Source organism: Microcebus murinus, chromosome 14, assembly GCF_040939455.1.
Source record: "Microcebus murinus isolate Inina chromosome 14, M.murinus_Inina_mat1.0, whole genome shotgun sequence".
Classification (NCBI taxonomy): Eukaryota; Metazoa; Chordata; class Mammalia; order Primates; family Cheirogaleidae; genus Microcebus; species Microcebus murinus.
The window spans coordinates 80,775,900-80,899,380 of NC_134117.1; the positions used below are offsets into that span (position 1 = coordinate 80,775,900).

General features: G+C 62.7%; 32 pseudogenes; all 32 read left to right on the top strand.

Annotated features, from left to right (window-relative positions):
* The first annotated feature begins 22 nt into the window (after nucleotides 1–22).
* Nucleotides 23–141, top strand: LOC142875976 (uncharacterized; annotated as a pseudogene).
* Nucleotides 142–3,893: 3,752 nt separating this feature from the next.
* LOC142875977 (uncharacterized) lies at nucleotides 3,894–4,012 on the top strand (annotated as a pseudogene).
* Nucleotides 4,013–7,765: 3,753 nt separating this feature from the next.
* LOC142875978 (uncharacterized) lies at nucleotides 7,766–7,884 on the top strand (annotated as a pseudogene).
* A 3,758-nt stretch (nucleotides 7,885–11,642) lies between these two features.
* On the top strand, nucleotides 11,643–11,761 carry LOC142875979 (uncharacterized; annotated as a pseudogene).
* Nucleotides 11,762–15,511: 3,750 nt separating this feature from the next.
* LOC142875980 (uncharacterized) lies at nucleotides 15,512–15,630 on the top strand (annotated as a pseudogene).
* Nucleotides 15,631–19,392: 3,762 nt separating this feature from the next.
* On the top strand, nucleotides 19,393–19,511 carry LOC142875981 (uncharacterized; annotated as a pseudogene).
* A 3,760-nt stretch (nucleotides 19,512–23,271) lies between these two features.
* Nucleotides 23,272–23,390, top strand: LOC142875983 (uncharacterized; annotated as a pseudogene).
* A 3,760-nt stretch (nucleotides 23,391–27,150) lies between these two features.
* On the top strand, nucleotides 27,151–27,269 carry LOC142875984 (uncharacterized; annotated as a pseudogene).
* A 3,762-nt stretch (nucleotides 27,270–31,031) lies between these two features.
* Nucleotides 31,032–31,150, top strand: LOC142875985 (uncharacterized; annotated as a pseudogene).
* Nucleotides 31,151–34,910: 3,760 nt separating this feature from the next.
* Nucleotides 34,911–35,029, top strand: LOC142875986 (uncharacterized; annotated as a pseudogene).
* Nucleotides 35,030–38,788: 3,759 nt separating this feature from the next.
* LOC142875987 (uncharacterized) lies at nucleotides 38,789–38,907 on the top strand (annotated as a pseudogene).
* Nucleotides 38,908–42,659: 3,752 nt separating this feature from the next.
* On the top strand, nucleotides 42,660–42,778 carry LOC142875988 (uncharacterized; annotated as a pseudogene).
* A 3,761-nt stretch (nucleotides 42,779–46,539) lies between these two features.
* On the top strand, nucleotides 46,540–46,658 carry LOC142875989 (uncharacterized; annotated as a pseudogene).
* A 3,752-nt stretch (nucleotides 46,659–50,410) lies between these two features.
* LOC142875990 (uncharacterized) lies at nucleotides 50,411–50,529 on the top strand (annotated as a pseudogene).
* A 3,772-nt stretch (nucleotides 50,530–54,301) lies between these two features.
* Nucleotides 54,302–54,420, top strand: LOC142875991 (uncharacterized; annotated as a pseudogene).
* Nucleotides 54,421–58,177: 3,757 nt separating this feature from the next.
* On the top strand, nucleotides 58,178–58,296 carry LOC142875992 (uncharacterized; annotated as a pseudogene).
* A 3,757-nt stretch (nucleotides 58,297–62,053) lies between these two features.
* On the top strand, nucleotides 62,054–62,172 carry LOC142875994 (uncharacterized; annotated as a pseudogene).
* Nucleotides 62,173–65,947: 3,775 nt separating this feature from the next.
* Nucleotides 65,948–66,066, top strand: LOC142875995 (uncharacterized; annotated as a pseudogene).
* A 3,761-nt stretch (nucleotides 66,067–69,827) lies between these two features.
* On the top strand, nucleotides 69,828–69,946 carry LOC142875996 (uncharacterized; annotated as a pseudogene).
* Nucleotides 69,947–73,703: 3,757 nt separating this feature from the next.
* On the top strand, nucleotides 73,704–73,822 carry LOC142875997 (uncharacterized; annotated as a pseudogene).
* A 3,756-nt stretch (nucleotides 73,823–77,578) lies between these two features.
* LOC142876215 (uncharacterized) lies at nucleotides 77,579–77,697 on the top strand (annotated as a pseudogene).
* A 3,763-nt stretch (nucleotides 77,698–81,460) lies between these two features.
* On the top strand, nucleotides 81,461–81,579 carry LOC142875998 (uncharacterized; annotated as a pseudogene).
* Nucleotides 81,580–85,335: 3,756 nt separating this feature from the next.
* LOC142875999 (uncharacterized) lies at nucleotides 85,336–85,454 on the top strand (annotated as a pseudogene).
* A 3,752-nt stretch (nucleotides 85,455–89,206) lies between these two features.
* On the top strand, nucleotides 89,207–89,325 carry LOC142876000 (uncharacterized; annotated as a pseudogene).
* A 3,750-nt stretch (nucleotides 89,326–93,075) lies between these two features.
* LOC142876001 (uncharacterized) lies at nucleotides 93,076–93,194 on the top strand (annotated as a pseudogene).
* A 3,756-nt stretch (nucleotides 93,195–96,950) lies between these two features.
* Nucleotides 96,951–97,069, top strand: LOC142876216 (uncharacterized; annotated as a pseudogene).
* A 3,755-nt stretch (nucleotides 97,070–100,824) lies between these two features.
* Nucleotides 100,825–100,943, top strand: LOC142876002 (uncharacterized; annotated as a pseudogene).
* Nucleotides 100,944–104,693: 3,750 nt separating this feature from the next.
* LOC142876213 (uncharacterized) lies at nucleotides 104,694–104,812 on the top strand (annotated as a pseudogene).
* A 3,755-nt stretch (nucleotides 104,813–108,567) lies between these two features.
* On the top strand, nucleotides 108,568–108,686 carry LOC142876003 (uncharacterized; annotated as a pseudogene).
* A 3,769-nt stretch (nucleotides 108,687–112,455) lies between these two features.
* LOC142876006 (uncharacterized) lies at nucleotides 112,456–112,574 on the top strand (annotated as a pseudogene).
* A 3,757-nt stretch (nucleotides 112,575–116,331) lies between these two features.
* LOC142876217 (uncharacterized) lies at nucleotides 116,332–116,450 on the top strand (annotated as a pseudogene).
* A 3,750-nt stretch (nucleotides 116,451–120,200) lies between these two features.
* On the top strand, nucleotides 120,201–120,319 carry LOC142876214 (uncharacterized; annotated as a pseudogene).
* The last annotated feature ends 3,162 nt before the right edge of the window (nucleotides 120,320–123,481 follow it).

Sequence of the window (123,481 nt, forward strand, 5' to 3'; positions counted from 1 at the left end):
CGGGGCAGGGGCGCCCTCCGCCGTCCACGGCCACACCACCCTGAACGCGCCCGATCTCGTCTGGTCTCGGAAGCTAAGCAGGGTCGGGCCTCGTTAGTACTTGGATGGGAGACCGCCTGGGAATACCGGGTGCCACAGGCTGCTTCTTTTTTGTTTTTGTTTTTTTTTGGCCTCTTGTTCTGTCCCCTTTCTGGGAGCGCGGCGGCGGCCCGGGGTGGGGGTGACCCCCACCCTCAGCGCCCGCCGCGGTGCCTGGCGCCCCAGCCCGCACCGTGGGGCCTCCTCTTGTCCCGAGCCGCGACACCGCCGCCACGCGGCAGCACGCGTGGCATCTGGACTGTCAGGTCTCAGACCAAAGGTCTGCTCTGTGGGAACCGACACGCTGGAGGAAACCTTGAGAGTCTGAGAGGGGAGGGAGTTCCAGAAGAAGGCCAGGATGTCATTTTGAGGGAGTGTGTGACCAGAACTCGTCCCGTTGCTTTTGGGGTTCTATGGGCTACACGTAGGAATCTTTGGTGGTGGCACCTGATGTTGGGGGATCCGGAGTCACACCCAGACCTGCTCCACAGGCTTCCTTTTACTTTTCTCTTCGGATTCATTATTTTTAAAAAGTGTCCCTTACCTCTATTATTGCATTTTCTTTTCTCTCTCTTTTCAAGCAGATGATGGGAGTCCAAGTATTCAGGTGACATGTGTTGCCCGTGCCCCCCTCCCCGCTGTGTTCTTATTCATATACCTCTCATGTTGCTCCAGCGTATCGTGGGGGTACCAATGTTAAGGTCGGGTACGTTGCCCTCTCCAAGCCTCCCCCCTCGGGTCAGAGCTTCACGTGCGCCCATCCCCCAGTCGGTGCGCACCCACCCCATTCCCAATGGATGTGTATGCCCATCCCCTCCCCCCACCCGCCCGACACCCACCCGATGAAGGTGATTCCTCTCCGTCCACTTAGGTGTCCATCCGTTCGTACCAATTTGCCGGTGAGCGCGCTCACGTGGTGCTCGTGTGTCCATTCTTGGGATACCTGGCCTACTGGAACGGGTTCCAGCTCTGGCCAGGAGAACACGAGAGGCGCCCTCTCACCGCTGCTCCTCACAGCCGAATGGCACTCCGTGGTGTCCACGCGCCACATTTTATTAATGCACTCCTGGATGGATGGGCACTCGGGTCGCTTCCACATCTTTGCGATTGTGAATTGTGCCCTAACTGTAACCCTAACCCTTACCCAGCCCGTCTCCTCTGCCCCTGCCTGACGCACTCCTCCCCGGCCAGGCCCGTCACTGTCCTGGGCCCCCGCCTGACCGGCTCCTTCCCGCCCGGCCTGTCACCGTCCTCTGCCCCTGCCTGACATGCTCCTTCCCGCCGGGCCTCTCACCGTCCTCGGCCCCTGCCTGACCGGCTCCTCCGTCGCCTGGGCCTTCCAAGGGCTTGGTGTGGACGCTGCTTCCAGGAAGCCCTCCAGAAACCCGGCAGCAGGGTGGCCGCAGCAGTCTCCAGCAGCGGTCCCTAAGTCGCGTGCGGGGGACGTGCCCCGGCTGTGCCGCGGGGGGGGCCCCAGCCTGGTGTCTTCCCTGAGGCCCTGCGGCTGCCGGCTGCCGCCCCCCGCAAGGGGAGAGCCGCGGAGGTGGGGACCGCCTCCTGATGGGATCCCGGGGCTCTCTGTCCTGCCCGAAGGCCCAGCTGGCCTGCGGGTCCTTAGAGTGGCAAAAACCTCCGAAAACTGAGACTGAGGGTCCGGTGGGTGTCTGCACTTTTGTGCTGGGCACCCCAGGGAGGCCCGGGGGCTGGCTGGACAACGTGGTCTGCTGGGCGGGGGGTTTGGAGGAGCAACTGATGCCCTTTGCACTTTGGGTAGCAAGAGTCTGAGGTGTCTCCGAGCCCTGTGCCATGTCGGGGGGGGGGGTGCGGGTGGGAGGAGGAGGAGGAGGAGGTGGGAAGGGCCGGGGCCTGCAGTCGTGTTCCCGGGGTGGCACGGCAAGTGGCTTCTTCCACAGGCTGCTTGGCCTGGGCTCCCTGCACCTGGGCCTTTGGAGGACCGGCCCTGTGTTTGCCAACACTTCCTGCAGGGACCCAGAGCTGGGAGGTTGCATCTCTCAGCCCTGGGTCGGGCAGAGCCCCAGCGGGCCATGCCCACAACCTCTCTCAGCACCGGTCCCCCAGAAGGCTCCCTTGGGACCAGGATTCTCTTGCGGTGACTCTTTAAGGTCTGGCCCCTGGATGGAGGGGCACCAGGAGTAGAGGAGCAGGAAGGGGAAGGGGGTGGCCATGCGAGGGGACACTTTGAGGCCAAGTCCCAGCTTCAGCCTGATCCTCCTGGGAACCCCGCTCTGAGACAAGGAGCCGGGCTTCGCATTCCCACAGCAGCCAGTCGTGGGCTGAGGACACCTGGGGCGTTGGGAACTCCCTGGCTTCTCCTTGGTTTAACATCTGGAGCTGCTTGGGAATCGTGCCGCCACACACACCCGAGCGCAGGTGTCTTCCGCACAGACTGCGGGCCTCGCTCTTCTGAATGCCGCTAGCTCGCCACCCACCCACGGGTGAGCCTGGTCAGGGTACTTTCTCTCAGGGGCAGACTCTCATCCGGGCGGGCTACCGGTGTCTCTGTTTGCTCCTTTCTTTCTTCCATTTCGGGAAAGGCTTCCTTACTGGGTGTGGAAATCTCCTATGCCTTTCCTCGCCTATTCTGTCAGCTTTCAAATTCTCTTTCAGGCCGGGCGCGGTGGCTCAAGCCTGTAATCCTAGCTCTCTGGGAGGCCGAGGCGGGCGGATTGCTCGAGGTCAGGAGTTCGAAACCAGCCTGAGCAAGAGCCAGACCCGGTCTCTACTGTAAATAGAAAGAAATTAATTGGCCAACTAATATATATAGGAAAATGAGCCAGGCATGGTGGCGCATGCCTGTAGTCCCAGCTACTTGGGAGGCTGAGGCAGAAGGATTGCTTGAGCCCAGGAGTTTGAGGTTGCTGTGAGCTAGGCTAACGCCACTGCACTCACTCTAGCCTAGGCAACAAAGCGAGACTGTGTCTCATAAAAAAAAAAAAAAAAATTCTCTTTCAGTTGCCACCCTCACAGATGGATTAGGAAACCCTTCCCGGTGCACTCATTAGTGAAATGACCTCAAGGAAGCTGGAATCCAATATCTAATCGCCGACTTTTAGCGAGTCCACACGCCAGGGTGGTCGGGGTCCAATGCAGCCCCGGCCAGGCCCAGGCCCCTTGGACCGGGCCACAGGAGGACACAGAGGAGGGTCCCGGCCCCCACGAAGCGGTGCCGGCAGTTCTCCACGGGCTTGGGCGTTTTCCAGAGGTAGGAGATGGAGGGGACTGATTTCTTCAGCGCCCCACAAACCACGCCACCCCACCCCACCCATGGGACACCTCCCCAGAGAGAGACGCCCCATACACTGGCTCCCCTCCCCCTTGCGCTGTGCCCCAGCCCTGGCCCGGGGGAATAGGCGGCCGCCCAACAACAGGGCGAGGGGGGGCGCAGCTGAAAGGGGTTGTGGGGGAGGGCGGCCCCTGGCTGGGGTCAAAGGGCGAGCGCCCCGCGCGCGCGTGCGCAGTCAGCGGTGGCGACGCGCTGGGGGTGGGCAGCGGGTAGGTGAAGGAGGCCGAGGCCGGGGGAGGAGACGAGGGGGGCTGGAAGGGCTCCACCTTGACGAGTCCAGCCGTGGAGGCGCATCTTGTGTGAGTGTGAGTGAGTGTGAGTGTGTGTGTGTGTGTAGAGAGACAGCCCCCCGCCCCGCCCCGCCCATCACCCCCGTCCCTCGGAGCCCGCTGGACCCGGCGGCGAACTCAACAGGCCCGGCCCGGCGCGGGGCGTGCGTGGGGCGGGAGGAGGCGGCGGGGTTAGCGCAGAGAGGCTCGGCTTCTTGAGCGGGGCAGGGGCGCCCTCCGCCGTCCACGGCCACACCACCCTGAACGCGCCCGATCTCGTCTGGTCTCGGAAGCTAAGCAGGGTCGGGCCTCGTTAGTACTTGGATGGGAGACCGCCTGGGAATACCGGGTGCCACAGGCTGCTTCTTTTTTGTTTTTGTTTTTTTTTGGCCTCTTGTTCTGTCCCCTTTCTGGGAGCGCGGCGGCGGCCCGGGGTGGGGGTGACCCCCACCCTCAGCGCCCGCCGCGGTGCCTGGCGCCCCAGCCCGCACCGTGGGGCCTCCTCTTGTCCCAAGCCGCGACACCGCCGCCACGCGGCAGCACGCGTGGCATCTGGACTGTCAGGTCTCAGACCAAAGGTCTGCTCTGTGGGAACCGACACGCTGGAGGAAACCTTGAGAGTCTGAGAGGGGAGGGAGTTCCAGAAGAAGGCCAGGATGTCATTTTGAGGGAGTGTGTGACCAGAACTCGTCCCGTTGCTTTTGGGGTTCTATGGGCTACACGTAGGAATCTTTGGTGGTGGCACCTGATGTTGGGGGATCCGGAGTCACACCCAGACCTGCTCCACAGGCTTCCTTTTACTTTTCTCTTCGGATTCATTATTTTTAAAAAGTGTCCCTTACCTCTATTATTGCATTTTCTTTTCTCTCTCTTTTCAAGCAGATGATGGGAGTCCAAGTATTCAGGTGACATGTGTTGCCCGTGCCCCCCTCCCCGCTGTGTTCTTATTCATATACCTCTCATGTTGCTCCAGCGTATCGTGGGGGTACCAATGTTAAGGTCGGGTACGTTGCCCTCTCCAAGCCTCCCCCCTCGGGTCAGAGCTTCACGTGCGCCCATCCCCCAGTCGGTGCGCACCCACCCCATTCCCAATGGATGTGTATGCCCATCCCCTCCCCCCACCCGCCCGACACCCACCCGATGAAGGTGATTCCTCTCCGTCCACTTAGGTGTCCATCCGTTCGTACCAATTTGCCGGTGAGCGCGCTCACGTGGTGCTCGTGTGTCCATTCTTGGGATACCTGGCCTACTGGAACGGGTTCCAGCTCTGGCCAGGAGAACACGAGAGGCGCCCTCTCACCGCTGCTCCTCACAGCCGAATGGCACTCCGTGGTGTCCACGCGCCACATTTTATTAATGCACTCCTGGATGGATGGGCACTCGGGTCGCTTCCACATCTTTGCGATTGTGAATTGTGCCCTAACTGTAACCCTAACCCTTACCCAGCCCGTCTCCTCTGCCCCTGCCTGACGCACTCCTCCCCGGCCAGGCCCGTCACTGTCCTGGGCCCCCGCCTGACCGGCTCCTTCCCGCCCGGCCTGTCACCGTCCTCTGCCCCTGCCTGACATGCTCCTTCCCGCCGGGCCTCTCACCGTCCTCGGCCCCTGCCTGACCGGCTCCTCCGTCGCCTGGGCCTTCCAAGGGCTTGGTGTGGACGCTGCTTCCAGGAAGCCCTCCAGAAACCCGGCAGCAGGGTGGCCGCAGCAGTCTCCAGCAGCGGTCCCTAAGTCGCGTGCGGGGGACGTGCCCCGGCTGTGCCGCGGGGGGGGCCCCAGCCTGGTGTCTTCCCTGAGGCCCTGCGGCTGCCGGCTGCCGCCCCCCGCAAGGGGAGAGCCGCGGAGGTGGGGACCGCCTCCTGATGGGATCCCGGGGCTCTCTGTCCTGCCCGAAGGCCCAGCTGGCCTGCGGGTCCTTAGAGTGGCAAAAACCTCCGAAAACTGAGACTGAGGGTCCGGTGGGTGTCTGCACTTTTGTGCTGGGCACCCCAGGGAGGCCCGGGGGCTGGCTGGACAACGTGGTCTGCTGGGCGGGGGGTTTGGAGGAGCAACTGATGCCCTTTGCACTTTGGGTAGCAAGAGTCTGAGGTGTCTCCGAGCCCTGTGCCATGTCGGGGGGGGGGGGTGCGGGTGGGAGGAGGAGGAGGAGGAGGTGGGAAGGGCCGGGGCCTGCAGTCGTGTTCCCGGGGTGGCACGGCAAGTGGCTTCTTCCACAGGCTGCTTGGCCTGGGCTCCCTGCACCTGGGCCTTTGGAGGACCGGCCCTGTGTTTGCCAACACTTCCTGCAGGGACCCAGAGCTGGGAGGTTGCATCTCTCAGCCCTGGGTCGGGCAGAGCCCCAGCGGGCCATGCCCACAACCTCTCTCAGCACCGGTCCCCCAGAAGGCTCCCTTGGGACCAGGATTCTCTTGCGGTGACTCTTTAAGGTCTGGCCCCTGGATGGAGGGGCACCAGGAGTAGAGGAGCAGGAAGGGGAAGGGGGTGGCCATGCGAGGGGACACTTTGAGGCCAAGTCCCAGCTTCAGCCTGATCCTCCTGGGAACCCCGCTCTGAGACAAGGAGCCGGGCTTCGCATTCCCACAGCAGCCAGTCGTGGGCTGAGGACACCTGGGGCGTTGGGAACTCCCTGGCTTCTCCTTGGTTTAACATCTGGAGCTGCTTGGGAATCGTGCCGCCACACACACCCGAGCGCAGGTGTCTTCCGCACAGACTGCGGGCCTCGCTCTTCTGAATGCCGCTAGCTCGCCACCCACCCACGGGTGAGCCTGGTCAGGGTACTTTCTCTCAGGGGCAGACTCTCATCCGGGCGGGCTACCGGTGTCTCTGTTTGCTCCTTTCTTTCTTCCATTTCGGGAAAGGCTTCCTTACTGGGTGTGGAAATCTCCTATGCCTTTCCTCGCCTATTCTGTCAGCTTTCAAATTCTCTTTCAGGCCGGGCGCGGTGGCTCAAGCCTGTAATCCTAGCTCTCTGGGAGGCCGAGGCGGGCGGATTGCTCGAGGTCAGGAGTTCGAAACCAGCCTGAGCAAGAGCCAGACCCGGTCTCTACTGTAAATAGAAAGAAATTAATTGGCCAACTAATATATATAGGAAAATGAGCCAGGCATGGTGGCGCATGCCTGTAGTCCCAGCTACTTGGGAGGCTGAGGCAGAAGGATTGCTTGAGCCCAGGAGTTTGAGGTTGCTGTGAGCTAGGCTAACGCCACTGCACTCACTCTAGCCTAGGCAACAAAGCGAGACTGTGTCTCATAAAAAAAAAAAAAAAAATTCTCTTTCAGTTGCCACCCTCACAGATGGATTAGGAAACCCTTCCCGGTGCACTCATTAGTGAAATGACCTCAAGGAAGCTGGAATCCAATATCTAATCGCCGACTTTTAGCGAGTCCACACGCCAGGGTGGTCGGGGTCCAATGCAGCCCCGGCCAGGCCCAGGCCCCTTGGACCGGGCCACAGGAGGACACAGAGGAGGGTCCCGGCCCCCACGAAGCGGTGCCGGCAGTTCTCCACGGGCTTGGGCGTTTTCCAGAGGTAGGAGATGGAGGGGACTGATTTCTTCAGCGCCCCACAAACCACGCCACCCCACCCCACCCATGGGACACCTCCCCAGAGAGAGACGCCCCATACACTGGCTCCCCTCCCCCTTGCGCTGTGCCCCAGCCCTGGCCCGGGGGAATAGGCGGCCGCCCAACAACAGGGCGAGGGGGGGCGCAGCTGAAAGGGGTTGTGGGGGAGGGCGGCCCCTGGCTGGGGTCAAAGGGCGAGCGCCCCGCGCGCGCGTGCGCAGTCAGCGGTGGCGACGCGCTGGGGGTGGGCAGCGGGTAGGTGAAGGAGGCCGAGGCCGGGGGAGGAGACGAGGGGGGCTGGAAGGGCTCCACCTTGACGAGTCCAGCCGTGGAGGCGCATCTTGTGTGAGTGTGAGTGAGTGTGAGTGTGTGTGTGTGTGTAGAGAGACAGCCCCCCGCCCCGCCCCGCCCATCACCCCCGTCCCTCGGAGCCCGCTGGACCCGGCGGCGAACTCAACAGGCCCGGCCCGGCGCGGGGCGTGCGTGGGGCGGGAGGAGGCGGCGGGGTTAGCGCAGAGAGGCTCGGCTTCTTGAGCGGGGCAGGGGCGCCCTCCGCCGTCCACGGCCACACCACCCTGAACGCGCCCGATCTCGTCTGGTCTCGGAAGCTAAGCAGGGTCGGGCCTCGTTAGTACTTGGATGGGAGACCGCCTGGGAATACCGGGTGCCACAGGCTGCTTCTTTTTTGTTTTTGTTTTTTTTTGGCCTCTTGTTCTGTCCCCTTTCTGGGAGCGCGGCGGCGGCCCGGGGTGGGGGTGACCCCCACCCTCAGCGCCCGCCGCGGTGCCTGGCGCCCCAGCCCGCACCGTGGGGCCTCCTCTTGTCCCGAGCCGCGACACCGCCGCCACGCGGCAGCACGCGTGGCATCTGGACTGTCAGGTCTCAGACCAAAGGTCTGCTCTGTGGGAACCGACACGCTGGAGGAAACCTTGAGAGTCTGAGAGGGGAGGGAGTTCCAGAAGAAGGCCAGGATGTCATTTTGAGGGAGTGTGTGACCAGAACTCGTCCCGTTGCTTTTGGGGTTCTATGGGCTACACGTAGGAATCTTTGGTGGTGGCACCTGATGTTGGGGGATCCGGAGTCACACCCAGACCTGCTCCACAGGCTTCCTTTTACTTTTCTCTTCGGATTCATTATTTTTAAAAAGTGTCCCTTACCTCTATTATTGCATTTTCTTTTCTCTCTCTTTTCAAGCAGATGATGGGAGTCCAAGTATTCAGGTGACATGTGTTGCCCGTGCCCCCCTCCCCGCTGTGTTCTTATTCATATACCTCTCATGTTGCTCCAGCGTATCGTGGGGGTACCAATGTTAAGGTCGGGTACGTTGCCCTCTCCAAGCCTCCCCCCTCGGGTCAGAGCTTCACGTGCGCCCATCCCCCAGTCGGTGCGCACCCACCCCATTCCCAATGGATGTGTATGCCCATCCCCTCCCCCCACCCGCCCGACACCCACCCGATGAAGGTGATTCCTCTCCGTCCACTTAGGTGTCCATCCGTTCGTACCAATTTGCCGGTGAGCGCGCTCACGTGGTGCTCGTGTGTCCATTCTTGGGATACCTGGCCTACTGGAACGGGTTCCAGCTCTGGCCAGGAGAACACGAGAGGCGCCCTCTCACCGCTGCTCCTCACAGCCGAATGGCACTCCGTGGTGTCCACGCGCCACATTTTATTAATGCACTCCTGGATGGATGGGCACTCGGGTCGCTTCCACATCTTTGCGATTGTGAATTGTGCCCTAACTGTAACCCTAACCCTTACCCAGCCCGTCTCCTCTGCCCCTGCCTGACGCACTCCTCCCCGGCCAGGCCCGTCACTGTCCTGGGCCCCCGCCTGACCGGCTCCTTCCCGCCCGGCCTGTCACCGTCCTCTGCCCCTGCCTGACATGCTCCTTCCCGCCGGGCCTCTCACCGTCCTCGGCCCCTGCCTGACCGGCTCCTCCGTCGCCTGGGCCTTCCAAGGGCTTGGTGTGGACGCTGCTTCCAGGAAGCCCTCCAGAAACCCGGCAGCAGGGTGGCCGCAGCAGTCTCCAGCAGCGGTCCCTAAGTCGCGTGCGGGGGACGTGCCCCGGCTGTGCCGCGGGGGGGGCCCAGCCTGGTGTCTTCCCTGAGGCCCTGCGGCTGCCGGCTGCCGCCCCCCGCAAGGGGAGAGCCGCGGAGGTGGGGACCGCCTCCTGATGGGATCCCGGGGCTCTCTGTCCTGCCCGAAGGCCCAGCTGGCCTGCGGGTCCTTAGAGTGGCAAAAACCTCCGAAAACTGAGACTGAGGGTCCGGTGGGTGTCTGCACTTTTGTGCTGGGCACCCCAGGGAGGCCCGGGGGCTGGCTGGACAACGTGGTCTGCTGGGCGGGGGGTTTGGAGGAGCAACTGATGCCCTTTGCACTTTGGGTAGCAAGAGTCTGAGGTGTCTCCGAGCCCTGTGCCATGTCGGGGGGGGGGGGGTGCGGGTGGGAGGAGGAGGAGGAGGAGGTGGGAAGGGCCGGGGCCTGCAGTCGTGTTCCCGGGGTGGCACGGCAAGTGGCTTCTTCCACAGGCTGCTTGGCCTGGGCTCCCTGCACCTGGGCCTTTGGAGGACCGGCCCTGTGTTTGCCAACACTTCCTGCAGGGACCCAGAGCTGGGAGGTTGCATCTCTCAGCCCTGGGTCGGGCAGAGCCCCAGCGGGCCATGCCCACAACCTCTCTCAGCACCGGTCCCCCAGAAGGCTCCCTTGGGACCAGGATTCTCTTGCGGTGACTCTTTAAGGTCTGGCCCCTGGATGGAGGGGCACCAGGAGTAGAGGAGCAGGAAGGGGAAGGGGGTGGCCATGCGAGGGGACACTTTGAGGCCAAGTCCCAGCTTCAGCCTGATCCTCCTGGGAACCCCGCTCTGAGACAAGGAGCCGGGCTTCGCATTCCCACAGCAGCCAGTCGTGGGCTGAGGACACCTGGGGCGTTGGGAACTCCCTGGCTTCTCCTTGGTTTAACATCTGGAGCTGCTTGGGAATCGTGCCGCCACACACACCCGAGTGCAGGTGTCTTCCGCACAGACTGCGGGCCTCGCTCTTCTGAATGCCGCTAGCTCGCCACCCACCCACGGGTGAGCCTGGTCAGGGTACTTTCTCTCAGGGGCAGACTCTCATCCGGGCGGGCTACCGGTGTCTCTGTTTGCTCCTTTCTTTCTTCCATTTCGGGAAAGGCTTCCTTACTGGGTGTGGAAATCTCCTATGCCTTTCCTCGCCTATTCTGTCAGCTTTCAAATTCTCTTTCAGGCCGGGCGCGGTGGCTCAAGCCTGTAATCCTAGCTCTCTGGGAGGCCGAGGCGGGCGGATTGCTCGAGGTCAGGAGTTCGAAACCAGCCTGAGCAAGAGCCAGACCCGGTCTCTACTGTAAATAGAAAGAAATTAATTGGCCAACTAATATATATAGGAAAATGAGCCAGGCATGGTGGCGCATGCCTGTAGTCCCAGCTACTTGGGAGGCTGAGGCAGAAGGATTGCTTGAGCCCAGGAGTTTGAGGTTGCTGTGAGCTAGGCTAACGCCACTGCACTCACTCTAGCCTAGGCAACAAAGCGAGACTGTGTCTCATAAAAAAAAAAAAAAAAATTCTCTTTCAGTTGCCACCCTCACAGATGGATTAGGAAACCCTTCCCGGTGCACTCATTAGTGAAATGACCTCAAGGAAGCTGGAATCCAATATCTAATCGCCGACTTTTAGCGAGTCCACACGCCAGGGTGGTCGGGGTCCAATGCAGCCCCGGCCAGGCCCAGGCCCCTTGGACCGGGCCACAGGAGGACACAGAGGAGGGTCCCGGCCCCCACGAAGCGGTGCCGGCAGTTCTCCACGGGCTTGGGCGTTTTCCAGAGGTAGGAGATGGAGGGGACTGATTTCTTCAGCGCCCCACAAACCACGCCACCCCACCCCACCCCACCCATGGGACACCTCCCCAGAGAGAGACGCCCCATACACTGGCTCCCCTCCCCCTTGCGCTGTGCCCCAGCCCTGGCCCGGGGGAATAGGCGGCCGCCCAGCAACAGGGCGAGGGGGGGCGCAGCTGAAAGGGGTTGTGGGGGAGGGCGGCCCCTGGCTGGGGTCAAAGGGCGAGCGCCCCGCGCGCGCGTGCGCAGTCAGCGGTGGCGACGCGCTGGGGGTGGGCAGCGGGTAGGTGAAGGAGGCCGAGGCCGGGGGAGGAGACGAGGGGGGCTGGAAGGGCTCCACCTTGACGAGTCCAGCCGTGGAGGCGCATCTTGTGTGAGTGTGAGTGAGTGTGAGTGTGTGTGTGTGTGTAGAGAGACAGCCCCCCGCCCCGCCCCGCCCATCACCCCCGTCCCTCGGAGCCCGCTGGACCCGGCGGCGAACTCAACAGGCCCGGCCCGGCGCGGGGCGTGCGTGGGGCGGGAGGAGGCGGCGGGGTTAGCGCAGAGAGGCTCGGCTTCTTGAGCGGGGCAGGGGCGCCCTCCGCCGTCCACGGCCACACCACCCTGAACGCGCCCGATCTCGTCTGGTCTCGGAAGCTAAGCAGGGTCGGGCCTCGTTAGTACTTGGATGGGAGACCGCCTGGGAATACCGGGTGCCACAGGCTGCTTCTTTTTTGTTTTTGTTTTTTTTTGGCCTCTTGTTCTGTCCCCTTTCTGGGAGCGCGGCGGCGGCCCGGGGTGGGGGTGACCCCCACCCTCAGCGCCCGCCGCGGTGCCTGGCGCCCCAGCCCGCACCGTGGGGCCTCCTCTTGTCCCGAGCCGCGACACCGCCGCCACGCGGCAGCACGCGTGGCATCTGGACTGTCAGGTCTCAGACCAAAGGTCTGCTCTGTGGGAACCGACACGCTGGAGGAAACCTTGAGAGTCTGAGAGGGGAGGGAGTTCCAGAAGAAGGCCAGGATGTCATTTTGAGGGAGTGTGTGACCAGAACTCGTCCCGTTGCTTTTGGGGTTCTATGGGCTACACGTAGGAATCTTTGGTGGTGGCACCTGATGTTGGGGGATCCGGAGTCACACCCAGACCTGCTCCACAGGCTTCCTTTTACTTTTCTCTTCGGATTCATTATTTTTAAAAAGTGTCCCTTACCTCTATTATTGCATTTTCTTTTCTCTCTCTTTTCAAGCAGATGATGGGAGTCCAAGTATTCAGGTGACATGTGTTGCCCGTGCCCCCCTCCCCGCTGTGTTCTTATTCATATACCTCTCATGTTGCTCCAGCGTATCGTGGGGGTACCAATGTTAAGGTCGGGTACGTTGCCCTCTCCAAGCCTCCCCCCTCGGGTCAGAGCTTCACGTGCGCCCATCCCCCAGTCGGTGCGCACCCACCCCATTCCCAATGGATGTGTATGCCCATCCCCTCCCCCCACCCGCCCGACACCCACCCGATGAAGGTGATTCCTCTCCGTCCACTTAGGTGTCCATCCGTTCGTACCAATTTGCCGGTGAGCGCGCTCACGTGGTGCTCGTGTGTCCATTCTTGGGATACCTGGCCTACTGGAACGGGTTCCAGCTCTGGCCAGGAGAACACGAGAGGCGCCCTCTCACCGCTGCTCCTCACAGCCGAATGGCACTCCGTGGTGTCCACGCGCCACATTTTATTAATGCACTCCTGGATGGATGGGCACTCGGGTCGCTTCCACATCTTTGCGATTGTGAATTGTGCCCTAACTGTAACCCTAACCCTTACCCAGCCCGTCTCCTCTGCCCCTGCCTGACGCACTCCTCCCCGGCCAGGCCCGTCACTGTCCTGGGCCCCCGCCTGACCGGCTCCTTCCCGCCCGGCCTGTCACCGTCCTCTGCCCCTGCCTGACATGCTCCTTCCCGCCGGGCCTCTCACCGTCCTCGGCCCCTGCCTGACCGGCTCCTCCGTCGCCTGGGCCTTCCAAGGGCTTGGTGTGGACGCTGCTTCCAGGAAGCCCTCCAGAAACCCGGCAGCAGGGTGGCCGCAGCAGTCTCCAGCAGCGGTCCCTAAGTCGCGTGCGGGGGACGTGCCCCGGCTGTGCCGCGGGGGGGGCCCCAGCCTGGTGTCTTCCCTGAGGCCCTGCGGCTGCCGGCTGCCGCCCCCCGCAAGGGGAGAGCCGCGGAGGTGGGGACCGCCTCCTGATGGGATCCCGGGGCTCTCTGTCCTGCCCGAAGGCCCAGCTGGCCTGCGGGTCCTTAGAGTGGCAAAAACCTCCGAAAACTGAGACTGAGGGTCCGGTGGGTGTCTGCACTTTTGTGCTGGGCACCCCAGGGAGGCCCGGGGGCTGGCTGGACAACGTGGTCTGCTGGGCGGGGGGTTTGGAGGAGCAACTGATGCCCTTTGCACTTTGGGTAGCAAGAGTCTGAGGTGTCTCCGAGCCCTGTGCCATGTCGGGGGGGGGTGCGGGTGGGAGGAGGAGGAGGAGGAGGTGGGAAGGGCCGGGGCCTGCAGTCGTGTTCCCGGGGTGGCACGGCAAGTGGCTTCTTCCACAGGCTGCTTGGCCTGGGCTCCCTGCACCTGGGCCTTTGGAGGACCGGCCCTGTGTTTGCCAACACTTCCTGCAGGGACCCAGAGCTGGGAGGTTGCATCTCTCAGCCCTGGGTCGGGCAGAGCCCCAGCGGGCCATGCCCACAACCTCTCTCAGCACCGGTCCCCCAGAAGGCTCCCTTGGGACCAGGATTCTCTTGCGGTGACTCTTTAAGGTCTGGCCCCTGGATGGAGGGGCACCAGGAGTAGAGGAGCAGGAAGGGGAAGGGGGTGGCCATGCGAGGGGACACTTTGAGGCCAAGTCCCAGCTTCAGCCTGATCCTCCTGGGAACCCCGCTCTGAGACAAGGAGCCGGGCTTCGCATTCCCACAGCAGCCAGTCGTGGGCTGAGGACACCTGGGGCGTTGGGAACTCCCTGGCTTCTCCTTGGTTTAACATCTGGAGCTGCTTGGGAATCGTGCCGCCACACACACCCGAGCGCAGGTGTCTTCCGCACAGACTGCGGGCCTCGCTCTTCTGAATGCCGCTAGCTCGCCACCCACCCACGGGTGAGCCTGGTCAGGGTACTTTCTCTCAGGGGCAGACTCTCATCCGGGCGGGCTACCGGTGTCTCTGTTTGCTCCTTTCTTTCTTCCATTTCGGGAAAGGCTTCCTTACTGGGTGTGGAAATCTCCTATGCCTTTCCTCGCCTATTCTGTCAGCTTTCAAATTCTCTTTCAGGCCGGGCGCGGTGGCTCAAGCCTGTAATCCTAGCTCTCTGGGAGGCCGAGGCGGGCGGATTGCTCGAGGTCAGGAGTTCGAAACCAGCCTGAGCAAGAGCCAGACCCGGTCTCTACTGTAAATAGAAAGAAATTAATTGGCCAACTAATATATATAGGAAAATGAGCCAGGCATGGTGGCGCATGCCTGTAGTCCCAGCTACTTGGGAGGCTGAGGCAGAAGGATTGCTTGAGCCCAGGAGTTTGAGGTTGCTGTGAGCTAGGCTAACGCCACTGCACTCACTCTAGCCTAGGCAACAAAGCGAGACTGTGTCTCATAAAAAAAAAAAAAAAAATTCTCTTTCAGTTGCCACCCTCACAGATGGATTAGGAAACCCTTCCCGGTGCACTCATTAGTGAAATGACCTCAAGGAAGCTGGAATCCAATATCTAATCGCCGACTTTTAGCGAGTCCACACGCCAGGGTGGTCGGGGTCCAATGCAGCCCCGGCCAGGCCCAGGCCCCTTGGACCGGGCCACAGGAGGACACAGAGGAGGGTCCCGGCCCCCACGAAGCGGTGCCGGCAGTTCTCCACGGGCTTGGGCGTTTTCCAGAGGTAGGAGATGGAGGGGACTGATTTCTTCAGCGCCCCACAAACCACGCCACCCCACCCCACCCATGGGACACCTCCCCAGAGAGAGACGCCCCATACACTGGCTCCCCTCCCCCTTGCGCTGTGCCCCAGCCCTGGCCCGGGGGAATAGGCGGCCGCCCAACAACAGGGCGAGGGGGGGCGCAGCTGAAAGGGGTTGTGGGGGAGGGCGGCCCCTGGCTGGGGTCAAAGGGCGAGCGCCCCGCGCGCGCGTGCGCAGTCAGCGGTGGCGACGCGCTGGGGGTGGGCAGCGGGTAGGTGAAGGAGGCCGAGGCCGGGGGAGGAGACGAGGGGGGCTGGAAGGGCTCCACCTTGACGAGTCCAGCCGTGGAGGCGCATCTTGTGTGAGTGTGAGTGAGTGTGAGTGTGTGTGTGTGTGTAGAGAGACAGCCCCCCGCCCCGCCCCGCCCATCACCCCCGTCCCTCGGAGCCCGCTGGACCCGGCGGCGAACTCAACAGGCCCGGCCCGGCGCGGGGCGTGCGTGGGGCGGGAGGAGGCGGCGGGGTTAGCGCAGAGAGGCTCGGCTTCTTGAGCGGGGCAGGGGCGCCCTCCGCCGTCCACGGCCACACCACCCTGAACGCGCCCGATCTCGTCTGGTCTCGGAAGCTAAGCAGGGTCGGGCCTCGTTAGTACTTGGATGGGAGACCGCCTGGGAATACCGGGTGCCACAGGCTGCTTCTTTTTTGTTTTTGTTTTTTTTTGGCCTCTTGTTCTGTCCCCTTTCTGGGAGCGCGGCGGCGGCCCGGGGTGGGGGTGACCCCCACCCTCAGCGCCCGCCGCGGTGCCTGGCGCCCCAGCCCGCACCGTGGGGCCTCCTCTTGTCCCGAGCCGCGACACCGCCGCCACGCGGCAGCACGCGTGGCATCTGGACTGTCAGGTCTCAGACCAAAGGTCTGCTCTGTGGGAACCGACACGCTGGAGGAAACCTTGAGAGTCTGAGAGGGGAGGGAGTTCCAGAAGAAGGCCAGGATGTCATTTTGAGGGAGTGTGTGACCAGAACTCGTCCCGTTGCTTTTGGGGTTCTATGGGCTACACGTAGGAATCTTTGGTGGTGGCACCTGATGTTGGGGGATCCGGAGTCACACCCAGACCTGCTCCACAGGCTTCCTTTTACTTTTCTCTTCGGATTCATTATTTTTAAAAAGTGTCCCTTACCTCTATTATTGCATTTTCTTTTCTCTCTCTTTTCAAGCAGATGATGGGAGTCCAAGTATTCAGGTGACATGTGTTGCCCGTGCCCCCCTCCCCGCTGTGTTCTTATTCATATACCTCTCATGTTGCTCCAGCGTATCGTGGGGGTACCAATGTTAAGGTCGGGTACGTTGCCCTCTCCAAGCCTCCCCCCTCGGGTCAGAGCTTCACGTGCGCCCATCCCCCAGTCGGTGCGCACCCACCCCATTCCCAATGGATGTGTATGCCCATCCCCTCCCCCCACCCGCCCGACACCCACCCGATGAAGGTGATTCCTCTCCGTCCACTTAGGTGTCCATCCGTTCGTACCAATTTGCCGGTGAGCGCGCTCACGTGGTGCTCGTGTGTCCGTTCTTGGGATACCTGGCCTACTGGAACGGGTTCCAGCTCTGGCCAGGAGAACACGAGAGGCGCCCTCTCACCGCTGCTCCTCACAGCCGAATGGCACTCCGTGGTGTCCACGCGCCACATTTTATTAATGCACTCCTGGATGGATGGGCACTCGGGTCGCTTCCACATCTTTGCGATTGTGAATTGTGCCCTAACTGTAACCCTAACCCTTACCCAGCCCGTCTCCTCTGCCCCTGCCTGACGCACTCCTCCCCGGCCAGGCCCGTCACTGTCCTGGGCCCCCGCCTGACCGGCTCCTTCCCGCCCGGCCTGTCACCGTCCTCTGCCCCTGCCTGACATGCTCCTTCCCGCCGGGCCTCTCACCGTCCTCGGCCCCTGCCTGACCGGCTCCTCCGTCGCCTGGGCCTTCCAAGGGCTTGGTGTGGACGCTGCTTCCAGGAAGCCCTCCAGAAACCCGGCAGCAGGGTGGCCGCAGCAGTCTCCAGCAGCGGTCCCTAAGTCGCGTGCGGGGGACGTGCCCCGGCTGTGCCGCGGGGGGGGCCCAGCCTGGTGTCTTCCCTGAGGCCCTGCGGCTGCCGGCTGCCGCCCCCCGCAAGGGGAGAGCCGCGGAGGTGGGGACCGCCTCCTGATGGGATCCCGGGGCTCTCTGTCCTGCCCGAAGGCCCAGCTGGCCTGCGGGTCCTTAGAGTGGCAAAAACCTCCGAAAACTGAGACTGAGGGTCCGGTGGGTGTCTGCACTTTTGTGCTGGGCACCCCAGGGAGGCCCGGGGGCTGGCTGGACAACGTGGTCTGCTGGGCGGGGGGTTTGGAGGAGCAACTGATGCCCTTTGCACTTTGGGTAGCAAGAGTCTGAGGTGTCTCCGAGCCCTGTGCCATGTCGGGGGGGGGGGGGGTGCGGGTGGGAGGAGGAGGAGGAGGAGGTGGGAAGGGCCGGGGCCTGCAGTCGTGTTCCCGGGGTGGCACGGCAAGTGGCTTCTTCCACAGGCTGCTTGGCCTGGGCTCCCTGCACCTGGGCCTTTGGAGGACCGGCCCTGTGTTTGCCAACACTTCCTGCAGGGACCCAGAGCTGGGAGGTTGCATCTCTCAGCCCTGGGTCGGGCAGAGCCCCAGCGGGCCATGCCCACAACCTCTCTCAGCACCGGTCCCCCAGAAGGCTCCCTTGGGACCAGGATTCTCTTGCGGTGACTCTTTAAGGTCTGGCCCCTGGATGGAGGGGCACCAGGAGTAGAGGAGCAGGAAGGGGAAGGGGGTGGCCATGCGAGGGGACACTTTGAGGCCAAGTCCCAGCTTCAGCCTGATCCTCCTGGGAACCCCGCTCTGAGACAAGGAGCCGGGCTTCGCATTCCCACAGCAGCCAGTCGTGGGCTGAGGACACCTGGGGCGTTGGGAACTCCCTGGCTTCTCCTTGGTTTAACATCTGGAGCTGCTTGGGAATCGTGCCGCCACACACACCCGAGCGCAGGTGTCTTCCGCACAGACTGCGGGCCTCGCTCTTCTGAATGCCGCTAGCTCGCCACCCACCCACGGGTGAGCCTGGTCAGGGTACTTTCTCTCAGGGGCAGACTCTCATCCGGGCGGGCTACCGGTGTCTCTGTTTGCTCCTTTCTTTCTTCCATTTCGGGAAAGGCTTCCTTACTGGGTGTGGAAATCTCCTATGCCTTTCCTCGCCTATTCTGTCAGCTTTCAAATTCTCTTTCAGGCCGGGCGCGGTGGCTCAAGCCTGTAATCCTAGCTCTCTGGGAGGCCGAGGCGGGCGGATTGCTCGAGGTCAGGAGTTCGAAACCAGCCTGAGCAAGAGCCAGACCCGGTCTCTACTGTAAATAGAAAGAAATTAATTGGCCAACTAATATATATAGGAAAATGAGCCAGGCATGGTGGCGCATGCCTGTAGTCCCAGCTACTTGGGAGGCTGAGGCAGAAGGATTGCTTGAGCCCAGGAGTTTGAGGTTGCTGTGAGCTAGGCTAACGCCACTGCACTCACTCTAGCCTAGGCAACAAAGCGAGACTGTGTCTCATAAAAAAAAAAAAAAAAATTCTCTTTCAGTTGCCACCCTCACAGATGGATTAGGAAACCCTTCCCGGTGCACTCATTAGTGAAATGACCTCAAGGAAGCTGGAATCCAATATCTAATCGCCGACTTTTAGCGAGTCCACACGCCAGGGTGGTCGGGGTCCAATGCAGCCCCGGCCAGGCCCAGGCCCCTTGGACCGGGCCACAGGAGGACACAGAGGAGGGTCCCGGCCCCCACGAAGCGGTGCCGGCAGTTCTCCACGGGCTTGGGCGTTTTCCAGAGGTAGGAGATGGAGGGGACTGATTTCTTCAGCGCCCCACAAACCACGCCACCCCACCCCACCCATGGGACACATCCCCAGAGAGAGACGCCCCATACACTGGCTCCCCTCCCCCTTGCGCTGTGCCCCAGCCCTGGCCCGGGGGAATAGGCGGCCGCCCAACAACAGGGCGAGGGGGGGCGCAGCTGAAAGGGGTTGTGGGGGAGGGCGGCCCCTGGCTGGGGTCAAAGGGCGAGCGCCCCGCGCGCGCGTGCGCAGTCAGCGGTGGCGACGCGCTGGGGGTGGGCAGCGGGTAGGTGAAGGAGGCCGAGGCCGGGGGAGGAGACGAGGGGGGCTGGAAGGGCTCCACCTTGACGAGTCCAGCCGTGGAGGCGCATCTTGTGTGAGTGTGAGTGAGTGTGAGTGTGTGTGTGTGTGTGTGTGTGTAGAGAGACAGCCCCCCGCCCCGCCCCGCCCATCACCCCCGTCCCTCGGAGCCCGCTGGACCCGGCGGCGAACTCAACAGGCCCGGCCCGGCGCGGGGCGTGCGTGGGGCGGGAGGAGGCGGCGGGGTTAGCGCAGAGAGGCTCGGCTTCTTGAGCGGGGCAGGGGCGCCCTCCGCCGTCCACGGCCACACCACCCTGAACGCGCCCGATCTCGTCTGGTCTCGGAAGCTAAGCAGGGTCGGGCCTCGTTAGTACTTGGATGGGAGACCGCCTGGGAATACCGGGTGCCACAGGCTGCTTCTTTTTTGTTTTTGTTTTTTTTTGGCCTCTTGTTCTGTCCCCTTTCTGGGAGCGCGGCGGCGGCCCGGGGTGGGGGTGACCCCCACCCTCAGCGCCCGCCGCGGTGCCTGGCGCCCCAGCCCGCACCGTGGGGCCTCCTCTTGTCCCGAGCCGCGACACCGCCGCCACGCGGCAGCACGCGTGGCATCTGGACTGTCAGGTCTCAGACCAAAGGTCTGCTCTGTGGGAACCGACACGCTGGAGGAAACCTTGAGAGTCTGAGAGGGGAGGGAGTTCCAGAAGAAGGCCAGGATGTCATTTTGAGGGAGTGTGTGACCAGAACTCGTCCCGTTGCTTTTGGGGTTCTATGGGCTACACGTAGGAATCTTTGGTGGTGGCACCTGATGTTGGGGGATCCGGAGTCACACCCAGACCTGCTCCACAGGCTTCCTTTTACTTTTCTCTTCGGATTCATTATTTTTAAAAAGTGTCCCTTACCTCTATTATTGCATTTTCTTTTCTCTCTCTTTTCAAGCAGATGATGGGAGTCCAAGTATTCAGGTGACATGTGTTGCCCGTGCCCCCCTCCCCGCTGTGTTCTTATTCATATACCTCTCATGTTGCTCCAGCGTATCGTGGGGGTACCAATGTTAAGGTCGGGTACGTTGCCCTCTCCAAGCCTCCCCCCTCGGGTCAGAGCTTCACGTGCGCCCATCCCCCAGTCGGTGCGCACCCACCCCATTCCCAATGGATGTGTATGCCCATCCCCTCCCCCCACCCGCCCGACACCCACCCGATGAAGGTGATTCCTCTCCGTCCACTTAGGTGTCCATCCGTTCGTACCAATTTGCCGGTGAGCGCGCTCACGTGGTGCTCGTGTGTCCATTCTTGGGATACCTGGCCTACTGGAACGGGTTCCAGCTCTGGCCAGGAGAACACGAGAGGCGCCCTCTCACCGCTGCTCCTCACAGCCGAATGGCACTCCGTGGTGTCCACGCGCCACATTTTATTAATGCACTCCTGGATGGATGGGCACTCGGGTCGCTTCCACATCTTTGCGATTGTGAATTGTGCCCTAACTGTAACCCTAACCCTTACCCAGCCCGTCTCCTCTGCCCCTGCCTGACGCACTCCTCCCCGGCCAGGCCCGTCACTGTCCTGGGCCCCCGCCTGACCGGCTCCTTCCCGCCCGGCCTGTCACCGTCCTCTGCCCCTGCCTGACATGCTCCTTCCCGCCGGGCCTCTCACCGTCCTCGGCCCCTGCCTGACCGGCTCCTCCGTCGCCTGGGCCTTCCAAGGGCTTGGTGTGGACGCTGCTTCCAGGAAGCCCTCCAGAAACCCGGCAGCAGGGTGGCCGCAGCAGTCTCCAGCAGCGGTCCCTAAGTCGCGTGCGGGGGACGTGCCCCGGCTGTGCCGCGGGGGGGGCCCCAGCCTGGTGTCTTCCCTGAGGCCCTGCGGCTGCCGGCTGCCGCCCCCCGCAAGGGGAGAGCCGCGGAGGTGGGGACCGCCTCCTGATGGGATCCCGGGGCTCTCTGTCCTGCCCGAAGGCCCAGCTGGCCTGCGGGTCCTTAGAGTGGCAAAAACCTCCGAAAACTGAGACTGAGGGTCCGGTGGGTGTCTGCACTTTTGTGCTGGGCACCCCAGGGAGGCCCGGGGGCTGGCTGGACAACGTGGTCTGCTGGGCGGGGGGTTTGGAGGAGCAACTGATGCCCTTTGCACTTTGGGTAGCAAGAGTCTGAGGTGTCTCCGAGCCCTGTGCCATGTCGGGGGGGGGGGTGCGGGTGGGAGGAGGAGGAGGAGGAGGTGGGAAGGGCCGGGGCCTGCAGTCGTGTTCCCGGGGTGGCACGGCAAGTGGCTTCTTCCACAGGCTGCTTGGCCTGGGCTCCCTGCACCTGGGCCTTTGGAGGACCGGCCCTGTGTTTGCCAACACTTCCTGCAGGGACCCAGAGCTGGGAGGTTGCATCTCTCAGCCCTGGGTCGGGCAGAGCCCCAGCGGGCCATGCCCACAACCTCTCTCAGCACCGGTCCCCCAGAAGGCTCCCTTGGGACCAGGATTCTCTTGCGGTGACTCTTTAAGGTCTGGCCCCTGGATGGAGGGGCACCAGGAGTAGAGGAGCAGGAAGGGGAAGGGGGTGGCCATGCGAGGGGACACTTTGAGGCCAAGTCCCAGCTTCAGCCTGATCCTCCTGGGAACCCCGCTCTGAGACAAGGAGCCGGGCTTCGCATTCCCACAGCAGCCAGTCGTGGGCTGAGGACACCTGGGGCGTTGGGAACTCCCTGGCTTCTCCTTGGTTTAACATCTGGAGCTGCTTGGGAATCGTGCCGCCACACACACCCGAGCGCAGGTGTCTTCCGCACAGACTGCGGGCCTCGCTCTTCTGAATGCCGCTAGCTCGCCACCCACCCACGGGTGAGCCTGGTCAGGGTACTTTCTCTCAGGGGCAGACTCTCATCCGGGCGGGCTACCGGTGTCTCTGTTTGCTCCTTTCTTTCTTCCATTTCGGGAAAGGCTTCCTTACTGGGTGTGGAAATCTCCTATGCCTTTCCTCGCCTATTCTGTCAGCTTTCAAATTCTCTTTCAGGCCGGGCGCGGTGGCTCAAGCCTGTAATCCTAGCTCTCTGGGAGGCCGAGGCGGGCGGATTGCTCGAGGTCAGGAGTTCGAAACCAGCCTGAGCAAGAGCCAGACCCGGTCTCTACTGTAAATAGAAAGAAATTAATTGGCCAACTAATATATATAGGAAAATGAGCCAGGCATGGTGGCGCATGCCTGTAGTCCCAGCTACTTGGGAGGCTGAGGCAGAAGGATTGCTTGAGCCCAGGAGTTTGAGGTTGCTGTGAGCTAGGCTAACGCCACTGCACTCACTCTAGCCTAGGCAACAAAGCGAGACTGTGTCTCATAAAAAAAAAAAAAAAAATTCTCTTTCAGTTGCCACCCTCACAGATGGATTAGGAAACCCTTCCCGGTGCACTCATTAGTGAAATGACCTCAAGGAAGCTGGAATCCAATATCTAATCGCCGACTTTTAGCGAGTCCACACGCCAGGGTGGTCGGGGTCCAATGCAGCCCCGGCCAGGCCCAGGCCCCTTGGACCGGGCCACAGGAGGACACAGAGGAGGGTCCCGGCCCCCACGAAGCGGTGCCGGCAGTTCTCCACGGGCTTGGGCGTTTTCCAGAGGTAGGAGATGGAGGGGACTGATTTCTTCAGCGCCCCACAAACCACGCCACCCCACCCCACCCATGGGACACCTCCCCAGAGAGAGACGCCCCATACACTGGCTCCCCTCCCCCTTGCGCTGTGCCCCAGCCCTGGCCCGGGGGAATAGGCGGCCGCCCAACAACAGGGCGAGGGGGGGCGCAGCTGAAAGGGGTTGTGGGGGAGGGCGGCCCCTGGCTGGGGTCAAAGGGCGAGCGCCCCGCGCGCGCGTGCGCAGTCAGCGGTGGCGACGCGCTGGGGGTGGGCAGCGGGTAGGTGAAGGAGGCCGAGGCCGGGGGAGGAGACGAGGGGGGCTGGAAGGGCTCCACCTTGACGAGTCCAGCCGTGGAGGCGCATCTTGTGTGAGTGTGAGTGAGTGTGAGTGTGTGTGTGTGTGTGTGTGTGTAGAGAGACAGCCCCCCGCCCCGCCCCGCCCATCACCCCCGTCCCTCGGAGCCCGCTGGACCCGGCGGCGAACTCAACAGGCCCGGCCCGGCGCGGGGCGTGCGTGGGGCGGGAGGAGGCGGCGGGGTTAGCGCAGAGAGGCTCGGCTTCTTGAGCGGGGCAGGGGCGCCCTCCGCCGTCCACGGCCACACCACCCTGAACGCGCCCGATCTCGTCTGGTCTCGGAAGCTAAGCAGGGTCGGGCCTCGTTAGTACTTGGATGGGAGACCGCCTGGGAATACCGGGTGCCACAGGCTGCTTCTTTTTTGTTTTTGTTTTTTTTTGGCCTCTTGTTCTGTCCCCTTTCTGGGAGCGCGGCGGCGGCCCGGGGTGGGGGTGACCCCCACCCTCAGCGCCCGCCGCGGTGCCTGGCGCCCCAGCCCGCACCGTGGGGCCTCCTCTTGTCCCGAGCCGCGACACCGCCGCCACGCGGCAGCACGCGTGGCATCTGGACTGTCAGGTCTCAGACCAAAGGTCTGCTCTGTGGGAACCGACACGCTGGAGGAAACCTTGAGAGTCTGAGAGGGGAGGGAGTTCCAGAAGAAGGCCAGGATGTCATTTTGAGGGAGTGTGTGACCAGAACTCGTCCCGTTGCTTTTGGGGTTCTATGGGCTACACGTAGGAATCTTTGGTGGTGGCACCTGATGTTGGGGGATCCGGAGTCACACCCAGACCTGCTCCACAGGCTTCCTTTTACTTTTCTCTTCGGATTCATTATTTTTAAAAAGTGTCCCTTACCTCTATTATTGCATTTTCTTTTCTCTCTCTTTTCAAGCAGATGATGGGAGTCCAAGTATTCAGGTGACATGTGTTGCCCGTGCCCCCCTCCCCGCTGTGTTCTTATTCATATACCTCTCATGTTGCTCCAGCGTATCGTGGGGGTACCAATGTTAAGGTCGGGTACGTTGCCCTCTCCAAGCCTCCCCCCTCGGGTCAGAGCTTCACGTGCGCCCATCCCCCAGTCGGTGCGCACCCACCCCATTCCCAATGGATGTGTATGCCCATCCCCTCCCCCCACCCGCCCGACACCCACCCGATGAAGGTGATTCCTCTCCGTCCACTTAGGTGTCCATCCGTTCGTACCAATTTGCCGGTGAGCGCGCTCACGTGGTGCTCGTGTGTCCATTCTTGGGATACCTGGCCTACTGGAACGGGTTCCAGCTCTGGCCAGGAGAACACGAGAGGCGCCCTCTCACCGCTGCTCCTCACAGCCGAATGGCACTCCGTGGTGTCCACGCGCCACATTTTATTAATGCACTCCTGGATGGATGGGCACTCGGGTCGCTTCCACATCTTTGCGATTGTGAATTGTGCCCTAACTGTAACCCTAACCCTTACCCAGCCCGTCTCCTCTGCCCCTGCCTGACGCACTCCTCCCCGGCCAGGCCCGTCACTGTCCTGGGCCCCCGCCTGACCGGCTCCTTCCCGCCCGGCCTGTCACCGTCCTCTGCCCCTGCCTGACATGCTCCTTCCCGCCGGGCCTCTCACCGTCCTCGGCCCCTGCCTGACCGGCTCCTCCGTCGCCTGGGCCTTCCAAGGGCTTGGTGTGGACGCTGCTTCCAGGAAGCCCTCCAGAAACCCGGCAGCAGGGTGGCCGCAGCAGTCTCCAGCAGCGGTCCCTAAGTCGCGTGCGGGGGACGTGCCCCGGCTGTGCCGCGGGGGGGGCCCCAGCCTGGTGTCTTCCCTGAGGCCCTGCGGCTGCCGGCTGCCGCCCCCCGCAAGGGGAGAGCCGCGGAGGTGGGGACCGCCTCCTGATGGGATCCCGGGGCTCTCTGTCCTGCCCGAAGGCCCAGCTGGCCTGCGGGTCCTTAGAGTGGCAAAAACCTCCGAAAACTGAGACTGAGGGTCCGGTGGGTGTCTGCACTTTTGTGCTGGGCACCCCAGGGAGGCCCGGGGGCTGGCTGGACAACGTGGTCTGCTGGGCGGGGGGTTTGGAGGAGCAACTGATGCCCTTTGCACTTTGGGTAGCAAGAGTCTGAGGTGTCTCCGAGCCCTGTGCCATGTCGGGGGGGGGGGTGCGGGTGGGAGGAGGAGGAGGAGGAGGTGGGAAGGGCCGGGGCCTGCAGTCGTGTTCCCGGGGTGGCACGGCAAGTGGCTTCTTCCACAGGCTGCTTGGCCTGGGCTCCCTGCACCTGGGCCTTTGGAGGACCGGCCCTGTGTTTGCCAACACTTCCTGCAGGGACCCAGAGCTGGGAGGTTGCATCTCTCAGCCCTGGGTCGGGCAGAGCCCCAGCGGGCCATGCCCACAACCTCTCTCAGCACCGGTCCCCCAGAAGGCTCCCTTGGGACCAGGATTCTCTTGCGGTGACTCTTTAAGGTCTGGCCCCTGGATGGAGGGGCACCAGGAGTAGAGGAGCAGGAAGGGGAAGGGGGTGGCCATGCGAGGGGACACTTTGAGGCCAAGTCCCAGCTTCAGCCTGATCCTCCTGGGAACCCCGCTCTGAGACAAGGAGCCGGGCTTCGCATTCCCACAGCAGCCAGTCGTGGGCTGAGGACACCTGGGGCGTTGGGAACTCCCTGGCTTCTCCTTGGTTTAACATCTGGAGCTGCTTGGGAATCGTGCCGCCACACACACCCGAGCGCAGGTGTCTTCCGCACAGACTGCGGGCCTCGCTCTTCTGAATGCCGCTAGCTCGCCACCCACCCACGGGTGAGCCTGGTCAGGGTACTTTCTCTCAGGGGCAGACTCTCATCCGGGCGGGCTACCGGTGTCTCTGTTTGCTCCTTTCTTTCTTCCATTTCGGGAAAGGCTTCCTTACTGGGTGTGGAAATCTCCTATGCCTTTCCTCGCCTATTCTGTCAGCTTTCAAATTCTCTTTCAGGCCGGGCGCGGTGGCTCAAGCCTGTAATCCTAGCTCTCTGGGAGGCCGAGGCGGGCGGATTGCTCGAGGTCAGGAGTTCGAAACCAGCCTGAGCAAGAGCCAGACCCGGTCTCTACTGTAAATAGAAAGAAATTAATTGGCCAACTAATATATATAGGAAAATGAGCCAGGCATGGTGGCGCATGCCTGTAGTCCCAGCTACTTGGGAGGCTGAGGCAGAAGGATTGCTTGAGCCCAGGAGTTTGAGGTTGCTGTGAGCTAGGCTAACGCCACTGCACTCACTCTAGCCTAGGCAACAAAGCGAGACTGTGTCTCATAAAAAAAAAAAAAAAAATTCTCTTTCAGTTGCCACCCTCACAGATGGATTAGGAAACCCTTCCCGGTGCACTCATTAGTGAAATGACCTCAAGGAAGCTGGAATCCAATATCTAATCGCCGACTTTTAGCGAGTCCACACGCCAGGGTGGTCGGGGTCCAATGCAGCCCCGGCCAGGCCCAGGCCCCTTGGACCGGGCCACAGGAGGACACAGAGGAGGGTCCCGGCCCCCACGAAGCGGTGCCGGCAGTTCTCCACGGGCTTGGGCGTTTTCCAGAGGTAGGAGATGGAGGGGACTGATTTCTTCAGCGCCCCACAAACCACGCCACCCCACCCCACCCATGGGACACCTCCCCAGAGAGAGACGCCCCATACACTGGCTCCCCTCCCCCTTGCGCTGTGCCCCAGCCCTGGCCCGGGGGAATAGGCGGCCGCCCAACAACAGGGCGAGGGGGGGCGCAGCTGAAAGGGGTTGTGGGGGAGGGCGGCCCCTGGCTGGGGTCAAAGGGCGAGCGCCCCGCGCGCGCGTGCGCAGTCAGCGGTGGCGACGCGCTGGGGGTGGGCAGCGGGTAGGTGAAGGAGGCCGAGGCCGGGGGAGGAGACGAGGGGGGCTGGAAGGGCTCCACCTTGACGAGTCCAGCCGTGGAGGCGCATCTTGTGTGAGTGTGAGTGAGTGTGAGTGTGTGTGTGTGTGTGTGTGTGTAGAGAGACAGCCCCCCGCCCCGCCCCGCCCATCACCCCCGTCCCTCGGAGCCCGCTGGACCCGGCGGCGAACTCAACAGGCCCGGCCCGGCGCGGGGCGTGCGTGGGGCGGGAGGAGGCGGCGGGGTTAGCGCAGAGAGGCTCGGCTTCTTGAGCGGGGCAGGGGCGCCCTCCGCCGTCCACGGCCACACCACCCTGAACGCGCCCGATCTCGTCTGGTCTCGGAAGCTAAGCAGGGTCGGGCCTCGTTAGTACTTGGATGGGAGACCGCCTGGGAATACCGGGTGCCACAGGCTGCTTCTTTTTTGTTTTTGTTTTTTTTTGGCCTCTTGTTCTGTCCCCTTTCTGGGAGCGCGGCGGCGGCCCGGGGTGGGGGTGACCCCCACCCTCAGCGCCCGCCGCGGTGCCTGGCGCCCCAGCCCGCACCGTGGGGCCTCCTCTTGTCCCGAGCCGCGACACCGCCGCCACGCGGCAGCACGCGTGGCATCTGGACTGTCAGGTCTCAGACCAAAGGTCTGCTCTGTGGGAACCGACACGCTGGAGGAAACCTTGAGAGTCTGAGAGGGGAGGGAGTTCCAGAAGAAGGCCAGGATGTCATTTTGAGGGAGTGTGTGACCAGAACTCGTCCCGTTGCTTTTGGGGTTCTATGGGCTACACGTAGGAATCTTTGGTGGTGGCACCTGATGTTGGGGGATCCGGAGTCACACCCAGACCTGCTCCACAGGCTTCCTTTTACTTTTCTCTTCGGATTCATTATTTTTAAAAAGTGTCCCTTACCTCTATTATTGCATTTTCTTTTCTCTCTCTTTTCAAGCAGATGATGGGAGTCCAAGTATTCAGGTGACATGTGTTGCCCGTGCCCCCCTCCCCGCTGTGTTCTTATTCATATACCTCTCATGTTGCTCCAGCGTATCGTGGGGGTACCAATGTTAAGGTCGGGTACGTTGCCCTCTCCAAGCCTCCCCCCTCGGGTCAGAGCTTCACGTGCGCCCATCCCCCAGTCGGTGCGCACCCACCCCATTCCCAATGGATGTGTATGCCCATCCCCTCCCCCCACCCGCCCGACACCCACCCGATGAAGGTGATTCCTCTCCGTCCACTTAGGTGTCCATCCGTTCGTACCAATTTGCCGGTGAGCGCGCTCACGTGGTGCTCGTGTGTCCATTCTTGGGATACCTGGCCTACTGGAACGGGTTCCAGCTCTGGCCAGGAGAACACGAGAGGCGCCCTCTCACCGCTGCTCCTCACAGCCGAATGGCACTCCGTGGTGTCCACGCGCCACATTTTATTAATGCACTCCTGGATGGATGGGCACTCGGGTCGCTTCCACATCTTTGCGATTGTGAATTGTGCCCTAACTGTAACCCTAACCCTTACCCAGCCCGTCTCCTCTGCCCCTGCCTGACGCACTCCTCCCCGGCCAGGCCCGTCACTGTCCTGGGCCCCCGCCTGACCGGCTCCTTCCCGCCCGGCCTGTCACCGTCCTCTGCCCCTGCCTGACATGCTCCTTCCCGCCGGGCCTCTCACCGTCCTCGGCCCCTGCCTGACCGGCTCCTCCGTCGCCTGGGCCTTCCAAGGGCTTGGTGTGGACGCTGCTTCCAGGAAGCCCTCCAGAAACCCGGCAGCAGGGTGGCCGCAGCAGTCTCCAGCAGCGGTCCCTAAGTCGCGTGCGGGGGACGTGCCCCGGCTGTGCCGCGGGGGGGGCCCAGCCTGGTGTCTTCCCTGAGGCCCTGCGGCTGCCGGCTGCCGCCCCCCGCAAGGGGAGAGCCGCGGAGGTGGGGACCGCCTCCTGATGGGATCCCGGGGCTCTCTGTCCTGCCCGAAGGCCCAGCTGGCCTGCGGGTCCTTAGAGTGGCAAAAACCTCCGAAAACTGAGACTGAGGGTCCGGTGGGTGTCTGCACTTTTGTGCTGGGCACCCCAGGGAGGCCCGGGGGCTGGCTGGACAACGTGGTCTGCTGGGCGGGGGGTTTGGAGGAGCAACTGATGCCCTTTGCACTTTGGGTAGCAAGAGTCTGAGGTGTCTCCGAGCCCTGTGCCATGTCGGGGGGGGGGGGGGTGCGGGTGGGAGGAGGAGGAGGAGGAGGTGGGAAGGGCCGGGGCCTGCAGTCGTGTTCCCGGGGTGGCACGGCAAGTGGCTTCTTCCACAGGCTGCTTGGCCTGGGCTCCCTGCACCTGGGCCTTTGGAGGACCGGCCCTGTGTTTGCCAACACTTCCTGCAGGGACCCAGAGCTGGGAGGTTGCATCTCTCAGCCCTGGGTCGGGCAGAGCCCCAGCGGGCCATGCCCACAACCTCTCTCAGCACCGGTCCCCCAGAAGGCTCCCTTGGGACCAGGATTCTCTTGCGGTGACTCTTTAAGGTCTGGCCCCTGGATGGAGGGGCACCAGGAGTAGAGGAGCAGGAAGGGGAAGGGGGTGGCCATGCGAGGGGACACTTTGAGGCCAAGTCCCAGCTTCAGCCTGATCCTCCTGGGAACCCCGCTCTGAGACAAGGAGCCGGGCTTCGCATTCCCACAGCAGCCAGTCGTGGGCTGAGGACACCTGGGGCGTTGGGAACTCCCTGGCTTCTCCTTGGTTTAACATCTGGAGCTGCTTGGGAATCGTGCCGCCACACACACCCGAGTGCAGGTGTCTTCCGCACAGACTGCGGGCCTCGCTCTTCTGAATGCCGCTAGCTCGCCACCCACCCACGGGTGAGCCTGGTCAGGGTACTTTCTCTCAGGGACAGACTCTCATCCGGGCGGGCTACCGGTGTCTCTGTTTGCTCCTTTCTTTCTTCCATTTCGGGAAAGGCTTCCTTACTGGGTGTGGAAATCTCCTATGCCTTTCCTCGCCTATTCTGTCAGCTTTCAAATTCTCTTTCAGGCCGGGCGCGGTGGCTCAAGCCTGTAATCCTAGCTCTCTGGGAGGCCGAGGCGGGCGGATTGCTCGAGGTCAGGAGTTCGAAACCAGCCTGAGCAAGAGCCAGACCCGGTCTCTACTGTAAATAGAAAGAAATTAATTGGCCAACTAATATATATAGGAAAATGAGCCAGGCATGGTGGCGCATGCCTGTAGTCCCAGCTACTTGGGAGGCTGAGGCAGAAGGATTGCTTGAGCCCAGGAGTTTGAGGTTGCTGTGAGCTAGGCTAACGCCACTGCACTCACTCTAGCCTAGGCAACAAAGCGAGACTGTGTCTCATAAAAAAAAAAAAAAAAATTCTCTTTCAGTTGCCACCCTCACAGATGGATTAGGAAACCCTTCCCGGTGCACTCATTAGTGAAATGACCTCAAGGAAGCTGGAATCCAATATCTAATCGCCGACTTTTAGCGAGTCCACACGCCAGGGTGGTCGGGGTCCAATGCAGCCCCGGCCAGGCCCAGGCCCCTTGGACCGGGCCACAGGAGGACACAGAGGAGGGTCCCGGCCCCCACGAAGCGGTGCCGGCAGTTCTCCACGGGCTTGGGCGTTTTCCAGAGGTAGGAGATGGAGGGGACTGATTTCTTCAGCGCCCCACAAACCACGCCACCCCACCCCACCCATGGGACACATCCCCAGAGAGAGACGCCCCATACACTGGCTCCCCTCCCCCTTGCGCTGTGCCCCAGCCCTGGCCCGGGGGAATAGGCGGCCGCCCAACAACAGGGCGAGGGGGGGCGCAGCTGAAAGGGGTTGTGGGGGAGGGCGGCCCCTGGCTGGGGTCAAAGGGCGAGCGCCCCGCGCGCGCGTGCGCAGTCAGCGGTGGCGACGCGCTGGGGGTGGGCAGCGGGTAGGTGAAGGAGGCCGAGGCCGGGGGAGGAGACGAGGGGGGCTGGAAGGGCTCCACCTTGACGAGTCCAGCCGTGGAGGCGCATCTTGTGTGAGTGTGAGTGAGTGTGAGTGTGTGTGTGTGTGTGTGTGTGTAGAGAGACAGCCCCCCGCCCCGCCCCGCCCATCACCCCCGTCCCTCGGAGCCCGCTGGACCCGGCGGCGAACTCAACAGGCCCGGCCCGGCGCGGGGCGTGCGTGGGGCGGGAGGAGGCGGCGGGGTTAGCGCAGAGAGGCTCGGCTTCTTGAGCGGGGCAGGGGCGCCCTCCGCCGTCCACGGCCACACCACCCTGAACGCGCCCGATCTCGTCTGGTCTCGGAAGCTAAGCAGGGTCGGGCCTCGTTAGTACTTGGATGGGAGACCGCCTGGGAATACCGGGTGCCACAGGCTGCTTCTTTTTTGTTTTTGTTTTTTTTTGGCCTCTTGTTCTGTCCCCTTTCTGGGAGCGCGGCGGCGGCCCGGGGTGGGGGTGACCCCCACCCTCAGCGCCCGCCGCGGTGCCTGGCGCCCCAGCCCGCACCGTGGGGCCTCCTCTTGTCCCGAGCCGCGACACCGCCGCCACGCGGCAGCACGCGTGGCATCTGGACTGTCAGGTCTCAGACCAAAGGTCTGCTCTGTGGGAACCGACACGCTGGAGGAAACCTTGAGAGTCTGAGAGGGGAGGGAGTTCCAGAAGAAGGCCAGGATGTCATTTTGAGGGAGTGTGTGACCAGAACTCGTCCCGTTGCTTTTGGGGTTCTATGGGCTACACGTAGGAATCTTTGGTGGTGGCACCTGATGTTGGGGGATCCGGAGTCACACCCAGACCTGCTCCACAGGCTTCCTTTTACTTTTCTCTTCGGATTCATTATTTTTAAAAAGTGTCCCTTACCTCTATTATTGCATTTTCTTTTCTCTCTCTTTTCAAGCAGATGATGGGAGTCCAAGTATTCAGGTGACATGTGTTGCCCGTGCCCCCCTCCCCGCTGTGTTCTTATTCATATACCTCTCATGTTGCTCCAGCGTATCGTGGGGGTACCAATGTTAAGGTCGGGTACGTTGCCCTCTCCAAGCCTCCCCCCTCGGGTCAGAGCTTCACGTGCGCCCATCCCCCAGTCGGTGCGCACCCACCCCATTCCCAATGGATGTGTATGCCCATCCCCTCCCCCCACCCGCCCGACACCCACCCGATGAAGGTGATTCCTCTCCGTCCACTTAGGTGTCCATCCGTTCGTACCAATTTGCCGGTGAGCGCGCTCACGTGGTGCTCGTGTGTCCATTCTTGGGATACCTGGCCTACTGGAACGGGTTCCAGCTCTGGCCAGGAGAACACGAGAGGCGCCCTCTCACCGCTGCTCCTCACAGCCGAATGGCACTCCGTGGTGTCCACGCGCCACATTTTATTAATGCACTCCTGGATGGATGGGCACTCGGGTCGCTTCCACATCTTTGCGATTGTGAATTGTGCCCTAACTGTAACCCTAACCCTTACCCAGCCCGTCTCCTCTGCCCCTGCCTGACGCACTCCTCCCCGGCCAGGCCCGTCACTGTCCTGGGCCCCCGCCTGACCGGCTCCTTCCCGCCCGGCCTGTCACCGTCCTCTGCCCCTGCCTGACATGCTCCTTCCCGCCGGGCCTCTCACCGTCCTCGGCCCCTGCCTGACCGGCTCCTCCGTCGCCTGGGCCTTCCAAGGGCTTGGTGTGGACGCTGCTTCCAGGAAGCCCTCCAGAAACCCGGCAGCAGGGTGGCCGCAGCAGTCTCCAGCAGCGGTCCCTAAGTCGCGTGCGGGGGACGTGCCCCGGCTGTGCCGCGGGGGGGGCCCAGCCTGGTGTCTTCCCTGAGGCCCTGCGGCTGCCGGCTGCCGCCCCCCGCAAGGGGAGAGCCGCGGAGGTGGGGACCGCCTCCTGATGGGATCCCGGGGCTCTCTGTCCTGCCCGAAGGCCCAGCTGGCCTGCGGGTCCTTAGAGTGGCAAAAACCTCCGAAAACTGAGACTGAGGGTCCGGTGGGTGTCTGCACTTTTGTGCTGGGCACCCCAGGGAGGCCCGGGGGCTGGCTGGACAACGTGGTCTGCTGGGCGGGGGGTTTGGAGGAGCAACTGATGCCCTTTGCACTTTGGGTAGCAAGAGTCTGAGGTGTCTCCGAGCCCTGTGCCATGTCGGGGGGGGGGGGTGCGGGTGGGAGGAGGAGGAGGAGGAGGTGGGAAGGGCCGGGGCCTGCAGTCGTGTTCCCGGGGTGGCACGGCAAGTGGCTTCTTCCACAGGCTGCTTGGCCTGGGCTCCCTGCACCTGGGCCTTTGGAGGACCGGCCCTGTGTTTGCCAACACTTCCTGCAGGGACCCAGAGCTGGGAGGTTGCATCTCTCAGCCCTGGGTCGGGCAGAGCCCCAGCGGGCCATGCCCACAACCTCTCTCAGCACCGGTCCCCCAGAAGGCTCCCTTGGGACCAGGATTCTCTTGCGGTGACTCTTTAAGGTCTGGCCCCTGGATGGAGGGGCACCAGGAGTAGAGGAGCAGGAAGGGGAAGGGGGTGGCCATGCGAGGGGACACTTTGAGGCCAAGTCCCAGCTTCAGCCTGATCCTCCTGGGAACCCCGCTCTGAGACAAGGAGCCGGGCTTCGCATTCCCACAGCAGCCAGTCGTGGGCTGAGGACACCTGGGGCGTTGGGAACTCCCTGGCTTCTCCTTGGTTTAACATCTGGAGCTGCTTGGGAATCGTGCCGCCACACACACCCGAGCGCAGGTGTCTTCCGCACAGACTGCGGGCCTCGCTCTTCTGAATGCCGCTAGCTCGCCACCCACCCACGGGTGAGCCTGGTCAGGGTACTTTCTCTCAGGGGCAGACTCTCATCCGGGCGGGCTACCGGTGTCTCTGTTTGCTCCTTTCTTTCTTCCATTTCGGGAAAGGCTTCCTTACTGGGTGTGGAAATCTCCTATGCCTTTCCTCGCCTATTCTGTCAGCTTTCAAATTCTCTTTCAGGCCGGGCGCGGTGGCTCAAGCCTGTAATCCTAGCTCTCTGGGAGGCCGAGGCGGGCGGATTGCTCGAGGTCAGGAGTTCGAAACCAGCCTGAGCAAGAGCCAGACCCGGTCTCTACTGTAAATAGAAAGAAATTAATTGGCCAACTAATATATATAGGAAAATGAGCCAGGCATGGTGGCGCATGCCTGTAGTCCCAGCTACTTGGGAGGCTGAGGCAGAAGGATTGCTTGAGCCCAGGAGTTTGAGGTTGCTGTGAGCTAGGCTAACGCCACTGCACTCACTCTAGCCTAGGCAACAAAGCGAGACTGTGTCTCATAAAAAAAAAAAAAAAAATTCTCTTTCAGTTGCCACCCTCACAGATGGATTAGGAAACCCTTCCCGGTGCACTCATTAGTGAAATGACCTCAAGGAAGCTGGAATCCAATATCTAATCGCCGACTTTTAGCGAGTCCACACGCCAGGGTGGTCGGGGTCCAATGCAGCCCCGGCCAGGCCCAGGCCCCTTGGACCGGGCCACAGGAGGACACAGAGGAGGGTCCCGGCCCCCACGAAGCGGTGCCGGCAGTTCTCCACGGGCTTGGGCGTTTTCCAGAGGTAGGAGATGGAGGGGACTGATTTCTTCAGCGCCCCACAAACCACGCCACCCCACCCCACCCATGGGACACCTCCCCAGAGAGAGACGCCCCATACACTGGCTCCCCTCCCCCTTGCGCTGTGCCCCAGCCCTGGCCCGGGGGAATAGGCGGCCGCCCAGCAACAGGGCGAGGGGGGGCGCAGCTGAAAGGGGTTGTGGGGGAGGGCGGCCCCTGGCTGGGGTCAAAGGGCGAGCGCCCCGCGCGCGCGTGCGCAGTCAGCGGTGGCGACGCGCTGGGGGTGGGCAGCGGGTAGGTGAAGGAGGCCGAGGCCGGGGGAGGAGACGAGGGGGGCTGGAAGGGCTCCACCTTGACGAGTCCAGCCGTGGAGGCGCATCTTGTGTGAGTGTGAGTGAGTGTGAGTGTGTGTGTGTGTGTGTGTGTGTAGAGAGACAGCCCCCCGCCCCGCCCCGCCCATCACCCCCGTCCCTCGGAGCCCGCTGGACCCGGCGGCGAACTCAACAGGCCCGGCCCGGCGCGGGGCGTGCGTGGGGCGGGAGGAGGCGGCGGGGTTAGCGCAGAGAGGCTCGGCTTCTTGAGCGGGGCAGGGGCGCCCTCCGCCGTCCACGGCCACACCACCCTGAACGCGCCCGATCTCGTCTGGTCTCGGAAGCTAAGCAGGGTCGGGCCTCGTTAGTACTTGGATGGGAGACCGCCTGGGAATACCGGGTGCCACAGGCTGCTTCTTTTTTGTTTTTGTTTTTTTTTGGCCTCTTGTTCTGTCCCCTTTCTGGGAGCGCGGCGGCGGCCCGGGGTGGGGGTGACCCCCACCCTCAGCGCCCGCCGCGGTGCCTGGCGCCCCAGCCCGCACCGTGGGGCCTCCTCTTGTCCCGAGCCGCGACACCGCCGCCACGCGGCAGCACGCGTGGCATCTGGACTGTCAGGTCTCAGACCAAAGGTCTGCTCTGTGGGAACCGACACGCTGGAGGAAACCTTGAGAGTCTGAGAGGGGAGGGAGTTCCAGAAGAAGGCCAGGATGTCATTTTGAGGGAGTGTGTGACCAGAACTCGTCCCGTTGCTTTTGGGGTTCTATGGGCTACACGTAGGAATCTTTGGTGGTGGCACCTGATGTTGGGGGATCCGGAGTCACACCCAGACCTGCTCCACAGGCTTCCTTTTACTTTTCTCTTCGGATTCATTATTTTTAAAAAGTGTCCCTTACCTCTATTATTGCATTTTCTTTTCTCTCTCTTTTCAAGCAGATGATGGGAGTCCAAGTATTCAGGTGACATGTGTTGCCCGTGCCCCCCTCCCCGCTGTGTTCTTATTCATATACCTCTCATGTTGCTCCAGCGTATCGTGGGGGTACCAATGTTAAGGTCGGGTACGTTGCCCTCTCCAAGCCTCCCCCCTCGGGTCAGAGCTTCACGTGCGCCCATCCCCCAGTCGGTGCGCACCCACCCCATTCCCAATGGATGTGTATGCCCATCCCCTCCCCCCACCCGCCCGACACCCACCCGATGAAGGTGATTCCTCTCCGTCCACTTAGGTGTCCATCCGTTCGTACCAATTTGCCGGTGAGCGCGCTCACGTGGTGCTCGTGTGTCCATTCTTGGGATACCTGGCCTACTGGAACGGGTTCCAGCTCTGGCCAGGAGAACACGAGAGGCGCCCTCTCACCGCTGCTCCTCACAGCCGAATGGCACTCCGTGGTGTCCACGCGCCACATTTTATTAATGCACTCCTGGATGGATGGGCACTCGGGTCGCTTCCACATCTTTGCGATTGTGAATTGTGCCCTAACTGTAACCCTAACCCTTACCCAGCCCGTCTCCTCTGCCCCTGCCTGACGCACTCCTCCCCGGCCAGGCCCGTCACTGTCCTGGGCCCCCGCCTGACCGGCTCCTTCCCGCCCGGCCTGTCACCGTCCTCTGCCCCTGCCTGACATGCTCCTTCCCGCCGGGCCTCTCACCGTCCTCGGCCCCTGCCTGACCGGCTCCTCCGTCGCCTGGGCCTTCCAAGGGCTTGGTGTGGACGCTGCTTCCAGGAAGCCCTCCAGAAACCCGGCAGCAGGGTGGCCGCAGCAGTCTCCAGCAGCGGTCCCTAAGTCGCGTGCGGGGGACGTGCCCCGGCTGTGCCGCGGGGGGGGCCCCAGCCTGGTGTCTTCCCTGAGGCCCTGCGGCTGCCGGCTGCCGCCCCCCGCAAGGGGAGAGCCGCGGAGGTGGGGACCGCCTCCTGATGGGATCCCGGGGCTCTCTGTCCTGCCCGAAGGCCCAGCTGGCCTGCGGGTCCTTAGAGTGGCAAAAACCTCCGAAAACTGAGACTGAGGGTCCGGTGGGTGTCTGCACTTTTGTGCTGGGCACCCCAGGGAGGCCCGGGGGCTGGCTGGACAACGTGGTCTGCTGGGCGGGGGGTTTGGAGGAGCAACTGATGCCCTTTGCACTTTGGGTAGCAAGAGTCTGAGGTGTCTCCGAGCCCTGTGCCATGTCGGGGGGGGGGTGCGGGTGGGAGGAGGAGGAGGAGGAGGTGGGAAGGGCCGGGGCCTGCAGTCGTGTTCCCGGGGTGGCACGGCAAGTGGCTTCTTCCACAGGCTGCTTGGCCTGGGCTCCCTGCACCTGGGCCTTTGGAGGACCGGCCCTGTGTTTGCCAACACTTCCTGCAGGGACCCAGAGCTGGGAGGTTGCATCTCTCAGCCCTGGGTCGGGCAGAGCCCCAGCGGGCCATGCCCACAACCTCTCTCAGCACCGGTCCCCCAGAAGGCTCCCTTGGGACCAGGATTCTCTTGCGGTGACTCTTTAAGGTCTGGCCCCTGGATGGAGGGGCACCAGGAGTAGAGGAGCAGGAAGGGGAAGGGGGTGGCCATGCGAGGGGACACTTTGAGGCCAAGTCCCAGCTTCAGCCTGATCCTCCTGGGAACCCCGCTCTGAGACAAGGAGCCGGGCTTCGCATTCCCACAGCAGCCAGTCGTGGGCTGAGGACACCTGGGGCGTTGGGAACTCCCTGGCTTCTCCTTGGTTTAACATCTGGAGCTGCTTGGGAATCGTGCCGCCACACACACCCGAGCGCAGGTGTCTTCCGCACAGACTGCGGGCCTCGCTCTTCTGAATGCCGCTAGCTCGCCACCCACCCACGGGTGAGCCTGGTCAGGGTACTTTCTCTCAGGGGCAGACTCTCATCCGGGCGGGCTACCGGTGTCTCTGTTTGCTCCTTTCTTTCTTCCATTTCGGGAAAGGCTTCCTTACTGGGTGTGGAAATCTCCTATGCCTTTCCTCGCCTATTCTGTCAGCTTTCAAATTCTCTTTCAGGCCGGGCGCGGTGGCTCAAGCCTGTAATCCTAGCTCTCTGGGAGGCCGAGGCGGGCGGATTGCTCGAGGTCAGGAGTTCGAAACCAGCCTGAGCAAGAGCCAGACCCGGTCTCTACTGTAAATAGAAAGAAATTAATTGGCCAACTAATATATATAGGAAAATGAGCCAGGCATGGTGGCGCATGCCTGTAGTCCCAGCTACTTGGGAGGCTGAGGCAGAAGGATTGCTTGAGCCCAGGAGTTTGAGGTTGCTGTGAGCTAGGCTAACGCCACTGCACTCACTCTAGCCTAGGCAACAAAGCGAGACTGTGTCTCATAAAAAAAAAAAAAAAAATTCTCTTTCAGTTGCCACCCTCACAGATGGATTAGGAAACCCTTCCCGGTGCACTCATTAGTGAAATGACCTCAAGGAAGCTGGAATCCAATATCTAATCGCCGACTTTTAGCGAGTCCACACGCCAGGGTGGTCGGGGTCCAATGCAGCCCCGGCCAGGCCCAGGCCCCTTGGACCGGGCCACAGGAGGACACAGAGGAGGGTCCCGGCCCCCACGAAGCGGTGCCGGCAGTTCTCCACGGGCTTGGGCGTTTTCCAGAGGTAGGAGATGGAGGGGACTGATTTCTTCAGCGCCCCACAAACCACGCCACCCCACCCCACCCATGGGACACCTCCCCAGAGAGAGACGCCCCATACACTGGCTCCCCTCCCCCTTGCGCTGTGCCCCAGCCCTGGCCCGGGGGAATAGGCGGCCGCCCAACAACAGGGCGAGGGGGGGCGCAGCTGAAAGGGGTTGTGGGGGAGGGCGGCCCCTGGCTGGGGTCAAAGGGCGAGCGCCCCGCGCGCGCGTGCGCAGTCAGCGGTGGCGACGCGCTGGGGGTGGGCAGCGGGTAGGTGAAGGAGGCCGAGGCCGGGGGAGGAGACGAGGGGGGCTGGAAGGGCTCCACCTTGACGAGTCCAGCCGTGGAGGCGCATCTTGTGTGAGTGTGAGTGAGTGTGAGTGTGTGTGTGTGTGTGTGTGTGTAGAGAGACAGCCCCCCGCCCCGCCCCGCCCATCACCCCCGTCCCTCGGAGCCCGCTGGACCCGGCGGCGAACTCAACAGGCCCGGCCCGGCGCGGGGCGTGCGTGGGGCGGGAGGAGGCGGCGGGGTTAGCGCAGAGAGGCTCGGCTTCTTGAGCGGGGCAGGGGCGCCCTCCGCCGTCCACGGCCACACCACCCTGAACGCGCCCGATCTCGTCTGGTCTCGGAAGCTAAGCAGGGTCGGGCCTCGTTAGTACTTGGATGGGAGACCGCCTGGGAATACCGGGTGCCACAGGCTGCTTCTTTTTTGTTTTTGTTTTTTTTTGGCCTCTTGTTCTGTCCCCTTTCTGGGAGCGCGGCGGCGGCCCGGGGTGGGGGTGACCCCCACCCTCAGCGCCCGCCGCGGTGCCTGGCGCCCCAGCCCGCACCGTGGGGCCTCCTCTTGTCCCGAGCCGCGACACCGCCGCCACGCGGCAGCACGCGTGGCATCTGGACTGTCAGGTCTCAGACCAAAGGTCTGCTCTGTGGGAACCGACACGCTGGAGGAAACCTTGAGAGTCTGAGAGGGGAGGGAGTTCCAGAAGAAGGCCAGGATGTCATTTTGAGGGAGTGTGTGACCAGAACTCGTCCCGTTGCTTTTGGGGTTCTATGGGCTACACGTAGGAATCTTTGGTGGTGGCACCTGATGTTGGGGGATCCGGAGTCACACCCAGACCTGCTCCACAGGCTTCCTTTTACTTTTCTCTTCGGATTCATTATTTTTAAAAAGTGTCCCTTACCTCTATTATTGCATTTTCTTTTCTCTCTCTTTTCAAGCAGATGATGGGAGTCCAAGTATTCAGGTGACATGTGTTGCCCGTGCCCCCCTCCCCGCTGTGTTCTTATTCATATACCTCTCATGTTGCTCCAGCGTATCGTGGGGGTACCAATGTTAAGGTCGGGTACGTTGCCCTCTCCAAGCCTCCCCCCTCGGGTCAGAGCTTCACGTGCGCCCATCCCCCAGTCGGTGCGCACCCACCCCATTCCCAATGGATGTGTATGCCCATCCCCTCCCCCCACCCGCCCGACACCCACCCGATGAAGGTGATTCCTCTCCGTCCACTTAGGTGTCCATCCGTTCGTACCAATTTGCCGGTGAGCGCGCTCACGTGGTGCTCGTGTGTCCATTCTTGGGATACCTGGCCTACTGGAACGGGTTCCAGCTCTGGCCAGGAGAACACGAGAGGCGCCCTCTCACCGCTGCTCCTCACAGCCGAATGGCACTCCGTGGTGTCCACGCGCCACATTTTATTAATGCACTCCTGGATGGATGGGCACTCGGGTCGCTTCCACATCTTTGCGATTGTGAATTGTGCCCTAACTGTAACGCTAACCCTTACCCAGCCCGTCTCCTCTGCCCCTGCCTGACGCACTCCTCCCCGGCCAGGCCCGTCACTGTCCTGGGCCCCCGCCTGACCGGCTCCTTCCCGCCCGGCCTGTCACCGTCCTCTGCCCCTGCCTGACATGCTCCTTCCCGCCGGGCCTCTCACCGTCCTCGGCCCCTGCCTGACCGGCTCCTCCGTCGCCTGGGCCTTCCAAGGGCTTGGTGTGGACGCTGCTTCCAGGAAGCCCTCCAGAAACCCGGCAGCAGGGTGGCCGCAGCAGTCTCCAGCAGCGGTCCCTAAGTCGCGTGCGGGGGACGTGCCCCGGCTGTGCCGCGGGGGGGGCCCCAGCCTGGTGTCTTCCCTGAGGCCCTGCGGCTGCCGGCTGCCGCCCCCCGCAAGGGGAGAGCCGCGGAGGTGGGGACCGCCTCCTGATGGGATCCCGGGGCTCTCTGTCCTGCCCGAAGGCCCAGCTGGCCTGCGGGTCCTTAGAGTGGCAAAAACCTCCGAAAACTGAGACTGAGGGTCCGGTGGGTGTCTGCACTTTTGTGCTGGGCACCCCAGGGAGGCCCGGGGGCTGGCTGGACAACGTGGTCTGCTGGGCGGGGGGTTTGGAGGAGCAACTGATGCCCTTTGCACTTTGGGTAGCAAGAGTCTGAGGTGTCTCCGAGCCCTGTGCCATGTCGGGGGGGGGGGTGCGGGTGGGAGGAGGAGGAGGAGGAGGTGGGAAGGGCCGGGGCCTGCAGTCGTGTTCCCGGGGTGGCACGGCAAGTGGCTTCTTCCACAGGCTGCTTGGCCTGGGCTCCCTGCACCTGGGCCTTTGGAGGACCGGCCCTGTGTTTGCCAACACTTCCTGCAGGGACCCAGAGCTGGGAGGTTGCATCTCTCAGCCCTGGGTCGGGCAGAGCCCCAGCGGGCCATGCCCACAACCTCTCTCAGCACCGGTCCCCCAGAAGGCTCCCTTGGGACCAGGATTCTCTTGCGGTGACTCTTTAAGGTCTGGCCCCTGGATGGAGGGGCACCAGGAGTAGAGGAGCAGGAAGGGGAAGGGGGTGGCCATGCGAGGGGACACTTTGAGGCCAAGTCCCAGCTTCAGCCTGATCCTCCTGGGAACCCCGCTCTGAGACAAGGAGCCGGGCTTCGCATTCCCACAGCAGCCAGTCGTGGGCTGAGGACACCTGGGGCGTTGGGAACTCCCTGGCTTCTCCTTGGTTTAACATCTGGAGCTGCTTGGGAATCGTGCCGCCACACACACCCGAGCGCAGGTGTCTTCCGCACAGACTGCGGGCCTCGCTCTTCTGAATGCCGCTAGCTCGCCACCCACCCACGGGTGAGCCTGGTCAGGGTACTTTCTCTCAGGGGCAGACTCTCATCCGGGCGGGCTACCGGTGTCTCTGTTTGCTCCTTTCTTTCTTCCATTTCGGGAAAGGCTTCCTTACTGGGTGTGGAAATCTCCTATGCCTTTCCTCGCCTATTCTGTCAGCTTTCAAATTCTCTTTCAGGCCGGGCGCGGTGGCTCAAGCCTGTAATCCTAGCTCTCTGGGAGGCCGAGGCGGGCGGATTGCTCGAGGTCAGGAGTTCGAAACCAGCCTGAGCAAGAGCCAGACCCGGTCTCTACTGTAAATAGAAAGAAATTAATTGGCCAACTAATATATATAGGAAAATGAGCCAGGCATGGTGGCGCATGCCTGTAGTCCCAGCTACTTGGGAGGCTGAGGCAGAAGGATTGCTTGAGCCCAGGAGTTTGAGGTTGCTGTGAGCTAGGCTAACGCCACTGCACTCACTCTAGCCTAGGCAACAAAGCGAGACTGTGTCTCATAAAAAAAAAAAAAAAAATTCTCTTTCAGTTGCCACCCTCACAGATGGATTAGGAAACCCTTCCCGGTGCACTCATTAGTGAAATGACCTCAAGGAAGCTGGAATCCAATATCTAATCGCCGACTTTTAGCGAGTCCACACGCCAGGGTGGTCGGGGTCCAATGCAGCCCCGGCCAGGCCCAGGCCCCTTGGACCGGGCCACAGGAGGACACAGAGGAGGGTCCCGGCCCCCACGAAGCGGTGCCGGCAGTTCTCCACGGGCTTGGGCGTTTTCCAGAGGTAGGAGATGGAGGGGACTGATTTCTTCAGCGCCCCACAAACCACGCCACCCCACCCCACCCATGGGACACATCCCCAGAGAGAGACGCCCCATACACTGGCTCCCCTCCCCCTTGCGCTGTGCCCCAGCCCTGGCCCGGGGGAATAGGCGGCCGCCCAACAACAGGGCGAGGGGGGGCGCAGCTGAAAGGGGTTGTGGGGGAGGGCGGCCCCTGGCTGGGGTCAAAGGGCGAGCGCCCCGCGCGCGCGTGCGCAGTCAGCGGTGGCGACGCGCTGGGGGTGGGCAGCGGGTAGGTGAAGGAGGCCGAGGCCGGGGGAGGAGACGAGGGGGGCTGGAAGGGCTCCACCTTGACGAGTCCAGCCGTGGAGGCGCATCTTGTGTGAGTGTGAGTGAGTGTGAGTGTGTGTGTGTGTGTAGAGAGACAGCCCCCCGCCCCGCCCCGCCCATCACCCCCGTCCCTCGGAGCCCGCTGGACCCGGCGGCGAACTCAACAGGCCCGGCCCGGCGCGGGGCGTGCGTGGGGCGGGAGGAGGCGGCGGGGTTAGCGCAGAGAGGCTCGGCTTCTTGAGCGGGGCAGGGGCGCCCTCCGCCGTCCACGGCCACACCACCCTGAACGCGCCCGATCTCGTCTGGTCTCGGAAGCTAAGCAGGGTCGGGCCTCGTTAGTACTTGGATGGGAGACCGCCTGGGAATACCGGGTGCCACAGGCTGCTTCTTTTTTGTTTTTGTTTTTTTTTGGCCTCTTGTTCTGTCCCCTTTCTGGGAGCGCGGCGGCGGCCCGGGGTGGGGGTGACCCCCACCCTCAGCGCCCGCCGCGGTGCCTGGCGCCCCAGCCCGCACCGTGGGGCCTCCTCTTGTCCCGAGCCGCGACACCGCCGCCACGCGGCAGCACGCGTGGCATCTGGACTGTCAGGTCTCAGACCAAAGGTCTGCTCTGTGGGAACCGACACGCTGGAGGAAACCTTGAGAGTCTGAGAGGGGAGGGAGTTCCAGAAGAAGGCCAGGATGTCATTTTGAGGGAGTGTGTGACCAGAACTCGTCCCGTTGCTTTTGGGGTTCTATGGGCTACACGTAGGAATCTTTGGTGGTGGCACCTGATGTTGGGGGATCCGGAGTCACACCCAGACCTGCTCCACAGGCTTCCTTTTACTTTTCTCTTCGGATTCATTATTTTTAAAAAGTGTCCCTTACCTCTATTATTGCATTTTCTTTTCTCTCTCTTTTCAAGCAGATGATGGGAGTCCAAGTATTCAGGTGACATGTGTTGCCCGTGCCCCCCTCCCCGCTGTGTTCTTATTCATATACCTCTCATGTTGCTCCAGCGTATCGTGGGGGTACCAATGTTAAGGTCGGGTACGTTGCCCTCTCCAAGCCTCCCCCCTCGGGTCAGAGCTTCACGTGCGCCCATCCCCCAGTCGGTGCGCACCCACCCCATTCCCAATGGATGTGTATGCCCATCCCCTCCCCCCACCCGCCCGACACCCACCCGATGAAGGTGATTCCTCTCCGTCCACTTAGGTGTCCATCCGTTCGTACCAATTTGCCGGTGAGCGCGCTCACGTGGTGCTCGTGTGTCCATTCTTGGGATACCTGGCCTACTGGAACGGGTTCCAGCTCTGGCCAGGAGAACACGAGAGGCGCCCTCTCACCGCTGCTCCTCACAGCCGAATGGCACTCCGTGGTGTCCACGCGCCACATTTTATTAATGCACTCCTGGATGGATGGGCACTCGGGTCGCTTCCACATCTTTGCGATTGTGAATTGTGCCCTAACTGTAACCCTAACCCTTACCCAGCCCGTCTCCTCTGCCCCTGCCTGACGCACTCCTCCCCGGCCAGGCCCGTCACTGTCCTGGGCCCCCGCCTGACCGGCTCCTTCCCGCCCGGCCTGTCACCGTCCTCTGCCCCTGCCTGACATGCTCCTTCCCGCCGGGCCTCTCACCGTCCTCGGCCCCTGCCTGACCGGCTCCTCCGTCGCCTGGGCCTTCCAAGGGCTTGGTGTGGACGCTGCTTCCAGGAAGCCCTCCAGAAACCCGGCAGCAGGGTGGCCGCAGCAGTCTCCAGCAGCGGTCCCTAAGTCGCGTGCGGGGGACGTGCCCCGGCTGTGCCGCGGGGGGGGCCCAGCCTGGTGTCTTCCCTGAGGCCCTGCGGCTGCCGGCTGCCGCCCCCCGCAAGGGGAGAGCCGCGGAGGTGGGGACCGCCTCCTGATGGGATCCCGGGGCTCTCTGTCCTGCCCGAAGGCCCAGCTGGCCTGCGGGTCCTTAGAGTGGCAAAAACCTCCGAAAACTGAGACTGAGGGTCCGGTGGGTGTCTGCACTTTTGTGCTGGGCACCCCAGGGAGGCCCGGGGGCTGGCTGGACAACGTGGTCTGCTGGGCGGGGGGTTTGGAGGAGCAACTGATGCCCTTTGCACTTTGGGTAGCAAGAGTCTGAGGTGTCTCCGAGCCCTGTGCCATGTCGGGGGGGGGGGGGTGCGGGTGGGAGGAGGAGGAGGAGGAGGTGGGAAGGGCCGGGGCCTGCAGTCGTGTTCCCGGGGTGGCACGGCAAGTGGCTTCTTCCACAGGCTGCTTGGCCTGGGCTCCCTGCACCTGGGCCTTTGGAGGACCGGCCCTGTGTTTGCCAACACTTCCTGCAGGGACCCAGAGCTGGGAGGTTGCATCTCTCAGCCCTGGGTCGGGCAGAGCCCCAGCGGGCCATGCCCACAACCTCTCTCAGCACCGGTCCCCCAGAAGGCTCCCTTGGGACCAGGATTCTCTTGCGGTGACTCTTTAAGGTCTGGCCCCTGGATGGAGGGGCACCAGGAGTAGAGGAGCAGGAAGGGGAAGGGGGTGGCCATGCGAGGGGACACTTTGAGGCCAAGTCCCAGCTTCAGCCTGATCCTCCTGGGAACCCCGCTCTGAGACAAGGAGCCGGGCTTCGCATTCCCACAGCAGCCAGTCGTGGGCTGAGGACACCTGGGGCGTTGGGAACTCCCTGGCTTCTCCTTGGTTTAACATCTGGAGCTGCTTGGGAATCGTGCCGCCACACACACCCGAGTGCAGGTGTCTTCCGCACAGACTGCGGGCCTCGCTCTTCTGAATGCCGCTAGCTCGCCACCCACCCACGGGTGAGCCTGGTCAGGGTACTTTCTCTCAGGGACAGACTCTCATCCGGGCGGGCTACCGGTGTCTCTGTTTGCTCCTTTCTTTCTTCCATTTCGGGAAAGGCTTCCTTACTGGGTGTGGAAATCTCCTATGCCTTTCCTCGCCTATTCTGTCAGCTTTCAAATTCTCTTTCAGGCCGGGCGCGGTGGCTCAAGCCTGTAATCCTAGCTCTCTGGGAGGCCGAGGCGGGCGGATTGCTCGAGGTCAGGAGTTCGAAACCAGCCTGAGCAAGAGCCAGACCCGGTCTCTACTGTAAATAGAAAGAAATTAATTGGCCAACTAATATATATAGGAAAATGAGCCAGGCATGGTGGCGCATGCCTGTAGTCCCAGCTACTTGGGAGGCTGAGGCAGAAGGATTGCTTGAGCCCAGGAGTTTGAGGTTGCTGTGAGCTAGGCTAACGCCACTGCACTCACTCTAGCCTAGGCAACAAAGCGAGACTGTGTCTCATAAAAAAAAAAAAAAAAATTCTCTTTCAGTTGCCACCCTCACAGATGGATTAGGAAACCCTTCCCGGTGCACTCATTAGTGAAATGACCTCAAGGAAGCTGGAATCCAATATCTAATCGCCGACTTTTAGCGAGTCCACACGCCAGGGTGGTCGGGGTCCAATGCAGCCCCGGCCAGGCCCAGGCCCCTTGGACCGGGCCACAGGAGGACACAGAGGAGGGTCCCGGCCCCCACGAAGCGGTGCCGGCAGTTCTCCACGGGCTTGGGCGTTTTCCAGAGGTAGGAGATGGAGGGGACTGATTTCTTCAGCGCCCCACAAACCACGCCACCCCACCCCACCCATGGGACACCTCCCCAGAGAGAGACGCCCCATACACTGGCTCCCCTCCCCCTTGCGCTGTGCCCCAGCCCTGGCCCGGGGGAATAGGCGGCCGCCCAACAACAGGGCGAGGGGGGGCGCAGCTGAAAGGGGTTGTGGGGGAGGGCGGCCCCTGGCTGGGGTCAAAGGGCGAGCGCCCCGCGCGCGCGTGCGCAGTCAGCGGTGGCGACGCGCTGGGGGTGGGCAGCGGGTAGGTGAAGGAGGCCGAGGCCGGGGGAGGAGACGAGGGGGGCTGGAAGGGCTCCACCTTGACGAGTCCAGCCGTGGAGGCGCATCTTGTGTGAGTGTGAGTGAGTGTGAGTGTGTGTGTGTGTGTGTGTGTGTAGAGAGACAGCCCCCCGCCCCGCCCCGCCCATCACCCCCGTCCCTCGGAGCCCGCTGGACCCGGCGGCGAACTCAACAGGCCCGGCCCGGCGCGGGGCGTGCGTGGGGCGGGAGGAGGCGGCGGGGTTAGCGCAGAGAGGCTCGGCTTCTTGAGCGGGGCAGGGGCGCCCTCCGCCGTCCACGGCCACACCACCCTGAACGCGCCCGATCTCGTCTGGTCTCGGAAGCTAAGCAGGGTCGGGCCTCGTTAGTACTTGGATGGGAGACCGCCTGGGAATACCGGGTGCCACAGGCTGCTTCTTTTTTGTTTTTGTTTTTTTTTGGCCTCTTGTTCTGTCCCCTTTCTGGGAGCGCGGCGGCGGCCCGGGGTGGGGGTGACCCCCACCCTCAGCGCCCGCCGCGGTGCCTGGCGCCCCAGCCCGCACCGTGGGGCCTCCTCTTGTCCCGAGCCGCGACACCGCCGCCACGCGGCAGCACGCGTGGCATCTGGACTGTCAGGTCTCAGACCAAAGGTCTGCTCTGTGGGAACCGACACGCTGGAGGAAACCTTGAGAGTCTGAGAGGGGAGGGAGTTCCAGAAGAAGGCCAGGATGTCATTTTGAGGGAGTGTGTGACCAGAACTCGTCCCGTTGCTTTTGGGGTTCTATGGGCTACACGTAGGAATCTTTGGTGGTGGCACCTGATGTTGGGGGATCCGGAGTCACACCCAGACCTGCTCCACAGGCTTCCTTTTACTTTTCTCTTCGGATTCATTATTTTTAAAAAGTGTCCCTTACCTCTATTATTGCATTTTCTTTTCTCTCTCTTTTCAAGCAGATGATGGGAGTCCAAGTATTCAGGTGACATGTGTTGCCCGTGCCCCCCTCCCCGCTGTGTTCTTATTCATATACCTCTCATGTTGCTCCAGCGTATCGTGGGGGTACCAATGTTAAGGTCGGGTACGTTGCCCTCTCCAAGCCTCCCCCCTCGGGTCAGAGCTTCACGTGCGCCCATCCCCCAGTCGGTGCGCACCCACCCCATTCCCAATGGATGTGTATGCCCATCCCCTCCCCCCACCCGCCCGACACCCACCCGATGAAGGTGATTCCTCTCCGTCCACTTAGGTGTCCATCCGTTCGTACCAATTTGCCGGTGAGCGCGCTCACGTGGTGCTCGTGTGTCCATTCTTGGGATACCTGGCCTACTGGAACGGGTTCCAGCTCTGGCCAGGAGAACACGAGAGGCGCCCTCTCACCGCTGCTCCTCACAGCCGAATGGCACTCCGTGGTGTCCACGCGCCACATTTTATTAATGCACTCCTGGATGGATGGGCACTCGGGTCGCTTCCACATCTTTGCGATTGTGAATTGTGCCCTAACTGTAACGCTAACCCTTACCCAGCCCGTCTCCTCTGCCCCTGCCTGACGCACTCCTCCCCGGCCAGGCCCGTCACTGTCCTGGGCCCCCGCCTGACCGGCTCCTTCCCGCCCGGCCTGTCACCGTCCTCTGCCCCTGCCTGACATGCTCCTTCCCGCCGGGCCTCTCACCGTCCTCGGCCCCTGCCTGACCGGCTCCTCCGTCGCCTGGGCCTTCCAAGGGCTTGGTGTGGACGCTGCTTCCAGGAAGCCCTCCAGAAACCCGGCAGCAGGGTGGCCGCAGCAGTCTCCAGCAGCGGTCCCTAAGTCGCGTGCGGGGGACGTGCCCCGGCTGTGCCGCGGGGGGGGCCCCAGCCTGGTGTCTTCCCTGAGGCCCTGCGGCTGCCGGCTGCCGCCCCCCGCAAGGGGAGAGCCGCGGAGGTGGGGACCGCCTCCTGATGGGATCCCGGGGCTCTCTGTCCTGCCCGAAGGCCCAGCTGGCCTGCGGGTCCTTAGAGTGGCAAAAACCTCCGAAAACTGAGACTGAGGGTCCGGTGGGTGTCTGCACTTTTGTGCTGGGCACCCCAGGGAGGCCCGGGGGCTGGCTGGACAACGTGGTCTGCTGGGCGGGGGGTTTGGAGGAGCAACTGATGCCCTTTGCACTTTGGGTAGCAAGAGTCTGAGGTGTCTCCGAGCCCTGTGCCATGTCGGGGGGGGGGGTGCGGGTGGGAGGAGGAGGAGGAGGAGGTGGGAAGGGCCGGGGCCTGCAGTCGTGTTCCCGGGGTGGCACGGCAAGTGGCTTCTTCCACAGGCTGCTTGGCCTGGGCTCCCTGCACCTGGGCCTTTGGAGGACCGGCCCTGTGTTTGCCAACACTTCCTGCAGGGACCCAGAGCTGGGAGGTTGCATCTCTCAGCCCTGGGTCGGGCAGAGCCCCAGCGGGCCATGCCCACAACCTCTCTCAGCACCGGTCCCCCAGAAGGCTCCCTTGGGACCAGGATTCTCTTGCGGTGACTCTTTAAGGTCTGGCCCCTGGATGGAGGGGCACCAGGAGTAGAGGAGCAGGAAGGGGAAGGGGGTGGCCATGCGAGGGGACACTTTGAGGCCAAGTCCCAGCTTCAGCCTGATCCTCCTGGGAACCCCGCTCTGAGACAAGGAGCCGGGCTTCGCATTCCCACAGCAGCCAGTCGTGGGCTGAGGACACCTGGGGCGTTGGGAACTCCCTGGCTTCTCCTTGGTTTAACATCTGGAGCTGCTTGGGAATCGTGCCGCCACACACACCCGAGTGCAGGTGTCTTCCGCACAGACTGCGGGCCTCGCTCTTCTGAATGCCGCTAGCTCGCCACCCACCCACGGGTGAGCCTGGTCAGGGTACTTTCTCTCAGGGGCAGACTCTCATCCGGGCGGGCTACCGGTGTCTCTGTTTGCTCCTTTCTTTCTTCCATTTCGGGAAAGGCTTCCTTACTGGGTGTGGAAATCTCCTATGCCTTTCCTCGCCTATTCTGTCAGCTTTCAAATTCTCTTTCAGGCCGGGCGCGGTGGCTCAAGCCTGTAATCCTAGCTCTCTGGGAGGCCGAGGCGGGCGGATTGCTCGAGGTCAGGAGTTCGAAACCAGCCTGAGCAAGAGCCAGACCCGGTCTCTACTGTAAATAGAAAGAAATTAATTGGCCAACTAATATATATAGGAAAATGAGCCAGGCATGGTGGCGCATGCCTGTAGTCCCAGCTACTTGGGAGGCTGAGGCAGAAGGATTGCTTGAGCCCAGGAGTTTGAGGTTGCTGTGAGCTAGGCTAACGCCACTGCACTCACTCTAGCCTAGGCAACAAAGCGAGACTGTGTCTCATAAAAAAAAAAAAAAAAATTCTCTTTCAGTTGCCACCCTCACAGATGGATTAGGAAACCCTTCCCGGTGCACTCATTAGTGAAATGACCTCAAGGAAGCTGGAATCCAATATCTAATCGCCGACTTTTAGCGAGTCCACACGCCAGGGTGGTCGGGGTCCAATGCAGCCCCGGCCAGGCCCAGGCCCCTTGGACCGGGCCACAGGAGGACACAGAGGAGGGTCCCGGCCCCCACGAAGCGGTGCCGGCAGTTCTCCACGGGCTTGGGCGTTTTCCAGAGGTAGGAGATGGAGGGGACTGATTTCTTCAGCGCCCCACAAACCACGCCACCCCACCCCACCCATGGGACACCTCCCCAGAGAGAGACGCCCCATACACTGGCTCCCCTCCCCCTTGCGCTGTGCCCCAGCCCTGGCCCGGGGGAATAGGCGGCCGCCCAACAACAGGGCGAGGGGGGGCGCAGCTGAAAGGGGTTGTGGGGGAGGGCGGCCCCTGGCTGGGGTCAAAGGGCGAGCGCCCCGCGCGCGCGTGCGCAGTCAGCGGTGGCGACGCGCTGGGGGTGGGCAGCGGGTAGGTGAAGGAGGCCGAGGCCGGGGGAGGAGACGAGGGGGGCTGGAAGGGCTCCACCTTGACGAGTCCAGCCGTGGAGGCGCATCTTGTGTGAGTGTGAGTGAGTGTGAGTGTGTGTGTGTGTGTAGAGAGACAGCCCCCCGCCCCGCCCCGCCCATCACCCCCGTCCCTCGGAGCCCGCTGGACCCGGCGGCGAACTCAACAGGCCCGGCCCGGCGCGGGGCGTGCGTGGGGCGGGAGGAGGCGGCGGGGTTAGCGCAGAGAGGCTCGGCTTCTTGAGCGGGGCAGGGGCGCCCTCCGCCGTCCACGGCCACACCACCCTGAACGCGCCCGATCTCGTCTGGTCTCGGAAGCTAAGCAGGGTCGGGCCTCGTTAGTACTTGGATGGGAGACCGCCTGGGAATACCGGGTGCCACAGGCTGCTTCTTTTTTGTTTTTGTTTTTTTTTGGCCTCTTGTTCTGTCCCCTTTCTGGGAGCGCGGCGGCGGCCCGGGGTGGGGGTGACCCCCACCCTCAGCGCCCGCCGCGGTGCCTGGCGCCCCAGCCCGCACCGTGGGGCCTCCTCTTGTCCCGAGCCGCGACACCGCCGCCACGCGGCAGCACGCGTGGCATCTGGACTGTCAGGTCTCAGACCAAAGGTCTGCTCTGTGGGAACCGACACGCTGGAGGAAACCTTGAGAGTCTGAGAGGGGAGGGAGTTCCAGAAGAAGGCCAGGATGTCATTTTGAGGGAGTGTGTGACCAGAACTCGTCCCGTTGCTTTTGGGGTTCTATGGGCTACACGTAGGAATCTTTGGTGGTGGCACCTGATGTTGGGGGATCCGGAGTCACACCCAGACCTGCTCCACAGGCTTCCTTTTACTTTTCTCTTCGGATTCATTATTTTTAAAAAGTGTCCCTTACCTCTATTATTGCATTTTCTTTTCTCTCTCTTTTCAAGCAGATGATGGGAGTCCAAGTATTCAGGTGACATGTGTTGCCCGTGCCCCCCTCCCCGCTGTGTTCTTATTCATATACCTCTCATGTTGCTCCAGCGTATCGTGGGGGTACCAATGTTAAGGTCGGGTACGTTGCCCTCTCCAAGCCTCCCCCCTCGGGTCAGAGCTTCACGTGCGCCCATCCCCCAGTCGGTGCGCACCCACCCCATTCCCAATGGATGTGTATGCCCATCCCCTCCCCCCACCCGCCCGACACCCACCCGATGAAGGTGATTCCTCTCCGTCCACTTAGGTGTCCATCCGTTCGTACCAATTTGCCGGTGAGCGCGCTCACGTGGTGCTCGTGTGTCCATTCTTGGGATACCTGGCCTACTGGAACGGGTTCCAGCTCTGGCCAGGAGAACACGAGAGGCGCCCTCTCACCGCTGCTCCTCACAGCCGAATGGCACTCCGTGGTGTCCACGCGCCACATTTTATTAATGCACTCCTGGATGGATGGGCACTCGGGTCGCTTCCACATCTTTGCGATTGTGAATTGTGCCCTAACTGTAACCCTAACCCTTACCCAGCCCGTCTCCTCTGCCCCTGCCTGACGCACTCCTCCCCGGCCAGGCCCGTCACTGTCCTGGGCCCCCGCCTGACCGGCTCCTTCCCGCCCGGCCTGTCACCGTCCTCTGCCCCTGCCTGACATGCTCCTTCCCGCCGGGCCTCTCACCGTCCTCGGCCCCTGCCTGACCGGCTCCTCCGTCGCCTGGGCCTTCCAAGGGCTTGGTGTGGACGCTGCTTCCAGGAAGCCCTCCAGAAACCCGGCAGCAGGGTGGCCGCAGCAGTCTCCAGCAGCGGTCCCTAAGTCGCGTGCGGGGGACGTGCCCCGGCTGTGCCGCGGGGGGGGCCCAGCCTGGTGTCTTCCCTGAGGCCCTGCGGCTGCCGGCTGCCGCCCCCCGCAAGGGGAGAGCCGCGGAGGTGGGGACCGCCTCCTGATGGGATCCCGGGGCTCTCTGTCCTGCCCGAAGGCCCAGCTGGCCTGCGGGTCCTTAGAGTGGCAAAAACCTCCGAAAACTGAGACTGAGGGTCCGGTGGGTGTCTGCACTTTTGTGCTGGGCACCCCAGGGAGGCCCGGGGGCTGGCTGGACAACGTGGTCTGCTGGGCGGGGGGTTTGGAGGAGCAACTGATGCCCTTTGCACTTTGGGTAGCAAGAGTCTGAGGTGTCTCCGAGCCCTGTGCCATGTCGGGGGGGGGGTGCGGGTGGGAGGAGGAGGAGGAGGAGGTGGGAAGGGCCGGGGCCTGCAGTCGTGTTCCCGGGGTGGCACGGCAAGTGGCTTCTTCCACAGGCTGCTTGGCCTGGGCTCCCTGCACCTGGGCCTTTGGAGGACCGGCCCTGTGTTTGCCAACACTTCCTGCAGGGACCCAGAGCTGGGAGGTTGCATCTCTCAGCCCTGGGTCGGGCAGAGCCCCAGCGGGCCATGCCCACAACCTCTCTCAGCACCGGTCCCCCAGAAGGCTCCCTTGGGACCAGGATTCTCTTGCGGTGACTCTTTAAGGTCTGGCCCCTGGATGGAGGGGCACCAGGAGTAGAGGAGCAGGAAGGGGAAGGGGGTGGCCATGCGAGGGGACACTTTGAGGCCAAGTCCCAGCTTCAGCCTGATCCTCCTGGGAACCCCGCTCTGAGACAAGGAGCCGGGCTTCGCATTCCCACAGCAGCCAGTCGTGGGCTGAGGACACCTGGGGCGTTGGGAACTCCCTGGCTTCTCCTTGGTTTAACATCTGGAGCTGCTTGGGAATCGTGCCGCCACACACACCCGAGTGCAGGTGTCTTCCGCACAGACTGCGGGCCTCGCTCTTCTGAATGCCGCTAGCTCGCCACCCACCCACGGGTGAGCCTGGTCAGGGTACTTTCTCTCAGGGGCAGACTCTCATCCGGGCGGGCTACCGGTGTCTCTGTTTGCTCCTTTCTTTCTTCCATTTCGGGAAAGGCTTCCTTACTGGGTGTGGAAATCTCCTATGCCTTTCCTCGCCTATTCTGTCAGCTTTCAAATTCTCTTTCAGGCCGGGCGCGGTGGCTCAAGCCTGTAATCCTAGCTCTCTGGGAGGCCGAGGCGGGCGGATTGCTCGAGGTCAGGAGTTCGAAACCAGCCTGAGCAAGAGCCAGACCCGGTCTCTACTGTAAATAGAAAGAAATTAATTGGCCAACTAATATATATAGGAAAATGAGCCAGGCATGGTGGCGCATGCCTGTAGTCCCAGCTACTTGGGAGGCTGAGGCAGAAGGATTGCTTGAGCCCAGGAGTTTGAGGTTGCTGTGAGCTAGGCTAACGCCACTGCACTCACTCTAGCCTAGGCAACAAAGCGAGACTGTGTCTCATAAAAAAAAAAAAAAAAATTCTCTTTCAGTTGCCACCCTCACAGATGGATTAGGAAACCCTTCCCGGTGCACTCATTAGTGAAATGACCTCAAGGAAGCTGGAATCCAATATCTAATCGCCGACTTTTAGCGAGTCCACACGCCAGGGTGGTCGGGGTCCAATGCAGCCCCGGCCAGGCCCAGGCCCCTTGGACCGGGCCACAGGAGGACACAGAGGAGGGTCCCGGCCCCCACGAAGCGGTGCCGGCAGTTCCCCACGGGCTTGGGCGTTTTCCAGAGGTAGGAGATGGAGGGGACTGATTTCTTCAGCGCCCCACAAACCACGCCACCCCACCCCACCCATGGGACACATCCCCAGAGAGAGACGCCCCATACACTGGCTCCCCTCCCCCTTGCGCTGTGCCCCAGCCCTGGCCCGGGGGAATAGGCGGCCGCCCAACAACAGGGCGAGGGGGGGCGCAGCTGAAAGGGGTTGTGGGGGAGGGCGGCCCCTGGCTGGGGTCAAAGGGCGAGCGCCCCGCGCGCGCGCGCGCGCGTGCGCAGTCAGCGGTGGCGACGCGCTGGGGATGGGCAGCGGGTAGGTGAAGGAGGCCGAGGCCGGGGGAGGAGACGAGGGGGGCTGGAAGGGCTCCACCTTGACGAGTCCAGCCGTGGAGGCGCATCTTGTGTGAGTGTGAGTGAGTGTGAGTGAGTGAGTGTGTGTGTGTGTGTGTGTGTAGAGAGACAGCCCCCCGCCCCGCCCCGCCCATCACCCCCGTCCCTCGGAGCCCGCTGGACCCGGCGGCGAACTCAACAGGCCCGGCCCGGCGCGGGGCGTGCGTGGGGCGGGAGGAGGCGGCGGGGTTAGCGCAGAGAGGCTCGGCTTCTTGAGCGGGGCAGGGGCGCCCTCCGCCGTCCACGGCCACACCACCCTGAACGCGCCCGATCTCGTCTGGTCTCGGAAGCTAAGCAGGGTCGGGCCTCGTTAGTACTTGGATGGGAGACCGCCTGGGAATACCGGGTGCCACAGGCTGCTTCTTTTTTGTTTTTGTTTTTTTTTGGCCTCTTGTTCTGTCCCCTTTCTGGGAGCGCGGCGGCGGCCCGGGGTGGGGGTGACCCCCACCCTCAGCGCCCGCCGCGGTGCCTGGCGCCCCAGCCCGCACCGTGGGGCCTCCTCTTGTCCCGAGCCGCGACACCGCCGCCACGCGGCAGCACGCGTGGCATCTGGACTGTCAGGTCTCAGACCAAAGGTCTGCTCTGTGGGAACCGACACGCTGGAGGAAACCTTGAGAGTCTGAGAGGGGAGGGAGTTCCAGAAGAAGGCCAGGATGTCATTTTGAGGGAGTGTGTGACCAGAACTCGTCCCGTTGCTTTTGGGGTTCTATGGGCTACACGTAGGAATCTTTGGTGGTGGCACCTGATGTTGGGGGATCCGGAGTCACACCCAGACCTGCTCCACAGGCTTCCTTTTACTTTTCTCTTCGGATTCATTATTTTTAAAAAGTGTCCCTTACCTCTATTATTGCATTTTCTTTTCTCTCTCTTTTCAAGCAGATGATGGGAGTCCAAGTATTCAGGTGACATGTGTTGCCCGTGCCCCCCTCCCCGCTGTGTTCTTATTCATATACCTCTCATGTTGCTCCAGCGTATCGTGGGGGTACCAATGTTAAGGTCGGGTACGTTGCCCTCTCCAAGCCTCCCCCCTCGGGTCAGAGCTTCACGTGCGCCCATCCCCCAGTCGGTGCGCACCCACCCCATTCCCAATGGATGTGTATGCCCATCCCCTCCCCCCACCCGCCCGACACCCACCCGATGAAGGTGATTCCTCTCCGTCCACTTAGGTGTCCATCCGTTCGTACCAATTTGCCGGTGAGCGCGCTCACGTGGTGCTCGTGTGTCCATTCTTGGGATACCTGGCCTACTGGAACGGGTTCCAGCTCTGGCCAGGAGAACACGAGAGGCGCCCTCTCACCACTGCTCCTCACAGCCGAATGGCACTCCGTGGTGTCCACGCGCCACATTTTATTAATGCACTCCTGGATGGATGGGCACTCGGGTCGCTTCCACATCTTTGCGATTGTGAATTGTGCCCTAACTGTAACCCTAACCCTTACCCAGCCCGTCTCCTCTGCCCCTGCCTGACGCACTCCTCCCCGGCCAGGCCCGTCACTGTCCTGGGCCCCCGCCTGACCGGCTCCTTCCCGCCCGGCCTGTCACCGTCCTCTGCCCCTGCCTGACATGCTCCTTCCCGCCGGGCCTCTCACCGTCCTCGGCCCCTGCCTGACCGGCTCCTCCGTCGCCTGGGCCTTCCAAGGGCTTGGTGTGGACGCTGCTTCCAGGAAGCCCTCCAGAAACCCGGCAGCAGGGTGGCCGCAGCAGTCTCCAGCAGCGGTCCCTAAGTCGCGTGCGGGGGACGTGCCCCGGCTGTGCCGCGGGGGGGGGCCCAGCCTGGTGTCTTCCCTGAGGCCCTGCGGCTGCCGGCTGCCGCCCCCCGCAAGGGGAGAGCCGCGGAGGTGGGGACCGCCTCCTGATGGGATCCCGGGGCTCTCTGTCCTGCCCGAAGGCCCAGCTGGCCTGCGGGTCCTTAGAGTGGCAAAAACCTCCGAAAACTGAGACTGAGGGTCCGGTGGGTGTCTGCACTTTTGTGCTGGGCACCCCAGGGAGGCCCGGGGGCTGGCTGGACAACGTGGTCTGCTGGGCGGGGGGTTTGGAGGAGCAACTGATGCCCTTTGCACTTTGGGTAGCAAGAGTCTGAGGTGTCTCCGAGCCCTGTGCCATGTCGGGGGGGGGGGTGCGGGTGGGAGGAGGAGGAGGAGGAGGTGGGAAGGGCCGGGGCCTGCAGTCGTGTTCCCGGGGTGGCACGGCAAGTGGCTTCTTCCACAGGCTGCTTGGCCTGGGCTCCCTGCACCTGGGCCTTTGGAGGACCGGCCCTGTGTTTGCCAACACTTCCTGCAGGGACCCAGAGCTGGGAGGTGGCATCTCTCAGCCCTGGGTCGGGCAGAGCCCCAGCGGGCCATGCCCACAACCTCTCTCAGCACCGGTCCCCCAGAAGGCTCCCTTGGGACCAGGATTCTCTTGCGGTGACTCTTTAAGGTCTGGCCCCTGGATGGAGGGGCACCAGGAGTAGAGGAGCAGGAAGGGGAAGGGGGTGGCCATGCGAGGGGACACTTTGAGGCCAAGTCCCAGCTTCAGCCTGATCCTCCTGGGAACCCCGCTCTGAGACAAGGAGCCGGGCTTCGCATTCCCACAGCAGCCAGTCGTGGGCTGAGGACACCTGGGGCGTTGGGAACTCCCTGGCTTCTCCTTGGTTTAACATCTGGAGCTGCTTGGGAATCGTGCCGCCACACACACCCGAGCGCAGGTGTCTTCCGCACAGACTGCGGGCCTCGCTCTTCTGAATGCCGCTAGCTCGCCACCCACCCACGGGTGAGCCTGGTCAGGGTACTTTCTCTCAGGGGCAGACTCTCATCCGGGCGGGCTACCGGTGTCTCTGTTTGCTCCTTTCTTTCTTCCATTTCGGGAAAGGCTTCCTTACTGGGTGTGGAAATCTCCTATGCCTTTCCTCGCCTATTCTGTCAGCTTTCAAATTCTCTTTCAGGCCGGGCGCGGTGGCTCAAGCCTGTAATCCTAGCTCTCTGGGAGGCCGAGGCGGGCGGATTGCTCGAGGTCAGGAGTTCGAAACCAGCCTGAGCAAGAGCCAGACCCGGTCTCTACTGTAAATAGAAAGAAATTAATTGGCCAACTAATATATATAGGAAAATGAGCCAGGCATGGTGGCGCATGCCTGTAGTCCCAGCTACTTGGGAGGCTGAGGCAGAAGGATTGCTTGAGCCCAGGAGTTTGAGGTTGCTGTGAGCTAGGCTAACGCCACTGCACTCACTCTAGCCTAGGCAACAAAGCGAGACTGTGTCTCATAAAAAAAAAAAAAAAAATTCTCTTTCAGTTGCCACCCTCACAGATGGATTAGGAAACCCTTCCCGGTGCACTCATTAGTGAAATGACCTCAAGGAAGCTGGAATCCAATATCTAATCGCCGACTTTTAGCGAGTCCACACGCCAGGGTGGTCGGGGTCCAATGCAGCCCCGGCCAGGCCCAGGCCCCTTGGACCGGGCCACAGGAGGACACAGAGGAGGGTCCCGGCCCCCACGAAGCGGTGCCGGCAGTTCTCCACGGGCTTGGGCGTTTTCCAGAGGTAGGAGATGGAGGGGACTGATTTCTTCAGCGCCCCACAAACCACGCCACCCCACCCCACCCCACCCATGGGACACATCCCCAGAGAGAGACGCCCCATACACTGGCTCCCCTCCCCCTTGCGCTGTGCCCCAGCCCTGGCCCGGGGGAATAGGCGGCCGCCCAGCAACAGGGCGAGGGGGGGCGCAGCTGAAAGGGGTTGTGGGGGAGGGCGGCCCCTGGCTGGGGTCAAAGGGCGAGCGCCCCGCGCGCGCGTGCGCAGTCAGCGGTGGCGACGCGCTGGGGGTGGGCAGCGGGTAGGTGAAGGAGGCCGAGGCCGGGGGAGGAGACGAGGGGGGCTGGAAGGGCTCCACCTTGACGAGTCCAGCCGTGGAGGCGCATCTTGTGTGAGTGTGAGTGAGTGTGAGTGTGTGTGTGTGTGTAGAGAGACAGCCCCCCGCCCCGCCCCGCCCATCACCCCCGTCCCTCGGAGCCCGCTGGACCCGGCGGCGAACTCAACAGGCCCGGCCCGGCGCGGGGCGTGCGTGGGGCGGGAGGAGGCGGCGGGGTTAGCGCAGAGAGGCTCGGCTTCTTGAGCGGGGCAGGGGCGCCCTCCGCCGTCCACGGCCACACCACCCTGAACGCGCCCGATCTCGTCTGGTCTCGGAAGCTAAGCAGGGTCGGGCCTCGTTAGTACTTGGATGGGAGACCGCCTGGGAATACCGGGTGCCACAGGCTGCTTCTTTTTTGTTTTTGTTTTTTTTTGGCCTCTTGTTCTGTCCCCTTTCTGGGAGCGCGGCGGCGGCCCGGGGTGGGGGTGACCCCCACCCTCAGCGCCCGCCGCGGTGCCTGGCGCCCCAGCCCGCACCGTGGGGCCTCCTCTTGTCCCGAGCCGCGACACCGCCGCCACGCGGCAGCACGCGTGGCATCTGGACTGTCAGGTCTCAGACCAAAGGTCTGCTCTGTGGGAACCGACACGCTGGAGGAAACCTTGAGAGTCTGAGAGGGGAGGGAGTTCCAGAAGAAGGCCAGGATGTCATTTTGAGGGAGTGTGTGACCAGAACTCTGTCCCGTTGCTTTTGGGGTTCTATGGGCTACACGTAGGAATCTTTGGTGGTGGCACCTGATGTTGGGGGATCCGGAGTCACACCCAGACCTGCTCCACAGGCTTCCTTTTACTTTTCTCTTCGGATTCATTATTTTTAAAAAGTGTCCCTTACCTCTATTATTGCATTTTCTTTTCTCTCTCTTTTCAAGCAGATGATGGGAGTCCAAGTATTCAGGTGACATGTGTTGCCCGTGCCCCCCTCCCCGCTGTGTTCTTATTCATATACCTCTCATGTTGCTCCAGCGTATCGTGGGGGTACCAATGTTAAGGTCGGGTACGTTGCCCTCTCCAAGCCTCCCCCCTCGGGTCAGAGCTTCACGTGCGCCCATCCCCCAGTCGGTGCGCACCCACCCCATTCCCAATGGATGTGTATGCCCATCCCCTCCCCCCACCCGCCCGACACCCACCCGATGAAGGTGATTCCTCTCCGTCCACTTAGGTGTCCATCCGTTCGTACCAATTTGCCGGTGAGCGCGCTCACGTGGTGCTCGTGTGTCCATTCTTGGGATACCTGGCCTACTGGAACGGGTTCCAGCTCTGGCCAGGAGAACACGAGAGGCGCCCTCTCACCGCTGCTCCTCACAGCCGAATGGCACTCCGTGGTGTCCACGCGCCACATTTTATTAATGCACTCCTGGATGGATGGGCACTCGGGTCGCTTCCACATCTTTGCGATTGTGAATTGTGCCCTAACTGTAACCCTAACCCTTACCCAGCCCGTCTCCTCTGCCCCTGCCTGACGCACTCCTCCCCGGCCAGGCCCGTCACTGTCCTGGGCCCCCGCCTGACCGGCTCCTTCCCGCCCGGCCTGTCACCGTCCTCTGCCCCTGCCTGACATGCTCCTTCCCGCCGGGCCTCTCACCGTCCTCGGCCCCTGCCTGACCGGCTCCTCCGTCGCCTGGGCCTTCCAAGGGCTTGGTGTGGACGCTGCTTCCAGGAAGCCCTCCAGAAACCCGGCAGCAGGGTGGCCGCAGCAGTCTCCAGCAGCGGTCCCTAAGTCGCGTGCGGGGGACGTGCCCCGGCTGTGCCGCGGGGGGGGCCCAGCCTGGTGTCTTCCCTGAGGCCCTGCGGCTGCCGGCTGCCGCCCCCCGCAAGGGGAGAGCCGCGGAGGTGGGGACCGCCTCCTGATGGGATCCCGGGGCTCTCTGTCCTGCCCGAAGGCCCAGCTGGCCTGCGGGTCCTTAGAGTGGCAAAAACCTCCGAAAACTGAGACTGAGGGTCCGGTGGGTGTCTGCACTTTTGTGCTGGGCACCCCAGGGAGGCCCGGGGGCTGGCTGGACAACGTGGTCTGCTGGGCGGGGGGTTTGGAGGAGCAACTGATGCCCTTTGCACTTTGGGTAGCAAGAGTCTGAGGTGTCTCCGAGCCCTGTGCCATGTCGGGGGGGGGGGTGCGGGTGGGAGGAGGAGGAGGAGGAGGTGGGAAGGGCCGGGGCCTGCAGTCGTGTTCCCGGGGTGGCACGGCAAGTGGCTTCTTCCACAGGCTGCTTGGCCTGGGCTCCCTGCACCTGGGCCTTTGGAGGACCGGCCCTGTGTTTGCCAACACTTCCTGCAGGGACCCAGAGCTGGGAGGTTGCATCTCTCAGCCCTGGGTCGGGCAGAGCCCCAGCGGGCCATGCCCACAACCTCTCTCAGCACCGGTCCCCCAGAAGGCTCCCTTGGGACCAGGATTCTCTTGCGGTGACTCTTTAAGGTCTGGCCCCTGGATGGAGGGGCACCAGGAGTAGAGGAGCAGGAAGGGGAAGGGGGTGGCCATGCGAGGGGACACTTTGAGGCCAAGTCCCAGCTTCAGCCTGATCCTCCTGGGAACCCCGCTCTGAGACAAGGAGCCGGGCTTCGCATTCCCACAGCAGCCAGTCGTGGGCTGAGGACACCTGGGGCGTTGGGAACTCCCTGGCTTCTCCTTGGTTTAACATCTGGAGCTGCTTGGGAATCGTGCCGCCACACACACCCGAGCGCAGGTGTCTTCCGCACAGACTGCGGGCCTCGCTCTTCTGAATGCCGCTAGCTCGCCACCCACCCACGGGTGAGCCTGGTCAGGGTACTTTCTCTCAGGGGCAGACTCTCATCCGGGCGGGCTACCGGTGTCTCTGTTTGCTCCTTTCTTTCTTCCATTTCGGGAAAGGCTTCCTTACTGGGTGTGGAAATCTCCTATGCCTTTCCTCGCCTATTCTGTCAGCTTTCAAATTCTCTTTCAGGCCGGGCGCGGTGGCTCAAGCCTGTAATCCTAGCTCTCTGGGAGGCCGAGGCGGGCGGATTGCTCGAGGTCAGGAGTTCGAAACCAGCCTGAGCAAGAGCCAGACCCGGTCTCTACTGTAAATAGAAAGAAATTAATTGGCCAACTAATATATATAGGAAAATGAGCCAGGCATGGTGGCGCATGCCTGTAGTCCCAGCTACTTGGGAGGCTGAGGCAGAAGGATTGCTTGAGCCCAGGAGTTTGAGGTTGCTGTGAGCTAGGCTAACGCCACTGCACTCACTCTAGCCTAGGCAACAAAGCGAGACTGTGTCTCATAAAAAAAAAAAAAAAAATTCTCTTTCAGTTGCCACCCTCACAGATGGATTAGGAAACCCTTCCCGGTGCACTCATTAGTGAAATGACCTCAAGGAAGCTGGAATCCAATATCTAATCGCCGACTTTTAGCGAGTCCACACGCCAGGGTGGTCGGGGTCCAATGCAGCCCCGGCCAGGCCCAGGCCCCTTGGACCGGGCCACAGGAGGACACAGAGGAGGGTCCCGGCCCCCACGAAGCGGTGCCGGCAGTTCTCCACGGGCTTGGGCGTTTTCCAGAGGTAGGAGATGGAGGGGACTGATTTCTTCAGCGCCCCACAAACCACGCCACCCCACCCCACCCCACCCATGGGACACATCCCCAGAGAGAGACGCCCCATACACTGGCTCCCCTCCCCCTTGCGCTGTGCCCCAGCCCTGGCCCGGGGGAATAGGCGGCCGCCCAACAACAGGGCGAGGGGGGGCGCAGCTGAAAGGGGTTGTGGGGGAGGGCGGCCCCTGGCTGGGGTCAAAGGGCGAGCGCCCCGCGCGCGCGTGCGCAGTCAGCGGTGGCGACGCGCTGGGGGTGGGCAGCGGGTAGGTGAAGGAGGCCGAGGCCGGGGGAGGAGACGAGGGGGGCTGGAAGGGCTCCACCTTGACGAGTCCAGCCGTGGAGGCGCATCTTGTGTGAGTGTGAGTGAGTGTGAGTGTGTGTGTGTGTGTAGAGAGACAGCCCCCCGCCCCGCCCCGCCCATCACCCCCGTCCCTCGGAGCCCGCTGGACCCGGCGGCGAACTCAACAGGCCCGGCCCGGCGCGGGGCGTGCGTGGGGCGGGAGGAGGCGGCGGGGTTAGCGCAGAGAGGCTCGGCTTCTTGAGCGGGGCAGGGGCGCCCTCCGCCGTCCACGGCCACACCACCCTGAACGCGCCCGATCTCGTCTGGTCTCGGAAGCTAAGCAGGGTCGGGCCTCGTTAGTACTTGGATGGGAGACCGCCTGGGAATACCGGGTGCCACAGGCTGCTTCTTTTTTGTTTTTGTTTTTTTTTGGCCTCTTGTTCTGTCCCCTTTCTGGGAGCGCGGCGGCGGCCCGGGGTGGGGGTGACCCCCACCCTCAGCGCCCGCCGCGGTGCCTGGCGCCCCAGCCCGCACCGTGGGGCCTCCTCTTGTCCCGAGCCGCGACACCGCCGCCACGCGGCAGCACGCGTGGCATCTGGACTGTCAGGTCTCAGACCAAAGGTCTGCTCTGTGGGAACCGACACGCTGGAGGAAACCTTGAGAGTCTGAGAGGGGAGGGAGTTCCAGAAGAAGGCCAGGATGTCATTTTGAGGGAGTGTGTGACCAGAACTCGTCCCGTTGCTTTTGGGGTTCTATGGGCTACACGTAGGAATCTTTGGTGGTGGCACCTGATGTTGGGGGATCCGGAGTCACACCCAGACCTGCTCCACAGGCTTCCTTTTACTTTTCTCTTCGGATTCATTATTTTTAAAAAGTGTCCCTTACCTCTATTATTGCATTTTCTTTTCTCTCTCTTTTCAAGCAGATGATGGGAGTCCAAGTATTCAGGTGACATGTGTTGCCCGTGCCCCCCTCCCCGCTGTGTTCTTATTCATATACCTCTCATGTTGCTCCAGCGTATCGTGGGGGTACCAATGTTAAGGTCGGGTACGTTGCCCTCTCCAAGCCTCCCCCCTCGGGTCAGAGCTTCACGTGCGCCCATCCCCCAGTCGGTGCGCACCCACCCCATTCCCAATGGATGTGTATGCCCATCCCCTCCCCCCACCCGCCCGACACCCACCCGATGAAGGTGATTCCTCTCCGTCCACTTAGGTGTCCATCCGTTCGTACCAATTTGCCGGTGAGCGCGCTCACGTGGTGCTCGTGTGTCCATTCTTGGGATACCTGGCCTACTGGAACGGGTTCCAGCTCTGGCCAGGAGAACACGAGAGGCGCCCTCTCACCGCTGCTCCTCACAGCCGAATGGCACTCCGTGGTGTCCACGCGCCACATTTTATTAATGCACTCCTGGATGGATGGGCACTCGGGTCGCTTCCACATCTTTGCGATTGTGAATTGTGCCCTAACTGTAACCCTAACCCTTACCCAGCCCGTCTCCTCTGCCCCTGCCTGACGCACTCCTCCCCGGCCAGGCCCGTCACTGTCCTGGGCCCCCGCCTGACCGGCTCCTTCCCGCCCGGCCTGTCACCGTCCTCTGCCCCTGCCTGACATGCTCCTTCCCGCCGGGCCTCTCACCGTCCTCGGCCCCTGCCTGACCGGCTCCTCCGTCGCCTGGGCCTTCCAAGGGCTTGGTGTGGACGCTGCTTCCAGGAAGCCCTCCAGAAACCCGGCAGCAGGGTGGCCGCAGCAGTCTCCAGCAGCGGTCCCTAAGTCGCGTGCGGGGGACGTGCCCCGGCTGTGCCGCGGGGGGGGCCCAGCCTGGTGTCTTCCCTGAGGCCCTGCGGCTGCCGGCTGCCGCCCCCCGCAAGGGGAGAGCCGCGGAGGTGGGGACCGCCTCCTGATGGGATCCCGGGGCTCTCTGTCCTGCCCGAAGGCCCAGCTGGCCTGCGGGTCCTTAGAGTGGCAAAAACCTCCGAAAACTGAGACTGAGGGTCCGGTGGGTGTCTGCACTTTTGTGCTGGGCACCCCAGGGAGGCCCGGGGGCTGGCTGGACAACGTGGTCTGCTGGGCGGGGGGTTTGGAGGAGCAACTGATGCCCTTTGCACTTTGGGTAGCAAGAGTCTCAGGTGTCTCCGAGCCCTGTGCCATGTCGGGGGGGGGGGTGCGGGTGGGAGGAGGAGGAGGAGGAGGTGGGAAGGGCCGGGGCCTGCAGTCGTGTTCCCGGGGTGGCACGGCAAGTGGCTTCTTCCACAGGCTGCTTGGCCTGGGCTCCCTGCACCTGGGCCTTTGGAGGACCGGCCCTGTGTTTGCCAACACTTCCTGCAGGGACCCAGAGCTGGGAGGTTGCATCTCTCAGCCCTGGGTCGGGCAGAGCCCCAGCGGGCCATGCCCACAACCTCTCTCAGCACCGGTCCCCCAGAAGGCTCCCTTGGGACCAGGATTCTCTTGCGGTGACTCTTTAAGGTCTGGCCCCTGGATGGAGGGGCACCAGGAGTAGAGGAGCAGGAAGGGGAAGGGGGTGGCCATGCGAGGGGACACTTTGAGGCCAAGTCCCAGCTTCAGCCTGATCCTCCTGGGAACCCCGCTCTGAGACAAGGAGCCGGGCTTCGCATTCCCACAGCAGCCAGTCGTGGGCTGAGGACACCTGGGGCGTTGGGAACTCCCTGGCTTCTCCTTGGTTTAACATCTGGAGCTGCTTGGGAATCGTGCCGCCACACACACCCGAGCGCAGGTGTCTTCCGCACAGACTGCGGGCCTCGCTCTTCTGAATGCCGCTAGCTCGCCACCCACCCACGGGTGAGCCTGGTCAGGGTACTTTCTCTCAGGGGCAGACTCTCATCCGGGCGGGCTACCGGTGTCTCTGTTTGCTCCTTTCTTTCTTCCATTTCGGGAAAGGCTTCCTTACTGGGTGTGGAAATCTCCTATGCCTTTCCTCGCCTATTCTGTCAGCTTTCAAATTCTCTTTCAGGCCGGGCGCGGTGGCTCAAGCCTGTAATCCTAGCTCTCTGGGAGGCCGAGGCGGGCGGATTGCTCGAGGTCAGGAGTTCGAAACCAGCCTGAGCAAGAGCCAGACCCGGTCTCTACTGTAAATAGAAAGAAATTAATTGGCCAACTAATATATATAGGAAAATGAGCCAGGCATGGTGGCGCATGCCTGTAGTCCCAGCTACTTGGGAGGCTGAGGCAGAAGGATTGCTTGAGCCCAGGAGTTTGAGGTTGCTGTGAGCTAGGCTAACGCCACTGCACTCACTCTAGCCTAGGCAACAAAGCGAGACTGTGTCTCATAAAAAAAAAAAAAAAAATTCTCTTTCAGTTGCCACCCTCACAGATGGATTAGGAAACCCTTCCCGGTGCACTCATTAGTGAAATGACCTCAAGGAAGCTGGAATCCAATATCTAATCGCCGACTTTTAGCGAGTCCACACGCCAGGGTGGTCGGGGTCCAATGCAGCCCCGGCCAGGCCCAGGCCCCTTGGACCGGGCCACAGGAGGACACAGAGGAGGGTCCCGGCCCCCACGAAGCGGTGCCGGCAGTTCTCCACGGGCTTGGGCGTTTTCCAGAGGTAGGAGATGGAGGGGACTGATTTCTTCAGCGCCCCACAAACCACGCCACCCCACCCCACCCATGGGACACCTCCCCAGAGAGAGACGCCCCATACACTGGCTCCCCTCCCCCTTGCGCTGTGCCCCAGCCCTGGCCCGGGGGAATAGGCGGCCGCCCAACAACAGGGCGAGGGGGGGCGCAGCTGAAAGGGGTTGTGGGGGAGGGCGGCCCCTGGCTGGGGTCAAAGGGCGAGCGCCCCTCGCGCGCGCGCGCGCGCGTGCGCAGTCAGCGGTGGCGACGCGCTGGGGGTGGGCAGCGGGTAGGTGAAGGAGGCCGAGGCCGGGGGAGGAGACGAGGGGGGCTGGAAGGGCTCCACCTTGACGAGTCCAGCCGTGGAGGCGCATCTTGTGTGAGTGTGAGTGAGTGTGAGTGAGTGAGTGTGTGTGTGTGTGTGTGTGTAGAGAGACAGCCCCCCGCCCCGCCCCGCCCATCACCCCCGTCCCTCGGAGCCCGCTGGACCCGGCGGCGAACTCAACAGGCCCGGCCCGGCGCGGGGCGTGCGTGGGGCGGGAGGAGGCGGCGGGGTTAGCGCAGAGAGGCTCGGCTTCTTGAGCGGGGCAGGGGCGCCCTCCGCCGTCCACGGCCACACCACCCTGAACGCGCCCGATCTCGTCTGGTCTCGGAAGCTAAGCAGGGTCGGGCCTCGTTAGTACTTGGATGGGAGACCGCCTGGGAATACCGGGTGCCACAGGCTGCTTCTTTTTTGTTTTTGTTTTTTTTTGGCCTCTTGTTCTGTCCCCTTTCTGGGAGCGCGGCGGCGGCCCGGGGTGGGGGTGACCCCCACCCTCAGCGCCCGCCGCGGTGCCTGGCGCCCCAGCCCGCACCGTGGGGCCTCCTCTTGTCCCGAGCCGCGACACCGCCGCCACGCGGCAGCACGCGTGGCATCTGGACTGTCAGGTCTCAGACCAAAGGTCTGCTCTGTGGGAACCGACACGCTGGAGGAAACCTTGAGAGTCTGAGAGGGGAGGGAGTTCCAGAAGAAGGCCAGGATGTCATTTTGAGGGAGTGTGTGACCAGAACTCGTCCCGTTGCTTTTGGGGTTCTATGGGCTACACGTAGGAATCTTTGGTGGTGGCACCTGATGTTGGGGGATCCGGAGTCACACCCAGACCTGCTCCACAGGCTTCCTTTTACTTTTCTCTTCGGATTCATTATTTTTAAAAAGTGTCCCTTACCTCTATTATTGCATTTTCTTTTCTCTCTCTTTTCAAGCAGATGATGGGAGTCCAAGTATTCAGGTGACATGTGTTGCCCGTGCCCCCCTCCCCGCTGTGTTCTTATTCATATACCTCTCATGTTGCTCCAGCGTATCGTGGGGGTACCAATGTTAAGGTCGGGTACGTTGCCCTCTCCAAGCCTCCCCCCTGGGGTCAGAGCTTCACGTGCGCCCATCCCCCAGTCGGTGCGCACCCACCCCATTCCCAATGGATGTGTATGCCCATCCCCTCCCCCCACCCGCCCGACACCCACCCGATGAAGGTGATTCCTCTCCGTCCACTTAGGTGTCCATCCGTTCGTACCAATTTGCCGGTGAGCGCGCTCACGTGGTGCTCGTGTGTCCATTCTTGGGATACCTGGCCTACTGGAACGGGTTCCAGCTCTGGCCAGGAGAACACGAGAGGCGCCCTCTCACCGCTGCTCCTCACAGCCGAATGGCACTCCGTGGTGTCCACGCGCCACATTTTATTAATGCACTCCTGGATGGATGGGCACTCGGGTCGCTTCCACATCTTTGCGATTGTGAATTGTGCCCTAACTGTAACCCTAACCCTTACCCAGCCCGTCTCCTCTGCCCCTGCCTGACGCACTCCTCCCCGGCCAGGCCCGTCACTGTCCTGGGCCCCCGCCTGACCGGCTCCTTCCCGCCCGGCCTGTCACCGTCCTCTGCCCCTGCCTGACATGCTCCTTCCCGCCGGGCCTCTCACCGTCCTCGGCCCCTGCCTGACCGGCTCCTCCGTCGCCTGGGCCTTCCAAGGGCTTGGTGTGGACGCTGCTTCCAGGAAGCCCTCCAGAAACCCGGCAGCAGGGTGGCCGCAGCAGTCTCCAGCAGCGGTCCCTAAGTCGCGTGCGGGGGACGTGCCCCGGCTGTGCCGCGGGGGGGGCCCAGCCTGGTGTCTTCCCTGAGGCCCTGCGGCTGCCGGCTGCCGCCCCCCGCAAGGGGAGAGCCGCGGAGGTGGGGACCGCCTCCTGATGGGATCCCGGGGCTCTCTGTCCTGCCCGAAGGCCCAGCTGGCCTGCGGGTCCTTAGAGTGGCAAAAACCTCCGAAAACTGAGACTGAGGGTCCGGTGGGTGTCTGCACTTTTGTGCTGGGCACCCCAGGGAGGCCCGGGGGCTGGCTGGACAACGTGGTCTGCTGGGCGGGGGGTTTGGAGGAGCAACTGATGCCCTTTGCACTTTGGGTAGCAAGAGTCTGAGGTGTCTCCGAGCCCTGTGCCATGTCGGGGGGGGGGTGCGGGTGGGAGGAGGAGGAGGAGGAGGTGGGAAGGGCCGGGGCCTGCAGTCGTGTTCCCGGGGTGGCACGGCAAGTGGCTTCTTCCACAGGCTGCTTGGCCTGGGCTCCCTGCACCTGGGCCTTTGGAGGACCGGCCCTGTGTTTGCCAACACTTCCTGCAGGGACCCAGAGCTGGGAGGTTGCATCTCTCAGCCCTGGGTCGGGCAGAGCCCCAGCGGGCCATGCCCACAACCTCTCTCAGCACCGGTCCCCCAGAAGGCTCCCTTGGGACCAGGATTCTCTTGCGGTGACTCTTTAAGGTCTGGCCCCTGGATGGAGGGGCACCAGGAGTAGAGGAGCAGGAAGGGGAAGGGGGTGGCCATGCGAGGGGACACTTTGAGGCCAAGTCCCAGCTTCAGCCTGATCCTCCTGGGAACCCCGCTCTGAGACAAGGAGCCGGGCTTCGCATTCCCACAGCAGCCAGTCGTGGGCTGAGGACACCTGGGGCGTTGGGAACTCCCTGGCTTCTCCTTGGTTTAACATCTGGAGCTGCTTGGGAATCGTGCCGCCACACACACCCGAGCGCAGGTGTCTTCCGCACAGACTGCGGGCCTCGCTCTTCTGAATGCCGCTAGCTCGCCACCCACCCACGGGTGAGCCTGGTCAGGGTACTTTCTCTCAGGGGCAGACTCTCATCCGGGCGGGCTACCGGTGTCTCTGTTTGCTCCTTTCTTTCTTCCATTTCGGGAAAGGCTTCCTTACTGGGTGTGGAAATCTCCTATGCCTTTCCTCGCCTATTCTGTCAGCTTTCAAATTCTCTTTCAGGCCGGGCGCGGTGGCTCAAGCCTGTAATCCTAGCTCTCTGGGAGGCCGAGGCGGGCGGATTGCTCGAGGTCAGGAGTTCGAAACCAGCCTGAGCAAGAGCCAGACCCGGTCTCTACTGTAAATAGAAAGAAATTAATTGGCCAACTAATATATATAGGAAAATGAGCCAGGCATGGTGGCGCATGCCTGTAGTCCCAGCTACTTGGGAGGCTGAGGCAGAAGGATTGCTTGAGCCCAGGAGTTTGAGGTTGCTGTGAGCTAGGCTAACGCCACTGCACTCACTCTAGCCTAGGCAACAAAGCGAGACTGTGTCTCATAAAAAAAAAAAAAAATTCTCTTTCAGTTGCCACCCTCACAGATGGATTAGGAAACCCTTCCCGGTGCACTCATTAGTGAAATGACCTCAAGGAAGCTGGAATCCAATATCTAATCGCCGACTTTTAGCGAGTCCACACGCCAGGGTGGTCGGGGTCCAATGCAGCCCCGGCCAGGCCCAGGCCCCTTGGACCGGGCCACAGGAGGACACAGAGGAGGGTCCCGGCCCCCACGAAGCGGTGCCGGCAGTTCTCCACGGGCTTGGGCGTTTTCCAGAGGTAGGAGATGGAGGGGACTGATTTCTTCAGCGCCCCACAAACCACGCCACCCCACCCCACCCCACCCATGGGACACATCCCCAGAGAGAGACGCCCCATACACTGGCTCCCCTCCCCCTTGCGCTGTGCCCCAGCCCTGGCCCGGGGGAATAGGCGGCCGCCCAGCAACAGGGCGAGGGGGGGCGCAGCTGAAAGGGGTTGTGGGGGAGGGCGGCCCCTGGCTGGGGTCAAAGGGCGAGCGCCCCGCGCGCGCGTGCGCAGTCAGCGGTGGCGACGCGCTGGGGGTGGGCAGCGGGTAGGTGAAGGAGGCCGAGGCCGGGGGAGGAGACGAGGGGGGCTGGAAGGGCTCCACCTTGACGAGTCCAGCCGTGGAGGCGCATCTTGTGTGAGTGTGAGTGAGTGTGAGTGTGTGTGTGTGTGTGTGTGTGTAGAGAGACAGCCCCCCGCCCCGCCCCGCCCATCACCCCCGTCCCTCGGAGCCCGCTGGACCCGGCGGCGAACTCAACAGGCCCGGCCCGGCGCGGGGCGTGCGTGGGGCGGGAGGAGGCGGCGGGGTTAGCGCAGAGAGGCTCGGCTTCTTGAGCGGGGCAGGGGCGCCCTCCGCCGTCCACGGCCACACCACCCTGAACGCGCCCGATCTCGTCTGGTCTCGGAAGCTAAGCAGGGTCGGGCCTCGTTAGTACTTGGATGGGAGACCGCCTGGGAATACCGGGTGCCACAGGCTGCTTCTTTTTTGTTTTTGTTTTTTTTTGGCCTCTTGTTCTGTCCCCTTTCTGGGAGCGCGGCGGCGGCCCGGGGTGGGGGTGACCCCCACCCTCAGCGCCCGCCGCGGTGCCTGGCGCCCCAGCCCGCACCGTGGGGCCTCCTCTTGTCCCGAGCCGCGACACCGCCGCCACGCGGCAGCACGCGTGGCATCTGGACTGTCAGGTCTCAGACCAAAGGTCTGCTCTGTGGGAACCGACACGCTGGAGGAAACCTTGAGAGTCTGAGAGGGGAGGGAGTTCCAGAAGAAGGCCAGGATGTCATTTTGAGGGAGTGTGTGACCAGAACTCGTCCCGTTGCTTTTGGGGTTCTATGGGCTACACGTAGGAATCTTTGGTGGTGGCACCTGATGTTGGGGGATCCGGAGTCACACCCAGACCTGCTCCACAGGCTTCCTTTTACTTTTCTCTTCGGATTCATTATTTTTAAAAAGTGTCCCTTACCTCTATTATTGCATTTTCTTTTCTCTCTCTTTTCAAGCAGATGATGGGAGTCCAAGTATTCAGGTGACATGTGTTGCCCGTGCCCCCCTCCCCGCTGTGTTCTTATTCATATACCTCTCATGTTGCTCCAGCGTATCGTGGGGGTACCAATGTTAAGGTCGGGTACGTTGCCCTCTCCAAGCCTCCCCCCTGGGGTCAGAGCTTCACGTGCGCCCATCCCCCAGTCGGTGCGCACCCACCCCATTCCCAATGGATGTGTATGCCCATCCCCTCCCCCCACCCGCCCGACACCCACCCGATGAAGGTGATTCCTCTCCGTCCACTTAGGTGTCCATCCGTTCGTACCAATTTGCCGGTGAGCGCGCTCACGTGGTGCTCGTGTGTCCATTCTTGGGATACCTGGCCTACTGGAACGGGTTCCAGCTCTGGCCAGGAGAACACGAGAGGCGCCCTCTCACCGCTGCTCCTCACAGCCGAATGGCACTCCGTGGTGTCCACGCGCCACATTTTATTAATGCACTCCTGGATGGATGGGCACTCGGGTCGCTTCCACATCTTTGCGATTGTGAATTGTGCCCTAACTGTAACCCTAACCCTTACCCAGCCCGTCTCCTCTGCCCCTGCCTGACGCACTCCTCCCCGGCCAGGCCCGTCACTGTCCTGGGCCCCCGCCTGACCGGCTCCTTCCCGCCCGGCCTGTCACCGTCCTCTGCCCCTGCCTGACATGCTCCTTCCCGCCGGGCCTCTCACCGTCCTCGGCCCCTGCCTGACCGGCTCCTCCGTCGCCTGGGCCTTCCAAGGGCTTGGTGTGGACGCTGCTTCCAGGAAGCCCTCCAGAAACCCGGCAGCAGGGTGGCCGCAGCAGTCTCCAGCAGCGGTCCCTAAGTCGCGTGCGGGGGACGTGCCCCGGCTGTGCCGCGGGGGGGGCCCAGCCTGGTGTCTTCCCTGAGGCCCTGCGGCTGCCGGCTGCCGCCCCCCGCAAGGGGAGAGCCGCGGAGGTGGGGACCGCCTCCTGATGGGATCCCGGGGCTCTCTGTCCTGCCCGAAGGCCCAGCTGGCCTGCGGGTCCTTAGAGTGGCAAAAACCTCCGAAAACTGAGACTGAGGGTCCGGTGGGTGTCTGCACTTTTGTGCTGGGCACCCCAGGGAGGCCCGGGGGCTGGCTGGACAACGTGGTCTGCTGGGCGGGGGGTTTGGAGGAGCAACTGATGCCCTTTGCACTTTGGGTAGCAAGAGTCTGAGGTGTCTCCGAGCCCTGTGCCATGTCGGGGGGGGGGTGCGGGTGGGAGGAGGAGGAGGAGGAGGTGGGAAGGGCCGGGGCCTGCAGTCGTGTTCCCGGGGTGGCACGGCAAGTGGCTTCTTCCACAGGCTGCTTGGCCTGGGCTCCCTGCACCTGGGCCTTTGGAGGACCGGCCCTGTGTTTGCCAACACTTCCTGCAGGGACCCAGAGCTGGGAGGTTGCATCTCTCAGCCCTGGGTCGGGCAGAGCCCCAGCGGGCCATGCCCACAACCTCTCTCAGCACCGGTCCCCCAGAAGGCTCCCTTGGGACCAGGATTCTCTTGCGGTGACTCTTTAAGGTCTGGCCCCTGGATGGAGGGGCACCAGGAGTAGAGGAGCAGGAAGGGGAAGGGGGTGGCCATGCGAGGGGACACTTTGAGGCCAAGTCCCAGCTTCAGCCTGATCCTCCTGGGAACCCCGCTCTGAGACAAGGAGCCGGGCTTCGCATTCCCACAGCAGCCAGTCGTGGGCTGAGGACACCTGGGGCGTTGGGAACTCCCTGGCTTCTCCTTGGTTTAACATCTGGAGCTGCTTGGGAATCGTGCCGCCACACACACCCAGGCGCAGGTGTCTTCCGCACAGACTGCGGGCCTCGCTCTTCTGAATGCCGCTAGCTCGCCACCCACCCACGGGTGAGCCTGGTCAGGGTACTTTCTCTCAGGGGCAGACTCTCATCCGGGCGGGCTACCGGTGTCTCTGTTTGCTCCTTTCTTTCTTCCATTTCGGGAAAGGCTTCCTTACTGGGTGTGGAAATCTCCTATGCCTTTCCTCGCCTATTCTGTCAGCTTTCAAATTCTCTTTCAGGCCGGGCGCGGTGGCTCAAGCCTGTAATCCTAGCTCTCTGGGAGGCCGAGGCGGGCGGATTGCTCGAGGTCAGGAGTTCGAAACCAGCCTGAGCAAGAGCCAGACCCGGTCTCTACTGTAAATAGAAAGAAATTAATTGGCCAACTAATATATATAGGAAAATGAGCCAGGCATGGTGGCGCATGCCTGTAGTCCCAGCTACTTGGGAGGCTGAGGCAGAAGGATTGCTTGAGCCCAGGAGTTTGAGGTTGCTGTGAGCTAGGCTAACGCCACTGCACTCACTCTAGCCTAGGCAACAAAGCGAGACTGTGTCTCATAAAAAAAAAAAAAAAATTCTCTTTCAGTTGCCACCCTCACAGATGGATTAGGAAACCCTTCCCGGTGCACTCATTAGTGAAATGACCTCAAGGAAGCTGGAATCCAATATCTAATCGCCGACTTTTAGCGAGTCCACACGCCAGGGTGGTCGGGGTCCAATGCAGCCCCGGCCAGGCCCAGGCCCCTTGGACCGGGCCACAGGAGGACACAGAGGAGGGTCCCGGCCCCCACGAAGCGGTGCCGGCAGTTCTCCACGGGCTTGGGCGTTTTCCAGAGGTAGGAGATGGAGGGGACTGATTTCTTCAGCGCCCCACAAACCACGCCACCCCACCCCACCCATGGGACACCTCCCCAGAGAGAGACGCCCCATACACTGGCTCCCCTCCCCCTTGCGCTGTGCCCCAGCCCTGGCCCGGGGGAATAGGCGGCCGCCCAGCAACAGGGCGAGGGGGGGCGCAGCTGAAAGGGGTTGTGGGGGAGGGCGGCCCCTGGCTGGGGTCAAAGGGCGAGCGCCCCGCGCGCGCGTGCGCAGTCAGCGGTGGCGACGCGCTGGGGGTGGGCAGCGGGTAGGTGAAGGAGGCCGAGGCCGGGGGAGGAGACGAGGGGGGCTGGAAGGGCTCCACCTTGACGAGTCCAGCCGTGGAGGCGCATCTTGTGTGAGTGTGAGTGAGTGTGAGTGTGTGTGTGTGTGTGTGTGTGTAGAGAGACAGCCCCCCGCCCCGCCCCGCCCATCACCCCCGTCCCTCGGAGCCCGCTGGACCCGGCGGCGAACTCAACAGGCCCGGCCCGGCGCGGGGCGTGCGTGGGGCGGGAGGAGGCGGCGGGGTTAGCGCAGAGAGGCTCGGCTTCTTGAGCGGGGCAGGGGCGCCCTCCGCCGTCCACGGCCACACCACCCTGAACGCGCCCGATCTCGTCTGGTCTCGGAAGCTAAGCAGGGTCGGGCCTCGTTAGTACTTGGATGGGAGACCGCCTGGGAATACCGGGTGCCACAGGCTGCTTCTTTTTTGTTTTTGTTTTTTTTTGGCCTCTTGTTCTGTCCCCTTTCTGGGAGCGCGGCGGCGGCCCGGGGTGGGGGTGACCCCCACCCTCAGCGCCCGCCGCGGTGCCTGGCGCCCCAGCCCGCACCGTGGGGCCTCCTCTTGTCCCGAGCCGCGACACCGCCGCCACGCGGCAGCACGCGTGGCATCTGGACTGTCAGGTCTCAGACCAAAGGTCTGCTCTGTGGGAACCGACACGCTGGAGGAAACCTTGAGAGTCTGAGAGGGGAGGGAGTTCCAGAAGAAGGCCAGGATGTCATTTTGAGGGAGTGTGTGACCAGAACTCGTCCCGTTGCTTTTGGGGTTCTATGGGCTACACGTAGGAATCTTTGGTGGTGGCACCTGATGTTGGGGGATCCGGAGTCACACCCAGACCTGCTCCACAGGCTTCCTTTTACTTTTCTCTTCGGATTCATTATTTTTAAAAAGTGTCCCTTACCTCTATTATTGCATTTTCTTTTCTCTCTCTTTTCAAGCAGATGATGGGAGTCCAAGTATTCAGGTGACATGTGTTGCCCGTGCCCCCCTCCCCGCTGTGTTCTTATTCATATACCTCTCATGTTGCTCCAGCGTATCGTGGGGGTACCAATGTTAAGGTCGGGTACGTTGCCCTCTCCAAGCCTCCCCCCTCGGGTCAGAGCTTCACGTGCGCCCATCCCCCAGTCGGTGCGCACCCACCCCATTCCCAATGGATGTGTATGCCCATCCCCTCCCCCCACCCGCCCGACACCCACCCGATGAAGGTGATTCCTCTCCGTCCACTTAGGTGTCCATCCGTTCGTACCAATTTGCCGGTGAGCGCGCTCACGTGGTGCTCGTGTGTCCATTCTTGGGATACCTGGCCTACTGGAACGGGTTCCAGCTCTGGCCAGGAGAACACGAGAGGCGCCCTCTCACCGCTGCTCCTCACAGCCGAATGGCACTCCGTGGTGTCCACGCGCCACATTTTATTAATGCACTCCTGGATGGATGGGCACTCGGGTCGCTTCCACATCTTTGCGATTGTGAATTGTGCCCTAACTGTAACCCTAACCCTTACCCAGCCCGTCTCCTCTGCCCCTGCCTGACGCACTCCTCCCCGGCCAGGCCCGTCACTGTCCTGGGCCCCCGCCTGACCGGCTCCTTCCCGCCCGGCCTGTCACCGTCCTCTGCCCCTGCCTGACATGCTCCTTCTCGCCGGGCCTCTCACCGTCCTCGGCCCCTGCCTGACCGGCTCCTCCGTCGCCTGGGCCTTCCAAGGGCTTGGTGTGGACGCTGCTTCCAGGAAGCCCTCCAGAAACCCGGCAGCAGGGTGGCCGCAGCAGTCTCCAGCAGCGGTCCCTAAGTCGCGTGCGGGGGACGTGCCCCGGCTGTGCCGCGGGGGGGCCCAGCCTGGTGTCTTCCCTGAGGCCCTGCGGCTGCCGGCTGCCGCCCCCCGCAAGGGGAGAGCCGCGGAGGTGGGGACCGCCTCCTGATGGGATCCCGGGGCTCTCTGTCCTGCCCGAAGGCCCAGCTGGCCTGCGGGTCCTTAGAGTGGCAAAAACCTCCGAAAACTGAGACTGAGGGTCCGGTGGGTGTCTGCACTTTTGTGCTGGGCACCCCAGGGAGGCCCGGGGGCTGGCTGGACAACGTGGTCTGCTGGGCGGGGGGTTTGGAGGAGCAACTGATGCCCTTTGCACTTTGGGTAGCAAGAGTCTGAGGTGTCTCCGAGCCCTGTGCCATGTCGGGGGGGGGGTGCGGGTGGGAGGAGGAGGAGGAGGAGGTGGGAAGGGCCGGGGCCTGCAGTCGTGTTCCCGGGGTGGCACGGCAAGTGGCTTCTTCCACAGGCTGCTTGGCCTGGGCTCCCTGCACCTGGGCCTTTGGAGGACCGGCCCTGTGTTTGCCAACACTTCCTGCAGGGACCCAGAGCTGGGAGGTTGCATCTCTCAGCCCTGGGTCGGGCAGAGCCCCAGCGGGCCATGCCCACAACCTCTCTCAGCACCGGTCCCCCAGAAGGCTCCCTTGGGACCAGGATTCTCTTGCGGTGACTCTTTAAGGTCTGGCCCCTGGATGGAGGGGCACCAGGAGTAGAGGAGCAGGAAGGGGAAGGGGGTGGCCATGCGAGGGGACACTTTGAGGCCAAGTCCCAGCTTCAGCCTGATCCTCCTGGGAACCCCGCTCTGAGACAAGGAGCCGGGCTTCGCATTCCCACAGCAGCCAGTCGTGGGCTGAGGACACCTGGGGCGTTGGGAACTCCCTGGCTTCTCCTTGGTTTAACATCTGGAGCTGCTTGGGAATCGTGCCGCCACACACACCCGAGCGCAGGTGTCTTCCGCACAGACTGCGGGCCTCGCTCTTCTGAATGCCGCTAGCTCGCCACCCACCCACGGGTGAGCCTGGTCAGGGTACTTTCTCTCAGGGGCAGACTCTCATCCGGGCGGGCTACCGGTGTCTCTGTTTGCTCCTTTCTTTCTTCCATTTCGGGAAAGGCTTCCTTACTGGGTGTGGAAATCTCCTATGCCTTTCCTCGCCTATTCTGTCAGCTTTCAAATTCTCTTTCAGGCCGGGCGCGGTGGCTCAAGCCTGTAATCCTAGCTCTCTGGGAGGCCGAGGCGGGCGGATTGCTCGAGGTCAGGAGTTCGAAACCAGCCTGAGCAAGAGCCAGACCCGGTCTCTACTGTAAATAGAAAGAAATTAATTGGCCAACTAATATATATAGGAAAATGAGCCAGGCATGGTGGCGCATGCCTGTAGTCCCAGCTACTTGGGAGGCTGAGGCAGAAGGATTGCTTGAGCCCAGGAGTTTGAGGTTGCTGTGAGCTAGGCTAACGCCACTGCACTCACTCTAGCCTAGGCAACAAAGCGAGACTGTGTCTCATAAAAAAAAAAAAAAAATTCTCTTTCAGTTGCCACCCTCACAGATGGATTAGGAAACCCTTCCCGGTGCACTCATTAGTGAAATGACCTCAAGGAAGCTGGAATCCAATATCTAATCGCCGACTTTTAGCGAGTCCACACGCCAGGGTGGTCGGGGTCCAATGCAGCCCCGGCCAGGCCCAGGCCCCTTGGACCGGGCCACAGGAGGACACAGAGGAGGGTCCCGGCCCCCACGAAGCGGTGCCGGCAGTTCTCCACGGGCTTGGGCGTTTTCCAGAGGTAGGAGATGGAGGGGACTGATTTCTTCAGCGCCCCACAAACCACGCCACCCCACCCCACCCATGGGACACCTTCCCAGAGAGAGACGCCCCATACACTGGCTCCCCTCCCCCTTGCGCTGTGCCCCAGCCCTGGCCCGGGGGAATAGGCGGCCGCCCAACAACAGGGCGAGGGGGGGCGCAGCTGAAAGGGGTTGTGGGGGAGGGCGGCCCCTGGCTGGGGTCAAAGGGCGAGCGCCCCGCGCGCGCGTGCGCAGTCAGCGGTGGCGACGCGCTGGGGGTGGGCAGCGGGTAGGTGAAGGAGGCCGAGGCCGGGGGAGGAGACGAGGGGGGCTGGAAGGGCTCCACCTTGACGAGTCCAGCCGTGGAGGCGCATCTTGTGTGAGTGTGAGTGAGTGTGAGTGTGTGTGTGTGTGTGTGTGTGTAGAGAGACAGCCCCCCGCCCCGTCCCGCCCATCACCCCCGTCCCTCGGAGCCCGCTGGACCCGGCGGCGAACTCAACAGGCCCGGCCCGGCGCGGGGCGTGCGTGGGGCGGGAGGAGGCGGCGGGGTTAGCGCAGAGAGGCTCGGCTTCTTGAGCGGGGCAGGGGCGCCCTCCGCCGTCCACGGCCACACCACCCTGAACGCGCCCGATCTCGTCTGGTCTCGGAAGCTAAGCAGGGTCGGGCCTCGTTAGTACTTGGATGGGAGACCGCCTGGGAATACCGGGTGCCCCAGGCTGCTTCTTTTTTGTTTTTGTTTTTTTTTGGCCTCTTGTTCTGTCCCCTTTCTGGGAGCGCGGCGGCGGCCCGGGGTGGGGGTGACCCCCACCCTCAGCGCCCGCCGCGGTGCCTGGCGCCCCAGCCCGCACCGTGGGGCCTCCTCTTGTCCCGAGCCGCGACACCGCCGCCACGCGGCAGCACGCGTGGCATCTGGACTGTCAGGTCTCAGACCAAAGGTCTGCTCTGTGGGAACCGACACGCTGGAGGAAACCTTGAGAGTCTGAGAGGGGAGGGAGTTCCAGAAGAAGGCCAGGATGTCATTTTGAGGGAGTGTGTGACCAGAACTCGTCCCGTTGCTTTTGGGGTTCTATGGGCTACACGTAGGAATCTTTGGTGGTGGCACCTGATGTTGGGGGATCCGGAGTCACACCCAGACCTGCTCCACAGGCTTCCTTTTACTTTTCTCTTCGGATTCATTATTTTTAAAAAGTGTCCCTTACCTCTATTATTGCATTTTCTTTTCTCTCTCTTTTCAAGCAGATGATGGGAGTCCAAGTATTCAGGTGACATGTGTTGCCCGTGCCCCCCTCCCCGCTGTGTTCTTATTCATATACCTCTCATGTTGCTCCAGCGTATCGTGGGGGTACCAATGTTAAGGTCGGGTACGTTGCCCTCTCCAAGCCTCCCCCCTCGGGTCAGAGCTTCACGTGCGCCCATCCCCCAGTCGGTGCGCACCCACCCCATTCCCAATGGATGTGTATGCCCATCCCCTCCCCCCACCCGCCCGACACCCACCCGATGAAGGTGATTCCTCTCCGTCCACTTAGGTGTCCATCCGTTCGTACCAATTTGCCGGTGAGCGCGCTCACGTGGTGCTCGTGTGTCCATTCTTGGGATACCTGGCCTACTGGAACGGGTTCCAGCTCTGGCCAGGAGAACACGAGAGGCGCCCTCTCACCGCTGCTCCTCACAGCCGAATGGCACTCCGTGGTGTCCACGCGCCACATTTTATTAATGCACTCCTGGATGGATGGGCACTCGGGTCGCTTCCACATCTTTGCGATTGTGAATTGTGCCCTAACTGTAACCCTAACCCTTACCCAGCCCGTCTCCTCTGCCCCTGCCTGACGCACTCCTCCCCGGCCAGGCCCGTCACTGTCCTGGGCCCCCGCCTGACCGGCTCCTTCCCGCCCGGCCTGTCACCGTCCTCTGCCCCTGCCTGACATGCTCCTTCCCGCCGGGCCTCTCACCGTCCTCGGCCCCTGCCTGACCGGCTCCTCCGTCGCCTGGGCCTTCCAAGGGCTTGGTGTGGACGCTGCTTCCAGGAAGCCCTCCAGAAACCCGGCAGCAGGGTGGCCGCAGCAGTCTCCAGCAGCGGTCCCTAAGTCGCGTGCGGGGGACGTGCCCCGGCTGTGCCGCGGGGGGGGCCCAGCCTGGTGTCTTCCCTGAGGCCCTGCGGCTGCCGGCTGCCGCCCCCCGCAAGGGGAGAGCCGCGGAGGTGGGGACCGCCTCCTGATGGGATCCCGGGGCTCTCTGTCCTGCCCGAAGGCCCAGCTGGCCTGCGGGTCCTTAGAGTGGCAAAAACCTCCGAAAACTGAGACTGAGGGTCCGGTGGGTGTCTGCACTTTTGTGCTGGGCACCCCAGGGAGGCCCGGGGGCTGGCTGGACAACGTGGTCTGCTGGGCGGGGGGTTTGGAGGAGCAACTGATGCCCTTTGCACTTTGGGTAGCAAGAGTCTGAGGTGTCTCCGAGCCCTGTGCCATGTCGGGGGGGGGGTGCGGGTGGGAGGAGGAGGAGGAGGAGGTGGGAAGGGCCGGGGCCTGCAGTCGTGTTCCCGGGGTGGCACGGCAAGTGGCTTCTTCCACAGGCTGCTTGGCCTGGGCTCCCTGCACCTGGGCCTTTGGAGGACCGGCCCTGTGTTTGCCAACACTTCCTGCAGGGACCCAGAGCTGGGAGGTTGCATCTCTCAGCCCTGGGTCGGGCAGAGCCCCAGCGGGCCATGCCCACAACCTCTCTCAGCACCGGTCCCCCAGAAGGCTCCCTTGGGACCAGGATTCTCTTGCGGTGACTCTTTAAGGTCTGGCCCCTGGATGGAGGGGCACCAGGAGTAGAGGAGCAGGAAGGGGAAGGGGGTGGCCATGCGAGGGGACACTTTGAGGCCAAGTCCCAGCTTCAGCCTGATCCTCCTGGGAACCCCGCTCTGAGACAAGGAGCCGGGCTTCGCATTCCCACAGCAGCCAGTCGTGGGCTGAGGACACCTGGGGCGTTGGGAACTCCCTGGCTTCTCCTTGGTTTAACATCTGGAGCTGCTTGGGAATCGTGCCGCCACACACACCCGAGCGCAGGTGTCTTCCGCACAGACTGCGGGCCTCGCTCTTCTGAATGCCGCTAGCTCGCCACCCACCCACGGGTGAGCCTGGTCAGGGTACTTTCTCTCAGGGGCAGACTCTCATCCGGGCGGGCTACCGGTGTCTCTGTTTGCTCCTTTCTTTCTTCCATTTCGGGAAAGGCTTCCTTACTGGGTGTGGAAATCTCCTATGCCTTTCCTCGCCTATTCTGTCAGCTTTCAAATTCTCTTTCAGGCCGGGCGCGGTGGCTCAAGCCTGTAATCCTAGCTCTCTGGGAGGCCGAGGCGGGCGGATTGCTCGAGGTCAGGAGTTCGAAACCAGCCTGAGCAAGAGCCAGACCCGGTCTCTACTGTAAATAGAAAGAAATTAATTGGCCAACTAATATATATAGGAAAATGAGCCAGGCATGGTGGCGCATGCCTGTAGTCCCAGCTACTTGGGAGGCTGAGGCAGAAGGATTGCTTGAGCCCAGGAGTTTGAGGTTGCTGTGAGCTAGGCTAACGCCACTGCACTCACTCTAGCCTAGGCAACAAAGCGAGACTGTGTCTCATAAAAAAAAAAAAAAAATTCTCTTTCAGTTGCCACCCTCACAGATGGATTAGGAAACCCTTCCCGGTGCACTCATTAGTGAAATGACCTCAAGGAAGCTGGAATCCAATATCTAATCGCCGACTTTTAGCGAGTCCACACGCCAGGGTGGTCGGGGTCCAATGCAGCCCCGGCCAGGCCCAGGCCCCTTGGACCGGGCCACAGGAGGACACAGAGGAGGGTCCCGGCCCCCACGAAGCGGTGCCGGCAGTTCTCCACGGGCTTGGGCGTTTTCCAGAGGTAGGAGATGGAGGGGACTGATTTCTTCAGCGCCCCACAAACCACGCCACCCCACCCCACCCATGGGACACCTCCCCAGAGAGAGACGCCCCATACACTGGCTCCCCTCCCCCTTGCGCTGTGCCCCAGCCCTGGCCCAGGGGAATAGGCGGCCGCCCAACAACAGGGCGAGGGGGGGCGCAGCTGAAAGGGGTTGTGGGGGAGGGCGGCCCCTGGCTGGGGTCAAAGGGCGAGCGCCCCGCGCGCGCGTGCGCAGTCAGCGGTGGCGACGCGCTGGGGGTGGGCAGCGGGTAGGTGAAGGAGGCCGAGGCCGGGGGAGGAGACGAGGGGGGCTGGAAGGGCTCCACCTTGACGAGTCCAGCCGTGGAGGCGCATCTTGTGTGAGTGTGAGTGAGTGTGAGTGAGTGAGTGTGTGTGTGTGTGTGTGTGTAGAGAGACAGCCCCCCGCCCCGCCCCGCCCATCACCCCCGTCCCTCGGAGCCCGCTGGACCCGGCGGCGAACTCAACAGGCCCGGCCCGGCGCGGGGCGTGCGTGGGGCGGGAGGAGGCGGCGGGGTTAGCGCAGAGAGGCTCGGCTTCTTGAGCGGGGCAGGGGCGCCCTCCGCCGTCCACGGCCACACCACCCTGAACGCGCCCGATCTCGTCTGGTCTCGGAAGCTAAGCAGGGTCGGGCCTCGTTAGTACTTGGATGGGAGACCGCCTGGGAATACCGGGTGCCACAGGCTGCTTCTTTTTTGTTTTTGTTTTTTTTTGGCCTCTTGTTCTGTCCCCTTTCTGGGAGCGCGGCGGCGGCCCGGGGTGGGGGTGACCCCCACCCTCAGCGCCCGCCGCGGTGCCTGGCGCCCCAGCCCGCACCGTGGGGCCTCCTCTTGTCCCGAGCCGCGACACCGCCGCCACGCGGCAGCACGCGTGGCATCTGGACTGTCAGGTCTCAGACCAAAGGTCTGCTCTGTGGGAACCGACACGCTGGAGGAAACCTTGAGAGTCTGAGAGGGGAGGGAGTTCCAGAAGAAGGCCAGGATGTCATTTTGAGGGAGTGTGTGACCAGAACTCGTCCCGTTGCTTTTGGGGTTCTATGGGCTACACGTAGGAATCTTTGGTGGTGGCACCTGATGTTGGGGGATCCGGAGTCACACCCAGACCTGCTCCACAGGCTTCCTTTTACTTTTCTCTTCGGATTCATTATTTTTAAAAAGTGTCCCTTACCTCTATTATTGCATTTTCTTTTCTCTCTCTTTTCAAGCAGATGATGGGAGTCCAAGTATTCAGGTGACATGTGTTGCCCGTGCCCCCCTCCCCGCTGTGTTCTTATTCATATACCTCTCATGTTGCTCCAGCGTATCGTGGGGGTACCAATGTTAAGGTCGGGTACGTTGCCCTCTCCAAGCCTCCCCCCTCGGGTCAGAGCTTCACGTGCGCCCATCCCCCAGTCGGTGCGCACCCACCCCATTCCCAATGGATGTGTATGCCCATCCCCTCCCCCCACCCGCCCGACACCCACCCGATGAAGGTGATTCCTCTCCGTCCACTTAGGTGTCCATCCGTTCGTACCAATTTGCCGGTGAGCGCGCTCACGTGGTGCTCGTGTGTCCATTCTTGGGATACCTGGCCTACTGGAACGGGTTCCAGCTCTGGCCAGGAGAACACGAGAGGCGCCCTCTCACCGCTGCTCCTCACAGCCGAATGGCACTCCGTGGTGTCCACGCGCCACATTTTATTAATGCACTCCTGGATGGATGGGCACTCGGGTCGCTTCCACATCTTTGCGATTGTGAATTGTGCCCTAACTGTAACCCTAACCCTTACCCAGCCCGTCTCCTCTGCCCCTGCCTGACGCACTCCTCCCCGGCCAGGCCCGTCACTGTCCTGGGCCCCCGCCTGACCGGCTCCTTCCCGCCCGGCCTGTCACCGTCCTCTGCCCCTGCCTGACATGCTCCTTCCCGCCGGGCCTCTCACCGTCCTCGGCCCCTGCCTGACCGGCTCCTCCGTCGCCTGGGCCTTCCAAGGGCTTGGTGTGGACGCTGCTTCCAGGAAGCCCTCCAGAAACCCGGCAGCAGGGTGGCCGCAGCAGTCTCCAGCAGCGGTCCCTAAGTCGCGTGCGGGGGACGTGCCCCGGCTGTGCCGCGGGGGGGGGCCCAGCCTGGTGTCTTCCCTGAGGCCCTGCGGCTGCCGGCTGCCGCCCCCCGCAAGGGGAGAGCCGCGGAGGTGGGGACCGCCTCCTGATGGGATCCCGGGGCTCTCTGTCCTGCCCGAAGGCCCAGCTGGCCTGCGGGTCCTTAGAGTGGCAAAAACCTCCGAAAACTGAGACTGAGGGTCCGGTGGGTGTCTGCACTTTTGTGCTGGGCACCCCAGGGAGGCCCGGGGGCTGGCTGGACAACGTGGTCTGCTGGGCGGGGGGTTTGGAGGAGCAACTGATGCCCTTTGCACTTTGGGTAGCAAGAGTCTGAGGTGTCTCCGAGCCCTGTGCCATGTCGGGGGGGGGGGGTGCGGGTGGGAGGAGGAGGAGGAGGAGGTGGGAAGGGCCGGGGCCTGCAGTCGTGTTCCCGGGGTGGCACGGCAAGTGGCTTCTTCCACAGGCTGCTTGGCCTGGGCTCCCTGCACCTGGGCCTTTGGAGGACCGGCCCTGTGTTTGCCAACACTTCCTGCAGGGACCCAGAGCTGGGAGGTTGCATCTCTCAGCCCTGGGTCGGGCAGAGCCCCAGCGGGCCATGCCCACAACCTCTCTCAGCACCGGTCCCCCAGAAGGCTCCCTTGGGACCAGGATTCTCTTGCGGTGACTCTTTAAGGTCTGGCCCCTGGATGGAGGGGCACCAGGAGTAGAGGAGCAGGAAGGGGAAGGGGGTGGCCATGCGAGGGGACACTTTGAGGCCAAGTCCCAGCTTCAGCCTGATCCTCCTGGGAACCCCGCTCTGAGACAAGGAGCCGGGCTTCGCATTCCCACAGCAGCCAGTCGTGGGCTGAGGACACCTGGGGCGTTGGGAACTCCCTGGCTTCTCCTTGGTTTAACATCTGGAGCTGCTTGGGAATCGTGCCGCCACACACACCCGAGCGCAGGTGTCTTCCGCACAGACTGCGGGCCTCGCTCTTCTGAATGCCGCTAGCTCGCCACCCACCCACGGGTGAGCCTGGTCAGGGTACTTTCTCTCAGGGGCAGACTCTCATCCGGGCGGGCTACCGGTGTCTCTGTTTGCTCCTTTCTTTCTTCCATTTCGGGAAAGGCTTCCTTACTGGGTGTGGAAATCTCCTATGCCTTTCCTCGCCTATTCTGTCAGCTTTCAAATTCTCTTTCAGGCCGGGCGCGGTGGCTCAAGCCTGTAATCCTAGCTCTCTGGGAGGCCGAGGCGGGCGGATTGCTCGAGGTCAGGAGTTCGAAACCAGCCTGAGCAAGAGCCAGACCCGGTCTCTACTGTAAATAGAAAGAAATTAATTGGCCAACTAATATATATAGGAAAATGAGCCAGGCATGGTGGCGCATGCCTGTAGTCCCAGCTACTTGGGAGGCTGAGGCAGAAGGATTGCTTGAGCCCAGGAGTTTGAGGTTGCTGTGAGCTAGGCTAACGCCACTGCACTCACTCTAGCCTAGGCAACAAAGCGAGACTGTGTCTCATAAAAAAAAAAAAAAAAAATTCTCTTTCAGTTGCCACCCTCACAGATGGATTAGGAAACCCTTCCCGGTGCACTCATTAGTGAAATGACCTCAAGGAAGCTGGAATCCAATATCTAATCGCCGACTTTTAGCGAGTCCACACGCCAGGGTGGTCGGGGTCCAATGCAGCCCCGGCCAGGCCCAGGCCCCTTGGACCGGGCCACAGGAGGACACAGAGGAGGGTCCCGGCCCCCACGAAGCGGTGCCGGCAGTTCTCCACGGGCTTGGGCGTTTTCCAGAGGTAGGAGATGGAGGGGACTGATTTCTTCAGCGCCCCACAAACCACGCCACCCCACCCCACCCATGGGACACCTCCCCAGAGAGAGACGCCCCATACACTGGCTCCCCTCCCCCTTGCGCTGTGCCCCAGCCCTGGCCCGGGGGAATAGGCGGCCGCCCAACAACAGGGCGAGGGGGGGCGCAGCTGAAAGGGGTTGTGGGGGAGGGCGGCCCCTGGCTGGGGTCAAAGGGCGAGCGCCCCGCGCGCGCGCGTGCGCAGTCAGCGGTGGCGACGCGCTGGGGGTGGGCAGCGGGTAGGTGAAGGAGGCCGAGGCCGGGGGAGGAGACGAGGGGGGCTGGAAGGGCTCCACCTTGACGAGTCCAGCCGTGGAGGCGCATCTTGTGTGAGTGTGAGTGAGTGTGAGTGTGTGTGTGTGTGTAGAGAGACAGCCCCCCGCCCCGCCCCGCCCATCACCCCCGTCCCTCGGAGCCCGCTGGACCCGGCGGCGAACTCAACAGGCCCGGCCCGGCGCGGGGCGTGCGTGGGGCGGGAGGAGGCGGCGGGGTTAGCGCAGAGAGGCTCGGCTTCTTGAGCGGGGCAGGGGCGCCCTCCGCCGTCCACGGCCACACCACCCTGAACGCGCCCGATCTCGTCTGGTCTCGGAAGCTAAGCAGGGTCGGGCCTCGTTAGTACTTGGATGGGAGACCGCCTGGGAATACCGGGTGCCACAGGCTGCTTCTTTTTTGTTTTTGTTTTTTTTTGGCCTCTTGTTCTGTCCCCTTTCTGGGAGCGCGGCGGCGGCCCGGGGTGGGGGTGACCCCCACCCTCAGCGCCCGCCGCGGTGCCTGGCGCCCCAGCCCGCACCGTGGGGCCTCCTCTTGTCCCGAGCCGCGACACCGCCGCCACGCGGCAGCACGCGTGGCATCTGGACTGTCAGGTCTCAGACCAAAGGTCTGCTCTGTGGGAACCGACACGCTGGAGGAAACCTTGAGAGTCTGAGAGGGGAGGGAGTTCCAGAAGAAGGCCAGGATGTCATTTTGAGGGAGTGTGTGACCAGAACTCGTCCCGTTGCTTTTGGGGTTCTATGGGCTACACGTAGGAATCTTTGGTGGTGGCACCTGATGTTGGGGGATCCGGAGTCACACCCAGACCTGCTCCACAGGCTTCCTTTTACTTTTCTCTTCGGATTCATTATTTTTAAAAAGTGTCCCTTACCTCTATTATTGCATTTTCTTTTCTCTCTCTTTTCAAGCAGATGATGGGAGTCCAAGTATTCAGGTGACATGTGTTGCCCGTGCCCCCCTCCCCGCTGTGTTCTTATTCATATACCTCTCATGTTGCTCCAGCGTATCGTGGGGGTACCAATGTTAAGGTCGGGTACGTTGCCCTCTCCAAGCCTCCCCCCTCGGGTCAGAGCTTCACGTGCGCCCATCCCCCAGTCGGTGCGCACCCACCCCATTCCCAATGGATGTGTATGCCCATCCCCTCCCCCCACCCGCCCGACACCCACCCGATGAAGGTGATTCCTCTCCGTCCACTTAGGTGTCCATCCGTTCGTACCAATTTGCCGGTGAGCGCGCTCACGTGGTGCTCGTGTGTCCATTCTTGGGATACCTGGCCTACTGGAACGGGTTCCAGCTCTGGCCAGGAGAACACGAGAGGCGCCCTCTCACCGCTGCTCCTCACAGCCGAATGGCACTCCGTGGTGTCCACGCGCCACATTTTATTAATGCACTCCTGGATGGATGGGCACTCGGGTCGCTTCCACATCTTTGCGATTGTGAATTGTGCCCTAACTGTAACCCTAACCCTTACCCAGCCCGTCTCCTCTGCCCCTGCCTGACGCACTCCTCCCCGGCCAGGCCCGTCACTGTCCTGGGCCCCCGCCTGACCGGCTCCTTCCCGCCCGGCCTGTCACCGTCCTCTGCCCCTGCCTGACATGCTCCTTCCCGCCGGGCCTCTCACCGTCCTCGGCCCCTGCCTGACCGGCTCCTCCGTCGCCTGGGCCTTCCAAGGGCTTGGTGTGGACGCTGCTTCCAGGAAGCCCTCCAGAAACCCGGCAGCAGGGTGGCCGCAGCAGTCTCCAGCAGCGGTCCCTAAGTCGCGTGCGGGGGACGTGCCCCGGCTGTGCCGCGGGGGGGGCCCAGCCTGGTGTCTTCCCTGAGGCCCTGCGGCTGCCGGCTGCCGCCCCCCGCAAGGGGAGAGCCGCGGAGGTGGGGACCGCCTCCTGATGGGATCCCGGGGCTCTCTGTCCTGCCCGAAGGCCCAGCTGGCCTGCGGGTCCTTAGAGTGGCAAAAACCTCCGAAAACTGAGACTGAGGGTCCGGTGGGTGTCTGCACTTTTGTGCTGGGCACCCCAGGGAGGCCCGGGGGCTGGCTGGACAACGTGGTCTGCTGGGCGGGGGGTTTGGAGGAGCAACTGATGCCCTTTGCACTTTGGGTAGCAAGAGTCTGAGGTGTCTCCGAGCCCTGTGCCATGTCGGGGGGGGGGGTGCGGGTGGGAGGAGGAGGAGGAGGAGGTGGGAAGGGCCGGGGCCTGCAGTCGTGTTCCCGGGGTGGCACGGCAAGTGGCTTCTTCCACAGGCTGCTTGGCCTGGGCTCCCTGCACCTGGGCCTTTGGAGGACCGGCCCTGTGTTTGCCAACACTTCCTGCAGGGACCCAGAGCTGGGAGGTTGCATCTCTCAGCCCTGGGTCGGGCAGAGCCCCAGCGGGCCATGCCCACAACCTCTCTCAGCACCGGTCCCCCAGAAGGCTCCCTTGGGACCAGGATTCTCTTGCGGTGACTCTTTAAGGTCTGGCCCCTGGATGGAGGGGCACCAGGAGTAGAGGAGCAGGAAGGGGAAGGGGGTGGCCATGCGAGGGGACACTTTGAGGCCAAGTCCCAGCTTCAGCCTGATCCTCCTGGGAACCCCGCTCTGAGACAAGGAGCCGGGCTTCGCATTCCCACAGCAGCCAGTCGTGGGCTGAGGACACCTGGGGCGTTGGGAACTCCCTGGCTTCTCCTTGGTTTAACATCTGGAGCTGCTTGGGAATCGTGCCGCCACACACACCCAGGCGCAGGTGTCTTCCGCACAGACTGCGGGCCTCGCTCTTCTGAATGCCGCTAGCTCGCCACCCACCCACGGGTGAGCCTGGTCAGGGTACTTTCTCTCAGGGGCAGACTCTCATCCGGGCGGGCTACCGGTGTCTCTGTTTGCTCCTTTCTTTCTTCCATTTCGGGAAAGGCTTCCTTACTGGGTGTGGAAATCTCCTATGCCTTTCCTCGCCTATTCTGTCAGCTTTCAAATTCTCTTTCAGGCCGGGCGCGGTGGCTCAAGCCTGTAATCCTAGCTCTCTGGGAGGCCGAGGCGGGCGGATTGCTCGAGGTCAGGAGTTCGAAACCAGCCTGAGCAAGAGCCAGACCCGGTCTCTACTGTAAATAGAAAGAAATTAATTGGCCAACTAATATATATAGGAAAATGAGCCAGGCATGGTGGCGCATGCCTGTAGTCCCAGCTACTTGGGAGGCTGAGGCAGAAGGATTGCTTGAGCCCAGGAGTTTGAGGTTGCTGTGAGCTAGGCTAACGCCACTGCACTCACTCTAGCCTAGGCAACAAAGCGAGACTGTGTCTCATAAAAAAAAAAAAAAATTCTCTTTCAGTTGCCACCCTCACAGATGGATTAGGAAACCCTTCCCGGTGCACTCATTAGTGAAATGACCTCAAGGAAGCTGGAATCCAATATCTAATCGCCGACTTTTAGCGAGTCCACACGCCAGGGTGGTCGGGGTCCAATGCAGCCCCGGCCAGGCCCAGGCCCCTTGGACCGGGCCACAGGAGGACACAGAGGAGGGTCCCGGCCCCCACGAAGCGGTGCCGGCAGTTCTCCACGGGCTTGGGCGTTTTCCAGAGGTAGGAGATGGAGGGGACTGATTTCTTCAGCGCCCCACAAACCACGCCACCCCACCCCACCCATGGGACACCTCCCCAGAGAGAGACGCCCCATACACTGGCTCCCCTCCCCCTTGCGCTGTGCCCCAGCCCTGGCCCGGGGGAATAGGCGGCCGCCCAGCAACAGGGCGAGGGGGGGCGCAGCTGAAAGGGGTTGTGGGGGAGGGCGGCCCCTGGCTGGGGTCAAAGGGCGAGCGCCCCGCGCGCGCGTGCGCAGTCAGCGGTGGCGACGCGCTGGGGGTGGGCAGCGGGTAGGTGAAGGAGGCCGAGGCCGGGGGAGGAGACGAGGGGGGCTGGAAGGGCTCCACCTTGACGAGTCCAGCCGTGGAGGCGCATCTTGTGTGAGTGTGAGTGAGTGTGAGTGTGTGTGTGTGTGTGTGTGTGTAGAGAGACAGCCCCCCGCCCCGCCCCGCCCATCACCCCCGTCCCTCGGAGCCCGCTGGACCCGGCGGCGAACTCAACAGGCCCGGCGCGGGGCGTGCGTGGGGCGGGAGGAGGCGGCGGGGTTAGCGCAGAGAGGCTCGGCTTCTTGAGCGGGGCAGGGGCGCCCTCCGCCGTCCACGGCCACACCACCCTGAACGCGCCCGATCTCGTCTGGTCTCGGAAGCTAAGCAGGGTCGGGCCTCGTTAGTACTTGGATGGGAGACCGCCTGGGAATACCGGGTGCCACAGGCTGCTTCTTTTTTGTTTTTGTTTTTTTTTGGCCTCTTGTTCTGTCCCCTTTCTGGGAGCGCGGCGGCGGCCCGGGGTGGGGGTGACCCCCACCCTCAGCGCCCGCCGCGGTGCCTGGCGCCCCAGCCCGCACCGTGGGGCCTCCTCTTGTCCCGAGCCGCGACACCGCCGCCACGCGGCAGCACGCGTGGCATCTGGACTGTCAGGTCTCAGACCAAAGGTCTGCTCTGTGGGAACCGACACGCTGGAGGAAACCTTGAGAGTCTGAGAGGGGAGGGAGTTCCAGAAGAAGGCCAGGATGTCATTTTGAGGGAGTGTGTGACCAGAACTCGTCCCGTTGCTTTTGGGGTTCTATGGGCTACACGTAGGAATCTTTGGTGGTGGCACCTGATGTTGGGGGATCCGGAGTCACACCCAGACCTGCTCCACAGGCTTCCTTTTACTTTTCTCTTCGGATTCATTATTTTTAAAAAGTGTCCCTTACCTCTATTATTGCATTTTCTTTTCTCTCTCTTTTCAAGCAGATGATGGGAGTCCAAGTATTCAGGTGACATGTGTTGCCCGTGCCCCCCTCCCCGCTGTGTTCTTATTCATATACCTCTCATGTTGCTCCAGCGTATCGTGGGGGTACCAATGTTAAGGTCGGGTACGTTGCCCTCTCCAAGCCTCCCCCCTCGGGTCAGAGCTTCACGTGCGCCCATCCCCCAGTCGGTGCGCACCCACCCCATTCCCAATGGATGTGTATGCCCATCCCCTCCCCCCACCCGCCCGACACCCACCCGATGAAGGTGATTCCTCTCCGTCCACTTAGGTGTCCATCCGTTCGTACCAATTTGCCGGTGAGCGCGCTCACGTGGTGCTCGTGTGTCCATTCTTGGGATACCTGGCCTACTGGAACGGGTTCCAGCTCTGGCCAGGAGAACACGAGAGGCGCCCTCTCACCGCTGCTCCTCACAGCCGAATGGCACTCCGTGGTGTCCACGCGCCACATTTTATTAATGCACTCCTGGATGGATGGGCACTCGGGTCGCTTCCACATCTTTGCGATTGTGAATTGTGCCCTAACTGTAACCCTAACCCTTACCCAGCCCGTCTCCTCTGCCCCTGCCTGACGCACTCCTCCCCGGCCAGGCCCGTCACTGTCCTGGGCCCCCGCCTGACCGGCTCCTTCCCGCCCGGCCTGTCACCGTCCTCTGCCCCTGCCTGACATGCTCCTTCTCGCCGGGCCTCTCACCGTCCTCGGCCCCTGCCTGACCGGCTCCTCCGTCGCCTGGGCCTTCCAAGGGCTTGGTGTGGACGCTGCTTCCAGGAAGCCCTCCAGAAACCCGGCAGCAGGGTGGCCGCAGCAGTCTCCAGCAGCGGTCCCTAAGTCGCGTGCGGGGGACGTGCCCCGGCTGTGCCGCGGGGGGGCCCAGCCTGGTGTCTTCCCTGAGGCCCTGCGGCTGCCGGCTGCCGCCCCCCGCAAGGGGAGAGCCGCGGAGGTGGGGACCGCCTCCTGATGGGATCCCGGGGCTCTCTGTCCTGCCCGAAGGCCCAGCTGGCCTGCGGGTCCTTAGAGTGGCAAAAACCTCCGAAAACTGAGACTGAGGGTCCGGTGGGTGTCTGCACTTTTGTGCTGGGCACCCCAGGGAGGCCCGGGGGCTGGCTGGACAACGTGGTCTGCTGGGCGGGGGGTTTGGAGGAGCAACTGATGCCCTTTGCACTTTGGGTAGCAAGAGTCTGAGGTGTCTCCGAGCCCTGTGCCATGTCGGGGGGGGGGTGCGGGTGGGAGGAGGAGGAGGAGGAGGTGGGAAGGGCCGGGGCCTGCAGTCGTGTTCCCGGGGTGGCACGGCAAGTGGCTTCTTCCACAGGCTGCTTGGCCTGGGCTCCCTGCACCTGGGCCTTTGGAGGACCGGCCCTGTGTTTGCCAACACTTCCTGCAGGGACCCAGAGCTGGGAGGTTGCATCTCTCAGCCCTGGGTCGGGCAGAGCCCCAGCGGGCCATGCCCACAACCTCTCTCAGCACCGGTCCCCCAGAAGGCTCCCTTGGGACCAGGATTCTCTTGCGGTGACTCTTTAAGGTCTGGCCCCTGGATGGAGGGGCACCAGGAGTAGAGGAGCAGGAAGGGGAAGGGGGTGGCCATGCGAGGGGACACTTTGAGGCCAAGTCCCAGCTTCAGCCTGATCCTCCTGGGAACCCCGCTCTGAGACAAGGAGCCGGGCTTCGCATTCCCACAGCAGCCAGTCGTGGGCTGAGGACACCTGGGGCGTTGGGAACTCCCTGGCTTCTCCTTGGTTTAACATCTGGAGCTGCTTGGGAATCGTGCCGCCACACACACCCAGGCGCAGGTGTCTTCCGCACAGACTGCGGGCCTCGCTCTTCTGAATGCCGCTAGCTCGCCACCCACCCACGGGTGAGCCTGGTCAGGGTACTTTCTCTCAGGGGCAGACTCTCATCCGGGCGGGCTACCGGTGTCTCTGTTTGCTCCTTTCTTTCTTCCATTTCGGGAAAGGCTTCCTTACTGGGTGTGGAAATCTCCTATGCCTTTCCTCGCCTATTCTGTCAGCTTTCAAATTCTCTTTCAGGCCGGGCGCGGTGGCTCAAGCCTGTAATCCTAGCTCTCTGGGAGGCCGAGGCGGGCGGATTGCTCGAGGTCAGGAGTTCGAAACCAGCCTGAGCAAGAGCCAGACCCGGTCTCTACTGTAAATAGAAAGAAATTAATTGGCCAACTAATATATATAGGAAAATGAGCCAGGCATGGTGGCGCATGCCTGTAGTCCCAGCTACTTGGGAGGCTGAGGCAGAAGGATTGCTTGAGCCCAGGAGTTTGAGGTTGCTGTGAGCTAGGCTAACGCCACTGCACTCACTCTAGCCTAGGCAACAAAGCGAGACTGTGTCTCATAAAAAAAAAAAAAAATTCTCTTTCAGTTGCCACCCTCACAGATGGATTAGGAAACCCTTCCCGGTGCACTCATTAGTGAAATGACCTCAAGGAAGCTGGAATCCAATATCTAATCGCCGACTTTTAGCGAGTCCACACGCCAGGGTGGTCGGGGTCCAATGCAGCCCCGGCCAGGCCCAGGCCCCTTGGACCGGGCCACAGGAGGACACAGAGGAGGGTCCCGGCCCCCACGAAGCGGTGCCGGCAGTTCTCCACGGGCTTGGGCGTTTTCCAGAGGTAGGAGATGGAGGGGACTGATTTCTTCAGCGCCCCACAAACCACGCCACCCCACCCCACCCATGGGACACCTCCCCAGAGAGAGACGCCCCATACACTGGCTCCCCTCCCCCTTGCGCTGTGCCCCAGCCCTGGCCCGGGGGAATAGGCGGCCGCCCAGCAACAGGGCGAGGGGGGGCGCAGCTGAAAGGGGTTGTGGGGGAGGGCGGCCCCTGGCTGGGGTCAAAGGGCGAGCGCCCCGCGCGCGCGTGCGCAGTCAGCGGTGGCGACGCGCTGGGGGTGGGCAGCGGGTAGGTGAAGGAGGCCGAGGCCGGGGGAGGAGACGAGGGGGGCTGGAAGGGCTCCACCTTGACGAGTCCAGCCGTGGAGGCGCATCTTGTGTGAGTGTGAGTGAGTGTGAGTGTGTGTGTGTGTGTGTGTGTGTAGAGAGACAGCCCCCCGCCCCGCCCCGCCCATCACCCCCGTCCCTCGGAGCCCGCTGGACCCGGCGGCGAACTCAACAGGCCCGGCGCGGGGCGTGCGTGGGGCGGGAGGAGGCGGCGGGGTTAGCGCAGAGAGGCTCGGCTTCTTGAGCGGGGCAGGGGCGCCCTCCGCCGTCCACGGCCACACCACCCTGAACGCGCCCGATCTCGTCTGGTCTCGGAAGCTAAGCAGGGTCGGGCCTCGTTAGTACTTGGATGGGAGACCGCCTGGGAATACCGGGTGCCACAGGCTGCTTCTTTTTTGTTTTTGTTTTTTTTTGGCCTCTTGTTCTGTCCCCTTTCTGGGAGCGCGGCGGCGGCCCGGGGTGGGGGTGACCCCCACCCTCAGCGCCCGCCGCGGTGCCTGGCGCCCCAGCCCGCACCGTGGGGCCTCCTCTTGTCCCGAGCCGCGACACCGCCGCCACGCGGCAGCACGCGTGGCATCTGGACTGTCAGGTCTCAGACCAAAGGTCTGCTCTGTGGGAACCGACACGCTGGAGGAAACCTTGAGAGTCTGAGAGGGGAGGGAGTTCCAGAAGAAGGCCAGGATGTCATTTTGAGGGAGTGTGTGACCAGAACTCGTCCCGTTGCTTTTGGGGTTCTATGGGCTACACGTAGGAATCTTTGGTGGTGGCACCTGATGTTGGGGGATCCGGAGTCACACCCAGACCTGCTCCACAGGCTTCCTTTTACTTTTCTCTTCGGATTCATTATTTTTAAAAAGTGTCCCTTACCTCTATTATTGCATTTTCTTTTCTCTCTCTTTTCAAGCAGATGATGGGAGTCCAAGTATTCAGGTGACATGTGTTGCCCGTGCCCCCCTCCCCGCTGTGTTCTTATTCATATACCTCTCATGTTGCTCCAGCGTATCGTGGGGGTACCAATGTTAAGGTCGGGTACGTTGCCCTCTCCAAGCCTCCCCCCTCGGGTCAGAGCTTCACGTGCGCCCATCCCCCAGTCGGTGCGCACCCACCCCATTCCCAATGGATGTGTATGCCCATCCCCTCCCCCCACCCGCCCGACACCCACCCGATGAAGGTGATTCCTCTCCGTCCACTTAGGTGTCCATCCGTTCGTACCAATTTGCCGGTGAGCGCGCTCACGTGGTGCTCGTGTGTCCATTCTTGGGATACCTGGCCTACTGGAACGGGTTCCAGCTCTGGCCAGGAGAACACGAGAGGCGCCCTCTCACCGCTGCTCCTCACAGCCGAATGGCACTCCGTGGTGTCCACGCGCCACATTTTATTAATGCACTCCTGGATGGATGGGCACTCGGGTCGCTTCCACATCTTTGCGATTGTGAATTGTGCCCTAACTGTAACCCTAACCCTTACCCAGCCCGTCTCCTCTGCCCCTGCCTGACGCACTCCTCCCCGGCCAGGCCCGTCACTGTCCTGGGCCCCCGCCTGACCGGCTCCTTCCCGCCCGGCCTGTCACCGTCCTCTGCCCCTGCCTGACATGCTCCTTCTCGCCGGGCCTCTCACCGTCCTCGGCCCCTGCCTGACCGGCTCCTCCGTCGCCTGGGCCTTCCAAGGGCTTGGTGTGGACGCTGCTTCCAGGAAGCCCTCCAGAAACCCGGCAGCAGGGTGGCCGCAGCAGTCTCCAGCAGCGGTCCCTAAGTCGCGTGCGGGGGACGTGCCCCGGCTGTGCCGCGGGGGGGCCCAGCCTGGTGTCTTCCCTGAGGCCCTGCGGCTGCCGGCTGCCGCCCCCCGCAAGGGGAGAGCCGCGGAGGTGGGGACCGCCTCCTGATGGGATCCCGGGGCTCTCTGTCCTGCCCGAAGGCCCAGCTGGCCTGCGGGTCCTTAGAGTGGCAAAAACCTCCGAAAACTGAGACTGAGGGTCCGGTGGGTGTCTGCACTTTTGTGCTGGGCACCCCAGGGAGGCCCGGGGGCTGGCTGGACAACGTGGTCTGCTGGGCGGGGGGTTTGGAGGAGCAACTGATGCCCTTTGCACTTTGGGTAGCAAGAGTCTGAGGTGTCTCCGAGCCCTGTGCCATGTCGGGGGGGGGGTGCGGGTGGGAGGAGGAGGAGGAGGAGGTGGGAAGGGCCGGGGCCTGCAGTCGTGTTCCCGGGGTGGCACGGCAAGTGGCTTCTTCCACAGGCTGCTTGGCCTGGGCTCCCTGCACCTGGGCCTTTGGAGGACCGGCCCTGTGTTTGCCAACACTTCCTGCAGGGACCCAGAGCTGGGAGGTTGCATCTCTCAGCCCTGGGTCGGGCAGAGCCCCAGCGGGCCATGCCCACAACCTCTCTCAGCACCGGTCCCCCAGAAGGCTCCCTTGGGACCAGGATTCTCTTGCGGTGACTCTTTAAGGTCTGGCCCCTGGATGGAGGGGCACCAGGAGTAGAGGAGCAGGAAGGGGAAGGGGGTGGCCATGCGAGGGGACACTTTGAGGCCAAGTCCCAGCTTCAGCCTGATCCTCCTGGGAACCCCGCTCTGAGACAAGGAGCCGGGCTTCGCATTCCCACAGCAGCCAGTCGTGGGCTGAGGACACCTGGGGCGTTGGGAACTCCCTGGCTTCTCCTTGGTTTAACATCTGGAGCTGCTTGGGAATCGTGCCGCCACACACACCCGAGCGCAGGTGTCTTCCGCACAGACTGCGGGCCTCGCTCTTCTGAATGCCGCTAGCTCGCCACCCACCCACGGGTGAGCCTGGTCAGGGTACTTTCTCTCAGGGGCAGACTCTCATCCGGGCGGGCTACCGGTGTCTCTGTTTGCTCCTTTCTTTCTTCCATTTCGGGAAAGGCTTCCTTACTGGGTGTGGAAATCTCCTATGCCTTTCCTCGCCTATTCTGTCAGCTTTCAAATTCTCTTTCAGGCCGGGCGCGGTGGCTCAAGCCTGTAATCCTAGCTCTCTGGGAGGCCGAGGCGGGCGGATTGCTCGAGGTCAGGAGTTCGAAACCAGCCTGAGCAAGAGCCAGACCCGGTCTCTACTGTAAATAGAAAGAAATTAATTGGCCAACTAATATATATAGGAAAATGAGCCAGGCATGGTGGCGCATGCCTGTAGTCCCAGCTACTTGGGAGGCTGAGGCAGAAGGATTGCTTGAGCCCAGGAGTTTGAGGTTGCTGTGAGCTAGGCTAACGCCACTGCACTCACTCTAGCCTAGGCAACAAAGCGAGACTGTGTCTCATAAAAAAAAAAAAAAAATTCTCTTTCAGTTGCCACCCTCACAGATGGATTAGGAAACCCTTCCCGGTGCACTCATTAGTGAAATGACCTCAAGGAAGCTGGAATCCAATATCTAATCGCCGACTTTTAGCGAGTCCACACGCCAGGGTGGTCGGGGTCCAATGCAGCCCCGGCCAGGCCCAGGCCCCTTGGACCGGGCCACAGGAGGACACAGAGGAGGGTCCCGGCCCCCACGAAGCGGTGCCGGCAGTTCTCCACGGGCTTGGGCGTTTTCCAGAGGTAGGAGATGGAGGGGACTGATTTCTTCAGCGCCCCACAAACCACGCCACCCCACCCCACCCATGGGACACCTTCCCAGAGAGAGACGCCCCATACACTGGCTCCCCTCCCCCTTGCGCTGTGCCCCAGCCCTGGCCCGGGGGAATAGGCGGCCGCCCAGCAACAGGGCGAGGGGGGGCGCAGCTGAAAGGGGTTGTGGGGGAGGGCGGCCCCTGGCTGGGGTCAAAGGGCGAGCGCCCCGCGCGCGCGTGCGCAGTCAGCGGTGGCGACGCGCTGGGGGTGGGCAGCGGGTAGGTGAAGGAGGCCGAGGCCGGGGGAGGAGACGAGGGGGGCTGGAAGGGCTCCACCTTGACGAGTCCAGCCGTGGAGGCGCATCTTGTGTGAGTGTGAGTGAGTGTGAGTGTGTGTGTGTGTGTGTGTGTGTAGAGAGACAGCCCCCCGCCCCGTCCCGCCCATCACCCCCGTCCCTCGGAGCCCGCTGGACCCGGCGGCGAACTCAACAGGCCCGGCCCGGCGCGGGGCGTGCGTGGGGCGGGAGGAGGCGGCGGGGTTAGCGCAGAGAGGCTCGGCTTCTTGAGCGGGGCAGGGGCGCCCTCCGCCGTCCACGGCCACACCACCCTGAACGCGCCCGATCTCGTCTGGTCTCGGAAGCTAAGCAGGGTCGGGCCTCGTTAGTACTTGGATGGGAGACCGCCTGGGAATACCGGGTGCCCCAGGCTGCTTCTTTTTTGTTTTTGTTTTTTTTTGGCCTCTTGTTCTGTCCCCTTTCTGGGAGCGCGGCGGCGGCCCGGGGTGGGGGTGACCCCCACCCTCAGCGCCCGCCGCGGTGCCTGGCGCCCCAGCCCGCACCGTGGGGCCTCCTCTTGTCCCGAGCCGCGACACCGCCGCCACGCGGCAGCACGCGTGGCATCTGGACTGTCAGGTCTCAGACCAAAGGTCTGCTCTGTGGGAACCGACACGCTGGAGGAAACCTTGAGAGTCTGAGAGGGGAGGGAGTTCCAGAAGAAGGCCAGGATGTCATTTTGAGGGAGTGTGTGACCAGAACTCGTCCCGTTGCTTTTGGGGTTCTATGGGCTACACGTAGGAATCTTTGGTGGTGGCACCTGATGTTGGGGGATCCGGAGTCACACCCAGACCTGCTCCACAGGCTTCCTTTTACTTTTCTCTTCGGATTCATTATTTTTAAAAAGTGTCCCTTACCTCTATTATTGCATTTTCTTTTCTCTCTCTTTTCAAGCAGATGATGGGAGTCCAAGTATTCAGGTGACATGTGTTGCCCGTGCCCCCCTCCCCGCTGTGTTCTTATTCATATACCTCTCATGTTGCTCCAGCGTATCGTGGGGGTACCAATGTTAAGGTCGGGTACGTTGCCCTCTCCAAGCCTCCCCCCTCGGGTCAGAGCTTCACGTGCGCCCATCCCCCAGTCGGTGCGCACCCACCCCATTCCCAATGGATGTGTATGCCCATCCCCTCCCCCCACCCGCCCGACACCCACCCGATGAAGGTGATTCCTCTCCGTCCACTTAGGTGTCCATCCGTTCGTACCAATTTGCCGGTGAGCGCGCTCACGTGGTGCTCGTGTGTCCATTCTTGGGATACCTGGCCTACTGGAACGGGTTCCAGCTCTGGCCAGGAGAACACGAGAGGCGCCCTCTCACCGCTGCTCCTCACAGCCGAATGGCACTCCGTGGTGTCCACGCGCCACATTTTATTAATGCACTCCTGGATGGATGGGCACTCGGGTCGCTTCCACATCTTTGCGATTGTGAATTGTGCCCTAACTGTAACCCTAACCCTTACCCAGCCCGTCTCCTCTGCCCCTGCCTGACGCACTCCTCCCCGGCCAGGCCCGTCACTGTCCTGGGCCCCCGCCTGACCGGCTCCTTCCCGCCCGGCCTGTCACCATCCTCTGCCCCTGCCTGACATGCTCCTTCCCGCCGGGCCTCTCACCGTCCTCGGCCCCTGCCTGACCGGCTCCTCCGTCGCCTGGGCCTTCCAAGGGCTTGGTGTGGACGCTGCTTCCAGGAAGCCCTCCAGAAACCCGGCAGCAGGGTGGCCGCAGCAGTCTCCAGCAGCGGTCCCTAAGTCGCGTGCGGGGGACGTGCCCCGGCTGTGCCGCGGGGGGGCCCAGCCTGGTGTCTTCCCTGAGGCCCTGCGGCTGCCGGCTGCCGCCCCCCGCAAGGGGAGAGCCGCGGAGGTGGGGACCGCCTCCTGATGGGATCCCGGGGCTCTCTGTCCTGCCCGAAGGCCCAGCTGGCCTGCGGGTCCTTAGAGTGGCAAAAACCTCTGAAAACTGAGACTGAGGGTCCGGTGGGTGTCTGCACTTTTGTGCTGGGCACCCCAGGGAGGCCCGGGGGCTGGCTGGACAACGTGGTCTGCTGGGCGGGGGGTTTGGAGGAGCAACTGATGCCCTTTGCACTTTGGGTAGCAAGAGTCTGAGGTGTCTCCGAGCCCTGTGCCATGTCGGGGGGGGGTGCGGGTGGGAGGAGGAGGAGGAGGAGGTGGGAAGGGCCGGGGCCTGCAGTCGTGTTCCCGGGGTGGCACGGCAAGTGGCTTCTTCCACAGGCTGCTTGGCCTGGGCTCCCTGCACCTGGGCCTTTGGAGGACCGGCCCTGTGTTTGCCAACACTTCCTGCAGGGACCCAGAGCTGGGAGGTTGCATCTCTCAGCCCTGGGTCGGGCAGAGCCCCAGCGGGCCATGCCCACAACCTCTCTCAGCACCGGTCCCCCAGAAGGCTCCCTTGGGACCAGGATTCTCTTGCGGTGACTCTTTAAGGTCTGGCCCCTGGATGGAGGGGCACCAGGAGTAGAGGAGCAGGAAGGGGAAGGGGGTGGCCATGCGAGGGGACACTTTGAGGCCAAGTCCCAGCTTCAGCCTGATCCTCCTGGGAACCCCGCTCTGAGACAAGGAGCCGGGCTTCGCATTCCCACAGCAGCCAGTCGTGGGCTGAGGACACCTGGGGCGTTGGGAACTCCCTGGCTTCTCCTTGGTTTAACATCTGGAGCTGCTTGGGAATCGTGCCGCCACACACACCCGAGCGCAGGTGTCTTCCGCACAGACTGCGGGCCTCGCTCTTCTGAATGCCGCTAGCTCGCCACCCACCCACGGGTGAGCCTGGTCAGGGTACTTTCTCTCAGGGGCAGACTCTCATCCGGGCGGGCTACCGGTGTCTCTGTTTGCTCCTTTCTTTCTTCCATTTCGGGAAAGGCTTCCTTACTGGGTGTGGAAATCTCCTATGCCTTTCCTCGCCTATTCTGTCAGCTTTCAAATTCTCTTTCAGGCCGGGCGCGGTGGCTCAAGCCTGTAATCCTAGCTCTCTGGGAGGCCGAGGCGGGCGGATTGCTCGAGGTCAGGAGTTCGAAACCAGCCTGAGCAAGAGCCAGACCCGGTCTCTACTGTAAATAGAAAGAAATTAATTGGCCAACTAATATATATAGGAAAATGAGCCAGGCATGGTGGCGCATGCCTGTAGTCCCAGCTACTTGGGAGGCTGAGGCAGAAGGATTGCTTGAGCCCAGGAGTTTGAGGTTGCTGTGAGCTAGGCTAACGCCACTGCACTCACTCTAGCCTAGGCAACAAAGCGAGACTGTGTCTCATAAAAAAAAAAAAAAAATTCTCTTTCAGTTGCCACCCTCACAGATGGATTAGGAAACCCTTCCCGGTGCACTCATTAGTGAAATGACCTCAAGGAAGCTGGAATCCAATATCTAATCGCCGACTTTTAGCGAGTCCACACGCCAGGGTGGTCGGGGTCCAATGCAGCCCCGGCCAGGCCCAGGCCCCTTGGACCGGGCCACAGGAGGACACAGAGGAGGGTCCCGGCCCCCACGAAGCGGTGCCGGCAGTTCTCCACGGGCTTGGGCGTTTTCCAGAGGTAGGAGATGGAGGGGACTGATTTCTTCAGCGCCCCACAAACCACGCCACCCCACCCCACCCATGGGACACCTCCCCAGAGAGAGACGCCCCATACACTGGCTCCCCTCCCCCTTGCGCTGTGCCCCAGCCCTGGCCCGGGGGAATAGGCGGCCGCCCAGCAACAGGGCGAGGGGGGGCGCAGCTGAAAGGGGTTGTGGGGGAGGGCGGCCCCTGGCTGGGGTCAAAGGGCGAGCGCCCCGCGCGCGCGTGCGCAGTCAGCGGTGGCGACGCGCTGGGGGTGGGCAGCGGGTAGGTGAAGGAGGCCGAGGCCGGGGGAGGAGACGAGGGGGGCTGGAAGGGCTCCACCTTGACGAGTCCAGCCGTGGAGGCGCATCTTGTGTGAGTGTGAGTGAGTGTGAGTGTGTGTGTGTGTGTGTGTGTGTAGAGAGACAGCCCCCCGCCCCGCCCCGCCCATCACCCCCGTCCCTCGGAGCCCGCTGGACCCGGCGGCGAACTCAACAGGCCCGGCCCGGCGCGGGGCGTGCGTGGGGCGGGAGGAGGCGGCGGGGTTAGCGCAGAGAGGCTCGGCTTCTTGAGCGGGGCAGGGGCGCCCTCCGCCGTCCACGGCCACACCACCCTGAACGCGCCCGATCTCGTCTGGTCTCGGAAGCTAAGCAGGGTCGGGCCTCGTTAGTACTTGGATGGGAGACCGCCTGGGAATACCGGGTGCCACAGGCTGCTTCTTTTTTGTTTTTGTTTTTTTTTGGCCTCTTGTTCTGTCCCCTTTCTGGGAGCGCGGCGGCGGCCCGGGGTGGGGGTGACCCCCACCCTCAGCGCCCGCCGCGGTGCCTGGCGCCCCAGCCCGCACCGTGGGGCCTCCTCTTGTCCCGAGCCGCGACACCGCCGCCACGCGGCAGCACGCGTGGCATCTGGACTGTCAGGTCTCAGACCAAAGGTCTGCTCTGTGGGAACCGACACGCTGGAGGAAACCTTGAGAGTCTGAGAGGGGAGGGAGTTCCAGAAGAAGGCCAGGATGTCATTTTGAGGGAGTGTGTGACCAGAACTCGTCCCGTTGCTTTTGGGGTTCTATGGGCTACACGTAGGAATCTTTGGTGGTGGCACCTGATGTTGGGGGATCCGGAGTCACACCCAGACCTGCTCCACAGGCTTCCTTTTACTTTTCTCTTCGGATTCATTATTTTTAAAAAGTGTCCCTTACCTCTATTATTGCATTTTCTTTTCTCTCTCTTTTCAAGCAGATGATGGGAGTCCAAGTATTCAGGTGACATGTGTTGCCCGTGCCCCCCTCCCCGCTGTGTTCTTATTCATATACCTCTCATGTTGCTCCAGCGTATCGTGGGGGTACCAATGTTAAGGTCGGGTACGTTGCCCTCTCCAAGCCTCCCCCCTCGGGTCAGAGCTTCACGTGCGCCCATCCCCCAGTCGGTGCGCACCCACCCCATTCCCAATGGATGTGTATGCCCATCCCCTCCCCCCACCCGCCCGACACCCACCCGATGAAGGTGATTCCTCTCCGTCCACTTAGGTGTCCATCCGTTCGTACCAATTTGCCGGTGAGCGCGCTCACGTGGTGCTCGTGTGTCCATTCTTGGGATACCTGGCCTACTGGAACGGGTTCCAGCTCTGGCCAGGAGAACACGAGAGGCGCCCTCTCACCGCTGCTCCTCACAGCCGAATGGCACTCCGTGGTGTCCACGCGCCACATTTTATTAATGCACTCCTGGATGGATGGGCACTCGGGTCGCTTCCACATCTTTGCGATTGTGAATTGTGCCCTAACTGTAACCCTAACCCTTACCCAGCCCGTCTCCTCTGCCCCTGCCTGACGCACTCCTCCCCGGCCAGGCCCGTCACTGTCCTGGGCCCCCGCCTGACCGGCTCCTTCCCGCCCGGCCTGTCACCGTCCTCTGCCCCTGCCTGACATGCTCCTTCCCGCCGGGCCTCTCACCGTCCTCGGCCCCTGCCTGACCGGCTCCTCCGTCGCCTGGGCCTTCCAAGGGCTTGGTGTGGACGCTGCTTCCAGGAAGCCCTCCAGAAACCCGGCAGCAGGGTGGCCGCAGCAGTCTCCAGCAGCGGTCCCTAAGTCGCGTGCGGGGGACGTGCCCCGGCTGTGCCGCGGGGGGGGCCCAGCCTGGTGTCTTCCCTGAGGCCCTGCGGCTGCCGGCTGCCGCCCCCCGCAAGGGGAGAGCCGCGGAGGTGGGGACCGCCTCCTGATGGGATCCCGGGGCTCTCTGTCCTGCCCGAAGGCCCAGCTGGCCTGCGGGTCCTTAGAGTGGCAAAAACCTCCGAAAACTGAGACTGAGGGTCCGGTGGGTGTCTGCACTTTTGTGCTGGGCACCCCAGGGAGGCCCGGGGGCTGGCTGGACAACGTGGTCTGCTGGGCGGGGGGTTTGGAGGAGCAACTGATGCCCTTTGCACTTTGGGTAGCAAGAGTCTGAGGTGTCTCCGAGCCCTGTGCCATGTCGGGGGGGGGGTGCGGGTGGGAGGAGGAGGAGGAGGAGGTGGGAAGGGCCGGGGCCTGCAGTCGTGTTCCCGGGGTGGCACGGCAAGTGGCTTCTTCCACAGGCTGCTTGGCCTGGGCTCCCTGCACCTGGGCCTTTGGAGGACCGGCCCTGTGTTTGCCAACACTTCCTGCAGGGACCCAGAGCTGGGAGGTTGCATCTCTCAGCCCTGGGTCGGGCAGAGCCCCAGCGGGCCATGCCCACAACCTCTCTCAGCACCGGTCCCCCAGAAGGCTCCCTTGGGACCAGGATTCTCTTGCGGTGACTCTTTAAGGTCTGGCCCCTGGATGGAGGGGCACCAGGAGTAGAGGAGCAGGAAGGGGAAGGGGGTGGCCATGCGAGGGGACACTTTGAGGCCAAGTCCCAGCTTCAGCCTGATCCTCCTGGGAACCCCGCTCTGAGACAAGGAGCCGGGCTTCGCATTCCCACAGCAGCCAGTCGTGGGCTGAGGACACCTGGGGCGTTGGGAACTCCCTGGCTTCTCCTTGGTTTAACATCTGGAGCTGCTTGGGAATCGTGCCGCCACACACACCCGAGCGCAGGTGTCTTCCGCACAGACTGCGGGCCTCGCTCTTCTGAATGCCGCTAGCTCGCCACCCACCCACGGGTGAGCCTGGTCAGGGTACTTTCTCTCAGGGGCAGACTCTCATCCGGGCGGGCTACCGGTGTCTCTGTTTGCTCCTTTCTTTCTTCCATTTCGGGAAAGGCTTCCTTACTGGGTGTGGAAATCTCCTATGCCTTTCCTCGCCTATTCTGTCAGCTTTCAAATTCTCTTTCAGGCCGGGCGCGGTGGCTCAAGCCTGTAATCCTAGCTCTCTGGGAGGCCGAGGCGGGCGGATTGCTCGAGGTCAGGAGTTCGAAACCAGCCTGAGCAAGAGCCAGACCCGGTCTCTACTGTAAATAGAAAGAAATTAATTGGCCAACTAATATATATAGGAAAATGAGCCAGGCATGGTGGCGCATGCCTGTAGTCCCAGCTACTTGGGAGGCTGAGGCAGAAGGATTGCTTGAGCCCAGGAGTTTGAGGTTGCTGTGAGCTAGGCTAACGCCACTGCACTCACTCTAGCCTAGGCAACAAAGCGAGACTGTGTCTCATAAAAAAAAAAAAAAAAATTCTCTTTCAGTTGCCACCCTCACAGATGGATTAGGAAACCCTTCCCGGTGCACTCATTAGTGAAATGACCTCAAGGAAGCTGGAATCCAATATCTAATCGCCGACTTTTAGCGAGTCCACACGCCAGGGTGGTCGGGGTCCAATGCAGCCCCGGCCAGGCCCAGGCCCCTTGGACCGGGCCACAGGAGGACACAGAGGAGGGTCCCGGCCCCCACGAAGCGGTGCCGGCAGTTCTCCACGGGCTTGGGCGTTTTCCAGAGGTAGGAGATGGAGGGGACTGATTTCTTCAGCGCCCCACAAACCACGCCACCCCACCCCACCCATGGGACACATCCCCAGAGAGAGACGCCCCATACACTGGCTCCCCTCCCCCTTGCGCTGTGCCCCAGCCCTGGCCCGGGGGAATAGGCGGCCGCCCAACAACAGGGCGAGGGGGGGCGCAGCTGAAAGGGGTTGTGGGGGAGGGCGGCCCCTGGCTGGGGTCAAAGGGCGAGCGCCCCGCGCGCGCGTGCGCAGTCAGCGGTGGCGACGCGCTGGGGGTGGGCAGCGGGTAGGTGAAGGAGGCCGAGGCCGGGGGAGGAGACGAGGGGGGCTGGAAGGGCTCCACCTTGACGAGTCCAGCCGTGGAGGCGCATCTTGTGTGAGTGTGAGTGAGTGTGTGTGTGTGTGTGTGTGTAGAGAGACAGCCCCCCGCCCCGCCCCGCCCATCACCCCCGTCCCTCGGAGCCCGCTGGACCCGGCGGCGAACTCAACAGGCCCGGCCCGGCGCGGGGCGTGCGTGGGGCGGGAGGAGGCGGCGGGGTTAGCGCAGAGAGGCTCGGCTTCTTGAGCGGGGCAGGGGCGCCCTCCGCCGTCCACGGCCACACCACCCTGAACGTGCCCGATCTCGTCTGGTCTCGGAAGCTAAGCAGGGTCGGGCCTCGTTAGTACTTGGATGGGAGACCGCCTGGGAATACCGGGTGCCACAGGCTGCTTCTTTTTTGTTTTTGTTTTTTTTTGGCCTCTTGTTCTGTCCCCTTTCTGGGAGCGCGGCGGCGGCCCGGGGTGGGGGTGACCCCCACCCTCAGCGCCCGCCGCGGTGCCTGGCGCCCCAGCCCGCACCGTGGGGCCTCCTCTTGTCCCGAGCCGCGACACCGCCGCCACGCGGCAGCACGCGTGGCATCTGGACTGTCAGGTCTCAGACCAAAGGTCTGCTCTGTGGGAACCGACACGCTGGAGGAAACCTTGAGAGTCTGAGAGGGGAGGGAGTTCCAGAAGAAGGCCAGGATGTCATTTTGAGGGAGTGTGTGACCAGAACTCGTCCCGTTGCTTTTGGGGTTCTATGGGCTACACGTAGGAATCTTTGGTGGTGGCACCTGATGTTGGGGGATCCGGAGTCACACCCAGACCTGCTCCACAGGCTTCCTTTTACTTTTCTCTTCGGATTCATTATTTTTAAAAAGTGTCCCTTACCTCTATTATTGCATTTTCTTTTCTCTCTCTTTTCAAGCAGATGATGGGAGTCCAAGTATTCAGGTGACATGTGTTGCCCGTGCCCCCCTCCCCGCTGTGTTCTTATTCATATACCTCTCATGTTGCTCCAGCGTATCGTGGGGGTACCAATGTTAAGGTCGGGTACGTTGCCCTCTCCAAGCCTCCCCCCTCGGGTCAGAGCTTCACGTGCGCCCATCCCCCAGTCGGTGCGCACCCACCCCATTCCCAATGGATGTGTATGCCCATCCCCTCCCCCCACCCGCCCGACACCCACCCGATGAAGGTGATTCCTCTCCGTCCACTTAGGTGTCCATCCGTTCGTACCAATTTGCCGGTGAGCGCGCTCACGTGGTGCTCGTGTGTCCATTCTTGGGATACCTGGCCTACTGGAACGGGTTCCAGCTCTGGCCAGGAGAACACGAGAGGCGCCCTCTCACCGCTGCTCCTCACAGCCGAATGGCACTCCGTGGTGTCCACGCGCCACATTTTATTAATGCACTCCTGGATGGATGGGCACTCGGGTCGCTTCCACATCTTTGCGATTGTGAATTGTGCCCTAACTGTAACCCTAACCCTTACCCAGCCCGTCTCCTCTGCCCCTGCCTGACGCACTCCTCCCCGGCCAGGCCCGTCACTGTCCTGGGCCCCCGCCTGACCGGCTCCTTCCCGCCCGGCCTGTCACCGTCCTCTGCCCCTGCCTGACATGCTCCTTCTCGCCGGGCCTCTCACCGTCCTCGGCCCCTGCCTGACCGGCTCCTCCGTCGCCTGGGCCTTCCAAGGGCTTGGTGTGGACGCTGCTTCCAGGAAGCCCTCCAGAAACCCGGCATCAGGGTGGCCGCAGCAGTCTCCAGCAGCGGTCCCTAAGTCGCGTGCGGGGGACGTGCCCCGGCTGTGCCGCGGGGGGGCCCAGCCTGGTGTCTTCCCTGAGGCCCTGCGGCTGCCGGCTGCCGCCCCCCGCAAGGGGAGAGCCGCGGAGGTGGGGACCGCCTCCTGATGGGATCCCGGGGCTCTCTGTCCTGCCCGAAGGCCCAGCTGGCCTGCGGGTCCTTAGAGTGGCAAAAACCTCCGAAAACTGAGACTGAGGGTCCGGTGGGTGTCTGCACTTTTGTGCTGGGCACCCCAGGGAGGCCCGGGGGCTGGCTGGACAACGTGGTCTGCTGGGCGGGGGGTTTGGAGGAGCAACTGATGCCCTTTGCACTTTGGGTAGCAAGAGTCTGAGGTGTCTCCGAGCCCTGTGCCATGTCGGGGGGGGGTGCGGGTGGGAGGAGGAGGAGGAGGAGGTGGGAAGGGCCGGGGCCTGCAGTCGTGTTCCCGGGGTGGCACGGCAAGTGGCTTCTTCCACAGGCTGCTTGGCCTGGGCTCCCTGCACCTGGGCCTTTGGAGGACCGGCCCTGTGTTTGCCAACACTTCCTGCAGGGACCCAGAGCTGGGAGGTTGCATCTCTCAGCCCTGGGTCGGGCAGAGCCCCAGCGGGCCATGCCCACAACCTCTCTCAGCACCGGTCCCCCAGAAGGCTCCCTTGGGACCAGGATTCTCTTGCGGTGACTCTTTAAGGTCTGGCCCCTGGATGGAGGGGCACCAGGAGTAGAGGAGCAGGAAGGGGAAGGGGGTGGCCATGCGAGGGGACACTTTGAGGCCAAGTCCCAGCTTCAGCCTGATCCTCCTGGGAACCCCGCTCTGAGACAAGGAGCCGGGCTTCGCATTCCCACAGCAGCCAGTCGTGGGCTGAGGACACCTGGGGCGTTGGGAACTCCCTGGCTTCTCCTTGGTTTAACATCTGGAGCTGCTTGGGAATCGTGCCGCCACACACACCCGAGCGCAGGTGTCTTCCGCACAGACTGCGGGCCTCGCTCTTCTGAATGCCGCTAGCTCGCCACCCACCCACGGGTGAGCCTGGTCAGGGTACTTTCTCTCAGGGGCAGACTCTCATCCGGGCGGGCTACCGGTGTCTCTGTTTGCTCCTTTCTTTCTTCCATTTCGGGAAAGGCTTCCTTACTGGGTGTGGAAATCTCCTATGCCTTTCCTCGCCTATTCTGTCAGCTTTCAAATTCTCTTTCAGGCCGGGCGCGGTGGCTCAAGCCTGTAATCCTAGCTCTCTGGGAGGCCGAGGCGGGCGGATTGCTCGAGGTCAGGAGTTCGAAACCAGCCTGAGCAAGAGCCAGACCCGGTCTCTACTGTAAATAGAAAGAAATTAATTGGCCAACTAATATATATAGGAAAATGAGCCAGGCATGGTGGCGCATGCCTGTAGTCCCAGCTACTTGGGAGGCTGAGGCAGAAGGATTGCTTGAGCCCAGGAGTTTGAGGTTGCTGTGAGCTAGGCTAACGCCACTGCACTCACTCTAGCCTAGGCAACAAAGCGAGACTGTGTCTCATAAAAAAAAAAAAAAAATTCTCTTTCAGTTGCCACCCTCACAGATGGATTAGGAAACCCTTCCCGGTGCACTCATTAGTGAAATGACCTCAAGGAAGCTGGAATCCAATATCTAATCGCCGACTTTTAGCGAGTCCACACGCCAGGGTGGTCGGGGTCCAATGCAGCCCCGGCCAGGCCCAGGCCCCTTGGACCGGGCCACAGGAGGACACAGAGGAGGGTCCCGGCCCCCACGAAGCGGTGCCGGCAGTTCTCCACGGGCTTGGGCGTTTTCCAGAGGTAGGAGATGGAGGGGACTGATTTCTTCAGCGCCCCACAAACCACGCCACCCCACCCCACCCATGGGACACCTTCCCAGAGAGAGACGCCCCATACACTGGCTCCCCTCCCCCTTGCGCTGTGCCCCAGCCCTGGCCCGGGGGAATAGGCGGCCGCCCAGCAACAGGGCGAGGGGGGGCGCAGCTGAAAGGGGTTGTGGGGGAGGGCGGCCCCTGGCTGGGGTCAAAGGGCGAGCGCCCCGCGCGCGCGTGCGCAGTCAGCGGTGGCGACGCGCTGGGGGTGGGCAGCGGGTAGGTGAAGGAGGCCGAGGCCGGGGGAGGAGACGAGGGGGGCTGGAAGGGCTCCACCTTGACGAGTCCAGCCGTGGAGGCGCATCTTGTGTGAGTGTGAGTGAGTGTGAGTGTGTGTGTGTGTGTGTGTGTGTAGAGAGACAGCCCCCCGCCCCGTCCCGCCCATCACCCCCGTCCCTCGGAGCCCGCTGGACCCGGCGGCGAACTCAACAGGCCCGGCCCGGCGCGGGGCGTGCGTGGGGCGGGAGGAGGCGGCGGGGTTAGCGCAGAGAGGCTCGGCTTCTTGAGCGGGGCAGGGGCGCCCTCCGCCGTCCACGGCCACACCACCCTGAACGCGCCCGATCTCGTCTGGTCTCGGAAGCTAAGCAGGGTCGGGCCTCGTTAGTACTTGGATGGGAGACCGCCTGGGAATACCGGGTGCCACAGGCTGCTGCTTTTTTGTTTTTGTTTTTTTTTGGCCTCTTGTTCTGTCCCCTTTCTGGGAGCGCGGCGGCGGCCCGGGGTGGGGGTGACCCCCACCCTCAGCGCCCGCCGCGGTGCCTGGCGCCCCAGCCCGCACCGTGGGGCCTCCTCTTGTCCCGAGCCGCGACACCGCCGCCACGCGGCAGCACGCGTGGCATCTGGACTGTCAGGTCTCAGACCAAAGGTCTGCTCTGTGGGAACCGACACGCTGGAGGAAACCTTGAGAGTCTGAGAGGGGAGGGAGTTCCAGAAGAAGGCCAGGATGTCATTTTGAGGGAGTGTGTGACCAGAACTCGTCCCGTTGCTTTTGGGGTTCTATGGGCTACACGTAGGAATCTTTGGTGGTGGCACCTGATGTTGGGGGATCCGGAGTCACACCCAGACCTGCTCCACAGGCTTCCTTTTACTTTTCTCTTCGGATTCATTATTTTTAAAAAGTGTCCCTTACCTCTATTATTGCATTTTCTTTTCTCTCTCTTTTCAAGCAGATGATGGGAGTCCAAGTATTCAGGTGACATGTGTTGCCCGTGCCCCCCTCCCCGCTGTGTTCTTATTCATATACCTCTCATGTTGCTCCAGTGTATCGTGGGGGTACCAATGTTAAGGTCGGGTACGTTGCCCTCTCCAAGCCTCCCCCCTCGGGTCAGAGCTTCACGTGCGCCCATCCCCCAGTCGGTGCGCACCCACCCCATTCCCAATGGATGTGTATGCCCATCCCCTCCCCCCACCCGCCCGACACCCACCCGATGAAGGTGATTCCTCTCCGTCCACTTAGGTGTCCATCCGTTCGTACCAATTTGCCGGTGAGCGCGCTCACGTGGTGCTCGTGTGTCCATTCTTGGGATACCTGGCCTACTGGAACGGGTTCCAGCTCTGGCCAGGAGAACACGAGAGGCGCCCTCTCACCGCTGCTCCTCACAGCCGAATGGCACTCCGTGGTGTCCACGCGCCACATTTTATTAATGCACTCCTGGATGGATGGGCACTCGGGTCGCTTCCACATCTTTGCGATTGTGAATTGTGCCCTAACTGTAACCCTAACCCTTACCCAGCCCGTCTCCTCTGCCCCTGCCTGACGCACTCCTCCCCGGCCAGGCCCGTCACTGTCCTGGGCCCCCGCCTGACCGGCTCCTTCCCGCCCGGCCTGTCACCGTCCTCTGCCCCTGCCTGACATGCTCCTTCCCGCCGGGCCTCTCACCGTCCTCGGCCCCTGCCTGACCGGCTCCTCCGTCGCCTGGGCCTTCCAAGGGCTTGGTGTGGACGCTGCTTCCAGGAAGCCCTCCAGAAACCCGGCAGCAGGGTGGCCGCAGCAGTCTCCAGCAGCGGTCCCTAAGTCGCGTGCGGGGGACGTGCCCCGGCTGTGCCGCGGGGGGGGCCCAGCCTGGTGTCTTCCCTGAGGCCCTGCGGCTGCCGGCTGCCGCCCCCCGCAAGGGGAGAGCCGCGGAGGTGGGGACCGCCTCCTGATGGGATCCCGGGGCTCTCTGTCCTGCCCGAAGGCCCAGCTGGCCTGCGGGTCCTTAGAGTGGCAAAAACCTCCGAAAACTGAGACTGAGGGTCCGGTGGGTGTCTGCACTTTTGTGCTGGGCACCCCAGGGAGGCCCGGGGGCTGGCTGGACAACGTGGTCTGCTGGGCGGGGGGTTTGGAGGAGCAACTGATGCCCTTTGCACTTTGGGTAGCAAGAGTCTGAGGTGTCTCCGAGCCCTGTGCCATGTCGGGGGGGGGGGTGCGGGTGGGAGGAGGAGGAGGAGGAGGTGGGAAGGGCCGGGGCCTGCAGTCGTGTTCCCGGGGTGGCACGGCAAGTGGCTTCTTCCACAGGCTGCTTGGCCTGGGCTCCCTGCACCTGGGCCTTTGGAGGACCGGCCCTGTGTTTGCCAACACTTCCTGCAGGGACCCAGAGCTGGGAGGTTGCATCTCTCAGCCCTGGGTCGGGCAGAGCCCCAGCGGGCCATGCCCACAACCTCTCTCAGCACCGGTCCCCCAGAAGGCTCCCTTGGGACCAGGATTCTCTTGCGGTGACTCTTTAAGGTCTGGCCCCTGGATGGAGGGGCACCAGGAGTAGAGGAGCAGGAAGGGGAAGGGGGTGGCCATGCGAGGGGACACTTTGAGGCCAAGTCCCAGCTTCAGCCTGATCCTCCTGGGAACCCCGCTCTGAGACAAGGAGCCGGGCTTCGCATTCCCACAGCAGCCAGTCGTGGGCTGAGGACACCTGGGGCGTTGGGAACTCCCTGGCTTCTCCTTGGTTTAACATCTGGAGCTGCTTGGGAATCGTGCCGCCACACACACCCGAGCGCAGGTGTCTTCCGCACAGACTGCGGGCCTCGCTCTTCTGAATGCCGCTAGCTCGCCACCCACCCACGGGTGAGCCTGGTCAGGGTACTTTCTCTCAGGGGCAGACTCTCATCCGGGCGGGCTACCGGTGTCTCTGTTTGCTCCTTTCTTTCTTCCATTTCGGGAAAGGCTTCCTTACTGGGTGTGGAAATCTCCTATGCCTTTCCTCGCCTATTCTGTCAGCTTTCAAATTCTCTTTCAGGCCGGGCGCGGTGGCTCAAGCCTGTAATCCTAGCTCTCTGGGAGGCCGAGGCGGGCGGATTGCTCGAGGTCAGGAGTTCGAAACCAGCCTGAGCAAGAGCCAGACCCGGTCTCTACTGTAAATAGAAAGAAATTAATTGGCCAACTAATATATATAGGAAAATGAGCCAGGCATGGTGGCGCATGCCTGTAGTCCCAGCTACTTGGGAGGCTGAGGCAGAAGGATTGCTTGAGCCCAGGAGTTTGAGGTTGCTGTGAGCTAGGCTAACGCCACTGCACTCACTCTAGCCTAGGCAACAAAGCGAGACTGTGTCTCATAAAAAAAAAAAAAAAAATTCTCTTTCAGTTGCCACCCTCACAGATGGATTAGGAAACCCTTCCCGGTGCACTCATTAGTGAAATGACCTCAAGGAAGCTGGAATCCAATATCTAATCGCCGACTTTTAGCGAGTCCACACGCCAGGGTGGTCGGGGTCCAATGCAGCCCCGGCCAGGCCCAGGCCCCTTGGACCGGGCCACAGGAGGACACAGAGGAGGGTCCCGGCCCCCACGAAGCGGTGCCGGCAGTTCTCCACGGGCTTGGGCGTTTTCCAGAGGTAGGAGATGGAGGGGACTGATTTCTTCAGCGCCCCACAAACCACGCCACCCCACCCCACCCATGGGACACCTCCCCAGAGAGAGACGCCCCATACACTGGCTCCCCTCCCCCTTGCGCTGTGCCCCAGCCCTGGCCCGGGGGAATAGGCGGCCGCCCAACAACAGGGCGAGGGGGGGCGCAGCTGAAAGGGGTTGTGGGGGAGGGCGGCCCCTGGCTGGGGTCAAAGGGCGAGCGCCCCGCGCGCGCGTGCGCAGTCAGCGGTGGCGACGCGCTGGGGGTGGGCAGCGGGTAGGTGAAGGAGGCCGAGGCCGGGGGAGGAGACGAGGGGGGCTGGAAGGGCTCCACCTTGACGAGTCCAGCCGTGGAGGCGCATCTTGTGTGAGTGTGAGTGTGAGTGAGTGTGAGTGTGTGTGTGTGTGTGTGTGTGTGTGTAGAGAGACAGCCCCCCGCCCCGCCCCGCCCATCACCCCCGTCCCTCGGAGCCCGCTGGACCCGGCGGCGAACTCAACAGGCCCGGCCCGGCGCGGGGCGTGCGTGGGGCGGGAGGAGGCGGCGGGGTTAGGGCAGAGAGGCTCGGCTTCTTGAGCGGGGCAGGGGCGCCCTCCGCCGTCCACGGCCACACCACCCTGAACGCGCCCGATCTCGTCTGGTCTCGGAAGCTAAGCAGGGTCGGGCCTCGTTAGTACTTGGATGGGAGACCGCCTGGGAATACCGGGTGCCACAGGCTGCTTCTTTTTTGTTTTTGTTTTTTTTTGGCCTCTTGTTCTGTCCCCTTTCTGGGAGCGCGGCGGCGGCCCGGGGTGGGGGTGACCCCCACCCTCAGCGCCCGCCGCGGTGCCTGGCGCCCCAGCCCGCACCGTGGGGCCTCCTCTTGTCCCGAGCCGCGACACCGCCGCCACGCGGCAGCACGCGTGGCATCTGGACTGTCAGGTCTCAGACCAAAGGTCTGCTCTGTGGGAACCGACACGCTGGAGGAAACCTTGAGAGTCTGAGAGGGGAGGGAGTTCCAGAAGAAGGCCAGGATGTCATTTTGAGGGAGTGTGTGACCAGAACTCGTCCCGTTGCTTTTGGGGTTCTATGGGCTACACGTAGGAATCTTTGGTGGTGGCACCTGATGTTGGGGGATCCGGAGTCACACCCAGACCTGCTCCACAGGCTTCCTTTTACTTTTCTCTTCGGATTCATTATTTTTAAAAAGTGTCCCTTACCTCTATTATTGCATTTTCTTTTCTCTCTCTTTTCAAGCAGATGATGGGAGTCCAAGTATTCAGGTGACATGTGTTGCCCGTGCCCCCCTCCCCGCTGTGTTCTTATTCATATACCTCTCATGTTGCTCCAGCGTATCGTGGGGGTACCAATGTTAAGGTCGGGTACGTTGCCCTCTCCAAGCCTCCCCCCTCGGGTCAGAGCTTCACGTGCGCCCATCCCCCAGTCGGTGCGCACCCACCCCATTCCCAATGGATGTGTATGCCCATCCCCTCCCCCCACCCGCCCGACACCCACCCGATGAAGGTGATTCCTCTCCGTCCACTTAGGTGTCCATCCGTTCGTACCAATTTGCCGGTGAGCGCGCTCACGTGGTGCTCGTGTGTCCATTCTTGGGATACCTGGCCTACTGGAACGGGTTCCAGCTCTGGCCAGGAGAACACGAGAGGCGCCCTCTCACCGCTGCTCCTCACAGCCGAATGGCACTCCGTGGTGTCCACGCGCCACATTTTATTAATGCACTCCTGGATGGATGGGCACTCGGGTCGCTTCCACATCTTTGCGATTGTGAATTGTGCCCTAACTGTAACGCTAACCCTTACCCAGCCCGTCTCCTCTGCCCCTGCCTGACGCACTCCTCCCCGGCCAGGCCCGTCACTGTCCTGGGCCCCCGCCTGACCGGCTCCTTCCCGCCCGGCCTGTCACCGTCCTCTGCCCCTGCCTGACATGCTCCTTCCCGCCGGGCCTCTCACCGTCCTCGGCCCCTGCCTGACCGGCTCCTCCGTCGCCTGGGCCTTCCAAGGGCTTGGTGTGGACGCTGCTTCCAGGAAGCCCTCCAGAAACCCGGCAGCAGGGTGGCCGCAGCAGTCTCCAGCAGCGGTCCCTAAGTCGCGTGCGGGGGACGTGCCCCGGCTGTGCCGCGGGGGGGCCCAGCCTGGTGTCTTCCCTGAGGCCCTGCGGCTGCCGGCTGCCGCCCCCCGCAAGGGGAGAGCCGCGGAGGTGGGGACCGCCTCCTGATGGGATCCCGGGGCTCTCTGTCCTGCCCGAAGGCCCAGCTGGCCTGCGGGTCCTTAGAGTGGCAAAAACCTCCGAAAACTGAGACTGAGGGTCCGGTGGGTGTCTGCACTTTTGTGCTGGGCACCCCAGGGAGGCCCGGGGGCTGGCTGGACAACGTGGTCTGCTGGGCGGGGGGTTTGGAGGAGCAACTGATGCCCTTTGCACTTTGGGTAGCAAGAGTCTGAGGTGTCTCCGAGCCCTGTGCCATGTCGGGGGGGGGGTGCGGGTGGGAGGAGGAGGAGGAGGAGGTGGGAAGGGCCGGGGCCTGCAGTCGTGTTCCCGGGGTGGCACGGCAAGTGGCTTCTTCCACAGGCTGCTTGGCCTGGGCTCCCTGCACCTGGGCCTTTGGAGGACCGGCCCTGTGTTTGCCAACACTTCCTGCAGGGACCCAGAGCTGGGAGGTTGCATCTCTCAGCCCTGGGTCGGGCAGAGCCCCAGCGGGCCATGCCCACAACCTCTCTCAGCACCGGTCCCCCAGAAGGCTCCCTTGGGACCAGGATTCTCTTGCGGTGACTCTTTAAGGTCTGGCCCCTGGATGGAGGGGCACCAGGAGTAGAGGAGCAGGAAGGGGAAGGGGGTGGCCATGCGAGGGGACACTTTGAGGCCAAGTCCCAGCTTCAGCCTGATCCTCCTGGGAACCCCGCTCTGAGACAAGGAGCCGGGCTTCGCATTCCCACAGCAGCCAGTCGTGGGCTGAGGACACCTGGGGCGTTGGGAACTCCCTGGCTTCTCCTTGGTTTAACATCTGGAGCTGCTTGGGAATCGTGCCGCCACACACACCCGAGCGCAGGTGTCTTCCGCACAGACTGCGGGCCTCGCTCTTCTGAATGCCGCTAGCTCGCCACCCACCCACGGGTGAGCCTGGTCAGGGTACTTTCTCTCAGGGGCAGACTCTCATCCGGGCGGGCTACCGGTGTCTCTGTTTGCTCCTTTCTTTCTTCCATTTCGGGAAAGGCTTCCTTACTGTGTGTGGAAATCTCCTATGCCTTTCCTCGCCTATTCTGTCAGCTTTCAAATTCTCTTTCAGGCCGGGCGCGGTGGCTCAAGCCTGTAATCCTAGCTCTCTGGGAGGCCGAGGCGGGCGGATTGCTCGAGGTCAGGAGTTCGAAACCAGCCTGAGCAAGAGCCAGACCCGGTCTCTACTGTAAATAGAAAGAAATTAATTGGCCAACTAATATATATAGGAAAATGAGCCAGGCATGGTGGCGCATGCCTGTAGTCCCAGCTACTTGGGAGGCTGAGGCAGAAGGATTGCTTGAGCCCAGGAGTTTGAGGTTGCTGTGAGCTAGGCTAACGCCACTGCACTCACTCTAGCCTAGGCAACAAAGCGAGACTGTGTCTCATAAAAAAAAAAAAAAAAATTCTCTTTCAGTTGCCACCCTCACAGATGGATTAGGAAACCCTTCCCGGTGCACTCATTAGTGAAATGACCTCAAGGAAGCTGGAATCCAATATCTAATCGCCGACTTTTAGCGAGTCCACACGCCAGGGTGGTCGGGGTCCAATGCAGCCCCGGCCAGGCCCAGGCCCCTTGGACCGGGCCACAGGAGGACACAGAGGAGGGTCCCGGCCCCCACGAAGCGGTGCCGGCAGTTCTCCACGGGCTTGGGCGTTTTCCAGAGGTAGGAGATGGAGGGGACTGATTTCTTCAGCGCCCCACAAACCACGCCACCCCACCCCACCCATGGGACACATCCCCAGAGAGAGACGCCCCATACACTGGCTCCCCTCCCCCTTGCGCTGTGCCCCAGCCCTGGCCCGGGGGAATAGGCGGCCGCCCAACAACAGGGCGAGGGGGGGCGCAGCTGAAAGGGGTTGTGGGGGAGGGCGGCCCCTGGCTGGGGTCAAAGGGCGAGCGCCCCGCGCGCGCGTGCGCAGTCAGCGGTGGCGACGCGCTGGGGGTGGGCAGCGGGTAGGTGAAGGAGGCCGAGGCCGGGGGAGGAGACGAGGGGGGCTGGAAGGGCTCCACCTTGACGAGTCCAGCCGTGGAGGCGCATCTTGTGTGAGTGTGAGTGAGTGTGAGTGTGTGTGTGTGTGTGTGTGTGTAGAGAGACAGCCCCCCGCCCCGTCCCGCCCATCACCCCCGTCCCTCGGAGCCCGCTGGACCCGGCGGCGAACTCAACAGGCCCGGCCCGGCGCGGGGCGTGCGTGGGGCGGGAGGAGGCGGCGGGGTTAGCGCAGAGAGGCTCGGCTTCTTGAGCGGGGCAGGGGCGCCCTCCGCCGTCCACGGCCACACCACCCTGAACGCGCCCGATCTCGTCTGGTCTCGGAAGCTAAGCAGGGTCGGGCCTCGTTAGTACTTGGATGGGAGACCGCCTGGGAATACCGGGTGCCCCAGGCTGCTTCTTTTTTGTTTTTGTTTTTTTTTGGCCTCTTGTTCTGTCCCCTTTCTGGGAGCGCGGCGGCGGCCCGGGGTGGGGGTGACCCCCACCCTCAGCGCCCGCCGCGGTGCCTGGCGCCCCAGCCCGCACCGTGGGGCCTCCTCTTGTCCCGAGCCGCGACACCGCCGCCACGCGGCAGCACGCGTGGCATCTGGACTGTCAGGTCTCAGACCAAAGGTCTGCTCTGTGGGAACCGACACGCTGGAGGAAACCTTGAGAGTCTGAGAGGGGAGGGAGTTCCAGAAGAAGGCCAGGATGTCATTTTGAGGGAGTGTGTGACCAGAACTCGTCCCGTTGCTTTTGGGGTTCTATGGGCTACACGTAGGAATCTTTGGTGGTGGCACCTGATGTTGGGGGATCCGGAGTCACACCCAGACCTGCTCCACAGGCTTCCTTTTACTTTTCTCTTCGGATTCATTATTTTTAAAAAGTGTCCCTTACCTCTATTATTGCATTTTCTTTTCTCTCTCTTTTCAAGCAGATGATGGGAGTCCAAGTATTCAGGTGACATGTGTTGCCCGTGCCCCCCTCCCCGCTGTGTTCTTATTCATATACCTCTCATGTTGCTCCAGCGTATCGTGGGGGTACCAATGTTAAGGTCGGGTACGTTGCCCTCTCCAAGCCTCCCCCCTCGGGTCAGAGCTTCACGTGCGCCCATCCCCCAGTCGGTGCGCACCCACCCCATTCCCAATGGATGTGTATGCCCATCCCCTCCCCCCACCCGCCCGACACCCACCCGATGAAGGTGATTCCTCTCCGTCCACTTAGGTGTCCATCCGTTCGTACCAATTTGCCGGTGAGCGCGCTCACGTGGTGCTCGTGTGTCCATTCTTGGGATACCTGGCCTACTGGAACGGGTTCCAGCTCTGGCCAGGAGAACACGAGAGGCGCCCTCTCACCGCTGCTCCTCACAGCCGAATGGCACTCCGTGGTGTCCACGCGCCACATTTTATTAATGCACTCCTGGATGGATGGGCACTCGGGTCGCTTCCACATCTTTGCGATTGTGAATTGTGCCCTAACTGTAACCCTAACCCTTACCCAGCCCGTCTCCTCTGCCCCTGCCTGACGCACTCCTCCCCGGCCAGGCCCGTCACTGTCCTGGGCCCCCGCCTGACCGGCTCCTTCCCGCCCGGCCTGTCACCGTCCTCTGCCCCTGCCTGACATGCTCCTTCCCGCCGGGCCTCTCACCGTCCTCGGCCCCTGCCTGACCGGCTCCTCCGTCGCCTGGGCCTTCCAAGGGCTTGGTGTGGACGCTGCTTCCAGGAAGCCCTCCAGAAACCCGGCAGCAGGGTGGCCGCAGCAGTCTCCAGCAGCGGTCCCTAAGTCGCGTGCGGGGGACGTGCCCCGGCTGTGCCGCGGGGGGGGCCCAGCCTGGTGTCTTCCCTGAGGCCCTGCGGCTGCCGGCTGCCGCCCCCCGCAAGGGGAGAGCCGCGGAGGTGGGGACCGCCTCCTGATGGGATCCCGGGGCTCTCTGTCCTGCCCGAAGGCCCAGCTGGCCTGCGGGTCCTTAGAGTGGCAAAAACCTCCGAAAACTGAGACTGAGGGTCCGGTGGGTGTCTGCACTTTTGTGCTGGGCACCCCAGGGAGGCCCGGGGGCTGGCTGGACAACGTGGTCTGCTGGGCGGGGGGTTTGGAGGAGCAACTGATGCCCTTTGCACTTTGGGTAGCAAGAGTCTGAGGTGTCTCCGAGCCCTGTGCCATGTCGGGGGGGGGGTGCGGGTGGGAGGAGGAGGAGGAGGAGGTGGGAAGGGCCGGGGCCTGCAGTCGTGTTCCCGGGGTGGCACGGCAAGTGGCTTCTTCCACAGGCTGCTTGGCCTGGGCTCCCTGCACCTGGGCCTTTGGAGGACCGGCCCTGTGTTTGCCAACACTTCCTGCAGGGACCCAGAGCTGGGAGGTTGCATCTCTCAGCCCTGGGTCGGGCAGAGCCCCAGCGGGCCATGCCCACAACCTCTCTCAGCACCGGTCCCCCAGAAGGCTCCCTTGGGACCAGGATTCTCTTGCGGTGACTCTTTAAGGTCTGGCCCCTGGATGGAGGGGCACCAGGAGTAGAGGAGCAGGAAGGGGAAGGGGGTGGCCATGCGAGGGGACACTTTGAGGCCAAGTCCCAGCTTCAGCCTGATCCTCCTGGGAACCCCGCTCTGAGACAAGGAGCCGGGCTTCGCATTCCCACAGCAGCCAGTCGTGGGCTGAGGACACCTGGGGCGTTGGGAACTCCCTGGCTTCTCCTTGGTTTAACATCTGGAGCTGCTTGGGAATCGTGCCGCCACACACACCCGAGCGCAGGTGTCTTCCGCACAGACTGCGGGCCTCGCTCTTCTGAATGCCGCTAGCTCGCCACCCACCCACGGGTGAGCCTGGTCAGGGTACTTTCTCTCAGGGGCAGACTCTCATCCGGGCGGGCTACCGGTGTCTCTGTTTGCTCCTTTCTTTCTTCCATTTCGGGAAAGGCTTCCTTACTGGGTGTGGAAATCTCCTATGCCTTTCCTCGCCTATTCTGTCAGCTTTCAAATTCTCTTTCAGGCCGGGCGCGGTGGCTCAAGCCTGTAATCCTAGCTCTCTGGGAGGCCGAGGCGGGCGGATTGCTCGAGGTCAGGAGTTCGAAACCAGCCTGAGCAAGAGCCAGACCCGGTCTCTACTGTAAATAGAAAGAAATTAATTGGCCAACTAATATATATAGGAAAATGAGCCAGGCATGGTGGCGCATGCCTGTAGTCCCAGCTACTTGGGAGGCTGAGGCAGAAGGATTGCTTGAGCCCAGGAGTTTGAGGTTGCTGTGAGCTAGGCTAACGCCACTGCACTCACTCTAGCCTAGGCAACAAAGCGAGACTGTGTCTCATAAAAAAAAAAAAAAAAATTCTCTTTCAGTTGCCACCCTCACAGATGGATTAGGAAACCCTTCCCGGTGCACTCATTAGTGAAATGACCTCAAGGAAGCTGGAATCCAATATCTAATCGCCGACTTTTAGCGAGTCCACACGCCAGGGTGGTCGGGGTCCAATGCAGCCCCGGCCAGGCCCAGGCCCCTTGGACCGGGCCACAGGAGGACACAGAGGAGGGTCCCGGCCCCCACGAAGCGGTGCCGGCAGTTCTCCACGGGCTTGGGCGTTTTCCAGAGGTAGGAGATGGAGGGGACTGATTTCTTCAGCGCCCCACAAACCACGCCACCCCACCCCACCCATGGGACACATCCCCAGAGAGAGACGCCCCATACACTGGCTCCCCTCCCCCTTGCGCTGTGCCCCAGCCCTGGCCCGGGGGAATAGGCGGCCGCCCAACAACAGGGCGAGGGGGGGCGCAGCTGAAAGGGGTTGTGGGGGAGGGCGGCCCCTGGCTGGGGTCAAAGGGCGAGCGCCCCGCGCGCGCGTGCGCAGTCAGCGGTGGCGACGCGCTGGGGGTGGGCAGCGGGTAGGTGAAGGAGGCCGAGGCCGGGGGAGGAGACGAGGGGGGCTGGAAGGGCTCCACCTTGACGAGTCCAGCCGTGGAGGCGCATCTTGTGTGAGTGTGAGTGAGTGTGTGTGTGTGTGTGTGTGTAGAGAGACAGCCCCCCGCCCCGCCCCGCCCATCACCCCCGTCCCTCGGAGCCCGCTGGACCCGGCGGCGAACTCAACAGGCCCGGCCCGGCGCGGGGCGTGCGTGGGGCGGGAGGAGGCGGCGGGGTTAGCGCAGAGAGGCTCGGCTTCTTGAGCGGGGCAGGGGCGCCCTCCGCCGTCCACGGCCACACCACCCTGAACGTGCCCGATCTCGTCTGGTCTCGGAAGCTAAGCAGGGTCGGGCCTCGTTAGTACTTGGATGGGAGACCGCCTGGGAATACCGGGTGCCACAGGCTGCTTCTTTTTTGTTTTTGTTTTTTTTTGGCCTCTTGTTCTGTCCCCTTTCTGGGAGCGCGGCGGCGGCCCGGGGTGGGGGTGACCCCCACCCTCAGCGCCCGCCGCGGTGCCTGGCGCCCCAGCCCGCACCGTGGGGCCTCCTCTTGTCCCGAGCCGCGACACCGCCGCCACGCGGCAGCACGCGTGGCATCTGGACTGTCAGGTCTCAGACCAAAGGTCTGCTCTGTGGGAACCGACACGCTGGAGGAAACCTTGAGAGTCTGAGAGGGGAGGGAGTTCCAGAAGAAGGCCAGGATGTCATTTTGAGGGAGTGTGTGACCAGAACTCGTCCCGTTGCTTTTGGGGTTCTATGGGCTACACGTAGGAATCTTTGGTGGTGGCACCTGATGTTGGGGGATCCGGAGTCACACCCAGACCTGCTCCACAGGCTTCCTTTTACTTTTCTCTTCGGATTCATTATTTTTAAAAAGTGTCCCTTACCTCTATTATTGCATTTTCTTTTCTCTCTCTTTTCAAGCAGATGATGGGAGTCCAAGTATTCAGGTGACATGTGTTGCCCGTGCCCCCCTCCCCGCTGTGTTCTTATTCATATACCTCTCATGTTGCTCCAGCGTATCGTGGGGGTACCAATGTTAAGGTCGGGTACGTTGCCCTCTCCAAGCCTCCCCCCTCGGGTCAGAGCTTCACGTGCGCCCATCCCCCAGTCGGTGCGCACCCACCCCATTCCCAATGGATGTGTATGCCCATCCCCTCCCCCCACCCGCCCGACACCCACCCGATGAAGGTGATTCCTCTCCGTCCACTTAGGTGTCCATCCGTTCGTACCAATTTGCCGGTGAGCGCGCTCACGTGGTGCTCGTGTGTCCATTCTTGGGATACCTGGCCTACTGGAACGGGTTCCAGCTCTGGCCAGGAGAACACGAGAGGCGCCCTCTCACCGCTGCTCCTCACAGCCGAATGGCACTCCGTGGTGTCCACGCGCCACATTTTATTAATGCACTCCTGGATGGATGGGCACTCGGGTCGCTTCCACATCTTTGCGATTGTGAATTGTGCCCTAACTGTAACGCTAACCCTTACCCAGCCCGTCTCCTCTGCCCCTGCCTGACGCACTCCTCCCCGGCCAGGCCCGTCACTGTCCTGGGCCCCCGCCTGACCGGCTCCTTCCCGCCCGGCCTGTCACCGTCCTCTGCCCCTGCCTGACATGCTCCTTCCCGCCGGGCCTCTCACCGTCCTCGGCCCCTGCCTGACCGGCTCCTCCGTCGCCTGGGCCTTCCAAGGGCTTGGTGTGGACGCTGCTTCCAGGAAGCCCTCCAGAAACCCGGCAGCAGGGTGGCCGCAGCAGTCTCCAGCAGCGGTCCCTAAGTCGCGTGCGGGGGACGTGCCCCGGCTGTGCCGCGGGGGGGCCCAGCCTGGTGTCTTCCCTGAGGCCCTGCGGCTGCCGGCTGCCGCCCCCCGCAAGGGGAGAGCCGCGGAGGTGGGGACCGCCTCCTGATGGGATCCCGGGGCTCTCTGTCCTGCCCGAAGGCCCAGCTGGCCTGCGGGTCCTTAGAGTGGCAAAAACCTCCGAAAACTGAGACTGAGGGTCCGGTGGGTGTCTGCACTTTTGTGCTGGGCACCCCAGGGAGGCCCGGGGGCTGGCTGGACAACGTGGTCTGCTGGGCGGGGGGTTTGGAGGAGCAACTGATGCCCTTTGCACTTTGGGTAGCAAGAGTCTGAGGTGTCTCCGAGCCCTGTGCCATGTCGGGGGGGGGGTGCGGGTGGGAGGAGGAGGAGGAGGAGGTGGGAAGGGCCGGGGCCTGCAGTCGTGTTCCCGGGGTGGCACGGCAAGTGGCTTCTTCCACAGGCTGCTTGGCCTGGGCTCCCTGCACCTGGGCCTTTGGAGGACCGGCCCTGTGTTTGCCAACACTTCCTGCAGGGACCCAGAGCTGGGAGGTTGCATCTCTCAGCCCTGGGTCGGGCAGAGCCCCAGCGGGCCATGCCCACAACCTCTCTCAGCACCGGTCCCCCAGAAGGCTCCCTTGGGACCAGGATTCTCTTGCGGTGACTCTTTAAGGTCTGGCCCCTGGATGGAGGGGCACCAGGAGTAGAGGAGCAGGAAGGGGAAGGGGGTGGCCATGCGAGGGGACACTTTGAGGCCAAGTCCCAGCTTCAGCCTGATCCTCCTGGGAACCCCGCTCTGAGACAAGGAGCCGGGCTTCGCATTCCCACAGCAGCCAGTCGTGGGCTGAGGACACCTGGGGCGTTGGGAACTCCCTGGCTTCTCCTTGGTTTAACATCTGGAGCTGCTTGGGAATCGTGCCGCCACACACACCCGAGCGCAGGTGTCTTCCGCACAGACTGCGGGCCTCGCTCTTCTGAATGCCGCTAGCTCGCCACCCACCCACGGGTGAGCCTGGTCAGGGTACTTTCTCTCAGGGGCAGACTCTCATCCGGGCGGGCTACCGGTGTCTCTGTTTGCTCCTTTCTTTCTTCCATTTCGGGAAAGGCTTCCTTACTGGGTGTGGAAATCTCCTATGCCTTTCCTCGCCTATTCTGTCAGCTTTCAAATTCTCTTTCAGGCCGGGCGCGGTGGCTCAAGCCTGTAATCCTAGCTCTCTGGGAGGCCGAGGCGGGCGGATTGCTCGAGGTCAGGAGTTCGAAACCAGCCTGAGCAAGAGCCAGACCCGGTCTCTACTGTAAATAGAAAGAAATTAATTGGCCAACTAATATATATAGGAAAATGAGCCAGGCATGGTGGCGCATGCCTGTAGTCCCAGCTACTTGGGAGGCTGAGGCAGAAGGATTGCTTGAGCCCAGGAGTTTGAGGTTGCTGTGAGCTAGGCTAACGCCACTGCACTCACTCTAGCCTAGGCAACAAAGCGAGACTGTGTCTCATAAAAAAAAAAAAAAAATTCTCTTTCAGTTGCCACCCTCACAGATGGATTAGGAAACCCTTCCCGGTGCACTCATTAGTGAAATGACCTCAAGGAAGCTGGAATCCAATATCTAATCGCCGACTTTTAGCGAGTCCACACGCCAGGGTGGTCGGGGTCCAATGCAGCCCCGGCCAGGCCCAGGCCCCTTGGACCGGGCCACAGGAGGACACAGAGGAGGGTCCCGGCCCCCACGAAGCGGTGCCGGCAGTTCTCCACGGGCTTGGGCGTTTTCCAGAGGTAGGA